A 122242-nucleotide genomic window follows, 5' to 3' on the forward strand; every position below is an offset into this window, starting at 1 on the left:
TTCCTATACACTAACAACAAAAGATCAGAAGGAGAAATTAAGGAAACAATCCCATTCACCACTGCAACAAAAAGAATAAAATACCTAGGAATAAGCCTACCTAAGGAGTTTAAAGACCTGTACTCAGAAAACTATAAGACACTGATGAAAGAAATCAAAGATGACACAAACAGATGGAGAGATATACCATGCTCTTGGATTGGAAGAATCAATATTGTGAAAATGACTATACTACCCAAAGCAATCTACAGATTCAATGCAATCCCTATCAAATTACCAATGGCATTGTTTACAGAACTAGAAAAAAAATCTTAAAATTTGTATGGAGACACAAAAGACCCCAAATTGCCAAAGCAATCTTGAGGAAAAAAAACAGAGCTAGAGAAATCAGACTCCCTGACTTCAGACTATACTACAAAGCTACAGTAATCAAGGCAATATGGTACTGGCAGAAAAACAGAAATATAGATCAATGGAACAGGATAGAAAGCCCAGAGATAAACACACACACACCTATGGTCAACTAAACTATGACAAAGGAGACAAGGATATACAATGGAGAAAAGACAGTCACTTCAATAAGTGGTGCTGGGAAATCTGGACAGCTACATATAAAAGAATGAAATTAGAACACTCCCTCACACCATACACAAAAATAAGCTCAAAATGGATTAAAGACATAAATGTAAGACCAGACACTATAAAACCCTTAGAGGAAAACATAGGAAGAACACTCTTTGACATAAATCACAGCAAGCTCTTTTTTGACCCACCTCCTACAGTAACGGAAATAAAAACAAAAATATGCAAATGGGACCTAATGAAACTTAAAAGCTTTTGCACAGCAAAGGAAGCTATAAACAAGAAGAAAAGACAACCCTCAGAATGGGAGAAAATATTTGCAAATGAATCAGTGGACAAAGGATTAATCTCCAAAATATATAAACAACTCATGCAGCTCAATATTAAAAAAACAAACAACCCAATCAAAGAATGGGCAGAAGACCTAAACAGACATTTCTCCAAAGAAGACATACAGATGGCCAAGAGGCACATGAAAAGCTGCTCAACATCACTAATTATTAGAGAAATGAAAATCAAAACTACAATGAGGTACCACCTCACACCAGTTAGAATGGGCATCATCAGAAAATCTACAAACAACAAATGCTGGAGAGGGTGTGGAGAAAAGGGAACCCACTTGCACTGTTGTTGGGAATGTAAATTGACACAGCCACTATAGTGAACTGTATGGAGGTTCCTTAAAAAACTAGAAATAGAACTACCATATGACCCAGCAATATCACTACTGGGCATATACCCAGAGAAAACCATAATTCAAAAAGACACATGCACCCCAACGTTCATTGCAGCACTATTTACAATAGCCAGGTCACGGAAGCAACCTAAGTGCCATCGACAGATGAATGGATAAAGAAGATGTGGTTCATATATACAATGGAATATTACTCAGCTATAAAAAGGATGAAATTGGGTCATTTGTAGAGACGTGGATGGACCTAGAGACTGTCATACAGAGTAAAGTAAGTCAGAAAGAGAAAAACAAATATCCTATATTAATGCATATATGTGGAACCTAGAAAAATGGTACAGATGAACCGGTTTGCAGGGCAGAAACAGAGACACAGATGTAGAGAACAAACGTATGGACACCAAGGGGGTAACGTGCGGGGGGGGGACGGGTGGTGGTGGTGGGATGAATTGGGAGACTGTGATTGACATATATACTCTAATATGTATAAAATAGATAACTAACAAGGACCTGCTGTATAAAAAAATTAAATAAAATTCAAAAAAATGTCAGTTTTCAATAAGTTTTAAGAAAACACAAATGAATATATCTATGAAACAAAAACAGACTCACATATATAGAGAACAGACTTGTGGTTGTGGTGTGGGGGACATGGGGGAGGGAGGGTTTGGGAGTTGGGGATTAGCAGATGCAAACTATTATATATAGGATGAATAAACACCAAGGCCCTACTGTATAGTACAGGGAACTATATTCAATATCCTGTGATAAACCATAATGGAAAAGAATATGAAAAAGAATATATGTGTGGGCTTCCCTGGTGGCGCAGTGGTTGAGAGTCTGCCTGCCGATGCAGGGGACACGGGTTCGTGTCCCGGTCTGGGAAGATCCCACATGCCGTGGAGCGGCTGGGCCCGTGAGCCATGGCCACTTAGCCTGCGCGTCTGGAGCCTGTGCTCCGCAACGGGAGAGACCACAACAGTGAGAGGCCCGCGTACCGAAAAAAAAAAAAAAAAAAAAGAATATATGTGTGTATAACTGAGTCACTTTGTTGTATGGCAGAAATTGAACACAACATTGTAAATCAACTATATTTCAGTAAAATTAAAGAAAGAATAAACATCATTTAGTTTTCATAATCATCCTTTGAGGTAAATACTATTATTACAGATGAGCAAACTGAGAAACCCAGAGAAATGAAGTAACTTCCTGGAAAGCATTAAGATCATAAGTGGTTGAGCTAGGATCTTTTTCTAAGTGGTCTGATTTCAGATGCTGTGCTCTAAGAAAAAAAGACTACCTTAATATTGTGGTAAAAACAATGTTATTTGTTCACCAAACCATTTCATTTTCTTCCTAGGCACACAGGAAGACTATACTTCCCAGCTCCCTGGCCTTTTAAACAAGCCATGTGGCTAATTCTGGCTGATGGAATGTGGGTGGATATATATAAAAAAAAAAATCTCCAGGTTAGAGCGATGGCTTCCCAAGATGAAAAGAGACTGTATCTGTAGGTTATTACTTACAGGAGAGCCTCTCCATCAGGTACATCTTTACTGAACTTTGTGAGCACAAGAAATGAACCCTTTCTGTGCTAAGTTACTGAGATTTGGTGGGGTGTTCGTTATGGCAGCTTGTGTAAATAATACTAATAGAAAATTTAAAAATTATGAAATATTTCAAAAGTATTGAAAAGTGCAGAATATATTAACAATCATATCTCTATCCCCAGATTTAACATATATTAATATTGTCACATTTCCTTCAGGTTGTTCTTCAAGAAACCCATTAGATATAACTAATAGCTAATAACCAATAAAAAGCATCACCTCATCCCTAACCGTTCCTTAGAAGTAACTACTATCCTGAAGGTGGTGTCTATTATCCTCATTTACATTTTTTACTTTGTCTACGATATATTAAATTATAGAGTATTTTGTGTGCTTTAAAAATAGGAATGGTATCAAAAAGATGGGGTTTTTTTCATTCCATATTGTTTTTGAGGTGTCTCCATGTTGGTACATGTAGGTCTAATTTATTCAATTACAGAGGTATGTAGAAATACAGTAATTTATGTATCCATTCTCCTACTGAGAGACAGTTGAGATTCTTCTTATTTTTTTGCTTCTACAAACAATGTTGCGATGAACTTCCTTGTACCTGCCTAGTATCATAGAGTCAGGAGAGGCCTCTCTGAGGATTTTCTCATTTAAGCTGATACTGGAAGGATGAGAAGCCAGCCACGTGAAGAGCTGGGATACCAGTGTTTCAGGTATCTGGAACAGTAGACAAGCCCTAACACCTTAGGGAATGGCATGTACTTGATCCAGTGAAGTTACAGTGAAGTGAATGAAGGAAAGAGTGGCAGGAGATGGAGGTGGAGAAGCAGGCAAGGACCACTGTGTTAATGGCTTTAGAGACCACACTAAGAAGTTTGGGTTTTCTTCTATATGCAAAGCCATCCAAGTGTTCTCATTTTTTCTAGGTTGGTCAGACCATACTCACAGTGAGTTCCTTCCCTCAACTTCACTATGAAAGGAGCATCTCTTAAATGAAAGCAGTTACTGCTTTTGCTCTCCATTTTGGAGGAATTGATTGTAATATCATAAAAAAAAGAAAGAAAAAATACTTTTCATTTCCTTTCCCAGACTTTTGTGTCTGAGGGGCAGCTGTATGTTTCAAAAGGAAACTACATTTGACCCTTGAACAACATGGGTTTGAAGTGCATGGGTCCACTTATATGCAGATTTTTTTTTTTCAGTAAATGTTACTACATGATCCGAGGTTGGTTGAAAATCGCAGAACAGCAGATAAGGAGAAATTCCAGTTAGGGAGGGCCAACTATAAATTATACATGGATTTTTGACAGCAAGGAGGGTCTGTGTCCCTAACCCCCAAGTTGTTCAAGGGTCAACTGTATATGTATCAAATTTTCAATGTTCCATCAAAAGGGCTTATAAGGAAATGTTCTTTTTTCCCCATATTTTGCAGTCAAATTGTTCCTCATTAAAATCAGATTGACTTCATGAAAGATCTAAAGTGTTAGGTTGATTTAGGAGCTGAGGAAATATGCTGCTAGTTCTGAAATTATCTCAGGTGTGATAGAATCTGGTGATGACCAAATAGAGCAACAATTGAAGAGTGGGAATGAAAAATTAGGTATTTATGCTACAGTGCCAAACATTGTACTGTAGGCTTTAAAATGATAAATTACACTATTTCCAAAAGTTTGGGTATGAGCCATTCCTTTAGAAACTCAGCCAAACATGCTAACATTTTCTCTCCTTCCTTATTCATTTTTTCGATTAGCAGTTCCTATATTTGCTTAATTGTCTGTACTATCAGGTTGGGAGGTGCGCTATAACTTTCAGTTTTCATTTAAATTACCTCCCGATCTCCAACAATTCAAGCACATCAAGTCTCACAGTTCTATTCTTGTATTTTCACCCTATTTTCCATTAGAATATCGTTTTTAATAACCAGTACTTTTCAATTTTTAAAGATACGTATTCAGACTCACAGAAATTTCATTAATATCTAACCCGATGGATGCCGGTGAAAATTCCTCTTTTCTAAAACAACCCCCATCCACCCATTACTTTTTTTTATTTGCAAATTGGTTGTAATTTCTCTAGGTAGAATCTTACTGCCAAATAGAATGAATACCAAGAGGCATGGTGTATAACTGTGTTTAATAAATGCAATAAGGCAGAGTTAAAATCCCATCAACATCACACAGAATCAGAATGTATTAGAAAAGACCTTAAGGACCATCTTGTACATCTTGTGTGTATGTGACCACCACGGCGTTTTAAGTGAAGTCAATAGTTTTCAGAAGAGGAAAAAGAACCTTCAGTAAAACAAATCAAAACAACTGCAAAAAAAAAGGTAACATTCTAACTAACTTAGAAACAATGTGTTTGTTTCCTGAGGTAGCAGCATAGGGATGAATCTTAGGGAGGTTATCTGCCCTCCAGCAACTGTACCTGTGTGTGTGGGGGTGGGAGTGTAAGTAATCTAATGTCTTTTGCTGAGTACTATGATGGTATTGTTTGTGTAAATGTGCTTTAGGATCACAAAAGAGGGAGCAAGTGATTAATTACACTCCAAAAGTTACACCCTCAAAAGACAGGTGAATGGTCTTCAAGAACGACTAAGAATTACACAAGTGGACAAGAATGAGAGTATTTTAACCTTAGGGAACAGCATGTGCATCTCTTACACCTAAGAGTTACAGATAAGAATCTGCAAATAGATGTTTGAAAAGGGTCGCAGCAATTGACGCTTTTAAACGGTTGCACATTAAAATCACTTAGGAAGCTTTTAAAAATCCTGAAGCCCAGACCAATTAAAGTCGAATGTATTGGGGGTAGGGGTGGCATAAATATTTTTTAAAGCCACCCACCCCTCCACCGCCCAAGATTCCAACGTGCAGGCAAGGTTGAGAATCGCCGCTTTAACGCAGGAAGCAAAATTATTAAACGTGAATTATGAGGGGAGAAAAAGTGGCAGTAGGGCACAGAAGATGAACTGAAAGTCCTTGGAAGGCAGGGCGGCTACTTCAAGGGCAGGGACAAGAACCAAGTGGGAGAATCAGCGGTAGAGGATTTAAGGGCTGTTTCCGTGGTAGAACTGCCAGGATTTGGGGGTCGGTAAAGAACTCAGCATATATTCAACTCCGTTAAAGTGAGGTTATTCTGCCAGTGGCCCTGCTCCTACCCCTAATCAGATTTTCTCGAATCTTTTCCCACAGTTTAAAAAAAAAAAAATGACGGAAACGTCTTCTATCCCACGAAAGGCGCATGGGCAGACTGTGGGCGGGGCAAAGATCTGAGAAGTCAGAAGCACGCAGCCGCAACAATTTGCGAGTCCAGAACCACAAGTCACAAACATCTGGGATAGGGTGGCCTCCCGATCGTGTTGCACCCACCTGGGGAGCGTTGATCGACACCTCAGCGCAAATTGGAGGCTTTTAAATCCCAGAGGGCGGAGAGGGCAAGGGCGCGGCAACTGCTGACGTTCGCACCGGCCCCGCCCTCACATCCACTTCCGGGGGCGCCCGGCCCCCGCTTCCGCTTTTCCCGCCAGCGCGCCGGCCCCGCCCCACTCCCACGCGCCCCCCAGCGTCCGGGCGCCCAACAGCAGGGAGAAAAGGCACAGGTTGCTGTCGGAAGTTCCCCTTTGGCTCCCTTTCAGTACTGCCTAACAACTTCCGCTTTGGGCAGTCAACAACATGGATGCTGCGGCTGCCTGGCGGAGCTGCATCTGATCGGTTGCGGGAGCGCAGCTTTTCTGCGGCGCCCGCCCCGCTTCCCCGCCCTCCCTCCTCCCCCCCTGCCCCCTCCCCCCCCCGCCCCTTGCTCCAGTCCCTGGAGCCGGCGGGCTTGTCGCTACATGGGGGCGGGCCTCCGCGGCCGGCGCACGGCTTCCTGTTCAGAGGCGGCCTGGCGGTAGTAAGCGGCGGCGGCGGCGGCGGCGGCGGCGGCGGCGGCGGCGACTCCGCCCGCGCCCACATCGGCGCGGTGACCGAGCGCCCGGGAGGGAGACTCGAGGTCCGCATCTTGTGCCGCTGCGCCAAGCCCGGTTCTGCGCCGCGATGGCCCCAGTGCAGCTGGAGAACCAGCTGGTCCCGCCCGGAGGCGGCGGAGGGGGCAGCAGCGGCCCCGCGTCAGCCCCGGCGCCTCCTCCTCCGGGAGCCGCCGTGGCGGCGGCCGCTGCGGCGGCGGCTAGCCCTGGCTACCGGCTAAGCACCCTCATCGAATTTCTGCTGCACCGGGCCTACTCGGAGCTCATGGTGCTGACTGATCTGTAAGTGCCGCGAAATCCACGCCTGCTCCCCAGCCCCCCCTTCCCGCCCAGCCGGCTGAGAGGTTCGCACCTCCTTCTCCCCAAAAGGCTGCTGCTTTCTCCTCTTTGCTGGACTGCTTAGTCTAGAATTTTTGAACTCTTGGGGCCCAGCGGAGGTGGAGGAGAAGCTTTGCGTTTGGGGTCTTTCTGGAGATGAAGCAGCCGAGACTTGTGAATTATGCACGTTGTTAGACTCCCTGAAAAGCCAGTCCTTGGAATTTTTGCTCGATTTGCCAGCTGAACCCTATTGATTTCTTGGTTGGAAGCTTTCTAGCCCAGACCCCAAGATTACGGTTTAGGAATACATACTATTCGAGTTACAAAAAAAACCCCCCCAAAAAACCCAAAGGTGAGAAATTGTTTTACAGCTTCTTACGGTACATTTTAAATGTGGGTTGTAATTACTCCTGACAAAGTTTGAACTCAGGAGATGTATTGTGTATAAAATAATGTGAAATTTTGGATTCCAAGTTTGTTTGTTTTTCTGGAACGTTTGGGACTGAAGTCTTCACGCATTTAGTGTAAGGTTGTTTTGTAACTAGCCTGCTGTTATTGTCTCTTGGGGTATGAACGGAGTTTGTAAATCACCAAGTTACCGGGTGAAATGCCTTGCGACATGATTAGGGTGTTAATCTCTTCAGAATAGGATCGGAATACACTGTAAAGATTTTCACGTGTGTGAAGAAACTAAAATTTAGGGGTATATATACTTGAATTGCTGTTTTACACTTTTAAATTCATGTTCAGAAAAAGTAAGAGTTACTAGTTTTCATCTAGATTCGTTTTTATCTTTTATCTATTGGTAGGCTCCAGATCAGTGTATTCAGTTGAAATACACGAGTATGTAGGTATTAGGCTGTGCAGTGTCACAGTACTTTGTTGCTAGAGACTGTTAAAATATTTTTTTTTGCAGATGACTTAAAGAATTAGAATAGGCTCCACTTATTCCTGTAAAACATCATTCTGAGAATTTTGATACACTGTACTTTACAGAAAGAAGCCTCCCACCCCGCGCCCGTGTAATGAGAAACTTAAATAGCTGTCATGATGAGGGATTATTGTGGTAATATACTTCTCTGCACCATTAGTTGTTGGATTTCATAAGAATTTGAGTATCCATGAGAAGATATCATGTACCCGTCCTATGTAGAGCTATGGGAAACTGTTGAAAACTGCCGCCGTCAGTGTTTGTGTAATTTGTATAATTTGTTTCTCCATAGGGCATTTGTAGCACTTCTTTGAATTGTGTTGTTGTTACTGTTTCAGGACTTAGTTATGAAAAGAAACTTTTTTTTTTTTTTTTTTTTTTTTGCTGTACGCGGGCCTCTCGCTGCTGTGGCCTCTCCCGTTGCGGAGCACAGGCTCCAGACGCGCAGGCTCAGTGGCCAGCCATGGCTCACGGGCCCAGCCACTCCGTGGCATGTGGGATCTTCCCGGACCGGGCACGAACCCGTGTCCCCTGCATCGGCAGGCGGACTCTCAACCACTGCGCCACCAGGGAAGCCCGAAAAGAAACATTTTATTGCTGTAGAATAAGTATATAGTTTTATACTTCATCCTGCACCCTTTATAGGTTGATGATTCCCATACTTATTTCTCCAGCACAGGCGCCTCCACTGAACTGCAGACTCTGTATCCAGGTGCCTACGTTTAAGTACCTAATGGGCAAGTTCTGGACCAAGTCCAGAACCAAACTGCTGATTCCATTCGAGGCCCCCAAAACTTTCCTATCTCACTAAATAGTACCTCCATTCTTCCTTTCGATGCTTTTAGGCCAGAAATTTTGGAGTAATTCTTGGCTCCTCTTTCTTCCAATCCCACACTCAGTACATTAGCAAGTCTTGTCATCTCTGACTTCAGAATCTGACCACTTTTCAACGTTTCCATCAAGTGTTAATCCTTTGCTCGTGTTACTGCAGTAGTCTGCTAACTGTGGCCTCTGCTGCTACCCTTGCCCCTCTACGGTTTTTCCTCCATAAAATAGCCAGGATGATCCTTTTTTTTTTTTTTTTTTTTGCGGTACGCGGGCCTCTCACTGTTGTGGCCTCTCCCGTTGCGGAGCACAGGCTCCGGACGCGCAGGCTCAGCGGCCATGGCTCACGGGCCCAGCCGCTCCGCGGCATGTGGGATCTTCCCGGACTGGGGCACGAACCCGCGTCCCCTGCATCGGCAGCCGGACTCTCAACCCCTGCGCCCATCAGGGAAGCCCCAGGATGATCCTTTTAAAACTTATTTGCTCACAACTTTCCCGTGGTTCCCCATCTCACTTAGAGTAAAAACTTTTTATAGTCACCTATATAGAGAGTGACCATAAAATTTATGGTCCAAGTCAGGACACTTTTGAGCATGAAAGGTGGTGCTATTAATAGCAGTGGCAGAACGACAGGCATAAACCGGGACTATCTTGAGCAAACCAAGACTGTGGTCTACCTTTAATATCCTACATGATGTGTCTTCTCTCCCTTACCTCTTTAACTTCATTTCTAATACTCTCCTTGCTTCTTCTGTTTCAGTCACGCTATTCTTATTGATCTTTCTTGATAGGGTCAGGCACACTCCACCTGCGAGCCTTTGCTCTTCTCGCAGAAATCTGTGTGGCTTGCTTTCACATTTCCTTTAGGTCTTTGTTCAGATGTAACTTATCAGAAAGACTTTTTGGTGATCACCCATGAGAAGTACTCTGCCCCTTCAACCTATCCTTCTTACTCACTGCTTTGTTTTTCTGCAGCACTTACTGTTTGTCGTCTGTCTCCTCCTCACTGGAAGTTCTATGAGGACAGGGATTTTGAGTTGTTTGCTACCTCCCCCAGGGCATAGAACAATAACTGTTCTAAGTCAGGGCACCTGTCATTGTAGACCTGGGGAATTTAAGGGGAAAATTCACTGTTGCTCTTGATACATAGGTATATAAAATAACTTTTTTCTCTTTTGATTTGTGGTAACCAAAATTGGTTTAGGAATATACCTTGGAAGTTCCTAAATCATGTATTTTTCCTTGTTCCAGGTAAAAACTGCCAGGATTAATGTATTAATATAAAACCAGTGTTCAAGGTATACTTTGAGTCTTATTTCTGCCACATTTGATGCTTGTCTGTGGACTATTGAAAGTAAAAAAGGTGGTTTGTTTTTGGCCCCAGATTTCTATTTTTTTTCCTTTTGCTTGTTCATTTCCTCCCCCGACGCATGTAATACATGCTTTCATTTTAGAGTTTACATTCTGCTGTGATTTTTTAGAGACTTAGGTTCTTCCTTTTAAAAACCTCTTTTAATTAAAATCAGAAAATGCTAGGATCTCAGTCATGTAAACTTGTCTTAAAACGCTTTGGTGTAAACAAGGTTTCTGTGACTTCCTCCAAAGATTCGCCCTTTAGGGTTGGTTTTTGCCCCAAGTGGTGGATTTGTCATCCATAAAGGAATTTTAAATAGATTAGGAGGAATTGGGGGGGGAGGGATGTAGGCAGCAAAGCCTGTCCTTTGTCCCTGAAATGACACCACCTCTGGCAAGAGATGATCCTTTTAGGGTCTCTTGGGGGGGGGCGGGCGGCGGCTAGAACAATGATTCCTATTCTTTCTACCCCCAAAGGCTCTACTCTTCTGTTTTTCTCCCTCTCTCACATACAAGTATCCATGGTTCTCATTCTCTCCCTCTCTTGAGGACAGGGGAGTCTTCTCAAGGAGTGTTTTCCGGATCTTTCACAGGTATAGGAACTTCCCAGTAGCTGCTTTTACTTGCAGTCTTATAATAAGGCCTTAATTTTTGCTTCATCCTCTGATCTGCTGGCCCTTCTAGCTCCTATCTAGTTTCTTGTATCACTTGGATCATAACTTGAGCTTCCATCCCATTGTCTACCCGAAGAATTGTAGGTAACTCTAAGTCAGAGCTCATTTTAATAGTTTCCCTTCCTTGTACCTCGAATCTCTGGCGGTGGTTTTAGTTTTTCTGCACTTGTGGCATGTCGGGGGGAAGAGGGTCTAAGCGGTTCAGTGTGTATTCTTCAAGAGCCTATTAGATGTAGGGGAGGCTTTAGAGTTCAGGCTGTTGAATCTTGGACCATAGGATAGAGGTTTACAGAATGTGGTGATTCAGGAAGCAAATCAGGATCTTTCTAAGCATCGGTGGACGTGAGAGTGTTAAATGGTATAATTTGAGGGAAAAGGGTGACATTGGTTGCTGGCTTTCGTACTGGAGAACTAGCAAAAAAGAGATCAAAACCTCACTGGAGCTGTTTAAAAGTAATCATTTGCATCTAACCAAGCAACATCATAATTACTGTACGTCCCTTGGCTGACGCTGGCCCTTTTGTGTGCCTAGCTTCTAGTTTTGCCCACCATAACAAAACATGGGGGGATTAGTGCTTGGAAGCAAGGTTCCATTGAATATGGGGAGGCTGGCAACTAAGTAGTACCTTGCAACCATGATCATTTTGGTCTTAAAAGAATATTTTCTCTGACTCTCTATGATGTAGTGTGCTAAGGTAAGACTTGGTCTTTTTAAATGTTTGAGGTTCATGCAGTATCTTTTGAAGCACTTTGAATGGAGAGAAATGTTCCTTTGTTAGTTTTTCCTTTGTAGCTATATTGCCGGAAACTCATAAAATAAAAAAGAGTAGGGAGCCACACAAGCCTGTAGTGTCTATTCATCCAGTTTTTCTGAAATACTAAGGTATTTAATAAGTCAAAGTAAAGACCATTATCATATTTTAATGAAGGTGTGCATGTATTTAGTCAGTTTCTTTTTTTTTTCTTCTTAGACTGCCAAGGAAATCTGATGTGGAAAGGTGAGTATGAAAAAAACCTTAAATCTGTGTTTGTGTTGATATATCTATGAGTATGTGTGTGTGTGAGTGAGAGAGAAAGTGGCGGGGCGGGGAGGTATGTGTAGGTATGGGTGGTAGAGTTGTGGACCAGGAACATAGGCGCAGAGAGCCTAGGGTGACTTCACACCATTTGTTTAAGGAGCCCTGGGAAATATAATTTCCTCATCCTTGACAATTCTTGGTATGAGGGCAGCTCTGGACCTTCTCTTCTAGAAATCTTTATTGAATCACTGACCGGGTCAAGTGCCCGAGGGGGTAGGAAGATGTAGAAAATCAGAACTAAATGGAGAAAGCTGAGGAAGAGACTGACTTTAGAAAGTTTGCTGCTAATTTATCATTTGCTGCAATGATGCTATTAGAGATCTATAGAGAGTGGACATTTGTCTACTGCTATTGCTGTTTTATAGTTAAGAGAATTTTGATTCAGTTGGAGTTTGGGGCTTAAGACATTTCTAAATGCTAGTATGTTTCCATAGTCCAAAGGAACAAGATAAATTAAGCTTTCAAAGAAATTAGGTGAGGGAGATTTAAACTGTGGCTACAGTATAGGCTACTTGACTCTATATTTGGAACTACTTATGCTCCTTGGTTCATCTTTTTGTTAAATACCAAGTCACTAGGGCGGACTTTAGCATTTATTAGTGACTATGCTCCACTCCCTACCCCCAGTGACCTTTCTGAGAGAGTTAGACATAGATCGAAAAGATAGAAGTGGAAGAGACAATTGAAGCATACCTGTATTATGGTTTGGCTGGTCCGTTTTTAAGGAAGGAAATGAAAATCAGGATTTGAACAAAAATAAACAGATGGGACCTAATGAAACTTAAAAGCTTTTGCACAGCAAAGGAAACCATAAACAAGACGAAAAGACAACCCTCAGAATGGGAGAAAATATTTGCAAATGAAGCGGCTGGCAAAGGATTAATCTCCAAAATTTACAAGCAGCTCATGCAGCTCAATATCAAAAAACAAACAACCCAATCAAAAAATGGGCAGAAGACCTAAATAGACATTTCTCCAAAGAAAATATACAGATTGCCAACAAACACATGAAAGAATGCTCAACATCATTAAATCATTAGAGAAATGCAAATCAGAACTACAATGAGGTATCACCTCACACCAGTCAGAATGGCCATCATCAAAAAATCTAAAAACAATAAATACTGGAGAGGGTGTGGAGAAAAGGGAACCCTCTTGCACTGTTGTTGGGAATGTAAATTGATACAGCCACTATGGAGAACAGTATGGAGGTTCCTTAAAAAACTAAAAATAGAACTACCATACGACCCAGCAATCCCACTACTGGGCATATACCCTGAGAAAACCATAATTCAAAAAGAGTCATGTACCACAATGTTCATTGCAGCTCTATTTACAATAGCCAGGACACGGAAGCAACCTAAGTGTCCGTCAACAGATGAATAGATAAACAAGATGTGGTACATATATACAATGGAATATTACTCAGCCATGAAAAGAAACGAAATTGAGTTATTTGTAGTGAGGTGGATGGACCTAGAGTCTGTCATACAGAGTGAAGTAAGAAAGAGAAAAACAAATACCGTATGCTAACACATATATATGGAATCTAAAAAAAAAAAAAAAAGGTTCTGAAGGACCTAGGGGCAGGACAGGAGTAAAGACGCAGACTTAGAGAATGGACTTGAGGCCAAGAGGAGGGGGAAGGTTAAGCTGGGACGAAGTGAGAGAGTGGCATGGACATATATACACTACCAAATGTAAAATAGATAGCTAGTGGGAAGCAGCCAGGCAGATCAGCTCGGTGCTTTGTGACCACCTAGAGGGATGGGATAGGGAGGGTGGGAGACGCAAGAGGGAAGAGATATGGGGATATATGTATATATATAGCTGGTTCACTTTGTTATAAAGCAGAAAGTAACACACCATTGTAAAGCAATTATACTCCAATAAAGATGTTAAAAAAATATATTTGACACCGGCCAAAAGTAAATAAAATACCCACAATGCATTCATTTGGGGAAGAAAAAAAAAAAGAAAATCAGGATTTGTTCTGTCCACTCTGGGGTAGGAAGGGAAACTGGGCCTTGGAAAACCAACTCATGCTGCCTATCACTTGGGACAGCGTGGTGTCAAGAAAAAACCGTATTAAAATAGTTTACAAAGGGGGATGTCTCCTTTCCAGTAGAGGAGCTCCTCTGGCAACAGAATTAGTAATATACAAATATGTTTACTCTGTGAGAGAAGAGACCTCACATCCTCTGTAAGCCGTTGCTGAGTTAGAATGACAGCACTGAGGCTCCTAGCACTGAGGTGACTGCCAGATCTTAGTGTACATTTAACATTTCTGCTGTGTTCCAGTCTTGCCTGTGATGCTCTCTGCTTGTTTTATCTCTAAGGATCCTTCACAGACCCTGGCAAAGAGTCATAATTGTATCAGTGTCCTTGATTCTTCTCTTTCTACCACCAATAATCATATTGCAGGCTGAACCTTAAGGAAGTCTTTCAGGTTGTTTGTGGGGTATGTATGCTCTCAATAGGATCTAGACTCTGTGGTCTTCAGTTAGGATTATGCTTCAGCAGAAACTTTCATTTTGGCGCATTGCATCATGGTATTGCTGTTGGTGAGATACAGAGGTGTGGGTCGGATCTACAGGTCAGTGAACAGCTGTAACAAGATTAATATGTCAGAGTCCACTTGGAGGGAGGTTGGTGTCTTGCTGGGGCCTGTCATCAGTCCTGGCCTGTCGAATATTTTTGTGTGTGTCATAAGGTAAACCATGAAAGGTATGATTATCAGTTTTGTAGCCGACATGAAGTTGAGAGGTCTAGCTAACACGCTGATTGACAATGTAAAGCTTTTAGTAAAGCTTTTAAGCCTTTATGAGGAGATGATAAAAATACTGATGAGTATGGGGAGAAAAAGCATTGTAGTGGGTATAGTATAAAAATAGATATGGACAGACCTTTTAGTTTTTATTTTTAGTACTTTGTTATTGAAATTAGTTTGGTCAAGAGTTGCATAGTTAAGCTCTTTATTCAATTTTATAAATCATGCTCTTGCAAGATGGGAAATGGGCCCTTGCCTTTGTAGAAATAATACAGTTTCAGGTTTTGGTAAAGAGCTATTTCACTTCCTTTCTCTTACCAGAAAGGTTACTAATTCATAATTTCAACTTCAAACCATAATTTGGTCCCCTTTGTGACCCAGTTAACTTCTATATAATAATTTTATATTTGTGAATTTAGTATATTTTAGTAAACAACTTTTATTGCAGTATAAAATTAATTTGAAAATGTGATTCATTGCTTAAGCATTCTATTGGAGATGTTACTCTGAGGTAGAAAATGAAGTATATGCAGGTGGTATACAAAATGTGACAATAATTCATATTTAAATAAATATTTTAGGTGGTTCATTTCATTGTAATGGTTGTAAACAAAGACTGATTCATATTTTAGCTCAGATAAAATAAATTGTGAAATACTCCTTCAAATTTGTTGGTTCATTAAGAGTTGTTTTGTTTTATTTTAAAGGAAAATAGAAATAGTGCAGTTTGCTAGCCGGACACGCCAACTCTTTGTTCGATTATTAGCTTTAGTAAAATGGGCTAATAATGCTGGCAAAGTGGAAAAATGTGCGGTGAGTTAAACTTTTGACTTTATTTTATATAAAATAACGTTTTTGGAATGTTAACTTGTAATAGGCATAATTTCTAATTTTAGCTCTAACTTATATCTGCTGATATGTTTTGGGATACATTACTTATGTGAGTAATCATTATTTCTGTATGATACTGTATAGTATATATCTGTAGAAACTTAGTATTTATTTATGGAAACCTAATCAGAAAAAAGAGTAGGCCATATCTGGAGATGTCATTACGCTAGAAGACATTAAATATGAGACTGGACCTAAAGGGGGAAATGGTTAGCTTACATTCGTATGCTTCCTTAGAGTTTGCAAAGTATTCCCTAAATTTGCCTATTGATTTCTTGACAACCCTTTGAGAATGGCAGAGTCAGTCTTTTCTTATTTTACAGATGAGGAAATAAGGTTCCTCGAAGTTAAATGGCTTTTTCAAGGCCCCAGCGCTGATGATAGCACTTATCTGTCCCTTCGTTTATTCATCTGTTCATTCTCCAACCCTTTATTGCACACAGGGCATAAGGCATAGTGGATGGAGACTTGAATAAGGCATAGTCCTTGCCCTCAGGAAGCTCATGGTCTTTTGACTGTTGGTTGAGTCATTCTTTTGAATTCAAAGGAGTGACCTGTAGCGAAGTGTACCAAAGATTCTAAAACATGCACCCCCTACCCCCCACAAAAGTTTTAAGCTATGTTCAAGAAATGTTAAGGAGGAGAAACATCAGTAGGGATCTTGTGTTAGCCTATTGAGCTCATAACTTGGGGAGGATGATATGGTGTTAACAGATGAGACACAAAATGAGGAGAATAGATTTCGTATTGGAAAGGGTAGAGTAATTATAACAAAATGAATAAAATCTTAAAATAATGAGAGCATTTATTTATCCACCATAATTTATTTTTTGCACCCTGACAAGCTAAGTTGAAATATTTTTATAGTAACTTTACATTTGCAGGTCTATTGGGGTTTGCATATTCCATAAAATTTCCCTTTAGAAAGAAATCTACAACACAGTGTGTTTCTGCATATGATTTTCTGACATCTCCCCTCAATTTTAGCCCAGTGCATTTGCTATCCTCAGTTTCACTAGGTTCCCTTATCATTAGAAAGAAAGCTTATGTGAAAATTGCTAAAGTGAAAGGAAAAAAGAGGTTTGAAGAAGTTGAGAATTTAAAATTCTAGAATAATATATTTTTTGAAAGTTAAAAGAAGACACATTTCTAGCCACAGATCTTTTGTCTCTAGGAGTAAGCTGGTATCATCCTTTTATATAGCATTGATCAAAGGGGGAGGATATTTTGTACCATATATTGAATTTTCTTTATGGGGGAAAAAGTTATTTTATTCATGTTGTCATCAAAGGATAGTTTTTATTATAAATATTAATAAACAGGCTTATTCCAAGCTTATTTACCAGAAAGTTTACAATTCATTTCATTGTTTTGCAAATTTGGGCACCAAGTCTAATGAATCTATTTTGGCCAAAATGAAGAAGCATGGTAGTATTTCTGAGAAGCCTAAGGTTTCTTTTCAGTAATTCGTTAATTTGAGGTAATCTTTTCCTAAAGGTATTCAGACTTTCAGTGAAGAGTTAAGTATTACTGAGGTATATAAAATCCAAGTATTCAATTTTTCAAATCTAGCTTTAAATCCCTAATTATACCATGGGTATTTAAATTACCTGTTTGATACTACTGAGCTGTATGTCGTTAAAATAATATCAAGCAAAATCCAAAACTCTTGGTTTTGATATTGAGCCGTATTGTATTTATCTTTCATTAATTCATGGTATAGTATTTTCCTATTAGTTTTTTGAATTGGCTGTTCCAGTAAGTCGCATTCTGAATAAAGTCTCATGTTGAACTTTATACATAAAGTTTTGGTATTTTTGTTTCGTGAATGTAGATACAGAGATGTGTTTTTGTCAGGGATAAAGTCCATCAGCTGGAGAATTAGAGGATTATTCACGTTTTGACACTTGTGTTCTCAACCTAATGATTATTTAACTAGACTCATTAGAGGTTCTTAATAGATAATGATCTTTAGCCACGCCGGACATATAAAGTGTTTAGATGAGTGTATAAATACACGGTTTATAGAACTCTAACTAATGGTAAAGCAGTCTGGATAATGTTTTAGCTAAGAAAAAGAAAAAATATCTCTCTCCTCCTTGAGCTTTTTTTAAAAGCAATTTTGAGATATAATTCACATACCATACAATCTATCCATTTAAAGTGTACAATTCTGGGAATTCCTTGGCGGTCCAGTGGTTAGGACTCCGCGCTTCCACCGCAGGGGGCACAGGTTCAATCCCTGGTCAGGGAACGAAGATCCCGCACGCTGTGCGGTGCGGCCAAAAAAAAAATAGTAATAATAAAGTGTACAATTCAGTGGTTTTTAGTATATTCACAGATATGTGCAACCATTAGCAGTCAATTTTAGAACACTTTCGTCACCTCAAAAAGAAAATCATTACCCTTTATCACCCCAAGCACCCCCCAGCCCTAAGCAACCTCTGCTGTCTCTATAAATATGCCTATTCTGAACATTTCATGTAAATGGAATCATAATATATGGTCTTTTGTGATTGGCTTCTGTCATTTAGCATGATGTTTTCAAGGGTCATCCATGTTGTACTTGTACATGTATCAGTACTTCATTTTTATAGCTGAATTGTATGGATCTGCTACATTTTGTTTATCCATTCATCAGTTAATGGACTTGTAGGTTGTTTCCAGTTTTGGGCTATTATGAATAATGTTGCTATAAACATTCATATACAAGTTTCTCTGTGGACATGTGTTTTCATTTCTCTTGGGTATATACCTAGGAGTGGAATGGTTGGGTCATACGGTAACTGTATATTTAATAATCATTTGAGGAACTGCCAGACTGTTTTCCAGAATGGCTCTACTATTTTACGTTCCCACCAGCAATGTAAGAGGGTTCTAATTGCTCCATGCCAGCACTTGTTATCATCTGACATTTTGATTCTGGCCGTTCCTGGTAGGTAGGTGTGAAGCGGCACTTCGCTGTGTTTTTTGTTTGTATTTCTCTGATGACTAGTGATGTTGAACGTCTTTTCATGTGCTTTTGGCCATTTGTATATTTTCCTTAGAGGAGTGTCTCTTTGGTGCTCAGTTAAATTTTAAAGGAGATTGGTATTAATCATATCAACAGTTGGTATGTGAGTACTTAAGAATAAAAAAAGAGCATGATTATTAGGGACCTATATGGATTCACTAATAAGTAACTCAAAACTAAACTTTTATCTTTATTAATTTGATTTCGAAGTCAAAGAAATATAGCTGGAGCTAGTTTATTTTGAGTTGAGCAAGGTAGTTTAGAGAGTTTCATTAATAACCCACATTTAAGGTGGAGTGATGTAGGCTCGAAGAACTGTGGCACCCCACTAGGGTTGACGCACATCTTCCTGGACGGAAATCTTTAGTATTCTTTGGCCTAAGCATTTTTACAGTGTCTTGAGTGAATGGAGACTTGGGATGACCTAAATCTGAGTAAAAACCTATACGGAAGTTGAGAGAAGCAGGATTCAAATATGTTAAAAATCAGAGTACAGTCATGCTTTAGGTTCCGGGTGGGAAAGGGGACCTTGCTTGATAGAGATTCATGCACAGAAGATCAAGGCCTTTTAGTTAACTTCAAGCTTGCTGTGTGTTAGCAGTGTCGTGGCTGCTGATAAGAAGTTAGTGTTGGTGGTGTTAATAGAACTCCATTTTACTAGTCATGAGGGGCTGTGCTGGTCTAACTAAGAGTTAGAAAAAACATTTTTTGGTTCCAGCTTCTCTGATTATTCACTATCTTTGAGCAAGTGTCTAAACCTCAGCCTCAATTTTCTCATCTCTAAGATAATAGTAATTATCTTGTTTTGTTTATTTCCTAGAGTCGTGAAAATCAGATAATAAAATAAGTGTGGGAATACTGAGAAAATGTAGGGCATTATGTGTGCATGATGTGTTATTAATTCTGGATACCATATTTTAAGTTGATCACTGATAAACTGGAGCATTTCCAGGCAGTGGAATAGGGATGGTGAGTCAGGAATTTGGAATGTTCAGCTTGAAGATAGAGTGGGCTTCCCCCGTTTGAAGGACGTGAAAGACTTTTAAGTATTGTTCCAGAAAGGAAGTAGTTTTCAGCTTCGTGATGACCTCTACTAGTTTAGGCACGCTTGTGAAATGCATTGAGTAGACAACTGATGGAAAGGATTTCTATATTGGACGTGAAGTTGGCCTAGATCTCATAATGGACAATGTTTACTGTGTGTTTTATATGTTCTAGGCACTGTTCTAAAGGTTTCATATGCATAAACTCTTAATCCTCGAACAACCTTATGAGGGGGAGGAAATCATCTCCATTTTATATTGAAAAAACTGAGGCAAAGAGGGATTTAAGCAACTTGCCCAAGGTTATAGGGCTAGTGAGTTGCAGAATTAAAGTTGAGACCAAGGCAGTCTGGGTCCAGGAGACCATGCTTTTATGTCTCCTTTATTACCAATCAACTCTAGAAGTCTGTAAGAGAAAAAGCATTGTATTCTATTTATTTTTCCTAACTTGTCATATGTATGTGTAATGTTAAAGATGGAGAAACGAATCGGGAAACCTTTTATTTAAATTGATAGAAAATTACTGGTTTTTAAAAATATTTCTTCTTTCCTCAAATTACTGGAAAATTTTTTGATGAAATATTTTGAAATATGGAAAAGCTATAGTAATTCCTCTCAGAGTTTACTTTGGAATCAATAAATGATATTTGACGTGAAAAGTGGCTGGTTTTCAAGGAAGCGTAATACATATACCCTTTGCTTTGAAGATGATCTCGAGCTTCTTAGATCATCAAGCCATCCTCTTTGTGGATACTGCTGATCGCCTGGCCTCATTAGCTAGAGATGCTCTGGTCCATGCACGCCTGCCTAGTTTCGCCATCCCATATGCTATTGATGTACTGACTACTGGATCTTACCCACGGCTACCAACCTGCATTAGGGTAAGTGCATTCCTACCCCAGCCCACCCTCAAAAGTTGAAGGCTTTGGCATTGGATTCTACAATATTAATAAGTAGCCCAGCCAAAACAAAAAACTGTTCTGTATTTTTAAAATAAATATTTCATGTAGTTTGCTTTTTTCTCTATAATTAAAATTTGGAGGGGGCGGGTTTGAAATAAATTGGAGCCAGAATGTGAGTAGCTATCAAAATGAGTTTGTTTATTTATTTATTTAGGTGGGGGTGAACAGAATTATGAAGGTAACTTAACATCTATTTCAGATGTGAAAATACGGCTCGCTAGTTGCTTTTTGGAAGTGTTTTTAAAAATTTGTTGTTGTGGTAGTTGTTGACTCACTTGGTGCTGTTGTATTTTATACTTCTAAGAAGTGGTGAAAGTCATCTAGTGACATTAAGTTGGTTTCATAAATAGAACATGAAGAAGATCGTGTTGCATTACCATCTTAGCTGGGGGACTGGTGGAATCATTGACACTCTAATGCATGATAGTAATGGTCACTATTATTGGATGTAGACTGCAGAAATGAGTGTTGAGGTTCTCTTGGGTAAAGTAAGAAAATACTGTGTTAGAACAGGCGCAGGTAAAAATTATGTCTCTTTGTACATTATTTTTAGATTACTTAAACTTTTTTGTAGGATAAAATTATTCCTCCAGACCCAATTACCAAAATTGAGAAACAAGCTACACTTCACCAGCTGAACCAGATTCTTAGACATCGACTTGTAACCACAGATCTTCCTCCTCAGTTAGCAAATCTTACAGTTGGTATGTACCTGAAATACATTTTTAAAGAATTGACTCGTTAGAATATTTTTCAAACAGCTTTTGGGGTTTTATCTTTTAAAATATCCTTATGAAGTCTTGACCTACAATTTTGGTGGTGTTTGAATCCGAAACTTGTGCCATATCATTTCCCTTTAGTACCTGGAAATACAGTGCTGGTATTTGAAGCTGGGGAGTGGGCAGGATTACCTGGGGCTGGAGGAGAGACTAGGTCCTAGAGTTGAGCCTCAAGAAAATACTGTTCCTTGATGTTAGAAGAGTTGCCTTTGGTTTCTTGATGACCTGGAAGCTGGCTACTGTTTATGCAGGAACCAGTGAATTGTCTGAACACTTATGAAAGATTCTTAAGTCTGTTTAAAATTTCTCGTGAGCGAGACTGAAAGTTCTAGGTTAGTGGGAAGCTGCTTATTTTCTAGCAAAGTAGACCTTCTTCTTCTTCTTCTGAAAGCAAATGGCCGAGTGAAGTTTCGAGTGGAAGGAGAATTTGAAGCCACCTTGACTGTGATGGGAGATGACCCTGATGTTCCCTGGCGTCTTCTCAAGCTAGAAATTCTAGTTGAGGATAAGGAAACAGGAGGTAAATCATAAATAATGATTTAAATCATATGTATTGATTTAAATGTTGGGTGTTATATTATTGAAACATTCTTGCAGAATAATACATGTGTTTAGCAATTTATCCTGTAATCTGATGTAGGTTTTATGATAATTGTAACTGCCTACTGACCACAGAAGTTTCAGTGTTTCTCTAGTGTGCTCTCTAGTTTTCATAGATAATTTCAGTTTTTTTAAACTCATCGTTAGTGAATATACTCTTCCTTAGTTGGTCTATGACACAATCTGTACACTTTTCTGATTAACCACCTTCTTTTCTCCTGCCAATGGAAGATGGGCGAGCCTTGGTTCATAGTATGCAGATCAACTTTATTCATCAGCTGGTACAGTCTAGGCTCTTTGCCGATGAGAAACCTCTTCAGGACATGTACAACTGCCTGCGTATCCTTCTGAAATTTGAGCCCTGTATTTGTAAAGAATTTGTGTCCCCCAACACACACACAATTTCCATCTGCCCCTAGTCCTGAACTAGAGCAGCTTAAACTCTCCCCGTCACCCTTTTTGGGTGGAAACGGGGGTTGGGGAACTGGCCAGTGTAAAGAATAGTGATATGTCTATAAAAAATGAAGTTTTAAATTTTACTATTGACTTTGCAGGTAAAAACTTTAAATGATAAGGTAGAAATAGTACTATTTGGAGAGAAAAAAAGTACCATTTAGTCTACCCATATTCTCTAAACTATGATGAATTAAGGGGCAACCTGGACCTTACATTTTGTTTATGTTGGTTCAAAATTAAATGCAAAACCTTTTTCTAAAATTATGTCACAAATTCCAACACTTTTTGTATAAGTTATTGGAGAAGTATAATAGCCAACTTTTGGGGAATAGAGCGTTTGTTAAATGAAGTTTGCTTATACTTCACTGGCTGTTGTAGTAATATCTTAGATTTGCTTAACAAGATCCATCAGATTCTTTCTGCTTATCACTTCAGTTAGAAGTGCTACATTCCCAAACTCTAATGTTAATCCGAGAGCGGTGGGGAGACCTCGTACAGGTGGAAAGGTATCATGCAGGAAAGTGCCTCTCCCTCTCAGTTTGGAAGTAAGTAAAGTTGATTCTGGTGGGGTCATGCAATGACTGTAAATACTCTTTTTGTTTCTCTCTTTCTCTCATACATCTGATTTACCATATACCTCTGTGTACCTCTAGCAACATGATTTTGTATGGTAAAGTCCTATGGTATATAAACCACATAGGACATCCATAATTGACACCTTTCTTAGAACATGGCATATTTTAAATATGTAGACGTTTATCTATTTGTAGTAAAACTTACTATTCTTTTTTTTTTTTTTTTTGTGGTACGCGGGCCTCTCACTGCTGTGGCCTCTCCCGTTGCGGAGCGCAGGCTCAGCGGCCATGGCTCATGGGCCCAGCCGCTCACGTGGCATGTGGGATCCTCCCAGACCGGGGCACGAACCCGTGTCCCCTGCATCGGCAGGCGGACTCTCAACCACTGTGCCACCAGGGAAGCTCAAAACTTACTATTCTTAAAGATTAGATTACTCTGGCTTCATACCAGATTGCTAAAAGACCATTAGGTTAGATTATCAGGTATCATTTTTAAAAAAATTCTTGCTTATCACAGTGTTATATTTTGGATTGCACCTTTTAAAAACTTTTGGGGAAGTTTTTTGGGGGAAAATCAGTATCAGGCTGTTTTCCAATCCTCTATTCCCTATTTGAACTTTGCTTGATTCCCATTTTCTGTAAAGGAATCAAAGGTGAATAGACACCACTTAAAGATTGTTTTGGCCTTTTTGTGTGTGTGTGCATGTGTTTTATTTTTAAATTCTGTGTCTGTGTTTTTTTTTTAATGTAGTAAATCATATTGTGTTGGATTATAGAATAGCTGTCTTCCCAATATTAATATTCCCTCAACGAACAGTGAGGACCTGCCATGTTCTAGACTCTGGATAAGGTGCACAATAGACTGTCTCTCTTTTATTCCAGAAGTTAACAGGCTGTGTTGGAAAAAAATCTTAATATTTCTTTTTTCTCTTTAGTCAACAGGTTCTTGGGAGAAAAACAGGAACAGCATCTGTTCACAAAGTTACAATTAAAATTGATGAGAATGATGTCTCCAAGCCTTTACAGATTTTTCATGATCCTCCTTTGCCAGCTTCTGATTCCAAATTAGTAGAAAGAGCCATGAAGGTAAAAGAACTCAATATATTTCAATATTGGTTTGATTAAATGAATATAGTAATATAACTTACCATTTATACTTAAACTGTTAGCACAAATCCTTTAAAATACCTAATTGTTCCTAAAACCCTTTATGAAACTTATTTTAAATGAATGTTATGCTTGTACATTTGTTGTGGTTGTTTTAACATCTAATATAATTTTTAAGATGTTCTTTCAAATTCTGTAATTTAGATCAGATCTATAGTTGCCAGAATGTTAACTGTAGCCTTTAAGTTATCAATACCATTTAAATTTATTTTTTTAATTTTAAGTTTGCTTTCTTTTACTGGTTAACACTTAATCATTGTGATTCTAAAAGGAAGTATCTTGGAGCACAAAAATCTACTCTCGGGCTTTTAAAGTAAAAATGTTTAAATTGCACATACAATTCTGTTCTTGTTTATGCAGATTGATCATTTATCAATAGAAAAACTCCTGATTGACAGTGTCCATGCACGAGCTCATCAGAAGCTCCAGGAACTGAAGGCCATTCTTAGAGGTTTCAATGCCAATGAAAATTGTAGGTTCTTTTAAAATGGTATTTCTGTCTTTCTTTTGTTTAAATTAGTATCCACTTTTATTTTCTGAAGAGTCTTTCTTAATGATTTTTTTCCTGATATACGGATTTTGTTGTAGAGGCTGCATTTTAATTTGTGATCTACCAAGCTTGTCTTAATTTTTCCCTTACTTTCTTCTTTTTCATTTAGCTTGACCTTATTTTTGAAATGTATGTATATCAACTCTCCTTAAAACTTTTCTTTCCTATTGAAACAGAAGCTATTTTAACATTTTAATATGAGTCTTCTTTTGTTTTTTCTTCTAAAAGGTTAAGGCAGCTTTGCAAATATTTATAATGTATTTATGAAATAATGCCTGTTTGAATGAAGCAAAATATATCCCTTGTCTTTTTAAAAATGTTTTTGAGTTGTTAATACATTAACAGGATTCAAAATAAGAAATAAAGATATGCACACATAGTGAAAAATCTTCTAATTACCTGGTATATTCAGAGCGTATGGGGACGGTCAGTCATTTACAAAGTAAGTGCTTTCATTCTAGGAATATTGTTTCACAGTATTACAATGAGCATATTTACTATTCCTACCCCAGTTTTTAGCTGTGATTACCTGGTGCCCACAGTATTTTTGCAATCTTAATTTTTCTAATTTTAATTATTTCTAATTTTTCAAAATAGTGAAATTCTAAAATATCATTGGGATTGTAGAAAATTGGGGTTTATGATCTTTTGATAGGCTCTGGTTTACTTTAGTATCATCTGTAAACAAGTCTTAGTAAGTAAAAAAAACCTCAGTATGATTGCCTGGGGGATATTTAAACTACTTTGAAAAATGGACTGAACGTGTGTTTACCTAGGAATAGTTTTGCGTGTTGTTCACGTAAGTTGCGAAGATTTTTCTTTAGCAGCATTTTGTAGAGATGTCACTGCTTGAGTAGCCAAAAGATGTGGGTTCAGCTGCTCTTCTGCTCTTGAACAAGTCACTTAAATTCTTTGGGCCCCATTCTCCTCATCTGTAATTTGAGGATGTTAGTCCAGGCTCTTCCTGGATCTCTTACTGTAGTGGGAGTGTGCTACGGTAGTGGTTTTCAAGCCCTACGAGTCTGTTGAGTCCTCAGCGTTAGAGAAAGGTGCTTTGGAGACTGTTTTGAAGGAGAGGGAGGTTTCTGCACGTGGGGTTTGGCCCCTCAGCCCTGCTTTAATCGGAACAATTCTGGAAACAAGGACTGCTGTAGGAAAAGGTCTGCTGACCCACCATTTTAGGACATATGCTTTAACTGTTTTTTTAAATTCACGTTCATGCATTTATACTCTCATGTAGTCTTACTTGATCTCTTTTGTGATGGGAAAGCATGCTTTAGTCAGATCCTTTGCTGGGACCAGGGACCATAGTCTGTTCTGCGAACCCCTTAGTGCAATTACCCTTAATTAGCTGGCTTTTCTTCCAACTCCTCACTAGAATAAGCCGAGGAAATGAGTAGCTCGGGAGAATGGAGCATTTCAAGGAAGGGCTAGGGGAGTGTACAGATAGCAGGTTTTAGACAGCCCAGGGGGCATTGTGTGGTTTCTTGAGGGTGGGAGGTGTGGGGTGGGAATGTCTCAGGGAAGGGTAGGCAGGACTCTGGGAGAGCAATTTTAAAAAGGCAGTTCAAGGCACTAAAGGTAACTTGCCCTGCAGCCCCTTCTCATCATCACCTGACTCTAGGAAGCCAGGGTGCTCTCCCTTGGGTTGTGCTCTGTCAGCACCAGATTTGGGGTCTCAAGGTCAGTTCAGAAGCTGTGAACCACACACAGCCATTCCTAATTGGGCTTAGTTGCTTCTCTTCAGTCTTCCCACTTTATATTATTGTCTGTTGGTACATTCCTCATTTTGTCCTCAATAAATAGATAGGGAGAAATGAAAGAGGAGATTTGTATATATTCCTGCTGCAGGAAGAAGTGTGCAGCTCAGTCATTTTGCACGGCCTTTCATTCTCCATAAGCTTCTCCATTCTGGATACACTCCATTAAAACCTGTTGCCTTTAAATGCTTAAGGCCTTATATATTTTATTTTCTGTAAAGAAAAATACAGACATCGGCAGCCATAAAATATGTTCAGAGATGTACATCAAAGTATTTTCTATCTTTTGGACTGTGTTCTCTGTATTCTTCTCTGATGCCCTATCTTTTCAAAAATATTTAATTTTGTTAATTAGATTGAAATTATAGTTGTCATCCCAATTGTCAGAATTAGTTTTACTCCGTTGCTACACTTTAAAAATAGTTGTGTTTTAAAGAGTACATTCCTATCCCATTAGGAATTAAGACAGTACAGATATATTTTAAAAATCAGCAACTCTGCTTCAAATCTCTAAGCACTTTTTAAATTTGTCACACTGGTCTGAATGATAGAATATTGTAAAAGAAATTCCCGTTTGTGCCTTTTTTGTCCTGTTTTTTTGTTTGTTTTAGATGAGTTATGCTGGACCTGCATGTTAAAGATTTGTATGCAAATACGTTAGATACACTTGAAAGCAGTTTGTTTTCCTCTGATTAAATATGCTTCCTGCAATCTTTTTTTGATTTATTATTTTGTTTGTATAGACAGTACCAGTGGCAACATCACCTATTTTAATTGTTGCAAATTTATAACAAGGGGTTTTGGTTTGTTTCTTTGGTACATAAATACAGAAAATGTACATTATTGAGCACTTTGCTTTCTAAAGCACCTTTAAAGCTTGTCATTGCTTCTTCCTGAACCCATGGCGTGGACAGGAAGATGTCATTGTCCTTGTTTAACAAAGTAGCACAGAGAAGTCACACCTGGTGAAGGGCTGGGCCTACGCTACCACTCTACTCACTCCCCGCCCTTCTCCTGCAGTGTAGCTTTAAAGGACTGTGGTAACCAGAAGAGCATATTCCTTTAGCAGGTCATCAATGTGATGAGCACATGGTGTGCTTTCAGGACTTTGCTCCTTTACTGGATTGTGTTATACCAACTTGTGAGATTAAGAGGAAAGTTAATCGGGCCTGGTGGAAATACTGTGAAACTCTAGAAAGAGTATATTGGCAGCTTTGGGAATTTGTGTTTAGCAGTTGCCTCTGTTCTTATTTCATCTGTGACTTGAAAATGAGGTACATAAATAACTTGAAAAAATCTTTTCCTGTATAATCAATGTTTAATAGCGTTCAGAGGTTTTTTTAAATACATGGGCCCTAATTGCCAGAAAAACCTCTCTTTATGAAAAATGGCATTAAAAATATTTAGGCCATAAATGAAGTTTATTCTATTTACCAAACAATATTTTTTTCCCATTATATCAGAAAGAAAATCCTTCAAATTAGCTTATTAGTAATTACTGTGTGAAAGTAAAACTAGAACTCAGCTCACTGATAAGGTTAAATTTTCACGAGCTATTTTAACCTTTTTAAAGGAATCTTGGAGGGTTTTTTTCTTTGCTGTAGTATTTGAGATGGGTGTGTTTGTTTCAGGTCACCTTGTAGATTACATTCTGCTTTTGAGCTACTAAGTGACGTAATATTACTAACCCAGTTTAGCAAAATTATGTTTTTCCTGTAACATTCAGGATCATTCAGCAGTTGGTTCGTTTCTACTCACTGAGAAATATATGTATTTTTTTGCGGGGGTGGATATTCAGATAGAAATATAACTTAATTCTTAACTGTTCAGCTTCCATAGAGACTGCACTTCCAGCTCTTGTTGTTCCCATCTTGGAGCCCTGTGGTAATTCGGAGTGTCTACACATTTTTGTAGATTTGCATTCTGGAATGTTCCAGTTGATGCTTTATGGACTTGGTAAGTTACTAAATGATAGACTCACTCAAGGTAAAGAAAAATACTTTTAACAAAAGCAGAATAAAAATTTTTTGCCATAAGGTATTGGGAGGGGTGGTATAAACAGTGTATGGAAAGTAGATATGGAAGGAATAACTCTGGCTGATGTCTATTCCTTGGGGCCCATTTTAACTCTCTTGTACCAGAAGTGAAACTTCCCAGTATGAAGTACATTCATGTTGTTTCTCTTATGTAAAAGTAATAATATTGATGGCTGATCTTTTCTTAGATTAACTATTTTACCACTAATAGTAGGGTGTCATGGAGAAGACTACAATCTAATGTCATTCACAGCTGAAGAACAAATTTATGACAGTATAAACATCTCAGATGACTCAGGGTACAGAATCCTGTAGGAAAGGATTTTTTTTCTGGCTTAAACACAGTAGAAATTGAAGTTTGATTTCTAGCATGTTCTGTTACCAAGTTGGTGTTCTGAAATGATGAAATACTAGGAACTTAGTGTTTTTGTATTGCTGATGGAATAGTGTTCTTGAATATATTAGCACATTTACCATTTGAAATTAATATTAAGCTAGATAGATTGATGAAAATAAAAGGCTTTCTGGTTATATCGTATGGCTATGTCGTATGGCTATAAAGATAGATTTTTCTATGAACTGCTTATGGAAAAGTGGCCTCATTACTTTGAATCACATCACATTTATGATGGCTAAATGATAAGTGACACATTAGGAAATTGTTGTTTGCTCTTCAAAACTTTATTTAACTGTTTTCTTGATGATTAACACAGTACATACTCATAAGTAGAAAAACTAAACATGTAAAAATGAGAGGAGCAAAAAAGTAGTTGCCTGTTGGTAATTATTGTTTTTAGTGGATATATGCTTGTCTTAGCTCAGGCTGCCATAACAGGGAACCACAGAGTGGGTGGCTTAAATAACAGAAACTTATTTTCTCACAGTTTTGGAGGTTTCAAGTATGAGATAAGGTTGCCACCATGGTCAGGTTATGGTGAGAGCTTTCTTCCTGGCTTATAGTCATCAGCCTTCATGCTGTATCCTCACATGGCAGGAAGAGAGAGAGAGAGCAAGCTCTCTGGTGTCTCTTTATAAGGGCACTAATCTTATATGAGGGCCTACCCTCATGACCTTATCTAAACCTAATTATCTCCCAAAGGCTCCACCTCTAAACACTATCACATGAGGAGTTAGGGCTTCAACATATGAATTTGGGGGGATGCAGTTCAATCCATAGCAATGCTCTTCTAATTTTTTCTATACTTCTTTCTTTAGTTGAACTCATTTTATATTTTGCTTTTTGCTCAACATTCTATTATTGGCATTTTCTAGGTCATTAAAAATTCTAAGTGACATTTAGCAAGCTAATCTTCAGCCAACAGATCGTGCTTATGCCAGAGATCATTTGTGTTTAATAAATAAACATTTTAGTGGAGTTTTATAATTTTTAAGGTTCTAAGTCTAGTAATACTATGACTTTGAAATACATACAAATTAATAATATTAACTAATTAGACTAAGAATTTTGGTAATTAAACTATAGGCGAAGAATTAATTCGTGTTGTTTGTTACTTGTTCTTCCTGCTAATGTACATTTGCTATTAATTATCCCTAAATGTTAAAGAGGGAAAACAAATTAGGTTAATTTATGCCTCATGATGCGTTCCGTTTAGTTTTTCTCTGACTCAAAAATAACACTACTTTCTGCCTAAAACAATAATTTTCATTTAAATTTTGGGCTACCTGGGTATCTTGTGTCTCATGTAAGCAATTAATTAATGAAGTACTTTATGTTATAGACCAGGCCACACTGGATGACATGGAGAAGTCTGTGAATGATGATATGAAACGGATCATTCCTTGGATTCAGCAACTTAAGTGAGTTTATGTAGTTCAAAACTAAAAATGGAAACTTCTTTTGACAAGATAATATTTTCTTCTCCATCATTACTCTTGATCACCCACTATCCTTAATGTTTATGACATGAAACTTGAGTACCTTTTGGTACTTAGAATCTAAATTTTCTTGGAATAGGTCCAAGATGGCAGTGCTTTGTATCAAATTCCCCTCTAGAGCAAATATAGGTATGAAGGGCATGACACTCAGCTTTGATTCACTCAGCTTTGACACTCACATTTTCTCCTGTGCAAGCACTCTCCCAAATACTTACACAATGAATTTTATTGTATCTAGTGTTCTTTGCAGTAGAGTCTTATTTGCTCTTATCTGGGATAATCTTCATGGTATGAATCTACCAGCTGACACTTTCAGAGTAGTCATTTCTGCTTCTCTAATACTGTCATTCAGTTTGTCTCAGAATCCTTTGAATGCTTCAGACTGTTAAACTAAATAAAACTGAAAATGGAGCTAGAGATAATTGTGTGAGGTTTCATTACCACCCTGGTACACAAAGGTACCATTATGGCAACTCTAACAGACTCTTTTTAAATCGATAAAACAGAATTCCAAGGGATAAAAATAAATATCAGAGATTAAAACCAAACTGGCAAATGGCGGAGTGGGGGTGTGGGGGTGTGGGGCCAGACTGTTCAGTGGGATTTAAATACTTAAATCTTGATAATTCACATCTTGCATAACTTAACGCTTTTGGGCAGTTCCAGCTAGTAGAAATATAACCTAAAACCAGAAAGTCAAGTCCCAAAAGCTTTAAACTTATCAAATGTGTACCTATACTTAAACTCACATTATTTATAGGAAAGGTCCCCTGGTTGTCACTTACAGTGGTGCTTCTCAGATGATCTTTGGTGAATGACCAGTTTATCACCAATCTATCATGGGACGTTAAATTTTTTGAAATAACTATTGAAATATAATGTACATATCGTAAAATTCAACTGTTTTAAGTGTACAGTTCAGTGACTTGTATTAAATTTACTGAGTTTTGCAACCATAACCACAATCCAGTTTTAGAACAATTAGAACATTTCCGTTGCCTCAAAAAGATGCTCATTTACAGTTAATCCCCATTCCCAGCCTCAGCCCCAGGCAACTATGAATCTACTTTCTGTTTTTGTAGATTTTTCTTTTCTGGACATTTCATATAAATGGAATCATAAAGTATGTGGTCTTCTGTGACTGGCTTCTTTCATTTAGCATAATGTTTTGGGATTCATCCATGTTGAAGCATGTACCAGTACTCCATTCCTTTTTATGGCTAACTAACATTCCCTTGTATGGCTAGGCCACATTTTATTTATCCATTCATCAGTTGATGGACATTTGGATTGTTTCCACTTTTTTGGCTCTTATGAATAACACAGCTGTGAGTATTCATGTGCAAATATATGGCTAGACTTCTCATTCCACTAGGAATGGAATTACTGGATCATACAGTAAATTTAAGCTTTTAAAGAAGTTGCCATACTAGTATGCAAAGTAGTTGTGCCATTTTACAGTGACATCAGCAGTGTATGAGGGTTTCCATTTCTCTACATCCTTGTCAGCGCTCATTACTGTCTTTGACAGTGGCCATCCTAGTGAGTGGGACAGGTGTCTGACTGTGGTTTTTACTTACATTTTTTAGGGACTAATGGTGTTGGGCATCTGTTCATGTGATTACTTTTTTTTTATAACATGCAATGAAAACAAATTCTAGAAAAAAGAATTGAAAAAACATGTTCAAAATATAAGCCTCCATTTTTTTTATTAGAGTGAACAGACATAAAATTGCATTTCAATACATAAAATCAGAACAAAAAATACAAGAAAAAAATTCAAAATCTATTTATTTTTCATTGAAAGTGAACATATACAGACAAGATACTCTTCACTCAAATTTGTTTTTCTTTTTTTTCTTTTTTTATCATCTTTATTGGAGTATAATTCCTTTACAATGGTGTTAGTTTTTGCTTTATAACAAAGTGAATCAGTTATACATATACATATGTTCCCATATCTCTTCCCTCTTGCGTCTCCCTCCCTCCCACCCTCCCTATCCCACCCCTCTAGGTGGTCACAAAGCACCGAGCTGATCTCCCTGTGCTATGCGGCTGCTTACCACTAGCTATATTTTACGTTTGGTAGTGTATAGATGTCCATGCCACTCTCACACTTTGTCACAGCTTACCCTTCCCCCCTCCCCATATCCTCAAGTCCATTCTCTAGTAGGTCTGTGTCTTTATTCCTGTCTTACCCCTAGGTTCTTCATGACATTTTTTCCCCTTAGATTCCATATATATGTGTAAGCATACAGTATTTGTCTTTCTCTTTCTGACTTACTTCACTCTGTATGACAGACTCTAGGTCCATCCACCCCACAACAAACAACTCAATTTCGTTTCTTTTTATGGCTGAGTAATATTCCATTGTATATATGTGCCACATCTTCTTTATCTATTCATCCGATGATGGACACTTAGGTTGCTTCCATCTCCTGGCTATTGTAAATAGAGCTGCAATGAACATTGTGGTATGAGTTTGAGAAGGATAGGTATTAGCTCTTCTCTAAATGTTTGATAGAATTCGCCTGTGAAGCCATCTGTTCCTGGGCTTTTGTTTGTTGGAAAATTTTAATCCCAGTTTCAATTTCAGTGCTTGTGATTGATCTGTTCGTATTTTCTATTTTTTCCTGATTCAGTCTTGGCATGTTGTGCATTTCTAAGAATTTGTCCATTTCTTCCAGGTTGTCCATTTTATTGGCAAAGAGTTGCTTTTAGTAATCTCTCGTGATCTTTTGTATTTCTGCAGTGACAGTTGTTACTTTTCCGTTTTCATTTCTAATTCTATTGATTTGAGTCTTCTCCCTTTTTTTCTTGATGAGTCTGGCTAACGGTTTATCAATTTTGTTTATCTTCTCAAAGAACCAGCTTTTAGTTTTATTGATCTTTGCTATCGTTTCCTTCATTTCTTTTTCATTTATTTCTGATCTCCTCTTTATGATTTCTTTCCTTCTGCTAACTTTGGGGGATTTTGTTCTTCTTTCTCTAATTGCTTTTGGTTCAAGGTTAGGTTGTTTATTCGAGGTGTTTCCTGTTTCTTAAGGTAGGATTGTATTGCTATAAACTTCCCTCTTAGAACTGCTTTTGCTGCATCCCATAGGTTTTGGGTCGTCGTGTCTCCATTGTCATTTGTTTCTAGGTATTTTTTGATTTCCTCTTTGACTTCTTCAGTGATCACTTCGTTATTAAGTAGTGTATTGTTTAGCCTCCATGTGTTTGTATTTTTTACAGATCTTTTCCTGTAATTGATATCTAGTCTCATAGCGTTGTGGTCGGAAAAGATACTTGATACGATTTCAATTTTCTTAAATGTACCAAGGCTTGATTTGTGACCCAAGATATGATCTATCCCGGAGAATGTTCCATGAGCACTTGAGAAAAATGTGTATTCTGTTGTTTTTTGGATGGAATGTCCTATAAACATCAATTAAGTCCATCTTGTTTAATGTATCATTTAAAGCTTGTGTTTCCTTATTTATTTTCATTTTGGATGATCTGTCCATTGGTGAAAGTGGGGTGTTAAAGTCCCCTACGATGAATGTGTTACTGTCAGTTTCCCCTTTTATGGCTGTTAGTATTGGCCTTATGTATTGAGGTGCTCCTATGTTGGGTGCATAAATATTTACAATTGTTATATCTTCTTCTTGGATCGATCCCTTGATCATTCTGTAGTGTCCTTCTTTGTCTCTTCTAATAGTCTTTATTTTCAAGTGTTTTGTCTGATATGAGAATTGCTACTCCAGCTTTCTTTTGGTTTCCATTTGCATGGAATATCTTTTTCCATCCCCTCACTTTCAGTCTGTATGTGTCTCTAGGTCTGAAGTGGGTCTCTTGTAGACAGCATATATATGGGTCTTGTTTTTGTATCCATTCAGCCAGTCTGTGTCTTTTGGTGGGAGCATTTAATCCATTTACATTTAAGGTAATTATCGGTATGTATGCTCCTATTTCCATTTTCTTAATTGTTTTGGGTTCGTTATTGCAGATCTTTTCCTTCTCTTGTGTTTCTTGCCTAGAGAAGCTCCTTTAGCAGTTGTTGTAGAGCTGGTTTGGTGGTGCTGAACTCTCTCAGCTTTTGCTTGTCTGTAAAGGTTTTAATTTCTCCATCAAATCTGAATGAGATCCTTGCTGGGTAGAGTAATCTTGCTTGTAGGTTTTTCTCCTTCATCACTTTAAATATGTCCTGCCAGTCCCTTCTGGCTTGCAGAGTTTCTGCTGAAAGATCAGCTGTTAACCTGATGGGGATTCCCTTGTGTTATTTGTTGTTTTTCCCTTGCTGCTTTTAATATGTTTTCTTTGTATTTAATTTTTGACAGTTTGATTAATAGGTGTCTTGGCATGTTTCTCCTTGGATTTATCCTGTATGGGACTCTATGTGCTTCCTGGACTTGATTAACTATTTCCTTTCCCATTTTAGGGAAGTTTTCAACTATAATCTCTTCAAATATTTTCTCAGTCCCTTTCTTTTTCTCTTCTTCTGGAACCCCTATAATTCGAATGTTGGTGTGTTTAAAGTTGTCCCAGAGGTCTCTGAGACTGTCCTCAGTTCTTTTCATTCTTTTTTCTTTATTCTGCTCTGCAGTAGTTATTTCCACTATTTTATCTTCCAGATCACTTATCTGTTCTTCTGCCTCAGTTTTTCTGCTATTGATCCCTTCTAGAGTATTTTTAAATTCGTTTATTGTGTTGTTCATCATTGCTTGTTTCGTCTTTAGTTCTTCTAGGTCCTTGTTAAATGTTTCTTGCATTTTGTCCATTCTATTTCCAAGATTTTGGATCATCTTTACTATCATTATTCTGAATTCTTTTTCAGGTAGACTGCCTATTTCCTCTTCATTTGTTAGGTCTGGTGGGTTTTTATCTTGCTCCTTCATCTGCTGTGTGTTCTTCTGTCTTCTCATTTTGCTTATCTTACTGTCTTTGTGGTCTCCTTTTTGCAGGCTGCAGGTTCGTAGTTCCCATTGTTCTTGGTGTCTGTCCCCAGTGGCTAAAGTTGGTTCAGTGGGTTGTGTAGGTTTCCTGTTGGAGGGGACTAGTGCCTGTGTTCTGGTGGATGAGGCTGGATCTTGTCTTTCTGGTGGGCAGGTCCACGTCTGGTGGTGTGTTTTGGGGTGTCTGTGGACTTATTATGATTTTAGGCAGCCTCTCTGCTAATGGGTGGGGTTGTGTTCCTGTCTTGCTAGTTGTTTGGCATAGGGTGTCCAGCACTGTAGTTTGCTGGTCGTTGAGTGAAGCTTGGTGTTGGTGTTGAGATGCAGATCTCTGGGAGATTTTCACCATTTGATATTACGTGGAGCTGGGAGGTCTCTTGCGGACCAGTGTCCTGAAGTTGTCTCTCCCACGTCAGAGGCACAGCACTGACTCCTGCCTGCAGCACCAAGAGCCTTTCATCCACACAGCTCAGAATACAAGGGAGAAAAAGTAGAAAGAAAGAGGATAAAAGAAAATAAAGTAAGATAAAATAAAGTTATTAAAATAAAAATTATTAAGAAAAAAATTTTTAAAAAATGTAAAAAAAACCGGACGCACAGAACCTTAGGACAAATGGTGAAAGCAAATCTATACAGACAGGGCTTCCCTGGTGGCGCAGTGGTTGAGAGTCCACCTGCCAATGTAGGGGACACAGGTTTGTGTCCCGGTCCGCAAAGATCCCACATGCTGCAGAGCGGCTGGGCCCGTGAGCCATGGCCACTGAGACTGCGCGTCCGGAGCCTGTGCTCCACAACGGGAGAGGCCACAATAGTGAGAGGCCTGCGTACCGCAAAAAAAAAAAAGCTATACAGACAAAATCTCACACAGAAGCATATACATACACACTCACCAAAAGAGGAAAAGGGGAAAAAATAATAAATCTTGCTCTCAAAGTCCACCTCCTCAATTTGGGATGATTCGTTGTGTATTCATGTATTCCACAGATGCAGGGTACATCAAGTTGATTGTGGAGATTTAATCCGCTGCTCCTGAGGCTGCTGGGAGAGATTTCCCTTTCTCTTCTTTGTTCGCACAGCTCCCAGGGGCTCAGCTTTGGATCTGGCCCCGCCTCTGCGTGTAGGTCACCTGAGGGCGTCTGTTCTTCGCTCAGACAGGGCGGGGTTAAAGGAGCAGCTGATTCGGGGGCTCTGGCTCACTCAGGCCAGGGGGAGGAAGGGGTACGGATGCAGGGCGAGCCTGCAGAGGCAGAGGCCAGCGTGACCAGCCTGAGGGTGCTGTGTGTTTTCCCAGGGAAGTTGTCCCTGGATCCCGGGACCCTGGCAGTGGCGGGCTGCACAGGCTCCCGGGAGGGGAGGTGTGGATAGTGACCTGTGCTCGCACACAGGCTTCTTGGTGGTGGCAGCAGGGGCCTTAGCCTCTCATGTCCGTCTCTGGGGCCCACGCTGTTAGCCCCGGCTCACACCCGTGTCTGGAGCTCCTTTAAGCAGCGCTCTTAATCCCCTCTCCTCGCGCACCAGGAGACAAAGAGGGAAGAAAAAGTCTCTTGCCTCTTCGGCAGCTCCAGACTTTTCCCGGACTCCCTCCCGGTTAGCTGTACTAGCCCCTTTCAGGCTGTGTTCACGCCGCCAGCCGTCTCCCTGCGCTCTGACCGAAGCCCGAGCCTCAGCTCCCAGCCCCGCCTGTCCCGGCGGGTCAGCAGACGAGCCTCTCGGGCTGGTGAGTGCCGGTCGGCACCCATCCTCTGTGCAGGAATCTCTCCACTTTGCCCTCCGCACCCCTGTAGCTGCGCTCTCCTCCGCGGCCCCGAAGCTCCCCCCCTCCCGCAGTCTCCGCCCGCGAAGGGGCTTCCTAGTGTGTGGAAACCTTTCCTCCTTCACAGCTCCCTCCCACTGGTGCAGGTCCCGTCCCTATTCTGTTGTCTCTGTTTATTCTTTTTTCTTTTGCCTTACCCAGGTACGTGGGGAGTTCCTTGCCTTTTGGGAGGTCTGAGGTCTTCTGCCAGCATTCAGTAGGTGTTCTGTAGGAGTTGTTACATGTGTAGATGTATATCTGATGTATCTGTGGGGAGGAAGGTGATCTCCGAGTCTTACTCTTCCTCCGTCTTCCGCCCGTAACTCACTCAAAATTTTTTTTTCTTCTGCAAAGTCGTAACAAAAAAGTTGAGTGAGGGCTTCCCTGGTGGCGCAGTGGTTGAGAGTCCGCCTGCCGATGCAGGGGACGCGGGTTCGTGTCCCGGTCCGGGAAGATCCCACATGCCGCGGAGCGGCTGGGCCCATGCGCCATGGCCACTGAGCCTGCGCCTCCGGAACGGGAGAGGCCACAACAGTGAGAGGCCTGCATACCGCAAAAAAAAAAAAAAAAAGTTGAGTGAAATAGCAATCCCATATATGCTTTGAAAGAATATCTTGTATGTATTATTCACACATTTATAATTTATATATATTACATTTGTAATAGATTTAGATTTTTAATGTGGCAAATGAGCTTGTTTCTGGTTTGTTGTAACTAATCTCGGTTGGATTGTTGATGACGAAAATCACAGGAGATAATGTGTATCTTAAGTGTTTCCATGGTTTTTTTAAAATAACATCCATAGTAGAGATACCAGTCTCACAAAGGTATGTTGATGAGAGTGGACGTAGAGATCTGAAAGCAGTTTTTGCAAGTTCAGAATATTCGTTTTTAACTGTCATCCAGAATGAGGCAAGTATTGGTGTATTTTAAAAATTTATTTTCATTGTTTTATTAATAGTTCTAGCAATTGATCCTGTGAAGCTGTAGTTAAATTTGTTTTTCAGGGTGAAAAAGCAGTTTCCAGATGCTATACATTTTGGGGGGTAATAGTTGACAAAGTGCCCTTAAAATATTATATTATTAAACATGGCTTTACTGTACATGACTAGTACATATTTTGTATCACATGTGGCTCACCACAGAAATGCAACAACATCCAAACTGGTCTGTGCCCTGTTATGCAAGGCAAGCCTAGTGATCGTGATCTTGGATGTTGTGGCACTGTTATGTTGCTATGAAAAGCTTCTATATTTGTATTCTTATATTTTGAGTTGTCTCATTGTGGATCAGTGAGAGTTTGTGTACCAATCATTTTATCCCTTTTTCACATATTATATGGTATCCTAGCCTCAAGGATAGACAGTCAGATAAAAGGAATAAGAGGAGTACTGTAGTAGAAGCATCAAAGTGAAATCTGGTGGCTTAACTGAGAGAGCGGGGAAGAAGGTAAGCAACACTTACTGGCACCTGCTAGGCATACCTGTCACTTTATTTGCACAGTATAAAAACTGGGACTGAATATCTCCAGTGATACCAGAAAAATGAGATACTTTTATACTTACTGTTTGTTGTTCTATTTTGTTTTATAAACACTTCAGGCATTTTATAAAAGATGTTGAGATTAGTTTGTGCTGTCTTATAAAGCATAGGAAATCTTTCATCTCCTATAATAAACTGATACAGTGTCTCAGCCTTAATACTAGTTAATTCTACCTTATTAATTAAAATCCATTCACACTGCAGTTTAAACTCCTTAAACTAGAACTAGAACTAACAGTCCAGTACAAAACTAGAGGAATGATTCATCATTATGGTCATGTGTCCTTTTACTAGTTCAGTTAAATTTCATATTAATTGGTTTCTTAGTGGTCTTTAATCTATTTATAAATCAGTAGCGCACAGTTCATCAGAAACGTCTATGATTTTGTGATTTGGATTATCTCTTTTAAGGTTTTGGCTTGGACAACAGCGTTGCAAACAATCTATAAAACACTTGCCTACAATAAGCAGTGAAACATTGCAGCTGTCCAATTATTCAACCCATCCTATTGGAAACCTTTCTAAGAATAAGCTGTTCATTAAACTTACCCGTCTTCCACAATACTACATCGTAAGTATGCAAAGGGGTGATTTGGGTGATCGAGTTCAGTAATTCTATTAGTATCTTGAATAATTTATTGTTTGCTTTAACTTGCAAACGTATTTTATTGGATATTTGAATTTTGTATGGTGATTCTCAACCCAGGAGAGGGGAGAGAGATGGTAGGGATGAGGGAGAGAGGAAAATCATGTCTGTAAGAAATTATATAATGATTAGGCAGGGTTGGTGAATATAAGGTATGCCCCTATCCCTCACCCTAGGATCTCTCCTGTAGTGAGGCCTAGTTTCTGCTTGGAATGAGGCATCTCTGTGTAAGAAAAAATTTGAAAGCAACTACTGTGAAGGTTTGGAGATGTTTTGGTGTCAGATAAACTTGTTTGGCTCTAATCAAATGTTAACTTGCATAACGCTGCCTTTTAAATATGGCTGACTAAAGTAGCTTTATTTTCTCATCCTTAATTGATTGAAGGCATATATATCCATTTTATTGATTGCATGTACCTTTCAATACACTGTAAAATCCTCATTCCTGTTACACTCCAGATGTTTTCTAGTAGTTTCTTTGAGATCATTGAATTGGTTAAAATTTGAAAGAGTTTGAAATATGGACTCATATATTTTATAAATATATTTCCTGCTTGTAGAAATTTTTGTGTATACCAAGTAGCTATTTCTAGATAAGATTCTAAGGTGTTTGAAACAACTTAATTCAGGATTGTTGGTTGAAGGTAATGGGAGTGCATTTTTTTTAAGGTTTTAAGCTGTACTTTTAAAAGATACTGTCATAAAAAGGTAGCCTGATATATCTTAAGTTAGGGTTACTTATGTCGATGAATAAGTCTGTCATTGATGTGAAGTTCACTTTTTTCTGAATTCTAAAATACCAGCTGTGGAACTATATCTGGCACGTGACAGAGGATTGTTGTTTCAGTTCTCTGTGAGCTGCCCGGTCTACATATGAAATGATATACATAATAATCAAACCTATGAACACACAAAGATCTTTTGTACCCAGCCACACACAGAAGTAAATGGTTATAATTTATTACTTTCTGACCTTATTTAGTATCAACAAAAAGCCAGGCTTTAAGCTTCAGTGACTAGTGATTTACTATAAAGCAATAATTTGTTTCTCGTGGTTTAGACCAAAACTGAATGTATACTACTCTTCATCCTTCATCTTTCTCACTTAAGGATGATACGTTCATAGTAGTGGGAAGAACTACCATGGACATTAAGAACAGAGGAAAGTCTTCCTGCCTTTAAATGTCTTTCTGCTATTTTACTTTTGCCAGCTGTATTGAGATATAATTTATATACAGTAAAAATTCAGATGTTTTAGTGTCTGAAGTTTAAAAAATGCATACAGTTTTGTAACTGCCATCATCCCCCAGAACTCCCGCATGCTCTCCTCTATAATCAGACCCCCCCCCCACTCTCATCTAGTGACCATGGACCTGTTCTCTGTCTCTGTAGATTTGCCTTTCAGTTTCGTTTCTTTCACTCAGCATAATGCCTTTGATTTTCATCCATATCGTTGTATATATGATAGTTCATGCTTTTTATTGCTGAGTAGTGTTCCATGGTATGGATGTATCACAGTTTGTTTGACCAGCCTCTCATTGGAGGCCATCTGGGTTGTTTCCAGTTTGGGGCAATTGTGAATAAAGCCGCTATAAGCCTTTGCATATAGATTTTTTTGTGAGCATAAGTTTTCTTTTGGATAAGTAACTAAAAGTGGGATTGTTGGGTCATACACTAAGTGTATGTTTAGCTTTATAAGAAACTGCCAAACTGTTTTCCAAAGTGGCCAGACCAGGGCTTCCCTGGTGGCGCAGTGGTTGGGGGTCCGCCTGCCGATGCAGGGGACACGGGTTCGTGCCCCGGTCCGGGAAGATCCCACATGCTGCGGAGCGGCTGGGCCTGTGAGCCATGGCCGCTGAGCCTGCGCGTCCGGAGCCTGTGCTAGCCGCGACGGGAGAGGCCACAACAGTGAGAGGCCCGTGTACCGCAAAACAAACAAACAAAAAAAACAAAGTGGCCAGACCATTTTGCATTCCTGCCAGCAATACGTGAGAGTTCTAGTTGCTCTGCAATTCTTGCCAGCACTTGGTATTGTGATTTTTTTTAAAAAAGTTAGCTATTCGGGACTTCCCTGGTGGCTCAGTGGTTAAGACACAGGTTCGAGCCCTGGTCTGGGAGGATCCCACATGCTGCGGAGCAACTAAGCCCGTGCGCCACAACTGCTGAGCCTGCGCTCTAGAGCCCATGAGCCACGGCTACTGAGCCCGTGTGCCATAACTACTGGAGCCCGTGCTCCACAACAAGAGAAGCCACCGCAATGAGAAGCCCGCACACCACAACGAAGAGAAGCCCCCGTTCACCACAACTAGAGAAAGCCCGCGTGCAGCAACGAAGACCCAACGCAGCCAAAACTAAATAAATAATAAGTTAAAAAACCCCATAAACCACAACAGTAATTTCTTTAAAAAAAAATGTTATCCGTTCTGATAGATGTGTAGTGGTATCTTATTGTAGTCTTAATTTATGCTGCCCTGATGGCTGATGATGTTGAATATCATTTCATGTGCTAATTTGCCATCCGTATAGCTTTAGTGAAGTTCCATTTTACTTTTAATCCTTCCATTTCCTCAGGTACCTCAGCGTTTATGCTTACGTGTTGACCAAACAATTTCCTGAAGAGAGTGTGTGGGGAGGAGGAGGTGGAGAGAAGGGAGGCAGGAACAGAGACATAAAAGTATGTGTTGGTCAAGAGCCTTGTCCAATGGCATTCATTTCTCTCACTTCTTAAAGTATTTAGGGGACTTTTAAATTTTAGGTAGACCTTGAAAATAGTCAGCTGTTATAGTGAGTAAGAGCAAGGTCTCTGGATCCAGACTTCTAGGATCAAAACGTATCACTTCTCAGCTCTGAGACCCTGGGCAATTAACCTAACTTTTTTGTGCCTCAGTTTCTTTATCAGAAAAATGAAGATAAGAATCCCTACTTCATAGAGTTTTTAGGAGGATTAAATGTGTTAACATCTGTCAAGTACTTAGGACAGTACGTGGCACACAGTAAGCTCTATATCAGTGTTAACTACTGTTGATGTTATTATCCTCACAGTGACTGTATATTTCAGTTGAAAAATCAGAGTTTATTTTTATATGCTTCCAAGTATGAGAGGTAGTTGTCATTTTTCTTCTGCCATAAGAGTGGAATTCTTAGGCTGTTTCATTGGTTAAGAGAGACAGCAGGGCAATTTAAAATAGATACCATTCTAGAAAATCTAGAAGACCTGCTGGACTTAAGCAGAAAATGTTTTCAATTTATAAGCTAAGGTATGAATTCAAGAACACCTAACGCTGATAGTCTAAATGTTCCATTTGCTCTAGTTTATGGTTGCATTTACTTTTATCATTGTTCTTTAGCCTGATCTATTTTTTTAGAAAACAAATTCCATATTTAATTGCAGTGCCTTTTTTTTTGAGATCATGACTGATTTGTCCTTGTTTAAAGAAAAAAGGCATCCACATTAGGCATATAATTCTGAGCCCTACTTGATATAAGGAGGAAAATATCCAACACTTATCAGTTATGTCTCTGAGACTCATTTCTGATTTGGGGCCTTTTTAGGTTGTGGAGATGTTGGAAGTTCCCAATAAACCCACACAGCTGTCATACCAGTACTACTTCATGTCTGTGAATGCTGCAGATCGTGAAGACAGCCCTGTCATGGCCCTCCTGCTGCTGCAGTTCAAGGAAAACATCCAGGAATTAGTTTATCGTACAAAAAACGGGAAGCAGCCTAGAAGCAGTACCAAGCGCAAGGTACGATCACATACAGGGATGAGCACAGGGTTTGCGTGTATGAACTTTGCTGTGCTCTTTAACAATTTTTAAATGGGAAAGAATTTGGTATGGTTTTTAAGATACTGAGCAGCAATAAGGTTTAGGTAACATATGTCTATGTATTCTTGCAAATGTTTCTCTCTTAATTAATAATTATATACCATTTTCCAAAAGACAGCTTGTTAAATACATAATATTTACTACTAAATTTCTAGCGTTTAGGTCAATATTTGCTCAGTAAATATTTGTTGAATGAATTAACATTTGTTTTGGTTTACCTTGACTTTTGTTACCGTGGTACAACTGCCTTAACTAATTGCATCACATGTACTTTTTTTACCCACTTGTGTTCTTTACTTAAATTCTAGTTGTCTGATGATCTGTGTCCAGTAGAACCCAAGAAAACCAAACGATCAGGAGAAATGTGTGCCTTCAATAAAGTTCTAGCTCACTTTGTCGCTATGTGTGATACAAATATGCCATTTGTAGGACTTCGGTTGGAGGTAATTTGGGGTATCTAAGTAATTTTTAAATGCCTTGCTAAAGCTACATGAATTCCATTAGAACCAGATGGTTGTGATCACTTGTATATTTTGGGAGGGGTGGGGTTGAAATCACAGCATCTCGTGGTATACATGTAAAACATGACTTAAATTATTTCATCTCTCTGGTTCCAAATTGTGGGCCTTCTGTTCTTTGTGGAAATGGAAAGTAAATTCTTCTAGTTTAAAAAAAAAAAGACAACTTTTGAGAATTAACATCTTACTTGTATACCTCTTAGGAACATTATTTACCCTTTTAGAGATGGGTAGTTGATAAAGGGGTGGCTCATTTTTCAGTGGGTGAAGCTGTCCATATTGCTTACTAATAAAATTGGGTTCCTTTCTGAGAAGCGGGTCAGAAAGAATATTAAACTAAATTTTTACTCTTTTCCTATGGAAGAAGCAATAGACTTATGCAGAGTTAGTGTCTTTCAAGAGTACACAATCGTGATATCCAGCATGATCCCCAAACATGAAAGTAAAGGGAGGTAACAGAACCTGCGTTTTTGTATTTCCAAAAAGGGCTTTGGCCAAGGATTGGCAGCCCTTAAAAGTAATACATCAAAACCTTAATTATTTCCCTCTAGTTTAAAGTTTTACTTTCTGTAAGACTCCTCCCCTCTGTAAATTATTGGGAATGAAGAAGAGACCTAGAAACATGGAAGTGGATTATATCAGTTGGGCTGACGATGATAGTCTTGGGAAGACTTGTTGAAAACATTTTGATTCTTTAGAGCAGGAATCAACAGACTTTTTCTATAAAGGGCCAGATGGTAAATTTTTTAAGCCTTTGTGGGTCATAGTCTTTTATTACAGCTTTTCAAATCTGCTGTTGTAGTGTGAGCCAGCCATAGTTGATATTTAAACAAATGAGTGTGGCTGTGTTCCAGCAAAACTTTATTTACCAAAACAGGCAGTGGCTGGATTTGGCCCATGAGCTGTTGTATGCCAACCGCTGCTTTATAGGGTTTTGGGATCTGAAGGCCGAGAATAAGGTGTGAAATTGTGAGGAGCAGCAGTAGCCCAGAAAATGCAAGCCCAGAAATAGGCGAAAGTAGATACTTATGTCCACAACGTCCCCGCTCCTAGAACTGTAAGCTTGACGGATGTCCTCTTGTCTGGGAACTGGCCAAAGCTCCAAAACTGTGCGGTGTCCGTGCTTGTATCTACTTAACTGTGTTGTTGGGCTTTTTCATCGTGCCATGTGGATTGGTTACATGAATGTCATTCAGTTACTCCCTTGCAGTGGGAAGGGAGGCTACATGATGCCCAGGGGCAGTGTAATGCCTCATTCATTGTCTGCTGTCTTCCCCATTACCCACAGGCTAGAAGTTGCAAAAGCTTGTGTCTTCGTAGTGTCCCTGTAGACACCTGTAGGCATATGGCCTCTGTCCCCCTTCCCTGTGCTCCTATACCTGTTGCACACATAGGCCATGTAACATTCTGTAGTAGTCTACTGAACTCAGTCAAGCTCTTAAAAACGTAACTTTTTCTTCTCTCAATGAAAAAGATATGTTAAAGGTAAAAGCAAGCACATTTTCTGCTTAAAGTAATTTATATTGAGATGTGAATAACTAAATCTAGTCTTACCAGGAATGTTTATATTTCTGATCCATAGAAGAGAAGCCCTCCCACACTTTGCTTCCTTTTGAATCTGGACCCCTCCTGCCTATTTGGTCAGCAGCTATTTTCCTAAACCTCTGCTCTTCCCAGGCCCAAAGAGCAGGGCTCAGTGAAATGCTTAGGGCTGCTTTAAATCCTTTCTGGAACAAGGTGGGTATAAATAAATAAATACTCTGTCAGAGAAGGCCTGGGAATATGTGCTGAAGGCAGGCATTTCTTGGCTAGATCAGATGACTTCCTGGCATACCCAAATAACCTGTAGTCCCACTGATAAGGTCTCAGGCACTATCCCTGCATTTATCTTTTGAACTCATTTACTGAATCCTCCAATTGGGAATGATATCTCACTGGGTAAATGCATAAAGTGGAAATCTTTTCTTCTTGGGTTTCACGGAGGAAATAGTTGTTAAAAATAAGAATGTATTCCAGAAAAGTGATAAACGGAAAAATATCGTTTGTGGTTAAAAATGAGATGTGGCTATGACTCGAACTTTGTTTTCAAACAAACATAATTGAATCACACAAGAAAACCAGTCTTATTTGGTTTCCCAGGAAATCGGATGATGGGGCACAATGCTCATGCCTAATACGTTGTCAGTTTGGGACAGAGTGACTCTAGTACAGACGCCACGAGAATAGAGACAGTAGTACTTAGAAAAGGTAGTTTCCTTTGTCAAATTGGTGGTCTGACATAACTGTGCTTTTCTGTTTTCAGCTGTCCAATCTGGAGATTCCACATAAAGGAGTGCAAATGGAAGGTGATGGCTTCAGTCATGCGATTCGCTTATTGAAGTAAGTCCCTGTCACGTGTCTGACTTGGTGCCACACACTGCAGCCACACTGCCAGTGCTGCCCCTCTCCTTCCATGAGTCAGCATAAAGCCGAGTTCAGAACCTGCGGATGTCACAGATTTCTGCATGGAATTACTACGGTCTGGGGGAGCGTTCTCTTTCACCTGCCAAGTGGAGATCCAGCAGCACTTGGTATTTTAGGATGTCTTTCCTCTGGCTTATCTTTCATTCATTCAACAGGTGTTTACTGAGTGTGAGTATGTGTCAGCCTTGAATTCTGAAAGGGCCCTTCAGGATGCTGTGGGTTCACATAGCAGGGGGATCTGGGCCAGTTCAGAAGTCAGGAAGGGTATCCCTGAGGAAGTACCAGTTGTACGTAGACTGAAGGAGAGGTGAGAATTAGCCAGAGGAAAGGGAGCTAGAATGGGAGTGGGCACCCCTAACCAGAAGGAATAACTGCGAAAATGAAGGCTTAGAGGGAAGGGAAAGCTCGGCATCCTGGAACTGAAGGAAGTTGGGCGTGGCAGGAGTTAGGAGAGATGAACCTAGAGACGTGAGCAGGAAGGGGTCAGATCCTGTAGGGTCTTTGTAAGTGTCCTTAAGGAATTTAGACTTTACCACAATGGCAGTAAGAAGCCATCAGATGATTTTAAGCAGAAACTGACATCATTAGATAGGTGTTTTTGAAAGCTCACTCTGATAGGGGAACAAGACTGAAGTAGCAAAACTAGTTGCTGAAATGGTTCACACCAGAGTTCTTAGTAGCTTGGACCAGAGAAAGTTCCATAAGGACTTAGGGGACGAAATCTTAAGGGGTTGGTGATTAGATTGATGTCGAAGGTGAGAAAGAGGAGAAGGTGGCAAAGTTAACTCTTAGTTTTATCTTGGGCAAATGATGGATGACAGTGATGTTTTCCAAGACGGGACCGAAGATGTGAGTTTGAAGTGGCTTTGCTAAGTTTGAGGTGCCTAGACATCCCTTTGGGCAGGCAGGGTTGTGTCTCAAGCCCAGGTGACTGGTCTGGGCAGGAGAAGTAAATGAGTCGGTACCAAGGTGAAAGTAATTGAGCTGGGATAGTAACTTACATCACCAGGAAAGAGCACGCAGGGGGAGATGGGCAGAGGGCTTGGTTCTAAACGGGTAGAGGACAAGGGGGCCAAAGGATGCTTAGAGGGAAAACTAAGGCAGCGTGTGTGATTTATAAGGTGACCAGGATGGACTTGCAAAGCTAGAATGCCATTTAAGAGATCACCCTTTTTGGTGCACAAAGCAGTTTTCTTTTTTGGACATTTGTATTGTTTATTAGACGTTGCTTAATAATATAAATCATAGAAGCAATTTTTATTTATTGAATTCCTGTCTGCCAAGACATGGCGGCTCTGCAATTTGAGCCAGCGGGGCTTTAATTTTTGTTACTTGGGAATCAATTTGCCCTGTGGAAGGTGGGAAGGACTCGCAGATAGCGTGCACTCCACCCATGTGTCATGGTGCTCACGTTAGATAAAGAGTTGAACTAGAATAGCTGCCCTGCCTGGTTACCTTAATGCCATCTCCACAAAAAGCTTTCTGGGGAGAGAGCTGGTCTTAGAATAGACATCAAAAGGAAAATGTAAAACTTTTAATTAATTTGCCTTTGGTTTTATATTACTTCTGCCTAAAGTATAGGGTTTTTTTCTTTTTACTCTTTTTGACAACTGTAGATTAATAGATGATAACATTTGTGTTCTAGTCTCTTAGTTATATTTTTCATGTTTTGCAAGAATCTTAAAATATCTTGCTCTCGGCATTTTTACAAAAGACATTTCAGTCCCTTTTATTCTTGAACTCAAGAGAATTCATTATAGTCCTTACGTGGAGAGGAAGCACTTCATATTTTTTAATCTTCATTTTACAATAATTTTTGAGAAAGTCTTTACTATATCCTGGCTATTGTTTCCTTTATTTAAAACTTAAAAGGAAAATATATAGAAATGGATAAAGAGATCTGTTTGGTACAAGCTGTCCGTTATCGGGGGAAGGAAAAAATAATAAATGTCTAAATATGATTTTATTAAATTAAAATCTGGGATAGATCTAATTATAATTAGTAAGTAATTGCTCCAATTCATTTAATCTTCAGAAACTCTTCTTTTAAGCATTTAGTCCTAGGTATATTCATATTAAATGGGAGTATGACTTCAAAGCTTTAAAATTGAGCATAGTTTTCTCCTCTTTGCTAAAAAATATGTTCTGTTCTTGTTCAGCTTATCTCCTTGAAAATCTGTTGAGCAGGCCTTCTTGCTGTATCTCTGAAAATATGGTAAACACCTTAGACTGCTCTGGTTCATGGGCCTGTTGCCTTGTGCAAACTCAAGAGCCTTGATCCCACCGCTCAGATGACTCAGTCTCGAGAGCAGCATGCTCGCAGTGCCTTGTTTTGAGCTCTTAAGCAAACTTTCCACCCTCTCCTGAACTAACATTACAGTAATGGGCAGTGGTGCTGGTCCTCCAGCCACGCCCACAAGGTTTTTTCATCTCGTGATTCGTTTGCCTCTGGTAGCTTATGCAAGTAATGCACAGGCCCAGCTCTTTTTTGCAAGTTGTGTGACTCGGCTTGTCAGTTATGCGACTGAGTCCTGCATATGCACGTGCAATCTATATAAAATCCACCCCACTTTCCTTGTAGGTGCAGTTGTGCTGCTTTTACTAGCACTTTCAGTGATCTTCCTCCCCACTTTTGCACTGTGGGGACATAACGTGGTTACTGATGTTTGTAAAATCCCTCAGAACGAAACTGACACGCAGCACGTGATGGCGGAGAAGGAGCAGTGCTGATACACATCTGCCCTAGAAGACCAGAGCTTACTTTTCTAAATTTGTTCAGTATTCAGAATTACAGGAGAAAAATCAGTCAGGAGTAGCTGTTTAGATCAAAAAACTTTTTTGAAATGATAGAAATTTTCAGATATGTTAAATCCATTGTCCGGGGAACATCTTCCTCGGTTCTTAATTTTTGGCAAATATATTGAATAATAGTATTTTGTGTTTGTAATGATTTTGTCAGGTTTCCTTTTGGGGGAACCTGTTTTTTTTTTTTTTTTCCACCTCACATGATCATGCAGGGAGGATTAAAGTTATTGTTATTTCTCTCTGTTACATGTATAACCTTAAAAGCAAGTAGATATTTTGCAGGTTCCTTGAAATAAAGCCAATTATATCGGTATCACAGATTAAGAAAGTGACATAGAATGCATTTTCAGGGTCGTGTTGTCCCTGAGAACATAAATTGGAAGGAGTCTTACTTAATTCTTACTTCCAAACATGCTGACTTCTATGTGTTCATTTTCTAACCAGATGGATTTCATGAAATACCTATTTTATGTGAAAGAAGGATAATGTACTGCATTTATATTTTCAAAATCAGGATTTAAAAAATCTATCTGAATTGGCTGCTTTATAACTACTGTGGCTTAGAGGTACATTTTGAGGGGTAAGGGCAGGCAAAAGTCCTCAGTATACCCGAAGTTCGAAGCATATGTGCAGTGTATGCGATTTCTATAATAACTACCCCAAATAATGTTGGACAGAATCTTCTTGGTAGTGAGTGATAACAAGTATGTAGTATGAAATATTAACTTTTGAAAAAACTTTAAAACCTGTACTTTTTTTTTTTTTTTGCGGTACGCGGGCCTCTCACTGTTGTGGCCTCTCCCGTTGCGGAGCACAGGCTCCAGACGCGCAGGCTCAGCGGCCATGGCTCACGGGCCCAGCTGCTCCGCGGCATGTGGGATCTTCCCGGACCGGGGCACGAACCCGTGTCCCATGCATCAGCAGGCGGACTCTCAACCACTGCGCCACCAGGGAAGCCCAAACGTGTACATTTAAAACAAGCTGTGGTGGAATTTTTAATTTACTGAGAAAATTTCAGTACATTAATTCTATTTTTATGCAACCTGGATAGCTTTCTTTCCCCCTACAGATTTTATTTTTTACCATATACAATCTCTGTCTCTTTTTTCTCTCTTAAATTGTTTATTCTAGGTCAGTGGTTCTCAACATCAGGGCAGTGTTCCCTGCCAGGGAACACTGAGCAATGTTTGGAGATATTTTTGGTTCTCATTAACTGAGAAGAAGGGGTGGGAGGTGCTACTGGCAGCTGGTAGGTAGAGGCCAGGGTAGGATAACCTGCACAGGATAGCCCTCCACAGCAAAGAATTCTGCAGCCCAGGATGTCAATATTGCCAACCCTGAGAAAGCCTGGTCTAGGTGTTATATCTGAATGAGAGGCCTGAACCAAAATTCCATATTTCTAGTTATATTTGTTGTTTTTTGCTGATTTTGATAATTATTATACCAAGTCTGATAATTAACTCACCTTCCCTGTGAGTTAAAGGATAACGTGTAATTAAATATTATCTCATTATTTCATCCATTACTGAAAAAAACAGCCAAAATATATTACCTCATCATGTTTTATGACAAATAAGATAGTTCATAAAGTTGCAAGAGATGGGTATTTTAAGACACCGAAGCTAATACATTCCTCTTGTGTATGTGGTACATATAAGTGACAGTATGTATGTTAAATGAGTTGATACATGTGTAGCCCCATCACAGTGAGTTACCTCTACAGAGGAGGAGCGGAGAAGGTGGGGGGAGATAACGAACCTGAAATTTTGTCATGGCAGTCAGTGAGCAAGACTTGGTTTTACTGCAAGGAGAAACTAACATATATGGATACCTGCTGTATCAGCCACCATAAGTACTTTATATATATGTTTTGTCATGTTTTAAAATCAGAGACCCATAAGGTAGTTATTTATCTCCATCTTATAGTTGCGAAACTGCAATTCAGAGAGGTTGAATGTGGCTGAGTCAGAATTAGAATGCAGGTCCCTTACTCCAAAGCCCTTGTTCTTTTCACTGTGTCATCCTGACTTCAAAGAGTGGTCTTAAAAATATTTTGTTCTCCTTAGCTTTTCCTTGAGGATGTTCTAGGTAGATTTCATAGAAAGCCAGTATCTTTGATTTTCTGAGAAATTGTGGTCTTTTCTAATAACAAGATTAAGGATGAAGGCGAGCATCACTGTTAAAATGAGAGTCCTAATCCATATTGATATGAATGGAAGTGGGTTAAATGCTATTAACTGCTGTGAATTGTTTCCTTCTCTTGCAGAAGCTGCCTAGTAGTGGACTTTGAACCAAAGCTCTAATATGCTACCCTGCCTGTCATTGTGTAGATTGTGCTTTTGTCTTTCTGTGATACGAAGTACACTTCATATGCTGTCTTTCATCACCAGAATTCCTCCCTGTAAGGGTGTAAATGAGGAAACGCAAAAGGCTCTGGACCGCTCTCTTCTTGATTGCACTTTCCGATTACAAGGTAGAAATAACCGCACCTGGGTGGCAGAGTTAGTGTTTGCAAATTGTCCACTTAATGGCACCTCTACCAGGGAGCAAGGTGAGATGCTTCACACACTTTGTCTTTGCATATTTCTGGGTTGTTTTTTGTATTGATTACTATTAATCTTTTCTTTTAATCTGTAGGACCATCCCGGCATGTTTATCTGACATATGAAAACCTGTTGTCTGAACCTGTTGGTGGTAGAAAAGTGGTTGAAATGTTCCTTAATGATTGGAATAGCATTGCACGATTATATGAGTGTGTGTTGGAATTTGCACGTTCTCTACCAGGTACAAGTGATAATCTTCCTTTGGTGCGGAGGGAGGGGGGGAAGCATCCGCCACCGCCTTTTTTAACTGAGGAAGTGAAACATGCACGTTGTAAAAAAAAAAAAAAAAAAAGTCAGTCTATCCCCGAGAGACAGCCACTGTGATGATTCGTATATATTGAGAAATTTTAACACACAGGTATACCAGATTATAATAATAGTGCTTATTGAGAGTTTACTGTGTGCCACACAATGTAATAAACGCTTGTATTAACTCATTCACTCCTCACAGTCACCCTATGAGGTAATTTATCATCCCTCATTTCACAAATGAAGAAAACAAGTCACAGAGACTTAAGAAACTTGCTGAAGTTCACGTAGCTAGCAAAGGGCAGAGTTGGAATTGGAACCCATAAACCACTATGCTGTACTGCTTCAGTACATCTCTGCCCCTGCCCTGGCCCCCTTTTGTCGAAATGGAAATTGAAGCCTACTACCTATTTATTTATTTCTTCTTATTACTATTGTCAACCAACTAAGTAAACTATTAGAAATACTTTCAGCTTTTTTTTTCTTTTGAAATTTTTCTTTTTCTTTTTTACATTTATTTTTGGCTGCATTGGGTCTTCATTGCTGCGCGTGGGCTTTCTCTAGGTGCGGCGAGTGGGGGCTACTCTTCGTTGCGGTGCGCGGGCTCCTCATTGCGGTGGCTTCTCTTGTTGTGGAGCACGGGCTCTAGGCATGCAGGCTCAGTAGTTGTGGCTCGCAGGCTCTAGAGCGCAGGCTCAGTAGTTGTGACGCAGGGGCTTAGTGGCTCCGCGGCATGTGGGATCTTCCCAGACCAGGGCTCGAACCCGTGTTCCCTACATTGGCAGGCGGATTCTTAACTGTTGCGCCACCAGGGAAGCCCTACTACCTATTTATGCTGTTACTATCTTTTCTCCTTTCTTTTTTTTTTTTTAAACTAAGTTATATATACAGAGACCTTTCTATCTAGGCATATACTATTGCCAAGATGCCGTCTTTTTCAAATATATATTTTAAAATTTCGTATGTATAATCTTAAACTTTTTTGTTTTCTTTCTGTTTAGACATACCCACTCATCTAAACATTTTCTCAGAAGTTCGTGTTTATAATTACCGAAAACTTATCTTGTGTTATGGAACCACCAAGGGAAGTTCAGTAAGTCTATGAATTAATTAAAACTAAAGTTCCTCGGGGATGGGGTGGCGGGGGCGGGAGCGGGAGGAGCTGTGGGGGTTCCCGGCGACGGCGGCGGCTGCGAGGAGGAGGCGGAGAAGCCGCCTGGCTGGTGGAGATGACTCCTGTGGGGGACTTGGGGTGGAATCCCCAGGAGGGGCTCCACCTCTTCAGATGGGGTGGGGATTGCCTGAGTGCGAAGCGTAGGCGAGGGGGTTCCCTGGACGGGTTAAACACTCCGTTTGTGGGGATTGGGGCGTTTTGGCAACGGTGAGTGGAGGTCAGAGGGGTTTCCAGGGGTCTCAGGGTGTCCGCTTGGCGGGGTGGGGGGGTGGGGTGCACAAAAAACCCCAAAAAAACTAAAGTTCCTCTCATATATCTTTAAAAACTCAAGAATTCAAAAATTATGAAAACTTTCTTGAAATAATTGAGGGTTCAAGTAAAAATTAGGGATAAAATGGTAAATTTTAAATACTTTGTTGATAAAAAATATACTATAATGCTTAACTCTTTAAAATTGAAAACAAAAACTATACCCTCTTTGGAGTATGTATTCTTGAAGAGTTTTGGGCAAGGTAATATACTTTTGGTATTTATGGGTTTTTTTTTCTTCACTGATTTCAAATCTGCTTAGCAGCGTGATTACTATAATGAAGATTATATATGAATGGTCTTGAACAGTGTGGTATGTCTGTGCTTTTAGTCACATGGTTGTTAACATTATCTGATCCTGTATTAATCTTGAAGGTATTCCCCATAATCTGTAGTTTCTTATTTTTTTCCCCACCCCATATGTAAAGTCCTAGAAATTTAGTATATAAATTCAGCCAGCTAGCTTCTTTCTGGACTCTTCCACATAAAGTAATATCAGAAGTTACTTGAGTGTTTTAAAATCTGTTAACCGAAGGTGGCATCTGTTGGGGCTGGCTTCCTTTTCCCTTTAATACGGTACTCACCTAGGGGGTGACTCTTATTCCGTTCAAGAGAAAATGGAAAAATAAGAAACAATGACAATTTTCAAATAAAGTTTAATCAAAATTTTTTCTTTAGCACCTTCTCTTTCTGTTTTATTTAGTAGAAGTGGGCTGTCTAACACACACATACTCAGTGAATGTCCATAGGGAGAGCACATCTGCAGTTTACAGGGTCTCATGAGTTGCTTCCAAAAAAGACCTCATTTAGATCTTTGGCATTTTGCCTTACTGTTTAAACATTATTTTTTCTTCTGATTGACTCCGTTCCTTTCTCGGTTTCTGAAACATGTAATCTCTTTGATTTAGATTAGTATCCAGTGGAATTCCATACATCAGAAATTTCACATTTCTTTGGGAACTGTTGGTCCAAACTCAGGATGCAGTAACTGTCACAATACCATTCTCCATCAGCTTCAAGAAATGTTCAACAAAACACCAAATGTGGTTCAGTTATTACAGGTAATTAAGTTCATTTTCTATTTAAAAATAAGACTCAGTGTTAGTGTCTCGTGTAAAACTCCTCAAAAAATCATGTGGACTTGGGGGCTTCCCTGGTGGCGCAGTGGTTGAGAATCTGCCTGCTAATGCAGGGGACATGGGTTCGAGCCCTGGTCTGGGAGGATCCCACATGCCGCGGAGCAACTGGGCCCGTGAGCCACAACTACTGAGCCTGCGCATCTGGAGCCTGTGCTCTGCAACAAGAGAGGCCACGACAGTGAGAGGCCCACATACTGCGATGAAGAGTGGCCCCCGCTTGCCACAACTAGAGAAAGCCCTTGCACAGAAACGAAGACCCAACACAGCCAAAAATAAATTAATTAATTAATTAAAGTACCCTTAACTAAAAAAAAAAATCATGTGGACTTAACTTGTCTTTAACGACGAAAGTTTGTATGGAATGTGCCAGAAGGACATTGTCTCATTTGTGACGATTTTACGTTGAAAATTCTGAGGTTTTAGCAGAAACTGGCTGCTCTCACTGCATTTGTTCCTTGTAGGTACTGTTTGATACTCAGGCTCCATTGAATGCCATCAACAAACTGCCCACTGTGCCGATGTTGGGCTTGACCCAGAGAACCAACACTGCCTACCAGTGCTTCTCCATCCTGCCGCAGTCGTCCACCCACATCAGACTGGCCTTCAGGAACATGTATTGCATTGATATATACTGCCGGAGTCGAGGCGTTGTGGCAATACGCGATGGGGCCTATAGTCTTTTTGATAATAGCAAGTTAGTTGAAGGTTTTTATCCTGCACCAGGACTCAAGGTAATGGACTTCAGTGTTTACAGCATTAGTAAACATAAATGTGATCTCTAAAACAATTCCTTCGAGGGGGAAATAATGGGGAGGAAAAGCAACAAATTCCTGTTTAAATTTAATGAGTAGCCATGTTAATTCATCATCTCTGCAACTTCATTCTGAAGGAGCTAGAACTTCTGGTAAAGTGCTGTGCCTAGGTATATGAAATGATAAGATGTCCTTCCTTTTATTTCCTTACCATGTAATGAGTGAAGATACTAAAGAGAGTCCTATTTGCTCTTTGGAGCTTCAAGGAACTTTAAAAGTAGTCTTTATCAGTGAATATTGAAAAGCTTTGTTCATCAGTTCAGCTGTGATACTTTTTTTAAAATGTAAGGTCTTGGGCCACAACCCCTGGAGATTTTGGTATGACAGCTCAGTTGTATGTTCTTATAGTTTAGAGTCAAATAGTTCCAAATGGCCTGTTTTGAAAATTAGTCCCAGTCTTGCCAGTTTCCTACTCTGTTTTCCACTCTTATACAGTATAGCTCATTCTCGTGGTATTTACATCCTTACCTCTAAATAGCATGCTTTCATTGCTCTTTGCTGACTTCTTAGTTGAGGGCGTTATCTGACTCTCGTAATGGGAGATGAGGATTTAATTCTTTTTTAGTTCTTTCTTATATGCCCCTTCCCCTTTTCAGGCTGCTCCCAGTACCGATTCATCTTCTTTCTTTCCTCCAACCTTGTGATATGGTTAGGTAATTTTTCAGTGTTCACATTATTATGAGTATTTAACACTATTCTACCAAGCTTACTATGATTACTTTTCCTTTCTTGCTCAGCATTTATTTTCCTGGGAACTATTAATTAACTTTTTTGTTTCTTAGCTCTCTCTGTACTTATCACTAACTCAACCTTAAAGTCTCCCATGTATGTAACTCTCCCCTCAGTACGTTCACAAATCAGATACCTTACCAGTTTCATCTTGAAGACATCTCTTCCACAGTCCTCTGAACTCCAGTCTGGAATGGTAGCGCTCCAGACCTTTTGCCCAGTTTTGATTTAGGAATCTGCAGAAGGGTGGTGAAGCAGGAGATTCCTTCACTTCTCTCCTGTGTTGCGTGCCCTGTGGCTTGGACCCCACGTCTTGTTCTTGGTTTACTTCATTGTTTTGGTGGAATACTTTCTATGTAGCTCCCTGGGAGAAGATACATGGGAGGTTAATTTGAGACCTTGTATGTCGGAAAGCATCTTTAGTTTAGCGTCATCTAGTTGAGAGAGCGGCTAGGCGTAGAATTCTAGGTTGCAGTCATTTTCTGGAAGAATTTTGAAGACATTGCTCCATTGTGCCCTAGCTTCTGTTGTGACCATTGAGACATTTCATCCTGTTCCAGTTCTTGAACCTTATGTGACTAAGTGGACTCTTTCAGTCTGGAAACTTACATCCTTTTGTTGTGGGGAATTTCCTTGTGCTCTTCCTCGAGTCTTTTCCTTTGTGTTCACTGTTAGCTCTTTCTGCTACCCCTGCTATTCTGAAGTTGGGCATCCTGGACTTATCCTCTAATTTTCTTATCTTTCCTGTTTTTTATCTCTTTGTTTCTGGGAGATTTCCTCTTTTTTTTCCAATCCTTCTATTTTTCATTTCCATCAAGAATTTTTTTTTTGCCATCTTTTAAAAAAATTCCGAGAGCTCTTTTTGATTCTGAAAGTTCATTTTATGACGTCCTGTTCTATATGGCTGCATTATCTTCTCTTACCTCTTCCTACATAATCTCCATTTCATCCACCTTTTTTTGTTTTCATCTCTTTCATATTAGTAGTTTTCAAATATTAAGTGATTCTTAACTCTGTGCTTTTATTTAAAGGTGACACTTGCTGACTGTAATCTTCACTGCAGGATGATCTGCTTGGGCCATTTCATTGGGTAACTCCCAATGTCAGTAGCTTCAGGTCTTTTTGTTGGGCCAGTGTGAGTACCAAGAGAAGAGTATCAAGACTCTGCATAGCCGTTGTGCATCTGGCTCCCAATATTTGGCAAGTCAAATAAGAGAAGGAAACTAGTATTCTCAGCATTCAGTATGTAAACTTTAATCTCTATTTTTAGTATGGTACCCCTGCTGTCAATTGATCCTAGAGGTCCCCCCCTGCCCCCAATCAGAGACCTTCCACCTGGGTGGTAAAGGTCAGCCTAACTCAGTGGGAGTGCCAGAGGCTCTGGAGGGTTTCACTACTGTCTTTAAGACGTTTCACCCAGTCCTCTGCTCTTAGTCTGTTTCATTTCCATTTCCAGGGGTATCTGATGCTGCCAGTTCCTGTGTATCTTGGAGATCTGGATGGAAATAGCTTTGCTTCTTGGCTTTCCCCACTGCTTGCTTAAGAAGAAACTTCCTCACATCAGATAGTTCAGTTACCACTCAACCATCTGCTCTGCAACCTCCTAGAATTTATTGCTATTTCTCTCTTATCCCATTCTTTTTGTCTTGGTGACTTACTGCTTAAAAAAATTTTTTTAGGAGCTTCAGTGGGGTGTTGAGAGAAGATGAAATGTGTGTTGTGAATAATCTATTATCTTTAATTAGAAATCAGACTTTGTACCTTTAAAAGCTTTTCAGTAATTCTGATAAGCTTGTAATCTATATTTTTGAAGATTGGGAAGGTGGAGCATATTAAAGAGAATCTGGGACTTCCCTGGTGGTGCAGTGGTTAAGAATCCGCCTGCCAATGCAGGGGACACGGGTCCGAGCCCTGGTCCAGGAAGATCCCACATGCCGTGGAGCAGCTAAGCCCATGCGCCACAACTAATGAGCCTGCACTCTAAAGCCCGCGACCCACAACTACTGAGCCCACGTGCCACAACTACTGAAGCCTGTGCACCTAGAGCCCGTGCTCCACAACAAGAGAAGCCACCGCAATGAGAAGCCCGCGCACCGCAATGAAGAGTAGTCCCCACTCACCGCAACTAGAGAAAGCCTGCACGCAGCAACAAAGACCCGACACAGCCAAAAATAAATAAATAAATAAATGAAATTTACATTAAAAAGAAAAGAGGGGCTTCCCTGGTGGCGCAGTGGTTGAGAGTCCGCCTGCCCGTTCAGGGGACACGGGTTCGTGCCCCGGTCCAGGAGGATCCCACATGCCGCGAAGCGGCTGGGCCCGTGAGCCATGGCCGCTGGGCCTGCACGTCCGGAGCCCGTGCTCTGCAACGGGAGAGGCCGCAGTGGTGAGAGGCCCGCGTATCGCAAAAAAAAAAAAAAAAAAAAGAGAGAATCTGTTCTTGAGACACAAATTCTGGTAGCCTTGCTTAATTTTAGATGACATAACCTATAAAACAAGACTGTCCCACTCTTGATGTTTAAGATTAAGTCACATAAAATAAAAAGGGAAAAGGTGGCTTAGTTTCTTTATTCAGCTTTCCTCTTTCATATTTTCTGGCTTAAAAAGTGAGAACTCTCACTAAATAGGAAGTTTTCCGAGTCATTGAAGTTACTTATATGCCTACCATACAACTTTTTATTCTTTTCCACGTTTTTGATTCAGAAATTAATAAGAAAATATTTTGGCCAGGGTGAACTTCTTTCTTCAACTTTTTGCTCACACAATAACATTTTAACTTAGATGTTATTTTTATTGTTGTGTTTAACTTTTCCTCAATTTTCCCCCTTTCTTCAAATTGATCACTCTCTCTTCTAGGTTGGCCTAACAATAGTGGCCACGTGTCAAACTTATATTTCAGATAATGGACATAATATGTTTGTTTCTGTTAACACATTCTCAGTGATTAAGAATATCTTACTAAAGTTAGGTAAAATAATCTAAATTTTACCTGTTTATATCCATAGACATTCCTGAATATGTTTGTTGACAGCAATCAGGATGCTCGAAGAAGGTCTGTAAATGAGGATGATAATCCCCCTTCTCCCATTGGAGGAGATATGATGGATTCTTTAATCTCACAACTCCAGCCACCACCCCAGCAACAGGTGATGTCTAGCTGCCATTCCAAACGGTGTCATATTTGTGTTACTTAACAGGTTCCATAGGTGGCTCTGCTTCTTTGCTGAAAGGCAAGGAGGTCCTTGGTGGACCCGAGATGCCCAAGAAATTCATATGAAGAAGTAGTGACAGAGGGAGACAGGAGGAGGCTTCTAGTGATGGGAAGTAAATAGTACCAGAAACAGCATTAACATCAGACTCCCGCACTTAAAATAATGTCAGGTGATCACCCATGTGGTCACAAAAGATGATGTCCAAATGGCCAGTAAGCACAGAAAAGGTGAACAGTGTCATCTGGCATCACAGAATTATACATTAAAGCCACAGTGAGATAATACCCCCATACCCACAGAAATGTCTTTAAGGAAAAGAAAATTGATAGTCCTTGCCAACATTTGGTATTAGGACCATCTGAAACTCTCATTTACTACTGGAAGGTGTATAAAATGGTACAGCTACCTTGCAGTGGTGTTCAGCATTATTCCAGAGTGCTAAGGCTGAACATTATGCATGCCTGATTTAACAGTTCTACCTTGGGTGTATATGCAACAGAAATGCAGCCAAAAAACACAGGAATGTTCATAGCAGCATTATTTACACAAAACATTGTAAACAACCCAAATATCCGGCAACAGTAGAATGAGTGAGTAAACGGGGGTATATTCATACAGTGGAATACTTCACAGAAATGAAAAAAGCTATTGCTGCATGCAACGAAATGATGAATTTCACTGACGTAATGTTGAACAAAAGAAGCCAGACGCTAATGAGTACATTCAGTATTTATATGAGATGCAAAAAACAGGCAAAACCAAGCTTGAGTGATGGAAGTCAGAGTTTGGGGAGGCGACAGAGACTTGGAAGGTGGGTGAGGGAGGCCTCTGGGGTTCTGGTAATGTCCTTCAGTACCTTGATCTATGTGGCAGTTACACTTATAGAAGCTCATCAGACTATACATTTAAGAGTCGTGTGCTTTATGTGATTCATACCTCAAGTTAAAAACATAGACTAGGAAGAATTACATTGTCATTACTGGAGATGAAGGTGAAGGTGAGTAGAGATCAGGCTGAACTACCATATTTCACTGACTCTAAAACTCCACCAAATGCATTGTTTTTATGTACCGCCCGAAACAACACTGCCAGTGCAACTACGACATGCCATGAATTGGAAGACACACACTGATTTCAGAGATGTTAAAATATGGGGAAAATTTATCTTAGAATCAGTCAAATGGTAGATAAATAATATAGATAAGTCAGTTATGTGGTAGATAAAATGAGCAAAAAACATCTTGGGGGCTATAAGCAGTGGTAGTGCAAGGTCAGGAATGAGAATGTTGCTATTTTTAAAACATTTTGAAAGGAAGTTTTTTAAAACTTGCATTATTGATGTGAATTTTGGGCATTTTCATACCTCACCTTTCCTATTTGGTAACCAGGGATGTGTGTAAATGTCAACACTGTAGCTCTTTATTGGGGAAAGCCACACTCACATAACCTGCATGGTTGGCCATTTTACCAACATGGAATGTTCTTCTTTTCAGCCATTTCCAAAGCAGCCAGGATCATCAGGCGCTTATCCTCTAACTTCGCCCCCTACATCTTATCACAGCACAGTTAACCAGTCTCCCTCTATGATGCACACACAGTCTCCAGGTAAGATATTACTTATTCTCTTGTTGTGTTCAACTTTCAGATCCAAAATAGACAACACGCATACACACACGCACACACACCGTGAGAAATACTACAGATGTAGCCGTAGATGTCAGAGGGAACTGCTTTGCTAGTCCGTGGCTGGATATTTGCCATTCATTCATTATGGCAGGGTTGTGAAATCTATGTTCATGATTCAGGAGCACTTTGAAAAGGTTTGAGTTAAGTGGAGTTGTTGTCACCCAGAGCCAGACTCATGGCGCAACTCCAAGAATCACAACGTGATCTATGTCAGAGGTCGACACGCTAAGGCCTGTGGGCCACATCCTATCCACCACCTGGTTTTGTAAATAGTTTCATCGGAACACAGCCACATCCATTTATGTAGTGTCTGTGGCTGCTTTCCCGCTACGACGACCCGTTTCAGAAAAGCCCCCTTACAGAAGGAGTTGGCAGAGCCCAGGTGTATGTGAACAGTGCCCCACCTCAGAGTCAGGCAGGCCACAACCTACTTGTCTGAACAAGATGGCTCTGTTGGCGACCCCACGAAGTACGCTGTAAAAACTGCTGGAGAGGGACTTCCCTGGCGGTCCAGTGGCTAAGACTTCGCCTTCCGATGCACGAAAGTGCAGGTTCGATCCCTGGTCGGGGAGCTAAGATCCCACATGCCTCGCGGTCAAAAAACCAACATATAAAACAGAAGCAATATTGTAACAAGTTCAATAAAGACTTTAAAAATGGTCCACATCAAAAAAAATCTTAAAAAAAAAATTGCGGGAGAATGCCAAATTTTGACTTTTAACAGAACAATTAATTCGTTGGTTTGTCTTAAGTGGTTGCTCTGTGTCTAATGCTGCACGGTGCTGGGGATTCAGCAGTGAGCCCGATAGCAGTCCTGCTTCTCGAGCTTACCTTCTAGCAAGGAGCACTGGTATCGGATTTTTAGCGTAGATGAGCCCTTCCCTGCTCATCAGAGATGGTGGGACCCCAGGTGAAGACTTGGAAGTCATTGTCGTGTCATTGAAGGCCCCTGAACCCTGAGCTGGTGGGAGACTCAGACCCTGTGAAGCTCCGACAGTAGACAGTGTGGGAGCCTGAGGAGGAGCAGCTGGGGAGCAAGGGGGAGAACGGGAAGCGGGGTCCCAGCACCCGAGGGGAGGGAGTTTCTAGGATGTGGGTTGAGACTGGTTTCGTATAGAAGGAAGGAGAGATGATTATTTTGAAATAATTTTAGTAGCAGACAGGTATATAGTGCTTCCTGTGTGCCAAGCCCTGTTCTAAGCACTTTACCCGTTTAAGCCCTAGGCATTAAACGGGTAATGCCTAGGGATTAAACAAATTAAACGAATTCGTTTAATCCCTAGGGAATAAACGGTTAAACGAATACCGAGGCATGGAGAAGTTAAGTCACTAGTCCAGATCACACAGCTAAATATGTAAATATAATACTTAAAGGTTAATCAAGTTGATTAACATTTATTGAATATCAATATGTTACTATTGAATTCATACTGTATTGAATTAGTACTGCATTAGATATTAATAGAACATTAAAAATATGAAATTCTCTTACATAGTAGAGAATTTGAAAGCTGCTGGTATTGAGGATAGTCATGGTAATGTAGCAAGTATTTTAATGTTGCACTGATAGTTTTGATAGCCATAGTCCCCACCCTTCATCATCCTAAATTAAAGCTAGTCCTGTGGCTAAATACCATCTTTAAGCTCATGTCTCCGAGTTTTTTATAGCTCCATCTAGGCCTCTCCCCCAAACTCGAGTCCTGTCTTTTCCAGCTAACTATTCAGCATTTCTATGTAGATGTTTAGTCAACATCTGAAACGCAGCATGGCTGAAACTGAATTCCTAACACCCCCCAACCCTGCCCTGTGCTGCTTCTCCCATAGGCACTGCATCTCAGCAGGTGGCAGCTTCTTCCTTCCTTCCTGTTACTTGGGCCAAAGCTGTAGGAGTCATGTTGGACTCCTCTTTCTCTCACACCCACAGTCAGTCAGTTACCGAATACTGTCAGCTCCATCTTCAGAATTTATCCAGAATCTAACCACCTTCACCATCTCAGCCTTCACCCTTTCCCGGGTCATTAGCCATCCCTCACCTGGGTAATTGCAGTTGCCTCTAACTGGTTTCGCTGCCTCCTGCCCTATAGTCTGTTTTTCAACAGCAGCTAGAGTGATCCTTCTGGAACAGAAGTTAGGTCATGACTCCTCTGCTCCAGACTCTGCAGTGGCCTCCCATCTCATTCAGGGTAAACCCTAAGTCCTTAGAGTGGCCTACAAGTCCCTGTGTGATCTGGGACCCTCCTCCCACCTCTCTGACCTGATCGTCTTCCGTTCCCCGCTCCCCGCCTTGCTCACGCTGCTCCAGCCACACTGGCCTCCCCCTGTTATTTATAACTGCTGCTACCATTGGGGCCTTTGCACTAGCTCTTCTGATCCTTCACTTCATGTCTCAGCCCACAATAGCCCCTTCTCAGAGAGGTCCCTGGTTGCTCTATATAAAGAACAGCACCCACCTCCACCACTACACGATATAGCCCCCTTACCTTGCCCTGTTTTTCTCCATAGCACTTAGCATAACCTGACATATATTTGTTTGTCTTTCTCATTATACTAGAATATAAACTCCATGAGGGCAGGATTTTTTGTCTCTTGTTAACTGCTGCATCCCCAGTACCTACAACAATGCTTGGCATGAAATTGATGTTCATGCCTACTTGTTGAATGAGTGAGTGAGTGGATAAAAAAGTACACTGGCTTTTTTTTTTTAAACATCAGTCAATATAAGAGCTAGAATTTGGACCCCATGGAATTGATGTCTCTCTTTTTCCATACTGAAATTGTTCCAGTTTTTCTTTGTGCTACTTACGGGAGCTTTACTACTTGTTTCTTTAGTCTGTAGAGAGTCTTAACTCGGGGTCCTTGGACAGGACATAATACGTGTCCTGCAAGATCATCTATAATTATTTTCCTTTATTAGGAAATCTGCATGCCGCCAGCTCCCCCAGTGGGGCTTTGAGAGCCCCATCACCAGCATCATTTGTTCCAACTCCTCCCCCTTCCTCGCATGGAATCTCAATAGGACCAGGGGCCAGTTTTGCTAGTCCACATGGTGAGTCCATACCGGAAATTGCTAGAACATAAGAGTTTGATGTGAAAGTAGTTTTTGTTAAATAAGTTTTTGTTAAATAAATTTTCTTTTTGCAAAATTAGCACTTGTGTATTGGGGAAATAGCGAAAGAAAGTACGTTTTTCCTGGGAATTCCCTGGTGGTCCAGTGGTTAGGACTCCGCGCTTCCACTGCAGGGGGCCCGGGTTCGGAACTAAGATCCCACGTGCCGCGGCCAAAAATAAGAATACGTTTTTCCTAATCACACAACGAAGAGATCTACCAGTTAGTCTGTCTGCTTCGCACTCTCTCTCCCCCTCACTCGGCCTGTCACGCACCCCCGCTTGCCTGCCTGCCCGCCCAAATCTCTGTTGCTCTATCTTGCTCTCTACCCATCTTCTTCTCTCCCCTTAAACACCACCCCCCACACACAAAATTGGGACCCTACCATATGTATTGTTTTGAGACTTGAGTTTTTTAACTCAAAAATTCTATTTTGAATTTGTTCAAAAAGAGAAAGAATAGAAGAGGTAGCCAGTGAGGTGTTTCCTTTCGAGTCCACCAACCACCTAGTTCTTCCTCCCAAAGGCATTTAGTGCTACTGATTTCTCGTGCATTCTTGGAGGGATGTCTTATGCGGATTGTTCTTCCCCCTCTCTTTTACACACATGGCAGCACACTGCACACCGTCTTCGGTGCCTTACGTTCGTCACTTAACTGTATCATGAATCCCGTGCCAAATCTGAACATAAAGAGCTTCCTCAGGTTTTACAGCTGTGTAGCATCTGTGATTTTTCCTCTTTACTATTAATATTTGCAGGAACATTTCTGTCAGTAAAAACTACGTCATCATACTAAATGGCTTCATAGTATCCCCTTGTCTGGGCATACCATGATTTAACCGTTCTCTTATTACGATACGTTTAGAATGTTTCTATTTTTTCACAACTGAAAATGGTGTCTTCTCTGCTCGCAGGATTATCTTCTTAGGTAAGTTCCTAGAAGTGGAATTGCTGTCTCAAAGGGTTTGAGAAATTCTAAAGCTTTTGAAACATACTGCAAATTGCTCACCTAAAAGGCCGTACCAATTTCCTCTAGTATTGTACAAGAATGTCTGTTTTCCTGCATCATTGCCAACAAGGGGTATTGTGATTTTTTAAAATCTTGGTCATTTTGATAGGTAAAAAATGGCATATTACTGTTCGATGTGTGGTTTTTTGATTATTAGTGAAGTTGAACTTTTTTTTATGTTCATTAGTCTTTCGTGTTTCTTATTGTACACCTGCCAGTTTATATCCTTTGCCTATATTCTTGTGTTTTTTCTTACCGATTTGTAAGATTTCTAAGTAAGGAACATTTATTCTCTGATATATGGTAGAAGTATTTTCTCATTTTGTCATTTGGTTACAAAGAGGTGTAAATAAGTTAAAAGTATCTGCAGGGTGAAATTTAAATATCAGATTGTTCAGGAGGTCACTGCTTTCAAAATTTGATTCTTGGTGCATTTCTTAGTCACTGTACCCTTTACTAAATAAAGAAAATGGAAAATTCCCTCTCTTCAGCCTTCTCTGAGTAGAATGAAAACATAATTTGTCAGGGTTAGTTTAAAAATATAAGATTTCTACCCTTAAAGGAGCTTTGAGATTTTTTTGCTTAATATTTTCAAACACAGTGTTTGTTATATAGTGTAAAGTAGATTGTTACATATTACACATCTTGGAGCTTGTGTAAAGGTAAATTTTATCCTTTCTCAGTATTTTTTTACCTTCCTAATTTTTTTGTCATGTTCAAAAGTACAAAAACTACACCAAATAGAGATTCAAATGTGCCATGTGCATCAGGCTTCAGTGAAATATCTTACTGAAAGACAAAATATCACCACGTGGGGTTTAAGCATTTGAATGTTGTCAGCTATTTAATAGCTTTTCAGCTATTAAAATATAGGTTTTGAAAACCATTTGTTTACTTGTTTACAGGAACCCTGGACCCTAGTTCTCCATACACTATGGTGTCACCAAGTGGACGAGCAGGGAACTGGCCAGGGTCTCCTCAAGTGTCTGGCCCCTCACCAGCAACACGCATGCCTGGGATGTCACCAGCCAACCCATCACTACATTCTCCAGTTCCAGATGCTTCTCATTCCCCTCGAGCTGGAACAAGTGAGTGTCATCGACACTTTTATGTTAGCTTTTAGAATAACATAAATGACCTGTTTTAATCATTCTATCCTCAACCTCGCATTTGAAAGTCATGACTTAATAAGGATACTCAGTAACTTAAACTTTTACCCATTTAGTAAATTAGTTGTAACAGTAGTTAAATTTGTAAAAGTCGGGCAAAATGTAAGAAAGGAGAATGTCTCCTCCAGAAGTCTTCTGAGGTGAACCCTGTACCTCTGTTATGACTACTAACTTAGCTGCACTACTAGACCTTAAAAGATACCTAAAGGTAACTGACAAGGTTATGCAAATTAACACAGAAAAGAAGAATTGTACACATATGTTCATTAGCTTTTGCCATTGTGACTTTTAGTGGCTTAAAACAACAATCATATGTTCGCTCGCTGTTCTGCAGATTGGCAATTTGGGCTGAGCCCAGCTGGGTGATTCTTCCAGGCTCTGCTGGGCTCACTCATGCATCTGTGGTCAGCTCCTGGGTTGGCTGGGGCCTGGCTTCTCTCTGCTTCTTGTGGTCTCATACTTGACCATGGGCTTGCTCACCTGGGGCTAGACAGAATTCCAAGAGAGTCAGTAAAAGCCTAGGCCTGCAGCTGGCACTGTGTCATTTCCACTGCATTCTGTAGGCCACAGCAAGTCACAAGGCCAGCCCAGATCCCAAGTAAAGAAGTAGACCCCACTCCTTGAAGGAACTGCTGCAAAGTCACACTGCAAGGGACCTGGCTGCAGGGAGGAGAATAACTGTAAGGAAACTAATATGTGATTGTTAACACCACAGGGAGTAACGGAAACAGTATGGATTGCTATAGAAAAGTAAAGGTGTTTAATAAAAGCAAAACAGGGAACAACGAGATTGTGTGTATTTGTAAAAAAAAAAATGACGTTTTCCTTCCCAAAAGGTTCCCAAACGATGCCCACAAACATGCCTCCACCTCGTAAACTACCTCAGCGCTCCTGGGCGGCCTCCATCCCTACCATCCTCACTCACAGTGCCTTGAATATTTTACTGCTGCCCTCTCCAACGCCAGGCCTCGTGCCCGGCCTAGCAGGTAGTTACCTTTGTTCTCCGCTTGAGAGATTCCTTGGATCCGTCATCATGAGACGACACCTTCAAAGAATTATTCAACAAGAAACGGTATGTGGGTACCTGCTGAATTCCTAAGTGGTGATTGTCAAAGCAGGTGCTAAGTTGCTTCCTAGAGTAGGATCTGAACTGAAGTGCTATTCCCTCACCTCCTTTAACCAGCCTGTTAGCATTGTGTTTTGCCCTCCACCCTAGCATTAAAAATGGATCCACTATTTTCTTTTCCATTCTTACATTAACAAATTCCTTCACTTATAATTTGCCATACTGTGGCTATCATGGACCTGGGGATAGGTCCCCACGATACCGTAGAACAAGTGCACCCAGGATCTGACTTTGGTAGAGAATAGCATACGAGGAACTATTTGCCCTCTGGAATGCTTCTGCAGGCAGGCTGAATCGGAATCTGTGATCGTGAAATTATCTATGATCACAAGGATGAGAGCTACTTTTTAAATACACGAGCGATTGGGGATTTCCATGGCGGTCCAGTGGCTAAGACGTGCTTCCAGTGCACAGGGCCTGGGTTCGATCCCTAGTCAGGGAACTAGATTCTACATGCTGCAACTAAGACCTGGCACAGCCAGAATAAATAAATAAATAAGTATTTTAAAAAAAACACATGAGCAACTGAATTGATTTAAAACTCTTATAGAAAAAGACTTCTATCCTGTGGTGATACCTTAGGAGACAGTTCAGAGTTGAGAGCACCAGTTCTATAGTCAGGCTACCCCAGTTTGTAGCCAGCCCACGCCACTGGCTGGTACGAGCTTCGGCACATTTCTTCACCTTGTTTGATACTAGTAGATAGTAGTATCCGCCTAACTCACAACAGTTGTGGAAATTTGAGATAACTTCATATAAAACCTTTACATAATGTTTTGGTATTCAGTTACATATTATTTATAATAATTATTATTGATATTTATGTTAATGAGGTAGTCAGAATGGTGAACGTTTAAAATAGCCTCACCACAGATGGCGCCAAGCTATTTTGCAACCTTTATATTCAAATTTGAAAGAAAGAAAAGTTTTCACGTAAGTTGAAATAAATTAGCATTCAAAAGTTATCATCAGACCTGTGATCTAGCCTCACCTCTGCCACTTAACAGCCATGTAAGCTTTCAGCCCTTTGAACCTCATTTTGCTCATCTGCATAATCAGCATATTAGGCTAGTGCAGAGGTCAGTAAACTATGGGCCTGGAGGCCAAGTCCTGCCCTCCACCTGTTTTTGTAAAGTTTCATTGGAACACAGCCACACGCATTCAATTGCATATTGTCTATGGGTGGTTGCAGCAGAGACCATAGAACCTCAAATATTTACCAACCCCTGGCCTAGCATATCGTCCCAGTCCAGATCTAACATTTTGTAATTGAACTCTTTATTCTTTCTTCCTACTGGATCTCTTTTTTAAAACTTATTGTGGACAATTTTAAGCATATACAAAAGTAGAGAGAATTATATAATAAACCTGTCTGTTCTCATCACCCACCTTCAACACAGTGAACTCACACTAACATTGTTTCACCTATAACTCCTCCTCCCAGATTGTTTGACAGCAAATTCCTCACATCATTTCATCCATAGTTTCTTTATCATCAGATTTCTAATTGGTGTCCAGATTTCCCAAGTTGTCACAGGTTTTACCATCTGAATCAAAATCCATACATGTTCTTAAGTCCTTTCTAAACAATAGGTTCCCCCTCCATTTCTCATTAGATAATGTATTTGTTGAAGAAGCCATATCATTTGTCCTGTGGAGTTTCTCAGTCTGGATCTTGCTGATTGCATCCCTTTGGAATCATCTAACATGTTCTTTTGACCTCCATATTTCTGTAATATTGATCAACCCTGTGGATCTGACTACTGAATTCAGGCTCAAGCTGGTTGTGGTTTTGATAGGTGGTGTTATGTTCTTCCATCAGGAGACACATAATGTCTGATTGCCTCTCTTTGCTATATGGTTAGCAATTGCTGGTGCCCAGTGCCTAGATACCTTTTTGTGGAACAGGTACCAACTTAGTTGTTTTCCTTTTGAAACATTTCTCTAGTTAACATTTCCATTTTCCCTTTGACTTACATATTATTTCACATGTTAATCTGATGCATGCTTCTTGTTTTTCAGCTACAGCTGATAAATTCCAATGAACCTGGAGTGATTATGTTTAAGACTGATGCGCTGAAATGCAGAGTAGCCCTTAGTCCCAAAACCAACCAAACACTTCAGCTGAAAGTGACACCCGAAAATGCAGGACAGTGGAAGCCTGATGAACTTCAAGTTTTAGAGAAATTCTTTGAAACAAGAGTATGTGTTTCTTAATGCATAATTTTAATACAGTCGGTGAAACAGAGGAGTCAAGGTAGAATGAAGAGTAACTTAACTTGCTTTATTTATCCTTGTAGGTTGCAGGACCGCCATTTAAAGCCAATACATTAATAGCTTTCACCAAGCTGTTAGGAGCTCCTACACACATCCTCAGGGACTGTGTGCATATTATGAAGCTAGAGTTGGTAAGTTACAGAGACACACAGACTTTTCTAGCCAGGTCGGTCTGAGGAGGTTGGAGTTGGTGGGAACAGTATATGTTGGTTTTCACCCATTTATGTTATGTACTTCATTTTTCTCTTGCATCCTTAATTTTTAACTTAAATTTTATTTGTCTTTGGGTAGGTAACACAATCCTCTTATATCTTTTGAATTTAGAACAAGGTGATACAGTGGGAAATTTCACATCCATCCCTATCCAGCCATCTAGTCCTCCTCCCCACAGGCAATCCAAGTTATCAGTGGCTTCTCTCTTATAAAAAGATACATTTAATATACTCTTCCTACTCCCAGATCATGAAATAATCCTCCCGTGGCTTCTCCTAATACTGTTACGGAATCATTTTGTAAACTACTTATATATTTGATCTATTTAAAATATATCTTGGGGTCAAACGGTGAGGTATGGGTCCAATTTTTTCAGATGCCCCCAACTGCCCTAATACCATTCATTGAAAAATCTGTCCTTTCTGTGGAGATTTTTTTTTTTTTTTACATCTTTACTTGATTACTGTACCTTTGTAGTATAGTCTGAAGTCAGGGAGCCTGATTCCTCTGGCTCCGTTTTTCTTTCCCAAGATTGCTTTGGCTGTTTGGGGTCTTTTGTGTTTCCATACAAATTGTGAAATTTTTTGTTCTAGTTCTGTGAAAAATGCCAGTGGTAGTTTGATAGGGATTGCATTGAATCTGTAGATTGCTTTGGGGAGTAGAGTCATTTTCACAATGTTGATCCTTCCAATCCAAGAACATGGTATATCTCTCCATCTATTTGTATCATCTTTAATGTCTTTCATCAGTGTCTTATAATTTTCTGCATACAGGTCTTTTTTTCTTGATGAGTCTGGCTAATGGTTTATCAATTTTGTTTATCTTCTCAAAGAACCAGCTTTTAGTTTTATTGATCTTTGCTATCATTTCCTTCATTTCTTTTTCATTTATTTCTGATCTCCTCTTTATGATTTCTTTCCTTCTGCTAACTTTGGGGGTTTTTGTTCTTCTTTCTCTAATTGCTTTTGGTTCAAGGTTAGGTTGTTTATTCGAGGTGTTTCCTGTTTCTTAAGGTAGGATTGTATTGCTATAAACTTCCCTCTTAGAACTGCTTTTGCTGCATCCCATAGGTTTTGGGTCGTCGTGTCTCCATTGTCATTTGTTTCTAGGTATTTTTTGATTTCCTCTTTGACTCCTTCAGTGATCACTTCGTTATTAAGTAGTGTATTGTTTAGCTTCCATGTGTTTGTATTTTTTACACATCTTTTCCTGTAATTGATATCTAGTCTCATAGCGTTGTGGTCAGAAAAGATACTTGGTACAATTTCAATTTTCTTAAATGTACCAAGGCTTGATTTGTGACCCAAGATATGATCTATCCTGGAGAATGTTCCATGAGCACCTGAGAAAAATGTGTATTCTGTTGTTTTTGGATGGAATGTCCTATAAACATCAATTAAGTCCATTTTGTTTAATGTATCATTTAAAGCTTGTGTTTCCTTATTTATTTTCATTTTGGATGATCTGTCCATTGGTGAAAGTGGGGTGTTAAAAGTCCCCTACTATGAATGTGTTACTGTCGATTTCCCCTTTCATGGCTGTTAGTACTTGCCTTATGTATTGAGGTGCTCCTATGCTGGGTACATAAATATTTACAATTGTTATATCTTCTTCTTGGATTGATCCCTTGATCATTATGTAGTGTCCCTCGTTGTCTCTTCTAATAGTCTTTATTTTAAAGTCTATTTTGTCTGATATGAGAGTTGCTACTCCAGCTTTCTTTTGGTTTCCATTTGCATGGAATATCTTTTTCCATCCCCTCACTTTCAGTCTGTATGTGTCTCTAGGTCTGAAGTGGGTCTCTTGTAGACAGCATATATATGGGTCTTGTTTTTGTATCCATTCAGCCAGTCTGTGTCTTTTGGTGGGAGCATTTAGTCCATTTACATTTAAGGTAATTATCGATATGTATGCTCCTATTTCCATTTTCTTAATTGCTTTCGGTTCGTTATTATAGGTCTTTTCCTTCTCTTGTGTTTCTTGCCTAGAGAAGATCCTTTAGCATTTGTTGTAAAGCTGGTTTGGTGGTGCTGAACTCTCTTAGCTTTTGCTTGTCTGTAAAGGTTTTAATTTCTCCATCAAATCTGAATGAGATCCTTGCTGGGTAGAGTAATCTTGGTTGCAGGTTTTTCTCCTTCATCACTTTAAATATGTCCTGCCAGTCCCTTCTGGCTTGCAGAGTTTCTGCTGAAAGATCAGCTGTTAACCTTATGGGGATTCCCTTGTGTGTTATTTGTTGTTTTTCCCTTGCTGCTTTTAATATGTTTTCTTTGTATTTAATTTTTGACAGTTTGATTAATAGGTGTCTTGGCGTATTTCTCCTTATATTTATCCTGTATGGGACTCTCTGTGCTTCCTGAACTTGATTGACTATTTCCTTTCCCATATTAGGGAAGTTTTCAACTATAATCTCTTCAGATATTTTCTCAGTCCCTTTCTTTTTCTCTTCTTCTGGAACCCTTATAATTCGAATGTTGGTGCATTTAAAGTTGTCCCAGAGGTCTCTGAGACTGTCCTCAGTTCTTTTCATTCTTTTTTCTTTATTCTGCTCTGCAGTAGTTATTTCCACTACTTTATCTTCCAGGTCACTTATCCGTTCTTCTGCCTCAGTTATTCTGCTATTGATCCCATCTAGAGTATTTTTGATTTCATTTATTGTGTTGTTCATCATTGCTTGTTTCATCTTTAGTTCTTCTAGGTCCTTGTTAAATGTTTCTTGCATTTTGTCCATTCTATTTCCAAGATTTTGGATCATCTTTACTATCATTATTCTGAATTCTTTTTCAGGTAGACTGCCTATTTCCTCTTCATTTGTTAGGTCTGGTGGGTTTTATCTTGCTCCTTCATCTGGTTTGTGTTTTTCTGTCTTCTCATTTTGCTTATCTTACTGTGTTTGGGGTCTCCTTTTTGCAGGCTGCAGGTTCGTAGTTCCCGTTGTTTTTGGTGTCTGTCCCCAGTGGCTAAAGTTGGTTCAGTGGGTTGTGTAGGCTTCCTGGTGGAGGGGACTAGTGCCTGTGTTCTGGTGGATGAGGCTGGATCTTGTCTTTCTGGTGGGCAGGTTCACGTCTGGTGGTGTGTTTTGGGGTGTCTGTGGGCTTATTATGATTGTAGGCAGCCTCTCTGCTAATGGGTGGGGTTGTGTTCCTGTCTTGCTAGTTGTTTGGCATGGGGTGTCCAGCACTGTAGCTTGCTGGTCGTTGAGTGAGGCTGTGTGTTGGTGTTGAGATGGAGATCTCTGGGAGATTTCCATCATTTGATATTACGTGGAGCTGGGAGGTCTCTTGCGGACCAGTGTCCTGAAGTTGTCTCTTCCACATCAGAGGCACAGCGCTGACTCCTGCCTGCAGCACCAAGAGCCTTTCATCCACATGGCTCAGAATAAAATGGAGAAAAAGTAGAAAGGAAGAAATGAAGAAAGAAAGAGGATAAAATAAAATAATATAAAATAAAATAAAGTTATTAAAATAAAAAATAATTAAGAAATTTTTTTTTAAGTAAAACAATAAAAGTAAATACGGACGCACAGAACCTTAGGACAAATGGTGAAAGCAAAGCTATACAGACAGGGCTTCCCTGGTGGCGCAGTGGTTGAGAGTCCGCCTGCTGATGTAGGGGACACAGGTTCGTGCCCCGGTCTGGGAAGATCCCACATGCCGTGGAGCGGTTGGGCCCGTGACCCATGGCCGCTGAGCCTGTGCGTCCGGAGCCTGTGCTCCACAAAGGGAAAGGCCACAACAGTGAGAGGCCCGCGTACCGCAAAAAAAAAAGCTATACAGACAAAATCTCACACAGAAGCATACACATACACACTCACCAAAAGAGGAAAAGGGGAAAAAATAGTAAATCTTGCTCTCCACGTCCATCTCCTGAATTTGGGATGATTCATTGTCTATTCATGTATTCCACAGATGCAGGGTACATCAAGTTGATTGTGGAGCTTTAATCCGCTGCTCCTGAGGCTGCAGGGAGGGATTTCCCTTTCTCTTCTTTGTTCGCACAGCTCCCAGGGGCTCAGCTTTGGATCTGGCCCCGCCTCTGCGTGTAGGTCGCCGGAGGGCGTCTGTTCTTCCCTCAGATAGGACGAGGTTAAAGGAGCAGCTGATTCAGGGGCTGTGGCTCACTCAGGCGGGGGGGGGGGGGGGGGCGCGGGAAGGGGTACAGATGCCGGGCGAGCCTTCGGCAGCAGAGGCCCGCGTGACGTTGCACCAGCCTGAGGTGCGGCGTGCGTTCTCCTGGGGGAAGTTGTCCCTGGATCATGGGACCCTGGCAGTGGCGGGCTGCACTGGCTCCCCAGAAGGCGGTTGTGGAGAGTGACGTGTGCTCGCACACAGGCTTCTTGGTGGAGGCAGCAGCGGCCTTAGCGTCTCATGCCCGTTTCCGGGGTCCGCGCTGATCACTGCGGCTCACGCCCGTCTCTGAAGCTCCTTTAAGCAGCGCTCTTAATCCCCTCTCCTCGCGCACCAGGAAACAAAGAGGGAAGAAAAAGTCTCTTGCCTCTTGGGCAGCTCTAGGCTTTTCCCCCGGACTCCCTCCCGGCCAGCCAGCCGTGGCGCACTAGCCCCCTTCAGGCTGTGTTCACGCAGCCAATCCCAGCCCTCTACCTGCGCTCCTACCGAAACCCGAGCCTCAGCTCCCAGCCCCGCCCATCCCGGCGGGTGAGCAGACAAGCCTCTCGGGCTGATGATTGATTGCCGGTCGGCACCAATCCTCTGTGTGGGAATCTTCCCGCTTTGCCCTCCGCACCCCTGTTGCTGCGCTCTCCTCCGCCGCACTGAAGCTCCCCCCCTTCCGCCACCCGCAGTCTCCGCCCGCGAAGGGGCTTCCTAGTGTGTGGAAACCCTTCCTCCTCCACAGCTCCCTCTCACTGGTGCAGGTGCCGTCCCTATTCTTTTGTCTCTGTTTTTTCTTTTTTTCTTTTGCCCTACCCAGGTACGTGGGGAGTTTCTTGCCTTTTGGGAGGTCTGAGGTCTTCTGCCAGCGTTCAGTAGGTGTTCTGTAGGAGTTGTTCCACGTGTAGATGTATTTCTGATGTATCTGTGGGGAGGAAGGTGATCTCCGCGTCTTAACTCTTCTGCCATCTTCCCCCTCTCTCCCTCTGGGGAGGTTTTTAAATGCCTCTTCTTTCCTATGAAAGTATACAGATATATAGCTGGAATCCAGATGGCAGCTAATTTTATTTTTCCAGTCTTGCAGTAGGCCTTTCATTTTAATGTTTCTAGCATTGCTTTGGGTAATTCCAAATACCTCATTCCTTTTTTCAGTTGGTGTTTTATTATTAATATTGGGACGGCAGTGTTCTTTTGCTAGTAGTGTCAGCATTTGGCTTCTGCTCTGATAGGCTATAGGAAACATTATTTATGTTAAAAAAAATCCATTTGAGTTTTTAAAGGAGTAAATATTTATGTCACTAAAAAAGCTCCAGTAGATATAGTTTAAAATTATTAATGCAGTTTGTTTTAGGGAAGTAGTTGGAAATGAGACTGAGAAGTCTAGATTGGCACCAGTTAAGCGCCTTGAATGCCAGTGTTGGTCCTTGGGGGGTGAGGGGGGCAGCATGGATCACTGCATGTCACTGAGCATTTGTCAGCTAGATTAGAACCATGCTCTAGGACATTTGTCTGGCAGTGGTGTAAGGACGGATTGGGAGAGGCAGCCAATGGAAGGGACCATTAGGGGGGCCACGGGAGAAGTAACGGAGCCCTGAGCTCAGTGGCATCAGTGAAAATAGAGAGGAGGGAACAGATGTCAGAGACACCGAGGAAGGAGAACCCGTAGGCCTTGGGAATTAATGAAGTGGGAAGGAAGGAAGGTGAACATATCATGAATCCAGAGCTGACTCTTCAGTTAGGACCTTCATGTGTATATTTCCTTTGAGAATAGGCAGGTTATCAACTTTATGATCTACTGATAATTGAGTATAAAATTCCCTCTAACCTTTCAGGCTCCTACACTAGAATATAATTTTAAATGTTCATATGACTTTATCATAATTTTTTTTCTTTTCAAAACAGTTTCCTGACCAGGCAACACAGCTAAAATGGAACGTTCAGTTTTGCCTGACGATCCCTCCCAGTGCACCGCCAATTGCACCTCCTGGGACACCTGCTGTGGTGCTGAAATCCAAAATGCTATTTTTTGTAAGTACCACCTGGCGTGCACGTGTTTGTGTGTGTATGTGTGTGTGTGTATATGGGTGCAGGTGCGCAGAGCTTCTGAGGGAGACTCCATTTGAGGATAACAGAGCATCTTTTGGGTACCTACAGAAATTACCTGTTGCTGCCAAATATAGGCCCAGATCCCTTAATTGTCAGACCTCACATAACCTTGGCTCCTTTAGTAAGGAATATATTGAACTAGGTAATTGTGTGACACAGTTGCATCTTAATCATAATATTTAGTTGTTTGTCACTTTTCTTGTTCTATTTAATTTTCTTTTACTTGTATCTTAATCTGACAGTAGAGTAAATGATGGTACTTTTGATACATTTACATAAATATTTTGTTTTCTTACTGTGTTTTTATTCTCTTTTGTTTGTGTTGTGTCTACAGCTTCAGCTAACTCAGAAAACATCGGTCCCTCCCCAAGAACCTGTTAGTATTATAGTTCCAATCATTTATGACATGGCTTCAGGTACCACCCAGCAGGCAGACATTCCCAGACAGCAGAACTCTTCTGTTGCTGCTCCCATGATGGTCAGCAACATTCTGAAGAGGTTTGCAGAGATGAACCCACCACGACAAGGTACATGACAAGTAGATGATATTTTATTGCATATATGTTATAAACGTTCTTTTGAGAGATCCCCCTTCTCCTCTCTGCTCCCTCCTTACCCACCTTGCCCCCCAGTCCTAGTAGTAGAGCTCTGGTTGCTGTGGCCCTCTTAATGTCTGCCTGTCGCTTTCTTCCTTTCTCACTGGTTCTTCAGTTTTGTCCATGTCTCTGCTGCCTGGACTTTATTTTTGTTAGTGATTTACTATTGGGACTGACCCAGTTGCTAATGCCAGAAGCTTGTATTTATAGCACACGTTGCCACAAAGCCCTAGGTTAGGATGATAGAATTTTCCATGGCTGTGAATTCCTGCCCCACCATCGATACCTGCCACTCTGTACATCACCAAGTTGAAATGCATGTTGGTTTCTCCTATTTCATGGTTCAGTCATGAATAGAATAATATCACTCAAACTTCTGTATCTTCTAAATGTTTTGTGAAGAATAAAAGCTGATACAAATGGCATCACTGCTCCTTGGGCTTCTTATATAAGTGTTAGGCGGGTGCAAGTGAACCTTTTCACCAAGTGCACAATGAAGCTCTCAAACTGAACATTTTCGAAGAGACCAGAATGATTCTGGTAGATAAACAAGGTCCCTTCAATACCGGAGTAGCCTATGCTTAACACGGAACTTCTGGCAGTGCTAAATTTTTTACTATAAAACATAAAGCTCAGCAAAGAGAACTTCTCTTCCATTCTGCTTATGTCTAACGTTAAGGAAATTAAATTAAAATTTGCTTATTTCTAATATTAAGGAAGTCCTCTGTATCTTTCTGTTTAGAATAGTATGATAACAGAATTAATTTTTTAAATGAGGGAAAGTTGTTCTCTGAAACATTTTTTAGGTACCACAGTGTCAAAATTTTACTAGACACAGGAATCATGGGAGAAATTATATTTTCAGCTGTTTGTTGCCCCATATTGTATACATAGACAAGTTCTCACCTACATATAGTTTATAAGGAACACACTGGGCAGTAGAGAAGGGTGTGCTTCTTTTGTTGTAATGCTTCTTCCACTTCTTATAATTTTCTGCTTTCATCCTTTGACTTCTCTTCTTGCAGCTCAGAATAGGTCCTTCAGAATCAAAGTTTAAAGCTATCAGCATTTTCCAAGTAGCAGTTCAGTGTAACTTTGATAATAAACACCATTCCTTCGCAAGCAGATGACTATCATTATTATGTCTCATGGAATTTAAAATTTAAAGGAAAGAATGTTTGATCCTGTTGGGATCGAGCAAGTTTTTCTCCCTATCAATAACGAAAATGTGTTTTTTAAAAAATAAAAAGTTGTAACTTCTTTTATTTAAGAAATTGTTGCGATATTTTGGAAGTATATTTCTTTTTTTCCTTTATTTGACCTTAGACTGGTTAAACCTTTGGATTTTTCTTTCTGTACCTTAATTTTCCAGTAGTTGGAGAGAAGGTTGCAGTGACTTGCGCAGGATCACTGCACATCCTGCCCTTTGCCGGAAGGCCATTATTCAATTGAGGTCTTCACTTCCTTCGCTCTCAGCCACTGTAGCGTTAGGCCATGCTCTAGGGAAAGGACCCGGTTTGGGGTTTCTAATATTTACAGCTGGTTTTGGTTTATTGTATTGAAATATTTGAGATACGTGTGTGTGTGTGTGTGTGTGTGTGTGTATGTACACATACACACACACACACACAATAAGTAAGAGGCAGGGTATTTCGTTCTTTGAGCAAAGGGGAAATTGAGAGGATGAATCATTAACCTCCCCCAACCCCCCCCCCATACACACGCACACAAACGAATCTTGTTTTGGGATTGTTGGTGTGCTGTACTTTAGCCACCCCTCCCCTCCTCCCAAACTCATCACTTCCTCCCCGGTGAAGGAGAAATCATTCTATTTTTGTATTAATTGAGTTTAACGTTGAACTCCAGAAGTTGATCAATTCCTGGAAATTTGAGGGAGACTCCAATAGGTGTCATAGACCTGCACTGTCCAGTATAACTGCCACTCTTCACATGTGGCTATTTAAATTTATTTAAAATCAAATAAAATGTAAAATTCAGTTCCTCAGTCACACTGGCTATATTACAAGTATTCAGTAGCCACAGCACACATATAGAATATTTCTGTCATCACAGAAGGTTCTATTAGTGCTGTCGTAGACATTTTTATCTGGCCTTTAATGCAACATCAGAAGGACACGATTGATGTTGTTAACTAATATATAAATATAAAATTAGATCTTGCATTAGATTCAAGAAACGGTCATCAGGAGCCTTGAAGTCCGACTTCAAAGTCTTATCCAATGCTCCAGTGTTTCTGTAGAGAAACTCTAGGCATATTGTCTTAAATTCAGATCTAACTGGGAGTTGCCCAAAATGTCTTCATGATGAAAAAAACAAAACCCAAACCAAGTATCATCTGATACTTAACGCTTAATCCCCTATAATCCGTGCAGTTAAAATCTAGTCTTTTGTTTTGGTCTTTAAAGTTCTTGCTAATCTTAGACTTAATTACCCCTACCCCCACCGGTGTGTTAACATCATCTTTCCTGTATTGCGAATAGCTAATGACCATTTTTCTCTGTTGCAGGTGAATGCACAATATTTGCCGCTGTTCGTGATTTAATGGCTAATCTTACACTGCCCCCTGGTGGGCGTCCATAGATACTATTGTTTTTAAACCAGGAAGGCTGACAAAAGAGACAAAACAACAAAAAAAAAAATCTGAATTCAGCCTTCAGTTTAAAAAAGCAAAAGGACTTTTTTGACTTTAAGAGCTGAATATTCTAAAGTGGCAAAAATTTTCAGGGTGCACTTCTTTCATCAAAAAGACCATCAATCTTTTGTATAGTGAACTTGTATAGTGTGTTTAAATGGGACACATTTCAAATTAGGTAATACGTCAGTGTCCGCTTGCCAGTAATAGATTTAATATTCTGTTTTATACTATAAAATTATGGAAATGCCAAATTTGTTTATTTAATTGTTTTCTTATGTTTTGGGTGTAATAGTCCTTTTTTGGGTTTTGTTTTTTAAGGCAGGTCTGTCATTTTTGAATACTGTAAAACTGTGATAAACTTTATATTGAAGCTGTATTTTAATATGACCGCTTTGAATCCTTACATGAAAATGTTCTGGGAGTTGTTATAAACACATCCCAAAGAAGCAATATTTAATAAAACTAGGTTAAAAAAAGTGACCCCTCACTTGTGTGTATATCAGCTCTGTAGACTTCTCAGGGCCTCCCTTCATCTTTAACCTGGTGGGGCCAGTAATTAATTTCTAATAATACATGTCTGAAATTTGACCAAAATATCTTTGTTTCAAGGTTAATTTATTTTCCTTAAACATTCCTAATTTGACTGGTGGTTAACATTTAGGACCTTGGTTGTCTTTCAGTGTAGGATTTGGGTAAAAAAGAAAGAACCCAATCTTTGAGAACAAACAGTGAGTAGTTCATATTGATCAAGGATCCCAAATACTGCAGTCATTCTCTGTTGAGGATGTGGGAACTTTTCTGTTAGGCAAATTTAGTTTACAGGATACTTCTGCATATAGCATTAATTAGGAAACCAAGAACTTGAATGCTCTACCCTTGCATGAAATTTCTGTGACGTTTCTTTATCTTGATTAACTTCTCCCCCTTGCCTTCCCCACCAGAATTGGGGTGGTTCTAAACAATCCCAATTTAATTTATTGTCAACAAAATGATGAAATGTTTTACCTGGAAGAAGCCTGGCGCAGTGCACTCACTTGGAAGAATCCAAGACCCAGGGTCTGTCCAGGGTCAAATGGAGTTTCTGTTACACATCTCAGCAGAGTTTCTGTTCGGAGCACTGTGCTGTCTCTCCCAGTCCGTCGGGAACTTTTTTAAGCTTCAAAGAACATGATCCAAAGCAAAGGTCTTCTGGAGACTTGATGTTATTTGGGAAAGTTTTTTAAATGGTAATACCATGCTGAGCTATCTGATCACTGTTATACTTGTTCTCCATGAAATTTTAGATGCTTTATCTAATTCTACTTTAAGATGATTTAATTGAGCTTCTGTGACTATCAACTGCCAAATTCTAGTTTCAAGCATCTCATTGCAGTTAATATCTGTTCTCAACTTTGCTTGATTCTCCATTCATTTCTGGTCGGAACTGAGGCCTTCTTTGCCTTTCTTCTATGTCTTATTTCTGCCTTCATCTCCTGCTTCTCACCCAACTCTGCCACTATGCAGAAGCAGGTGACTAAACTTTTATCCTTCCCTTAACTTACCTTTTATCCTTCTGTTTTTGGTTCACCTTACAATGGTAATCACATCAGTTTGGCAGTCTGAGATGTCTTTTATCAAGGGTCAGCCCTTTCCTATTTGGAGCTGAATCCTTTCTTTCATGTAGAAATCTACATGTATATACAAGAAATGTATTTTTATCGGCAGGATAATATTGTCTCAAATAATTTTATTAATAGAGTTAAATTTTCAGGCATTTTCCCTTTTAATTGTGGTTTTGAAATATTAATTGCATTTTTAAACATGATACAGTCAGTGGATACTTTGTTCCTTATTATAAGTCATCTCTGAATGCATTGTGCAAATCAAAAGATAGAATTCAGTGAACAGAATTTGCTTTTGATGCTTATGAAGAGAAAACCCATGGATGTGAATTTTGATATCACGCTTGATACTTGGAATTGATGCATACTTTATTACAGCTTGAAAACACTGAGCATTTGAATCTTAGATTTCATCACAAACTATGTCTTTTGCCTCTTCTGTTAACCGAGTTCAATCGAAGGGACTGTATGCCCATAGGGATTTTGCCTAATAGGTGGTTTGGGTCTGTAGTGTATTTCAATGTGACTTTAGAAATTTCAGTAATAAATAAAATTCATACAAGTTTCAGAGAACTACCAACTCTCTAGTTAATTTTCATGAAGATGTTTTGGGTAGTAGTCTGGTTTATTATTAGCTTAACCTTGAAAAAATTGGTCCTGATTTGCCACATTCTTTTTTCCATCTGCTGAAATGAGGACTCCGCGCTTCCAATGCAGGGAGCCGCGGGTTCAATCCCTGGTCGGGGAACTAAGATCCCACGTGCCGCGGCACGGCCAAAAGATAAAAAAAACAGAATGTATTAGAAGTATTTTCAGAATTAGAGAGGAAGAAAGCGAAAACTTTAACAGAACATATCAAGTTATTAATAACAGGAGCGCTGAACTTTGTTTGAAAACTAACACTGAGTGAGCTAAGTGCAAGCATAAACTAAAATATACATGATTTTAAATTTAAACACCACTAATAACTTTACTATGTTGTAGTTAACACAGTAACCTGTTCAGCGACGAGATACTAAATAGTCTGTTAGTCATTTTTGGGATCATGGTTAATTTGATAACTTCAAGAAATATAATTTTGCTACTCTAAATCTGGGTCCAATTTCAACATAAAAAAAGATATTCCTGGGGCTTCCCTGGTGGCGCAGTGGTTGAGAGTCCGCCTGCCGGTGCAGGGGATGCGGGTTCGTGCCCCGGTCCTGGGAGATCCCACATGCCGCGGAGCGGCTGGGCCCGTGAGCCATGGCCGCTGGGCCTGCGCGTCCGGAGCCTGTGCTCCACAGCGGGAGAGGCCGCGACAGTGAGAGGCCCGCGTACAGCAAAAAAAAAGAAGAAAAAAAAAAGATATTCCTTTCTTTCATGGTTTCTTCCTCAGAAGAAATACCTATTACATTTTACTTTAATCCAGTTTACTATCATCCAAGTGTTCCTGATATAAAATCAATACACAGAAAATGATAAGAGAATTTATACTCAGGGAACTTAAGGGACAGAAAGGAAAGATGTTAATGTATATTTCATTGTTCCCTGTGGAATTTCCTTTTTCATGTGGTTTAATGGGAATGGACAGTTTGTCTAAGGGAATGATTTGAAATTTACTTGGGATGGTTTTACTATCGAGGTTTTTAAGAAAAAATTAGCAGAGGCCAGCCAGCATTGTGCTGCAGAATTCCAGGAGGCTATCATCTGCTCACGGTTTTCTATAAATTGCCTCCATTTCCAGGTGGCCAGTGATTTGTTAAAATACTTTGCCCAGGAATGACTGATTGATGAAAGGGCACGTTTAGGTCAATATAAAATAATAGCTAATATTTACTGAGCGCTTACTATTGCCCGGCACTAAGTATTTCAGACTGTATTTAATTGTCACAACAACCCAACAGGGTAGGCCTCCTTTTACCGTGAGTAAACTGAGGCCTGGACAAATGAAGTAATTTGCTGAGATCAAATTAAGATTGCTTAAGATCAAACAGCTAAGAAGCAGCATTTTGAGTCCAAAGCTGACCCTCCTGAACACTGCCACTTTGCTGTGAAACAAAGTCAGGGGAAGGCTTCAATGTTTAGGCTCTTCCCTCAGGGCCTTTTGACTACACACAATTTTAAAATGTTTTCCAAGCTCAAGCAGCTCACTAAAAGCAACTAAAATTGAGATGACCTCTTGTCATTCGGAGTTGACAAGCCATCGCCTTCTGACCCTCATGGCACTTATTTGGAACTTAGATTACCTTATGCAAGGAGCTCTAATTATCATATAACCAAGAGTACTAAGTCACCTAAGCTCGATGCTTCAAGACCATAGTGGAAGAAGTCCTCATCCCACTCGGGGCGATGCAGCCCTCCAGAATCCGGGTGATGTGTCGTCCTGTTTTGCCTCTGCTAGGTAGCCCAATGGCGGATGTCTCTGAGCTTTGTGTCACCTTGGCACACCGCAGGCGCTTAACAGGTGCGCGGTGCAGACAGCCAACGGTCAAATTTCACTAATGTCCAGATAGGCTACAGCCAACCTGCGGGCTTAGGATCCAGTTAAATAAACTTTCTAGAATTGTATAACACAAGGAACGTAAGTAACTCAATAACTGTCTTGAGCACCGTCTTACACCTCTACAATAATAAAAAAAAAAAAGAACAGGAGCCCAGGCTTCAGGAGAGGGAGCCCAATCGTTGGCTGGCGAGGTCTCAGTTTGGGGGAACAGAGTAGAGGCTTTCTGGGCGAGCACCAAAGTACATAACGCGTCGGTCGCCATCTAAGACGGGGGTGGGGCCGACGTGCCCCGGAAACTAGAACTCCCTGCCGCCTGGCGGTTGGGGGAATCCGGGGCGCCTTCGGGCGGGGCCACGCCCAGAGCGCCGCCGTCGCCTCGGGCGCGCCCAGACTTCCGCGCCTGCGCACGACCGTCCGCCCCGCCCCTCGCTCCGTGGCCCCGCGGGCTCGTTCCCGGCATGGTGCTCTCTGAGCTGGCTGCGCGCCTCAACTGCGCCGAGTACAAGAACTGGGTGAAGGCGGGCCACTGCCTGCTACTGCTACGCGGCTGCTTGCAGGGCTTCGTCGGCCGCGAGGTGCTCGCCTTCCACCGCAGCCTGCTAGCCGCCGCCCCCGGCCTGGGCCCCCTCGCCACCTGCCGCAGCGGCTCGCGGTGCAGCCCGCGCGCCCGCCAGGTGAGCACCCGGCCCGGGGTCTTGACCGTCGCCCCTCACCCCGTCCGCGGGCGCAGTGCCTCGTGCCCTCCCCGGAGCCGGGCCGACCGCCGTGCCTGGGGTTCAGATGCCCAGACGCCGCCCCTCCCTCCCGGGCCCCTCCTCACCGCCGCCCCCTGTAGTTTCAGCCTCAGTGTCAGGTGTGCGCAGAGTGGAAACGGGAGATTTTGAAACATCACACCAGCAGAAATGGAGACGTTCACTGGGGAAACTGCCGGCCGGTCCGCTGGCCGGTCGACGCCTGGGAGGTGGCCAAGGTAAGCACCTGCGGTCGGGAGGGTAGGAGGAGTTGGCCCACCAGGTAGGAGTTACCTGGAGCCCGGGGCGTCTGTTGGGTCTGTGTGGGAGCTGGGCCCCCATAAACAGATGCAGAGAGAGATTGGGCTTTTGATCAAGGGTGTAGTGTCTAGGCGGCTCAGGGCTGTTATATCGGACCCAACGCAGCTTAGTGAAGTAGAAGATTTCAACAAGGGACGCTGGGGCAAGATGTAGAGTGGGCATCATGGGTACAGGCGCAGAGGGAGAAGCAGGCAAGGCCTTTTGAGGGTAGGCTCCCTGCGTAGCTCACTTCGTCTGTAAGGTGCCATGAGGATGGCAGAATAAGCCAAGGGAAGTTGGGGTTAAGATAGAAAGGACCTTAAGTGCCTAGCTAAGGAGTAAAACTTTGGGGAGGTAGGGGTGGGGTAGGCAGCCAGATAAAAGGGGACTGTTCGGCCCGTTTTCCGATCTTGGTGATGTGACTTACTAGCTGGGCTGATTGAAGAATTTTTTTTGATATTTGCCGGAAGCCCAGTAGGAGGGGGGGAGGGGGAGTCGAAGTAGCCTCCTAACACAAATTCACCTCTGGAGTCAGTCTCCATGCTAGTTACCAGCAGGCACAGGCTTGGTGCCTGGGAAGCAGGGATCAGAATCTCCGCCCAGCTGCTGTGGTGCACCACTGGGCCAGCCTCTGTTCCCTAACCTCAAAAATGAGGAAGTTGGACTATATCGGTGGCCCCCAGACTTCTGGCTATCGTGGTCCAGTAAACCCATCCTACCCTCTCCCCCGTTTGTTTGTTGCTGCCATAGAATTGCCAACTTCTGCTTTTACTTAGAAAAGAAGAAAACTTAAAACTCTACCCTTTGCTATGACCGTCCCTCACCTGTTTGCTTTCTGTCACTGCTTTCATACCCTCAGAATCCTCTTGAAGCCCATGCCACCTGTTTCTGCCGCTCTTTCCCTTCTTCATTGCTGTCACCTGCAGACCTAGTCCAACCACATGTATATATTCTCTCCCCAAGCTGGACTCCCCTGTCAAACATCCTGTGATCCTCTCGACCTCAGCCTCCCACTTGCATGCTCACACCCGAACTGTGTCAGCACAGGGAGCTGCTGTGTCCAACATCCTGCTTGCCCTCGGTGTACTTATTCAACCCGCCCCCACCTCTGCCCCACCCCTCGTCCCTCTCCAAAGTCCACAGCTCTCCCAATCCCCAGCAGCCTCTGCCCTCCCAGCTTCCTTTGCTTCCTCAGCCAGCCCAGATTCCACAGTCCATCCTTCTGTTCAGTCCCTTGCAGTTGTCTCGGTCTTCTTCCTCCTTTCTCTGCACTTGCCAGGCCCAGCTCCAGCCCTGATGACACCACACCTGCTGCTCTGGGGAAGAATCTTTCGAGGGATCTTTCGCTTTCAGTTCTTGATCACGAGCCCAGCAGCCTGGCCCTGTCTCTCCGTGGGTTCCTGTTCCCGGAAACAACTGTTGCTGCCTCTCCTTCGCTGAGCTCCCACTCCTCTTCCCCCACCTGCAATCCCAGCTGCTAACCTTGCTCTCGCTTTCTTACCTTTTTACCAGACCTACCAACCTACCTCAATGTGCACCATCTTCTTCCTTCTGCTACAAAGGAGGAAGGGCGTTTCTCCTCTTACCGCCCTGTCCCTCCACTTGAGTGTTGGACCTTATCCCCTCCCACCTGCCCAAGGACTTTGAGTCTCCACTCTTGCAACCTCCCAGTTTATTCCCATCACCATACAAATAGCCTTAGTACTGCCTTGGTTTATTCAATTTTTTTAAAGAAAGAGATTTCAGTATAGAGTTAATACATGACTTAGCAGTGCCACTCCTAGGTACATACCTGATGAAGTGGAAACATGTGTCCCCACAAAAACCTGTGCACGAATGTTCATAGCCGTACTCTTCACAATAGCCAAGAGGTGGAAACAACACACATGTCCATCAGCTGATGAGTGGATAACCAAAATGTGGTTTATCCATACAATGGGATATTATTTAGCCATAAAAAGGAATGAAGTACTGATACATGCTACAGTATTGCATGAACCTTGAAAACATTATGCTAAGTGAAAGAAGCCAGTCATATATTGTATGATTCCATTTATATGAAATGTCTAGAATAGCCAAATCTATAGAGGCAGAAAGTAGATTAGTAGTTGCCAGGGCCTGAAGGAGAGAGGGGACAATAGCTAATGGGTAGAGGGTTTCTTTTTGGGGTGATGAAAATGTCCTAAAATTGTGGTGATAGTTGTGCAACTCTGTGAATATACTGAAAACCACTAAACTGTAAATGCTTAATTTTTTTTATTGAGGTGTAATTGATTGTAACATTATATTAATTTCAGGTATACAACATAATGATTCGATATTTAATACTTTGTGAAATGATCACCACAGTAAGTCTAGTTAATGTCCACTACCATGTGTGGTTGCAAATTTTTTTTTCTTGTGATGAGAACTTTCAAGATCTGCTCTCTTAGCAACTTTCAAATACTGCAGTACAGTATTATTAACTATAGTCACCATGCTGTGGATTACATCCCCAGGACTTATTTGTTTTATAACTGGAAGTTGGTACCTTTTGACCCCCTTCACCTATTTTGCTCACTCCCCACCCCCCACGTCTGGCAACCACCAGTCTGTTCTCTGCATCTGCGAGCTCGGGTTTTTGTTTTAGGTTCCACGAATAAGTGAGATCATATGGTATTTGTCTTTCTCTGTCTGACTTACTTCACTTAGCATAATGCCCTCAAGATCCATCCATGTCATCACAAAGAACTGTGTACTTTATTTATTTTTTTAGCCGTATTATTACATTTTATTTTATTCATTGAAAATAAATAATTACCAATGAATCCTTTCTAGATTTTCTAGTTTCCCAAAGTTCCCTGTATTCACATTCTTTTTTTTTTTCACACACACACACTGTATTTTATTTTTACAAGAGATAAATAAACTGACACCAAGCGTTGTAAATGGATGACCACAACAAAAGCAACAACGACTGCAATTACCGAACACGAAACACGCTCATACTATGTCATGATATTGGCGTTCAGTCCAGTAATCCTCCACGGTAACAGCTCCTTTACTTTGCAGTGAAAATTGATTTGTATATTTTTTGCCTCTGAGTCCTTGTGGGATTTTTTTTTTTAATTCACACAGAAAGTCACAAAAATTATAATCATCCTCATCAGTTCACTCAGTCCCATGTAATTAATTTTTTTTTCATCTTGATCTTTTGTTAGCACTTTTGTGAATTCATCAGTTTTCCATTAGAGTTCTGAAAATGCTTATTCATTCAGTTCAGCAGTATAGTCAGTTACCAGAAACCTGTACTTGTCAGAGTCTTTTCCATGAAGGACTGTGTACTTTAAATGGGTGAATTATATGGTATGTGAATTACATCTTAATAAAGCTTTTTTTAAAAAAGAATTGAGTGAATACTTGGAAAATAAAATTTGAAAAGAAAGAAAAACGTCCTTCATCCATTCCGTCCAGCTGTCTCCCCATTTCTCTAACTGCCTCCCACATACATACCCAGTAGAACTTCTCAAAAAGTGCTTTATGCCTAATTCTCTTTTCAGGGTTCATGCAGGTCCCGTTGACTCTTCAACCCACTCCCCTCTGCCTTCTGCCCCGCCACTCCACTGCATGTCTTGTCAGGGGCACACGTGACCTTCCGTTCTCTGGCCTCGCCCTTCCTACCTCTCAGCTATTCGGCGCTGCCGCACTGCAGGCCACTCTTCTTGAAACAGCCCTGGCTTTGTGACATCCTCCCCTCCTGGGTTTCCTCCTGTCTCCCCGGCTCCTCCTTAGCCTCCTTCTGAGTGTCGGTTGGCCTTCCTCGGGCCTTTTCTGTCCCTCCCCATCCCGCCTTCTCCCCTGGTGATACTGCCCAGGCCCGTGGAGTGAAATATTAAATACTACGTTTCCGCTGACGGCTCCCAGATTGGTACCCCTAGCAATGTGCTGTTCTGCGCTCCGGGGGCCCATACCCAGCTGCTACTTGATGCCTCCACTTCACCACCTCCTGGGTACTTCGTCTTTTCTTCTCAAGCAGGACTCTTCATGTCTCCCCGCCAGCCTGCGCCCATGCCCCACCACCAACTACCTACAGTCATTCTTGCTTCATCTCTTTCCCCCCACCACCCCTCTTATTTGTAACGTGCAAATTATCTTTGGAATCATCCTCGCCATCTCTGCATCACAGCTCTCGCCCCCTCTCCTGCCAGCCTCCCACCTGGCCGCCTCTGCTGCTCTGCTCACCCCTGGTTGGTCCTTCACACAGCAGGATGTGCGGTCTTCATGTGGGAATCAGATCGCTTTCTTCCTTTGCCCAAAACCCTTGGATGGCTTCCCGATGTCCTTAGAGTAAACTCCAAACTCCTTGTCAAGTCCAGTAAGGCCCAGCACGCCTGGCCCCTGTTTATTTCTCCACCCTTGTCTCCTACTACTCAGTGAAGAGACAGGAGGGGGTAGTGAGAGGCAATAGCGTGTGTTTCTCACCCTGTGCTTGTCACGTACGGAACCTGGCGGTAGGCGATACCATTTTAAGAAACAGCTTTCAGAGGCAAGGAGGCGGCAGAGCCTCTGTCGGCTTCTGGTTCTGAGGAAAGGAAAGAAGTACTAGAATAAAACCTTGACGTGGGAGAGACAGGTTTATATTGGTGAGAAAATGCCAGACTGGACATACCTTGTAATGGGAAAGAAAAACTCTGCTTGGTTTTGAGGCAACTAAGGCCCCTCCCACTTTGGGTGTTCCTCTCAGCCACAGTTGGAATAAGCAGTGTTTCTTTCCTTCCTCTTTTTTTCCTCTATTTCATCAAATTAGTTTGCCTGTGATACATTAGTTCTTTGTTAACACTTGTAACATCCATAATCTACTTTCAGCGGGCTGGCCAGAGACAGTGATGGTCTTGGCTACTGTACCTTTTGATAGGGGCCATCCAGTGTGTGTAGAATTCTTCTCAGTTACATGAGGCCGAGGTGTGTGATTCTGCCACCATCAGGAACAGAGCCCTGACTCTCCTTGGGGGGTGTCGGCCCATACCACGTTCCTTTTTCCGCATAGCACCACGAGCACTGTAGGAAGCAGCATGGTTGATGCCTACGGAAATGTGTTTGTTTTCAAGGGAGCAGGTCTCTTTATTTAGAGTTCTTCTTTGGCGAGTCATTTTTCATATGTCATCTCTTCTAGTCCCTTGGCAGGAATGTACTCTCGAGCTTCGTAGCTTGGTAAAGTTGTTGCCTTCAGATGTAAGTTTGGAAATACTTCGGGAAAGAAATATGCCCAAGCCTTGCTATGACACCATTTTGGGGGTACACACCATAAAATGCTACAAAAGGAAAGATCATGCTCGAATGAGGCCATTCTGTTGTATCTAGTATCTCAAACCCTGGGACCCCGTCTGTAACGCCTGTGTAGGTCCTGCTCACCCTGCACCATCAGCATAATAACTGCCAACATTTGTGGCCTGTGTATTAGCATGTGCCAGGCACCGTGCAAGTGGTTTACTCGCATTAACTCATTTAATTCTCGAAACATCCTTCAAGGTAGATGAGGACAGTTAGCCCCTATTTACTGATGCGGAATCCGAGGATAGGTAACTTGCCCAAGGTCACGCAGTTGACAAGTGGCAGAGCTGGGATTTGCACCCCAGATCTGTCGCATTCCACAGCCCAGACTCTTAACTTTCTACTACCATACTGAACTTTCTCGAGTAATTTTAAAGTGTCCACTTGGGAATAACTATTACTTTTAAATCTTCTTTAACAACTCAGCCACTGAAACTTCAGTAAGGAAAAGAAAAGGGTGGTTTCTTCCCCTGCCTCATGCTTATATGCCATTAAGAAAGGACAATTAGGTCAAGTGTGTAAGTGTCTGTAATAGCAAGTGGACAGATGGAGCAACTCTTCAGTTATTGCCCTGGGCTGAGGCTTGGCTGCCGCACTGTTTCCCAACTTGTGTTTTGGACTCATGAGGCTCTAACTTGAAACCTCAGTAAGAGAGTTTCAGTCATCATTTGGGGAACAGGCACATAGCATTTGTCCCACTAGCCCCATATAGATAGATGTCTCCTAGGGTTGGAGGAGACTCGGGTGCCCCTTGGGCCTCCCCTGCTGCAGGCCTTCATGCCCCGAGGACTGGCAGACAAAACAGGACCCGAGGAATGTGACGCGGTTGCTCTTCTAAGTCTCATCAACTCCTGTGATCACTTCGAGGTTGATCGAAAGAAAGTCACAGAGGTAAGAACTGTCAGATTGAAAAGCAGACAGAGTTGGTCGGGTGGGTACTGTGAAGACCAGCCAGGAGCCACACCCCGTGCTGCTAAAGCAGCCGTGTGGGCAGAGCTCACGGCTCTCCCCAGACAGTGGTGTGCGAAGGAGTTAGACTTTGGTCCACAGTTGTCATCGCTGAGCAGGCAAGCAGGGCTCACATCACATGCACCTTCTGTGATGTCCCAGAACCCCTGTGCGAATGCAGGCGGGAGACTGACCCTTCAACCCTACCCTGTTGAACTTTTCCAACAACCTGCTGTTGCACTGTTTGCCACTAAATCGACAGGCCTCAAATTTCTCTTCCCTGTTCTGCCATAAACAGAAGCAAAGTAATCTTCCATATTAAAAAAAAAAAAACAAATACAGAGTAATGCGTCATTCTGTCCATTGGATGCCAGCATTGGAATCCTGCCCTTCTCAATCTCATTGGCTAAACAGTTGCAAGGCCAATTTACCTAGAACTGAGGAAAATATAAACCCTAATGGATAAACAGTGTCAGAACAGATCGCTACGCTTGTCCGACTTCCTCTGGGAGATTTAGACTATCTCTGTTACGCCAGAGAACAGCTCTGGCACATTTGTTACTCTAAGGATCCTTGAAAAGGGTATATAGCATACCTGGATTATTTACAATGTGTAGAGAAAATGCATGTATATTTTGCTAGCATGCCAGCAGCTGAAAGGACTGAGAATCCTTTATCATCAGCAGACTCAAAAACTATCACAGTATAAAATCGACCCCTTTGGTAGCTTTTAACCAAGAGTGTGGAAGACTTGGCATGAAATGTATATTAAAAGAGTTTTGCATTGTCTGCCTTGGCCTTTGGGTATTCTCAGAGCCAGTAGCCAATAGTTTTGCTCTTTGGCAGGTTGTTTTAAGTTAGGGCATTTGGGGGATTGTGTGAGAGATACCCACCCGGCCACGAGATTTCAAGGACTAGCGACAGTTATAGGCTTGTTTGTATTTCTTACCCCAATTAATTTATTCAAGTGGCTGGGGGTTGAACATCCCCCTCGAGCCTTGACGGCACCTGCAGACCACACACTTGTGGATTTTAGAATTAACAAGGCCTTTCAACAGTCTTTCTCTGGAACTACAAAATCTCAGTTTACCCCACTATTGGCCTTTGAAGGCTTTTCTCTTTTTTTTTTGTCTTTCTATAGGTGATTAAGTGTCGTAACGAGATCATGCACTCTTCAGAGATGAAAGTATCTTCTGTGTGGCTTCGAGATTTTCAGATAAAGATCCAAAATTTTCTGAATGAATTTAAGAATATCCCAGAGATTGTGGCGGTATACTCCCGAATAGAACAGGTAAAAAATCACGTTTAACAGTTCCTGCATAAAGACCTAAGGGGGAAAAAAAGGAATCACAGTCACTCATTTAGAATTTGAAGCTTATTAGATTTAAACAAAATTCTAGAATGTAAGTAGGGGAACAACATTGATATGAAGTCAGAATCGTGATTGGGCTGAGCAGCTTTTCTGTGGTCACGGGATGTTTTTAGACTGGATCCAGTCAACGATGTTTAATTACAAATTCTTTGAATATCTTTTTTTTTTTGGAATATCTTTTCCATTCAATCAGTTCATATATTTGTTCGGTAACCCAACAGCTGTTGACATCTGACTGGGCTGTTTACATCCCTGAGGAGGATCAGCCAGATGGGTGTGACTATGAAACAGGAGTTTACCTGAGTGAGCACCAAGTAAACGAGATAGAAATGGAGTTACTAAAGGAAAAACTTCAAGAGCTCTATCTTCAAGCAAAGGGACAAGAGGTGTTGCCTGAAGAGGTAAAAAAAAAAAAAAAAAAAAAAAAAATTATATCCTCTGTGTGAGTAAACAAAACAAAGAAAGGCACCAGGGAGGAAGAGTAGCACATTTTAACTTATTAACGGTTATGTTTCTGCTTTAAAAGTCAGATAATTTCCAGAAATGGATATTCTTTTGGCATAGATTACTGTTACCCTTAAACAAATGTTTTCACCCCATCAGCAAACATTTGGGTGCTAATATGTGCCACAGAGTGGAAGACCACAGGAAGGGCGGCCACAGAACCCTGAACCGCAGGCTCCCGCGACTCTGCAGCTCAGAGGGGCGATTGCAGAAAAAGGCTTTGCTGAGAAGGCGCTGTTGAGCTGGGACTAAGAATCAAATCAGAGTTCAGCAAATTGGCAAGAGCATTTGCCAAGACATGAAAGACTAGCCTGGGCCAGACAGTGACGAGGCGACGTAGGAGGGAGGTATGGTCGGTTGTGAGGGTGGTCAGGTAGGTCGAAGCCATGTTTTGAAAGGTCTTCTATGCCTCACTAAGGGGTTTGGACCTAATTCCCAAAAAGCAGTTGGGAGCCAACAGAGGTTTTAAATCAGGAGAGAGTAAATGAATAGATCAGATAGGGCTTTTAGAAAGTGACGTCTTAATGGCACTTGGAGGTTGGAGACGAGCCAGGAGGCTCTTGGCAGTTGTGTGAGGGTGAGAGAAAGAGGACAGAAGCTAGAGGTGTGGGGGAGGAGCCGGGTGCGGGAGGCACTACTGGGGCCGAGCCGCAGTGGCTGGTTAGATTACTTGGGGCGTGGCCCGGGGCCGGCGGGAGGTGGCGAAGGAGGGGTTAAAGGATCGTCAAGGCTTCTAGCTCAGGACGCTGCAAGCTAACGATCGTCTCAAGTACAGGAGATATGAGCCCCCTTTGTTACATGCAAGATATTAAAAAAACTAACAGTAGTAGAATTATATTTTGGTAAGGTTCAGAAATAGCCCAGCACTTGCTGGATTAGAATTCCAGATTCCCAGGATGTCTTGGACAGATCATTTTACCTCTCCAATTCCACCTCGTCCGAGGAAAGTAGTTTTACTGGCTACCTCGTGAAACACAGCGTGTTTTAATACAAAGTGTCTATTTCATTTTTTAGGCCATGCTCCGTACTGTTCCGTATGCCTACGCTAACTCTTCTGACCTTGACCCAGGTGCTTTACTCAGCTTGATGAACTCCTTTAGCACAGGGACTGGGTACCAGTGGTTTTGGGGTGCACCCACCCTGGCACACCATAGGTATTTAAAGTGACGAATAAGGCTGTTAAAGCTGTTTTCTAAATCCATCTGTTTCATCTGGCTTTATTTTTTTTTATTATTTTCAAAAAGTATTTATTTGTTTGGCTGCATTGGGTCTTAGTTGCGGCAGGTGGGATCTAGTTCCCTGACCAGGGAGCGAACCCAGGCCCCCTGCATTGGGAGTGCGGAGTCTTAGCCACTGGACCGCCAGGGAAGTCCCTCATCTGGCTTTACTTTAAAATGCCATTAGAACCATCCCCAGTTTTCTTTCCACTGCTCCTTTTAAAAGCAGAGTCAGACAACAGAAGAAAACCGGGGGATCAGGCTCACGGTCCCTGAGTCGTCAGAAATTCTCTCCTCTTTCTTGAGGGAGCTGCAGTTCTTTTCCTGTTTGTGTAACAAAGAGCAAAATGCATCAGTAGCAACACACTGAAACCAGGAGTCTCTGCAAGTTGGGAGCGGGAAGGGACCTGGGTAATACCCTGCTTTATAGCAACCCTAAGGGGCAGGTGCTGATGGGCTCAAGGCCTCACGGCTGGGGTGTGAGGGCTGGCCCGGGGGTCTTCCCGCTCTGGCCCTGGGCCTGCCTTCCCACGTGCCGTGCAGCGGCTCTCATGTCACCGAGCAGCTAGCAATTGTAAATTTCGACCCTTCATTATCTCTGTTTTACAGAGAGGAAATTGGGGTTAATTGGCTTGTCCTCTGGGTCCCCAAGTCTCTAGATAAAGGTGATAAATTCTCGTTTTTCGTGCTTTCTGTTCAGTGGACCGTGGCATTTCTCTTGATATTTCAATTGATCAAGTTGTAAGTTCGGACTGATTGGCACGTTATCTCTGAGAAGCTGAAGGATGGCTTTCCACGATGTGTGGAACAGACCTCTTTTGAAAGTTCAGCAGCAAATACGATTATTCATGTTCTTTTGGGTTAGTCTCCAAAGTCAGAGGATTTGGTAAACCAAATTTCAGTGACTCTAAAACACTATGAATTGCAAGACACACCATTAATTCAGTCACTTGTAAGAAAAAAAAATGCTGCCAGTTTCCTGTAAGACACTATCAGTGGTAAGGCGCATTCTCATTCGAGATGTTAAAGTATTTAAAAATGTGCAATTAGGAATCAAGAAATGCAGTGGTTGTATTATGACCGCGGCACTTTTTGTGTGAATGTTTAGCAAGACCTGTTTCTGGTGTTCATTAAAACAGCAGAGCTCGGGTTGGAAAGCCAAGTTGAGAAGAAAGGGTTAATGGTGGTGATTTAGTGCGACAGTCCCCCGAAAGGAGCACGGGAGTGAGTGCCAGGGACCACGAAGCAGAGAGTTCATCATCTCCATTCTTTTCTGTCCAATTGGCGAGCCTTAATGATAACATTATAAAAGGGGGCTCCCATTAAAATACACTGCGTGCATAACTGTGATTGTAAGACGCGGTCCGCCTCAGAGCCAAATGGGAGCAGCAGCTGCCGCCCAAGAGCCCTTCACACACACCTGCCGGCCCTCGGCGCTCTGTTAGGATCTGGGGGGTTCAAAATTCAGCCAGAGAACGTTGAGCGCAGTAAGTGGCTAAAAAACATGCAAAGAACTTGCACATTCTTGAAAATCATTACTGACTTCTTAAACCCTGGTGGGGGGACCGCTTTCAGGGGGAAACTCAGGGAGGAGGTGACAGAATGCAGTCGAGGCAGGCAGGGAAAGGATGGAAGTGACACTCCATTGGTTATAGGCCAGATTTATTTCATGAGTGAGTGCCTACTATTTGCCAGGCACAGTTCTAGAAGCTTGGCGTGCATCAGTGAACAAAACAGATGGTAAACGGTCAGCATAATAAGCAATGATGGGGCGAGGTCGAAGGAGGAGGGTTGTGTGGAGCACAGTGTGGGGATCAGGAGTGGCCGAACGGGGCTGGAGGTTGGGTTGCGCGGGGTGGCCAGGGAGGCCCCATTGGGAAGCTGAGACTTAGCGATACCTTGGAGGAGGTGCGGAGCAGCCGTGTGCGCTTCTGGAGGAGGAGCGTTCAGGCGGAGGGCAGGGCCAGCTAAGCAGGCTGGCTGGAGTGCGGTGAGGAGCTGAGCGAAGGGAAGCCTTGTGGGCCGTTGGGAGGATCCAGGCTCTTCCTCCTGAGGCGGCAGCCACACTGAGTTCTGAGCAGCAGAACGGTGAAGGGAGCACGCTGGCCGCCGTGTGGAGGATGCAGGGCCGGGGGCCAAAGATGGAAGCAGGGAGACATTAGGAGGCTGCCACAGGTACCAGGTCAGAGAGGTGGTGGTTCAGACCAGGGTGGAAGGGTGAAGAGTAGAGGTGGTGAGAAGGGGGGCACGTGTGGTGTGGGAGAGAAGGAAAGGCATCAAAGACAAGTCCAAGGGTTTTGGCTTAAGTGCCTGGGAGTATGGAGGCGCTAAGCATCTTTTGCCTAGAACAGCGCCTGCCTGGCACATAGTAGACTCTCGGTACACTTTTGTTAAATGACTGTCGGAAGGGAGGAATGTACCAGACACAGTGCTAGGTGCTTTTACTAGATTATTTCTAATCCTCACAGGAATGCTTGGTGGTGTTGGTATCATCATCCTATATTTGCATATATGGAAGTAAGCTCAGAGAGGTCAAGTGTCTTGCCCAAAGTCACACAGCTAGTTAAGTGGCAAAGCTGGGCTTCAATATCCAAGTCTGTCTGACTACTTTTCTAGCACTTTGTTTTTCCATCTTTACTTCCTTCCCCATTTAACATATAAACGTGCATAAGCCTTCCCCATTCTTAATAAATTTATTTAAAAACTCCTTTTGACTCTTTCTCCTCCCCCCAAGCTAAAATAATCACCCCTGTTGAGCACATTTCAAGAGCAGAGAGGGTCAGGAGGTGACAGCACAAAGGATCATAGCTCCCAAGTCATGAAATGAGAAGGTCTATGGGAAGGGAGGACCCCACTCCATCTTGGAGGGTATGTGTGGTGCACAGACCAGGCCGGCATGGTCTCGGGCATCTGCTGGGAACCAAGGAATGGGAAGAACCCTGGGGTGCATCTAGAGCACCCGGCACAGGCAATGAGTGCTAACAGTGCAGTACCCGCAATTACTAATTACTAATGTATACTGTGAATTATGTCATTGATGTAATCTTCATTTCACGTTTTTATGGTTTCCAGATTTATTATTTAAAGCCCAGGTATCTTTCAGGAGCTGTAGGCTTGTTTCTAGCCATGTAATAAACAGCTCCAGCTGAAGGGCACATCCCCATCTACTTAGTAACCTGTCTGAAGACCTCTGGTCATCCTCAGCTCCACCCTGGCCCTCCCTGTTCCCTGTTCATCCTGGTCACAAGCCCTAGGCAGTCTTCCCCTCCCTCCCATCCCTGGCAGCCATCGTTCTGCAACCGACCGTCTCACTCACTGCCATCACAATAACCTGGTGCTGCTTAGGTTCTGCCCTAGCCCTACTGCACCAGAGTCCATCGTGTACATCTCTAAAGTTTAAGAACCACCACTCTGCTACGAGTAGGGTACTCCATCACTTTCCTTCGTTAGATGTCGATCATCTTGACTTAGCTTGGAATTGGGGGTCCCTCATTTTAAACAATTCACCACACCCCAAAATATTAATAACTCTCTTCTTTGTAATAAGCACAGTGACCAGTGAGGGTATCCTCGGATAAGCCAAGTGAAAACACTTCCGTGGTACTATTCTAAGAATACATGCTTTTATTAGTTTAAATGTCAGGAAGGATGTTACTGGTGGGAGTTTAAATTGGTATAACCTCTAGAGATGACAGTTTTGGCAAAATCTATTAACATTAAAACAGAAAACTCTATCAATTAAAACTTCATTCCACTTCTAAAAACAGATCCTACAAATAGCCTGTCACTTTATGCAAAATGACACATGTCCCAGGTTAGTTACTGCAGCAGTATTTCTCTTAGCAGAAGGTTTGAAATAATATGTTAATACATGAGACATCCATAACTGAAAAACTATTCAGCCGTTAAAAAAAATAATGAGGTCACTCTTAACAATCTGATATAGAAAAAAATCAGTTGAAGAACAATGTCTAATATGCTGCCATTTGTGTTTTTAAAAATGTGCATGTGCCAATTATGTCTCAATAAAGCGGAAATTTTAAAAAGGTGTGCACATATATACATATATGCTCACGTGTAAATGCATGGACTGTCTCTGGAAGAGACACAAGAAACTTCATTGTGGTCACCTTTAAGAGGAGCTGGGTGACTGGGGACAGGATGTGGAAGAGGACCAACTTTTTACGTTGTACCCTGTGTTCATCTTGAACTTTGTACCAGTATATTTATTACTAGTAAATATGTATGTATATTTTATAAATATTGAATAGTAATAAATGTATATATGTATACATATTTACTAGTAATAAGTGTGTACAAAATTCAAAATCAAAGAGCATTATATGTGTGAGTGTATACATTTGTATATATGTGTGTGTGTATATATATGTGTAAATGTATTTAATCATAGTAAATGGGTACAAAATTCAAAGTGAAAGGGCTTTATTTTTATATATACATATATATGTATGTGTATGTATACGTATGTGTGTATATATGTGTATACACACACACACACATATAGGTATAGACATATAGCCCTTTTGTACAAATGCAGGAAGTTTTACAGCAAAAAAAAAATCATCTTTTAAAATTTTTTTCCAGTTTTTTTGAGATATAATTGACATACAGCACTGTATAAGTTTAAGGTATACAGCATAATGATTTGACGTACATATATCGTGAAATGATTACCACAATAAGTTTAGTTAACGTCTGTCATCTCGTATAGATACCAAAAAAAGAAAAAAAGTGTTTTTTACCTTGTGATAAGAATGCTTAAGATTTACTCACTTAACTTGCAAATATACCATACAGCAGTGTTAACTATTGTCATTGTGTTGTACATTACATCCCTAGTACTTATTTATCTTGTAAACTAGAAGTTTGTACCTTTTGACCACCTTCATCCAATTCCCTATTCCCACCTCTGGTAACTGCAAATTTGATCCCTTTTTATGTGAGTTTATTTTTTTGTTTTTGTTTTAGATTCCACATATAAGTGAGATCATACAGTATCTATCTCTCTCTGTTTGACTTAACTTAGCATAACGCCCCCTGGGTCCATCCATGTTGTCTCCAATGGTAGGATTTTCGTCTTTTTTATGGCCAAGTAATATTCCATTGTATATATATATATACCACATCTTCTTTACCTATTCATCTGTTGATGGACCCTCACGTTGTTTCCTTGTCTTAGCTATTGTGAATAATGCTGCTAATTAACATGGAGATGCAGATATCTCTTCAGCGTGGTGTTTTTGTTTTCTTCAGATATATTCCCAGAAGTAAAATTTCTAGATCTCCTGGTGGTTCCTTTTTTAAGTTTTTGAGGATCCTCCATACTGTTTTCCAGAGTGGCTACACCAATTTACATTCCCACCAGCAGTGTACGAGGGTTCCCTTTTCTCCACATCCTCGCCAACATTTGTTACCTCTTTTTGATGATGACTGTCCTTTTTTTTTGGCCGTGCCGCATGGCTTGTGGGGTCTTAGTTCCCCGACCAGGGATTGAACCCGGGCCCTTGGCAGTGAGAACACAGAGTCCTAACCACTGGACCGCCAGGGGATTCTCGATGATGACCATTCTAACAGGTGTGAGGTGATACCTCATTGTGGTTTTAATTTTCATTTCTCTGGTGATTAATGATGTTGAGCACCTTTTCCTGTACCTGTTGGCCATTTGTATGTCTTCTTTGGGAAAATGTCTATTCAGTTCTTTGGGAAAATGTCTATTCAGGTCCTTTGCCCATTTTTTAATTGGGTTGTCTGGTTTTTTTGCTATTGAATTGTGTGAGTTCTTTTTATATATATGTGTGTGTGTGTGTATAATTTTTTATTTTTTTTGGCTGTGTTGGGTCTTTGTTGCTGCGCACAGGCTTTCTCTAGTCGTGGCGAGTGGGGGCTACTCTTCCTCGCGGTGCGCGGGCTTCTCACTGCAGTGGCTTCTCTTGTTGCGGAGCACGGGCCCTAGAGCGCACGGGCTTTAGCAGTTGTGGCTCGAGGGCTCTAGAGCGCAGGCTCATTAGTTGTGGACCACGGGCCCAGTTGCCCCGCGGCATGTGGGATCTTCCCGGACCAGGGATCAAACCTGTGTCCCTTGCACTGGCAGGCGGATTCTTAACCACTGCGCCACCAGGGAAGTCCCTCTTTATATATTTTGGATATTAACCCCTAAAAGCAAAAAATGTTAAGGAGACAAGCAAACACGCCCTTGTGTGGCCCCAGTACCAGCTATTGGTAGACACATGAACAGGAGCCAGTCTTGGAGCTAGTAAGTTTTTCATCTGAATTTTAAGTCTGCTATAAAATTATCTAAGCTGTACATTGTATGGTTTCTTCTTACAGATCTTAAATCAACTGGAAGTGGTGAAAGAATTTCTGAGAAACAACGAGGATCTTAGAAATGGTCTTACAGAAGATATGCAGAAGCTAGACAGCCTCCACCAACAGCCTCAAAAACTGGATTCGAAGGAACCTAGGGCGCAGACACCTGAAGGGAAGGCCTGAAGTGAGTTTAAGCATATGATGGTAAATAAGGACAGAATAGCCTCATCTCTTTAATGTCTGTTCTTTTAGGTAAGGCCATAACACACATAGTCTCATCTGAAGTTTCCCTATGTCCTTATTATTTGAAAGAAAGGACACTGAGCTTTGTGCTCTTTCTGATTGATGGTTCTCACATCTGTGAACTAGTTCAGGATAAACTCCCTGTCAGCTTTGTTCAGTCAAGTATACCTGAAGTCACTGGTCTAGTCTTAAATGAATCAACTTTATGACATAATCAAGAAGCATTTCAGCCCTAAAGTGATGCCAGTGATGCCTCACTCTTAGCCGTGGCATGAATAATAGCAATTTGTTTATATTCATAAGAAAAACTTGTTGGGACTTCCCTGGTGGTCCAGCGGTTAAGACTCCGTGCTCCCAATGCAGGGTCCCGGGTTCGATCCCTGGTCAGGGAACTAGGTCCCTCATGCCACAACTAAGACCCAGTGCAGCCAAATTAATTAATTAATTAATTTAAAAAATACTTGTTAAAATAAGTAACTATCTTCAGTATTTTACTTTTTTTCCTCAAATGAAGAAAATTAAATATTTTCTTTTATTTTAGGTTGACCTTCAACAAAAATCAGGCATGTTCTGTGAAAGTCAGCCGGGTTTCCATCTCAGCCGTCCTTTTCTGTGCAAAAGGGAAAACTTACCCAAGTACTCCACTCAAACAAAAAGGAATTTGTGTCATCTTTTCCTGGACTTCCCTTTAACTCTTTGGGAGTTTTTTTTTTTTTTTTTTTTTTTACATTCCTAATCTTGGTGTTATGTGATCTGTACCAGCCAAAAAATATTAGATACTCTTGTGCCAAACTTGCTGTCATCCGGGCTTTTTTGTTTGTTTTTTGGGTTTTGTTTTTGGTTTGGTTTTGCTGTTTAAAAGGTGAGATTCTTTTCTGGTCCTAAAACTCTAACTGCTTAAACACTAAAGGCTGTGTTCGGCCAGGCCTCTGTGAAGGGCCACGCAGAGTTCTCTGCCCACTGGCACGCAAGTCCTATGCCCACACCCTTGCCTGAAAGTCTCATTCATGAGGATGCCCAAGGGTGGGCTGTGATGTACATGTTGAGATATAAATCCTTTTCGCCAGCAGGCAAGGAAAAAAATGTGCCCGAAAGGCCATTTTCTAGCCATTTCCAGTTAGTACAGAACTGTTACTACCTGTTTCTGGTAGCTTGAGGCAGTAGGACAAAGAGGTGGGCTGGAGAACACAGTAACTTGACTGACCAAAGCAGGGGGAGGGCCCAGGTCAGTATCACAAGCAGGGATGTCCGGGAAAGTTTTGAGGTTGCTGGCTTGTTTATGGCACTCTTAAGAAAAGTCAGCCTTGGTGGCAGTCACAGCTCTTCCGGTTCAGTTATAACCTGAGTGCCGAGCACAAGGCCTGGCCCTTGCGTGCTCAATGAATATTCATTAACTGAAGGGTCAACTGATAGCTTAGAGGTATTCATAGACGCAGATGTTAGTTACACCGTTAACTAAGCCTTGTCCTTTGTTATGAGATTGAGGAATGAAACTTTAATATTCTTATGGAAGTTCAAAGACATCATTTTCTTTCAGCAAATTCACAAATTCATTCATACTTCCTTATTCCTTTTACCCAAAAAGTCATACACTTTTGACTTTGTCCTGTTTGTTTCCTAAACTGCAAAACCCCTGTCCCATTGTGTGCAGTGATCTGTGGGATCAGTTGTACCCTCACCTTCCCCTACCTCTGCTCATTTCCAAAGCCAGCAGTACTGAACTGGGCCTTGTCGCCCCTGGACCTTGAGGGACAGAATTGCCACATTCCCCACTGCCTGGAGGAAGTGCTTCCGTTTCGAGCCCAGGTGAAGCCCTGCTCCTTTGCTTACTCAGCTGCCCAACAAGGATGTGATTTTTAGAGAATGGGGGTGGGGGGATGCATTTTTACCGTGAAATGCATTTAATGTAGTTCTGTAAAACCTGGATGAATGCACATATGCCTGTGACTTCCTGCTTTCATCTTTCCTGCTACTATTTGGTCTTTAATCTTACATTTTCTTTCTCCCTTCATTTCATGGAGTTCCTTTAGAAGACTTCAATAGTAAAGTAACAATTTTCTCTCATCTTGCAACTTCCCACAAACTAAGATACTCCATGAAATATTTCCTAGTTTCTACATGTAAGATAACAAAACTTGGGATCACATTAAATCTTGATTCACAAACCAATTTAAGATCTGATTTCTCACCTTAGGAACTTTGGATTATGAACACTTTCATTTCATACCTCTTGTATCTATTTAGCTTTTCCTTATCTACCCAAGAAACGTTTTATCAAGTATCAACCACATGCCAGGCACTGAAGTTGATGCAAATGGAGGATATGTAAGGTATGGACAATGATATGTGAGCTGTCATCTTACTGGATTTATTGTCTGCTCTGATGAATTAAAGATACTGTTCAGGGAATTCCCTGGCGGTCCAGTGATTAGGACTCAGCACTGTCACTCAACTGCCGGGGCCCGGGTTCGATCCCTGGTCGGGGAACTAAGATCCCAGAAGGCGGGAGGTGCGGCCAAAAAAAAAAAAAAAAAAAGATATTGTTCAGAAAACATTATTCTGGCAACATTTAATTACATTAAAATTGAAACGAAGATAGGAAGACATGCCTGGAGGGGGCTTTAAAGCAAACATAGCTTTAAAGCAAACACAGTTTTAAGACTTCCATGGTGGCGCAGTGGTTAAGAATCTGCCTGCCAATGCAGGGGAGATGGGTTCGAGCCCTGGTCCAGGAAGATCCCACATGCCGCAGAGCAACTAAGCACATGTGCCACAACTGCTGAGCCTGTGCTCTAGAGCCCGCAAGCCACAACTAATGAGCCCGCATGCCACAACTACTGAAGCCGGAGCACCTAGAGCCCATGCTCCACAAAAGAAGCCACTGCAATGAGAAGCCTGCACACCACAACAAAGAGTAGCCCCTGGTCGCCGCAACTAGAGAAAAGCCTGCGCGCAGCAACGAAGACCCAATGCAGCCAAAAATGTAATAAATTTATTTTTTTAAAAAAACTATAATTAAAAAAAATAGCAAACATAGCTTTAAAGGTTGATCCAGTGACATCAGCCCTGTGGGACTCTCTTCTACAGATCTGTGCACGTGGGCACAGGGCATGGACAAAAGGGAGAGGGGACTGGTTAATCACAGCACATCCATGCTACCGAGTATTATGCAACTGTTAAAAAGAAGGCTGCAATGCCATGATAGGGGATGACGTGTAAGACATTATAGATAGAAAAGCAGAATATGTAACAATGCATAGCATGCTATAAAACTATGGTATTTTCAAAAAACTATGGTATTTTCAAATAACAGAGGTCTGAAAAGTTGTGTACTTTTCCCAAGCTTTTTTGCCATGTTACCACTGCCAAAGGAATTGGGGTCGAATTTGGCTTTTCTGTTTTTTGCACACTTGCGTATGACATTTTTACAACAAAGCTGCACTCCTGTAGTTTGAAAACTTTCCATTCAAATTTTGCATTTCAAAATAATAGACATAAATTCAAACTGCAAGACTTATATGTCACGTTTCCTGGAATGTATTATAGCCTCCATTTTTGCGGGGGTCAGCTCCACCTCCAGGGGCACTCGTGAGTCATCAGGGTCAGGAGAGGCCCAGGAAGTGGTTTCCTTCCCGCACAGGGCTTCATCATCTCTAAGTGCCTTGTCTTTGTCCAGCAACGTGATTTGTTCCCAGCCTCTCCCTGAGACACAGTATGAGGTTCATAGTTTTGAAAGAATTAGAGGAGAAAAATGGTTGTAGCATTAGAGTTGCAAAGATAAGGCAGTTCGTTGGATTTTAGTCTGGGCTTTGCCAGGAAGGTCAGAGGACCTAAAGAGGAAGATGTTACTTATTAAACTCAGTATAAAACCCAAATTCTGGGAAGTAACAAAAGTGTGTCAATAACAAAAGCTTCTGAAAAAATAGCTCTGCCTATTTGGAAAATGTTTTTGGCTTCATAAAGTAGTGGTAGAGACCTGTAGACAGTTTAAGTTAAATTGCCAAGACCAGAAAGAATTATGTTTGAGAGTTTGGGGAGATTATGAAATGATTATTACCCTAATGATTTGAAGGGTGTGTTTTTATTAAAGTATTAATCACTTACATGGCTTTAAACACTAATATCCTAGGCAACAAAGGGTTAGAGCTCTTAGCTGGGTGGGCATGCTACAAATTAGGTCCTGTAAGTGGAGCATTGCATTAGAATGGAGGTGTTGCAATCTTTTGGATATTTGCTCTAATCGTTTTGCCCTCTAAAAATGTAGAGTGACAGGAAATTATCAGCAGGGATTACCTATTTTCCCCTTACCAGGTTAATTAGAAACGTACCTGCTCTGATATGTCTTCAACAGACAGTGGCCTTTTACTGAAATACAATAGTCAAATTACAAAATACATTTTGTAAAACAAATCTAAAAATGCATTAATTTCCACTCATGTAAGAGCAAAGGGGGAAAATCTTTAAAATTTTAATAAAAATCTCGATACAAGGTTATGATTCATTTCAGAACTTTCAGAACTGCTTTTTATTTTATGATAGTCTGAACTATCTAAAATATTATGAGCTACCACCTATCTTGCAGAGACTTCTTTCCTGCTTCTCAAACCCATCCTCTGTAATATATGCATGTTTGTAATGACCACAAAACTGTAAACTGAGCATTTTGTGACATCTCTTGGGGAAGGTGGGCGATGACCTTAACATGATTTATTACTTTCTACTGAGTTTCAGGAAGGCAGGAGAGTTTTTATTTCAGAGCCACGTGTGGTAGGCAGTCTCCAAGATGGCCCCCAATGATCCCTGCCTCCTGCTATTCCCACCCTTGTGTTGTCCTCCCACAGCGTACCAAGGTTGGTCCATGTGACCAAGAGAACACAGCTGAAGTGATGGTATGTCACTTCCCAGATTAAGCTATAAAAGACTATGGCTTCCATCTTGGGCTTTCTCTCTTTCGGAACACCTCTGGGGGAAGCCATGTTGTGAGCAGCCCTATGGCCCACATGACAAGGAACTGAAGCCTCCTGCAAACAACAGTGTGAGTGAGCTTGGAAGTGGATCTTCCAGCAAGTCTTCAGAGACTGCAGCCCCAGCAGACCTGAGACCCTAAGGCAGAAGCACCCAACTAGGCCCCTCCCAGATTCCTGGCCCTACAAAATTGTGCGAGATATTTGTTTTAAGTTTTTTTAAGCTAAGTTTGGGGGTGATTTGTTACACAGCAATAGATAACTCATACACTGTCACTTTCCAGAGTTTGTTTTTCCCCCTGTATGCAGAATGTGAAATGCAGAAACTGCCTACAAAGAGGACTACTGCTTAGATGCCACAGAAGGTAAAGTGCCTGTCTTGTCCAAAACCTGATGTCTTCAGAAAATTTCAGAGTTGTTTTCAATATCTTTGCATTTGAAATCTTTAACAAAAGTAGGGGTTTTGATCACATACATGGGGGTTCCCCAGTAGACCACCCTGGAACTTCCCGCATTCTCCAGAGGGAGGGGGGATTGGGGGTCAAATCCTGAAGGGCAGCCTCTGCTGCAGAGGTAATGGCCTTACACCCAAAGCCCCACCCTTCTCTTTTCCCTCCTCATGCTCCCAAGCAGAGTCCTCTAGCACCCACAGGATTCCTAGGGGGGATACCCTGGGCTAATACTGTTTACCACTGACCCTCATCCTCACCCCTAGCTACAGTGCAACACAGGGTGATAGGTTCACCACCTTTACAAACTGTCAGTTCCCCCATTTTTAGGCACGAGGAAAAGAGGAAAGGATAATGATCTTGTTTTTATTTTCTGTTTACCTAGAATTCAGGGTTGACAGCCACTGACCTGAGTTGTTTATTTATCCTGATTCCATTGAAGGTTCTGTCATTGCTCCCGGTCACCAACAGATTCTAGGTTCTCTTGCTAAGTACTCCTTAAAAGTCTGAGCTGGATTTCACTGAATTCATTTAAACCCCCTTGGAAGTATTTCCCTCAGTAGAAGTAGCCCTTGGAATTTTTTGGTGTACAAACATTGTGGCTCATCTGGCCCGGACACCCGAAACAAGTAACAAAAGCATGTTCCCAGGAGAGCTTAAAAAAAAATAAATTAGCTAAGTTGAAGTGTCTTTCGTTCAGCCTTCCTCCCCTACATAAACTAACCCTCGAGTTGCAGGTCCCGTGGCGAGGAAGACTAGCCAATCTACCCTCACCTTCTAAAAACCATTTTATTTCCCTGTCACGAAATAAACAACACTCAACAGCTTCAGTTCTGTGCTATTTGCCATTTTTTATTAACAGAACTGCAGGTTTCAATCAGATTCGCACTGTTTCAGAGTCAAAACCAAACTTTTTATTGATCTTTTCTTTAGGAAGAACAGTTCAGTGCTTGCAAGCTGCAAAGATTTGATAGGGCCCTCTCAATCATGTTCTGGGGTCAGCGGATCGTAGTCGGTGACCTCCAGGCAGTCGCCGTCAGTCACAGGGTCTTCAGCTGCGGGGGGGGGGGTGGTAGCGGGGGTAGCGGCGGTAGAGCCGGGAGAAGCGACAGAGGCAGCAACGGCTGTGGCCGCCGTGGCGCCGCCGTAGTGGTAGATCAGATAGCGGCCCCCCTGCACACTGCGCCACCACGTTGGTGCTGTGACACGCTATCAGCAGCAAGCTGCGAGGCCGTACAAGGTAGGCGAAGCGCATGAAGACCATCGAGTATAAGATGAACGCCGTCGTCACGCGGCCGCTGATGATGTCCGGCGGCGCCCACATGTCCTTGATGGCAGCCAGCGGGATGCCCCAGTTGGCCACTGGACCCCAGAAGTGCGTGCTGGTCACGTAATCCCGGAACTCCTTGGTCTTCACGATCTCCACCGCCCTCCGCCACAGTGCCGCCACCGCCGCCATGACCGCCGAGCCGTGGGAGCGCCAACGGATGAACAGCCTACCGACAACGAGGTGGAGCACAGAGCCCGGAACCGTTGATTACCCTGCGTCGGCCCGGAACCTCCGCCTTCGTGCGGCGGCCGTAAAGCGCGCTAGACAGCACGTGCCGCTGTCCTGCGTAGCTTTGGGGGCGGAGGCGCGGCCTCGCCCTCGTGCCTTCACGTTTCTGCCGTAAAGTGCACTAGATGGCACGTACAGCTGTCGTGCCTGTCTTTGGGAACGTGAGGCGCAGCCTCGCCCTCGTGCCTTCGCGTGACTGCCGTAAAGTGTGTATGCGTGTGCTTCTAAGTGAAGGTGGGCTCACAGCCTCGTCTTTCGCTCCTCGTCGTGCTGCGGCCGCCTGAAAGCTCCTCGCCCAGGGAGGCGAGGTTCCTGCTGACTGCTTCTCAGCTACACAGGGGGAAACTGTTCTCTCCAGTCTGTGGACAGCGTTGACTAGATGTTGATACAAAATTCTTCAGCCAGGTACAGAATTTTCTTTGCACAATTTTCCCGAGTATTACTTGCGAAGTGACATTTCACCTCTAAATATTTCAGCATCTGGCTCTTCACAAGGACATTCTCCTACAAACCACAGTACAATAATCCACTCAGATACTTAACATTTAGTACAGTACTATCATCTAATATGCAGTGCATATTTTAAGTGTTATAGTTTTATGGCTCTTTTTTTCTTTATTGTTGGAAGGGGGAGATCCAGGATCCACTCAAGATTCACATTTAGGGCTTCCCTGGTGGCGCAGTGTTTGAGAGTCCGCCTGCCGATGTAGGGGACACGGGTTCGTTCCCCGGTCCGGCAAGATACCACATGCCGCGGAGCGGCTGGGCCCGTGAGCCATGGCCGCTGAGCCTGCGCGTCCGGAGCCTGTGCTCCGCAACGGGAGAGGCCCCAACAGTGAGAGGCCCGCGTACCGCAAAAAAAAAAAAAAAAAAAAAATTCACATTTAGTTATCATTTCTTTTACATTAATCTAGAAGAGTTCCCCAGCGTTTTTTTGTCTTTTGTAACATTGATATTTTTGAAAAGTACAAGTCAGTGTTTTTTTCAGAATGTCCTTAATTTGGATTAGTCTGTTTTCTCTTAAAGTTAAATGTTTTTTGGCAAGAATACTACACACGTGTGGTTGTGTCCTTAGTGCATCACAGTGGGAGGCACGTGATATCACTTTGTTCTATTGGTGATAGTTTGATCATTCAGTTGAGTTGTCTGCCAGATTTCGCCATTGTAAAGGACCTTTTCCTCTATGTAATCAACAGATAATCCAAGGGGAGCCTCTTATGAGAGTGTATGGATAAGTCTTTCACCTAATAGTTAATATCCATTGATGAAAATTCTTAATGACAAAACTGATGACTCTTTTCCCAGTGTTTTCTACCTTTTCCAGTAAAAGTAATGTGTTGAAAAGTAATTAAGTATACATTGAAATATTAATACTTTAAGTAGTGATTTATAAACAAGCCCATTATACTTTTAAAAATTAATACATTCATTATCTATGTTCATTTACATCTCAGATGTTTTACAAATACAGCTTTAAAATGTACGGTATAGCCATTGTTCAAAAGGAAAGCAGCATCATTTTCATATAACCCTTTTAAAGCACTGGGCTTCCAAATATCGATGACCGGTATACTGGTGTGAGTCAGTTAAGTATACATTTGAATTAATAAATCAGCAAGCATGAATTAAGTGACATTTTAGGCCTACCCTGCCACATGCTCCAGTGTCCTAAAAGAAATGTCCACAAGAAGCTATCAGTACTTGTAGATCGTCTCACATAGCTTGTTACTTGATTTTGATTACCTATTGCTGTGTAACAAATCACCCTAAAACATAGTGGCTTAGAACAACAGCAATCCTTTATTTTACTTAAGAGATTTGCAATTTGGGTGGGACTCAATGGAGACAACTTATCTGCTCCTATCTTGGCCAGCTGGGGCAGCTCAGCTTGACACTGGAAGATCCACTTTCAAAATGATTCACTAACAAGGCTGGCAAGTTGATACTGGTTGTTGACTGGGAACTCAGCTGGGACTATTAAAGCTGCTTGTGCTTCCTCACAGCATGGTGCCTAAGAACAGGTGTAACAAGAGAATCAAACAGAAGCTATGTGGTAGGCAGAATTCTAAAATGACCCCTGCCCTTGCATAATCTCCTCCAGGTGTGGGCAGAACCTATGAATATGATTAGATATCACTCCCATGATTATATGACAGAAGGGAATTTGCAGATATAATTAAGGTCCCAAAGCAGCTGACCTTAACATAGGGAGATTCTCTGAGTGGACGTGACCTAATCACATGAGGTGTTTTGTGTTTTGTTTTTGGCTTAAGACAACAGAAGTTTATTTTCTCACAGTTCTAGAGACTAAAAGTCCAAAATTCAGCAGGGTCACGCTCCCTTTTGGGGCTGCCTCTTCCATCTTCTGGTGACTACAAGCATTCCTTGGCTTGTGGCCACAGTACTCCAGTCTTGGCCTCCATGGTAACATTGCCTCCTCCTCTTCTGTGTGTCTTCTCTCTGTCACATGAGCCATTTGAGTGTGGGTCTGGAGGTCAGAGACGGAGAAAGTCAGAGATTGAAAGTGTGAGAGGGATTTGACCTGAGGGAGATTCTCTATAGCTGGCTTTGAGCGTGAAGGGGGCCATGTGGCAAGGAATTTCGGCAGCCTCTAGGAGCTGAGGGCAGCCCCAGCTGAGTGCCAGCAAGGAGAGGCAGACCTCAGTCCTACAGCCACAAAGAACTGAATTCTTCCAACAGCATGCATGCCTTTTGAGACCCTGAGCAGAGAACCTAGCCATGCTGTGCCCGGAGTTCTGACCTACAGACTGTGAGCTAATACGTGGGTGTTCTTTCAAGCCACTAAGTTTGTGATAATCTGTTGTGCAGCAATAGAAAACTAATATAAGCTGTATTTATTGGCTTTTATGATCTAGCCTCGGAAGTCCCATAACATAACTTTCTCCAGACAAAAGCCCACCCAAACTCAACAAGAGCGGACATAGACCCACCTCTGTAAGGCAGGAATGTTCAAAGTCATACTTTTAAAGAAAAGCATGTGGGATGGGAAATATTGTTGGACCACCTTTGGAAACTACAGTCTACTATATTCTTTAACTTGAAATCACATGACTATAGAACATTGGATCTCACGGATTGTCTGTACAATAGGGATGATGGTGGTACCTACCTCACAGCAGTATGGCGAGGTTTCAGTGTGTTCGTCCATGTTCAGTGCTTAATATAGGGCCTGGTGTATAAGAAGTGCTCAGTGAATTTTACCTGTTATCATTATTATCGTCCAGTCCAACCCTCTCAGTTTACAAATAAGGCAGGAAGCTTTAAGGAATTGTGTCATTTGCCACGGTGACTCGGTGAATTCATGGTAGACCAGGATTAAGATTTCCTTCTCTCACTGTAATCCTCTGCACAAATCACTTTAACGTCTGATGTGTTTCTGTCTTTCCAACTATGTTGTAAGTTCCCTTAGGCCAGCGAAAGTATCACCGAATGAAATATTCCTTCTCCCCACAAGCCTTTCTAATGTGTTGACTGGATTTGGCCCAAATTGAACAAGACAAGATCTGCCTGTTCAGAGGGGCATTTTAAAGCTAGAGAAACGGAGGTACAGACAACGGTACAGGCAACGTTTAAGTGACTTTCCTGGTAGATTCCCGGCTGGTAGATGCCTGGCTAAATATAGTCTTTGTGTAAGGTTTGTGCCTGGTAGATATTTGTTGGTTGTTACAGTTGCAATGAATGGCCCAAATGGAGGGTAAGACACTGTAATGGAACTTGGGGAGACTTGAGAAGGATACAAGGCTAGGAATGGGCAAAGCTGTAGAGAATCCTACCTGGCAAAGATAGTGACAAAACAGTTTTAGGATTAGAGAACATCAGTAATGCTGTCCTGGGATTACCCTTCCCCACAGGGAAATTAGGCTGCTGTATATTTCACTGTATTTTAATAGATGAGAGTAAGCAGTTAAAGGTTTATTATTATTATTGATAGTATTTCTTTACCATTATTATCATTTCTACTCTCTGTGCCAACATAAAGCTCTCAGGGCCCGCTGTGTGGCTCCACCTTGAGACACATGAACATGGAGGGCAAGTTCACTGGCATCTTTCAAAGGAAAGCGCTGGGAGAAGACTGGCAAATACTAAGATTCCCAGCTTTCCCCAGCCTACTGAAAACTTGCCCTCGCGTACTTTCTTCTAACGAAGATTCCAGGTTTACAGGTCTCATGACATTTTGCTGGACGTTAAGGATCCGGACCCACGTGGCCGCTCAGTGAGTTCCAGGGCACTGGACCATGGAGAGCACACCTTTTGATTTTAATTTATTTTCTTTTTAACTTCTTATTCTGAAATAATTTCACATTCACAGAAAAGTTTAAATAGTTTAAAACAAGAATGACAAAGCAAGAAGTGTGAAAAGAACTCATGTATATCCTTCGCCGAGATTTACCAACTGTTAACATTCTGACACATTCGCTGTATGGTTTTCTTTGCCCCTAAGAACTTCAGAACTTCAGTGTCTTTTTCCTAAGCATGCAGACGCTCGTGGACTTTCTCTTACGTTACCGCAATATACCCATCAACAGCAAGGCATTTACCATTGATACAGTACTGTAATCTACAATCCTTATTCACATTTTGCCAATTGTCCCAATAAATGTCCTGTGTCACAATTTTCTGTTTCCAGTCCAGGATGCAGACTGGGGTCACGCATTGCATTTAATTGTGATGTCCCTGTAGTCTCCTCTAATCTACAACAGTTCCTCCGCCTTTCCTCAGCATTCATGACCTTGACACTTTAGAAGCATACAGGCCAGTGGTTTGATAGAATGTCCCTCAGTTTGGGTTCCCTTGATGTTTTCTCACGACCACGTGCAGGGAGTTCATGTTTGGCAGGAGCCCCGCAGAAGTGACATCCTGTGCCCGGCGTGGCACCTTACCAGGCACATGATGGCCATTAGTGAGACGAAGGTGGCCTTCTGGTGACTAGTGAGAGCAAGGTAATGTTCACTAGGTCTCTCCACTGTAAAGTCAGTATTTTCCCCTTTGTAATTCATAAGTAATTTGTGGGGAGATACTTTGAGACTATGTAAATATCCATTTCCTCATCAAATATTTTAGCATCCATTGATGATTCTTGCCTGAATCAAGAATTACTGTAATGGGAGTTCCCTGGTGGGCCAGTGGTTAGGACTCGGCGCTTTCACTGCCGTGGCCCGGGTGCAGTTCCTGGTTGGGGAACTAAGATCCTGCAAGCCTTGCAGTGCGGCCCGAGGGGTGGGGGGAAAGGATTACTGTAATGATGACAGCATTTAATTAATGTATTTATTTTTGGCTGCGTTGGGTCTTCGTTGCTGCACGCAGGCTTTCTCTAGTTGCGGCGAGCAGGGGCTACTCTTCGTTGTGGTGCGCGTGCTTCTCACTGCGGTGGCTTCTCTTGTTAAGGAGCACGGGCTCTAGGTGCACAGGCTTCAGTAGTTGTGACTCGCAGGCTCAGTAGTTGTGGCTTGCGGGCTCTAGAGCACAGGCTCAGTAGTTGTGACGCACAGGATTTGCTCCGCGGCATGTAGGATCTTCTCGGACCAGGGCTGGAACCCATGTCCCCTGCATTAGCAGGGAGATTCTTAACCACTGCGCCACCAGGGAAGTCCTAGCAGTTTAGTTTTTAAATGATTTTCTGTCTTGTGGTTTAAAACAAAAATCAGAGATTGTATTTCATTAGAGCTTCCCTGGAATGCTGGCCAACATTTATAAAACATAAGACTATTCCTGAATTATGGCTATGAAAACTGAACATTTAGGATTTAGGTATTTTATGAAATTTTTTTTGGCCACACCTTATGCTGATTTCCTTGGAATATTTGCTTTCACATTGTACCAAAGGGAATCAGTAGCACCGTGCCTCGAGAGAAGCTGGATGAATAAAACAGTAGGCAGGGGCTTCCCTGGTGGCACAGTGGTTGAGAGTCTGCCTGCCAGTGCAGGGGACACGGGTTCGAGCCCTGGTCTGGGAGGATCCCACATGCCGTGGGGCAACTAGGCCCATGAGCCACAATTGCTGAGCCTGCGTGTCTGGAGCCTGTGCTCCGCAACAAGAGAGGCCGCGATAGCGAGAGGCCCGCGCACCGCAGTGAAGAGTGGCCCCTGCTCGCCGCAACTAGAGAGAGCCCTCGCACAGAAATGAAGACCCAACACAGCCATAAATAAATAAATAAAAATTTAAAAAAAAACAGTAGGCGGATATATTGGCTCTGCTATTTTCAGTTACCGCAAAAAGTAATTTTAGAGCCATCTGTGGCCCTGATTCTAATCTTTTGCCTTCTTATGCCGTTTTTCCCCCCCTACACATGTGAATACAGTGGCTGAAGCCTGCGTGGTTATGCAGCGTCTTCCAGTAGCTAAGAGGACGTCAATTAAGTGTGTTATACCTCGGCTTCTCTAGCTATAAAACGCCCCCTGTGTCCTGGTCTGGTCTGGGTCCCTCCGTGCAATTGAGTGGCAGGAGGGGATCATTGGGTTGGGCCCCCAGTGGACCGTGGCTTCCTCCGCATCTTCTGTTTCATGTCTGCCTTATTCCTGTGTCCTCAGATCAGGTCAGTGGTGAAAGAAGCAGAAGGCTGCAGGCCTTCCTCCCCCTCCCCTGCCAGGGCCTCATTCGCAGCGTCCTGTCACCGGAAATAGGTCAGTGCCTACTCCTCACACACAGTCTTGGCACCGGAAATGAAAAAACCTTTTGTTAACCTTTTACTGAAAGGATCATCAAGTATTTTAAATCTTTGAAAATTTTGATATTTTAAAACTTTGTTTTGAAAGTGTTTCACACTTACAAAAAGGTTGCAAGAATGCAGAGAATTCTCATATACCCTTTCCTGAGATCCACCAAGGTCAGATTCTATCCGGGAAGCAGGGCCGCCACTGGATGAGAAGGGATTTGTTGCAGCGAATAGACGGGACGGAGCTGGGGATGTTATGGGGGAGGTGGAGGGAGGAAGAGTCGACAGCCGGTCAGTGCGAGGAGCCAAAGCGGGGCCTGGGCCCTGAAGGGAGGCTGACCAGGAGTCTAGTGCTGGGCCTGGGGGGAGGCGCTGGGGTCAGCCCCGCAGTCGGGGATGCGCTGGCCACGGAGCAGAGAAGAGAACAAGCTGGAGTCCACCAGCACCTCTGTGCCTGCCTGCCTACCTGCCTTCCACTGCGTTTAACCCTGCCGCCTTCTGAGAGTCAGTTTCCTTCTGCTGCAAACCTCTTGCAGTGATGTTTGAGCCAGCTCTTCCCTGGAATCGCACGGGGAAGGCGATTCCAGGAACCACGGTCCGGCTCAACCGGGTTGACACAGTACCGACCACTGCAGCCAAGTTGAAACTTTGCCATGTTCGTTTTATTGTTCTCTTTATAGATGTGCATGTGTATATGTGTGTGTGTGTATCTGTATATGTAACATTTATATATATATAATCCAAACACACATTACTTTTTATCTGAACCATTTGAGAGTAGGTTGCAAACATCATTTTGCTTTACTCCTTAATACTTCACTGTGTATTTCCTAAGAACAGAGATATTCTCTGATGTAACCACAGTATAGTTATGATGAAATGTTGTATACAATATTTTATGTAATTATAGTGCACATTTCAGTTTTGTCAGTGGTCCCCAAAATGTCCTTTATTGCATTTTTTCTCTTCAGTACAGGACCCATGCAGGGCATTTAGTAGTTCCCTTTCATCTGGAACAGTTCCTCAGCCTTTCTCTGTTTTTCATACCATGGACATTTTTGAAGAGCACAGACCAGTTGTTTTATAGACTGTTCCTCAGTTGGGGCCTGCCTGATGTTTCCTCACAGAGTCACATCTCAGCCAAAATACTGTCAAAGTGATCGGTGTCCTTCCCAGAGTATCACATCCAGAAGCACGTGTCTGTCTGCCCCTCACTGGTAATGTCCATTTTCATTACCTAGTCAAGGCATTGTCCAGTTTCTCCACTGCAGAGATACGACTGCCCCTTGCAGCTAATAAACGCTCAGTAGGTAATTACTTTAAGACTATGTAAATATCCTGCTCCTTGTCAGACTTTCTCTCCCATAGATTCAGCGTCCATCTTCTCCAAATCCATATTTACTGTGATGGATGCAGAGTGGTGATTTTCCAGTTCCACCAGTCCATCCATGTATATCCGTCAGCATTACTATAAGGAAGACCCTCCCTTCTCCCTCCATTTTTTGTTTGTTTGTTTGTTTGTTTGTTTGTGCTGCACCGCTTGCGGTATCTTAGTTCCCCGACCAGGGACCAAACCCGGGCCCTTGACAGTGAAAGTGCCGAGTCCTAACCACTGGACCGCCAGGGAATTCCCCCTTCTCCCCCTTTTTATATACTTACCTATTTATTATTAAGGTGGTCTCATGGATTCCTACTTTATTCAGTGGGTTATAATCCTTTACTGTCCCCTTAATTTGATGCCCTAATCAGCCCATGTTTGGACAGTGGGAGCCTCTTGAAGCTGTCTCCTCTGACCTTTCAGCATTAAACTCCACAAAAAGATACACCCTGCAAGGGCTGTCTTCTCCCCGATTTATTCCATGCTGTCCACCCCCATCCCCAAACTTATAGGTAACTAACTACATCGTTTTCTGGTTCATCCTTCCTGTGTTTCCTTTTGCAAAAGTGAGGAGATACGTGCATATTTACTTATTTCCCTTTCTTACACAAATGGGAACAGACTGTTTAAACTCCTTTTCACTTTACAGTATATCCTGGAAACCACCCCACATCACCTCACACAGATCTTCCACATTCTTTTTTCTACAGCTATGTAGTACTCCATTGTGTGGGTGTATCATCGTTTATTTAGCCAGTAGCCTTGATTTGGACACTTGGGTAGTTTCCACTATTTGGTGAGTACGAATAATGCTGAATATCCTTGTGTCTGTATTTTCTTGTTGTTACTGGTGTATTTTAAGAGGAAGGCCCTAGAAATGGTACTGCTGGGTCAAAGGGTAAATACAAACCTAGTTTTGCCAGATATTGACAAATTCACCTTCCATTTTGCATTCTCACAGTGTTTAAGAGTGTCTGTTACTGCACAGCCTTGTCAACAGTATATTGTCAAGCTTTAGAATGTTTGCTAACCTCATAGATGAGAAATGGTATCTCACTAGTTTTTTCTAATAACAGCTGTATTGAGGTACAGTTCACATACCCTGCAATTCACCCATTTGAAATGTACAGTGGTTTTTAGTGTTTTCACAGAGCTGTGCCATCATCACGGTAATCAATTTTAGAACATTTTCGTCGCCCCGAAAAGAAACCCCTTACCCGTTAGCAGTCCCTCCTCATTGTCCCCTCCCCAAAGTCCCTGGCAACCTCTCAACTCCTTCCTGACTCTAAGAAGTTGCCTATTCTGGACATTTCATATATGTGACATTAGGTCTGGCTTCTTTCATTTAGCGTTATGTTTTCAAGGTTCGTCCATGTGGTAGTGTGTGTGTCAGTACCTCATTCCTTTTTATGGCAGAACACTCTTCTACAATGTGGAGAGACCACATTGTGTTCATCCATTCATCAGTTGGTGGGCATTTGGGTTGTTTCTGCCTTTTGGCTATTGTGAATAGTGCTGCTGTGAACATCTGTGTACAAGGTTTTTGGGTTTTTTTGTTTGTTTTTTTAATTGAAGTATAGTTGATTTACAATGTTGTGCCCATCTCTGCTGTACATCAGTGTCTCAGTTATACACATGTAGACATTGTTTGTATCCTTTTCCATTATGGTTTATCACAGGGTATTGAATATAGTTCCTTGTGCTGTACAGTAGGACCTTGTTGTTTATCCATCCTGTATATGCTAGTTTACATCTGCTAACCCCAAACTCCCAGTCCTCCCCTACCTCCCCTCCCCTCGGCAACCACAAGTCTGTTCTCTAGGTCTGTGAGTCTGTTTCTGTTTTGTAGATAAGTTCATTTGTGCCATATTTTAGATTCCACATATAAGTGATATCATATGTTATTTGTCTTTCTCTTTTTAACTTCACTTAATATGATAATCTCTAGTTGCATCCATGTTGCTGCAAATGGCATTATTTCATTCCTTTTTGAGCAGTATTCCATTGTGTATATATATATATATATATACACACACACACACACACACACACACACACCACATCTTCTTTATCCATTCATCTGTCATTGGACATTTAGGTTGTTTCCGTGTCTTGGCTATTGTGAATAGTGCTGCTGTGAACATAGGGGTGCATGTATCTTTCTGAATTATAGTTTTGTCCAGGTATGTGCCCAGGAGTGGGATTGCTGGATCATATGGTGATTCTGTGTTTACTCTTCTGAGGAACCTCCATACTGTTTTCCATAGTGGCTGCACCAACTTACATTCCCACCAACAGTGTAGAAGGGGGTTCCCTTTTCTCCACACCCTCTCCAGCATTTGTTATTTGTAGACTTTTAAATGATGGCCATTCTGACTGGTGTGAGGTAGTGCCTCATTGTAGTTTTGATTTGCATTTCTCTAATAATTAGTGATGTCGAGCATCTTTTCATGTGCCTACTGGCCATCTGTATGTCTTCTTTTGAGAAATGTCTATTAAGCTCTTCTGCCCATTTTTTGATTGGGTTGTTTTATGTGGTTGTATGTTTTCACTTCTCTTGGGTAGATCCCTAGGAGTGGAATGACTGGGTCATATGGTAACTCCATGTTTAGTCTTTTGAAAAACTGTCAGACTGTTTTTCCAAAGTGGCTTCAACGTCTTACATTCCCACCAGCGGTGTACGAGGGTTCCAATGTCTCCGCAGCCTCAGTAACGCTTGTTGTTCTGTTTTTGATCGCAGCCATCCTAGTTGATGTTCTCAGTGTAGTTTTAATTTGCACTCTTACTATGAGTGAATTTGAGGATCTTTTCACATGTTTAAGGGCCATTTTACTATCCTTTTAGGTGAATTGTCAATTCATGTCTTTGGCTTGTTTCTATATGGGAATTTTGGACTTTTCTCCCCCTCTCATTTTGAAAGTTCTCTCTATATTAGAAATATTGGTACTTTATCTGTGAGGTATGTCGCAAATATTTTCTTCTTTTGTGGTGTTTTTAGCAGCATTACTCATAATAGCCTCACACTGTGAACAGACATTTCAAATGTGGTCTATCCATTACTGGGATACTGTTCAGCAATAAAAAGGAAGGAACTATGGATACATGCTATGACATAAATGAACTTCAAAAACCTGATGCGCAATGAAAGAAGCCAGACACAGGAGACCACATGCTATATGATGTCGTTTATATGAAATATCCAGAAAAGGCAGATATATAGAGACAGAAAGAGCAGTAGTTGCCTGGCTCAGGGGATCAAAGTGCAAACTGGGATGAACAGTAAATGTGCATGAGGGTTCTAAACTGATTTGTGGCAGTGTCGCACAGCTTGGTAAATTTACTAAAACGTCATTGAATTGCACACTTGAGATAGGTATGTTATATGATATCTAAAATATACCTCAATAAAATTAGAAAAAAATTATATTTTTAGATAGTAAAATTTATCAACCTTTTCTTTCATTGCATCTGGGTTTTGAGTCGAGTTGGGAAAGCTGTTCCCTACACTTGGGCCATTGAAGTAATTCACCCTGTTTTCTTCCAATACTTGTATGGTTTCTTTCTCTCTCTTTAAAATCTAGATCTCTCACCCATTTGGAGTTTGTTCTTGCGTGTGCTGGGAGATAAGGGATCTAGTTTTATCTTTTCCCGTTTGGAGTTTGTTCTTGCGTGTGCTGGGAGATAAGGGATCTAGTTTTATCTTTTTCCAAATGGGTATCCTGTCGCCCCAACATTTATTCAAAAGTTCACCTTTGCCCAGTGATTTGAGATGCCACTTCTACCATATACTAAATTTCTGTATGTACTTCAGTCTGTTTCTAGACTTTCTGTTCTATTCCATTGGTTTGTCTATCAGTGCATCAATACCATACTGTTTTTTTTAGTGGAACATTTTATTTATTTATTTATTTTTGTGGTACGCGGGCCTCTCACTGTGGCCTCTCCCATTGCGGAGCACAGGCTTCAGACGCGGGCTCAGCGGCCATGGCTCACTGGCCCAGCCGCTCCGCGGCATGTGGGATCTTCCCGGACCGGGGCGTGAACCCGTGTCCCCTGCATCGGCAGGCGGACTCTCAACCACTGCGCCACCAGGGAAGCCCTACTTTTTATTCTTTTTAATAGATCTTTATTGGAGTGTAATTGCTTCACAGTACTGTGTTAGTTTCTGTTGCACAACAAAGCGAATCAGCCATATGCATACACATGTCCCCATATCCCCTCCCTCTTGAGCCTCCCTCCCATCCTCCCTATCCCCACCCCCGTAGGTCATCCGCAAAGCACCGAGCCGATCTCCCTGTGCTATGCTGCTGCTTCCCACCAGCCAACTATTTTACATTCAGTAGTGTATATATGTTGATGCTACTCTCACTTTGCCCCAGCTTCGCCCTCCCATCCCATTTCCTCAAGTCCATTTTCTGCGTCTACCTCTTTATTCCTGCCCTGCAACTAGGTTCATCAGTACCTTTTTTTTTTAGATTCCATATATATGCGTTAGCATAAACCATACTGTTTTAATCATAGAGGCTTTATGTTTTAATATCTGGTAGAGAGTTCACCCTTGTAACTTTTCCTTTTCACTGTTCTCTTAGTTTTTTATATATAAACTTCAGGATCAACCTGTCTAGCTCCATAAAAACATTTTTATTTTCATTAGGATCAGATTAAATGTGTTAATTAACTTAGGAAGAACTGACATTTTTATGATGTTGTTGTGGGTTGAATTTTGTCCACCACAAAGATATGTTGAAGTTCTAACCCCTGGTACCACACAAGGTGACCTTATTTGGAAATAGGGTCGTTGCAGATGTAAGTAGTTAAGATGAGGTCATACTGGAGTGGGCCCAGTACTGAGGGTGGGCCCTTAGTCCAATATGACTGTTCTTATAAAAAGGAATTCTGCCTCAAGTCTAGCATAGAAATACAGGTTTGAGTTTCCAGCCTGCTGGCCTGTGCCCACAATCACATGAACCAGCTCCTTAAAATAAATGTGCATGTATATATGTGTGTGTATATGTATTTTTCATACATTCTCTGGAGCACACCGACTGATATACATGTTGTTTTTCTATTCAAAAAGATGTCTTTTCGTTTGTCTATTTTTGTGTCTTTTAAGAGTGGTTCAAAATTGAAACTTGGTTTCTATAGCCATGGTTTGAGATATAACATTCTGGGCTTGTATGTTCTTTCCTTGGGTTTCTTGACAATGCTGTTCTGCCCTCACAGTACTTTGCATATTACACATGAGAAGTCTGATGCTAGGCAAATTTTCTTATTCATATAAGTAATTTGACCTTGTGCCTGGAAGCCCTGAAGATCTTTTGTCTTAAAAGTCTAAAATTTTAATGAGATATGTCTCAGAGTTGATAGATTAGTGTCAATTTTCTGAAGTACATGGTGGGCCATTTCAATATGTAGATTTAAATTTTCTCTTATTTCTTGGATTAGAGTTTAAAAAAAGGTAATGTCACCAAAGATTAGGCATATTGAGATCATGTGCCTCCTGACATCATGAGCAAATATCAAACCAACAATTTTATAGACATTCTATAAAATCACTGGCCATTACTTTTTCAAAAGTGAACCAGTGGTCCAGTGGTTAGGACTCGGCACTTTCACTTGCTGGGGCCCCGGGTTCAATCCCTGGTCCAGTCTCTGGTTGGGGAACTGAGACTAAGGAGACAGGACAACTAAGCGAAATGCGCTCCTGAACTGCATCTGGGTCCAGTAAAAGGTCACTAGAGTAGGACAACTGACATAATTTACCAACCAAAGTTTGTTCCTATTATTTGCAACCAAGAAACTAGCCAGTACATATCAGTGGTACAATGATGGGCCCAAGCAGAGTTCCTTGAATTTGGTACTATTATTACAGTTTATATTAAGCATTAACAAACCTTTGAGCATGTTATCCCACTGAATGCTGACTTTCACAAACCTGGAGTATTACCATCCCCGTTATATAGATGAAAAACTTTGATTCAGAGAGGATTAAGGGATTTGCCCAAGATTGTTCAGCTAATAAGTGGTGAATCGGATAACTGAATTCATCTTTATTTCAGTTACAGTGCTTCTTAACTAATGCCTTTTTCTGACAACTCCTTATTTTTCCAGGAAACCACTGCGTAGTCTGTCGTGAAAAGGCTGGAAAGAAACCTACCTGAAGCCAAGGTTGGAAGGCCTGATGCCACTGCACGTTTTGGAAATTGTTGGTCGCTCACCCATTAAGAAGTAAGTTTATGGCTTCCATATTATTTGGTACTAGTGAAAATGGATTCAGGATAGCATTCCTTCACAAAAGACAGCCAAAGAAAGTAAAAAATCAATTTTCTATTATTCTTAACAGAATTAGGCTATAAGCAGCATCTACCACATGTAGAATCTCAGGTATTTTATAAACCTGGAATATTCCACCGATTAGATATAAAGTGACTGGGTTTTCTCTTTCAGTGTCAGTGGAATAGTCTGCCATGAGCCTGACTTTCCTGCCTCTCACACAAATCTTGACATCATGATTTATGTTCCTGAACAAATTAGACTTAAGAGCAAATCATCAGCAACAGGTATAATAATCTTGGCAGAACATTTATTTTAATTAATTGCTTTCTGCCTACCACAGATGGAAGGGTGCTAATGCCATTTACCCTGTAAGGATTAGTGCTGTCATGTTGATTTTTTTTCTTCTCCTAGAACTTAGTCTCATCAGTTTTAAATTACAAAGGCACTGGTTTACTTCATATTTCATCATAACAATCTAACTTCTGTGGCAATATTTATATAATAAACTTGTGAAAGAAGAATGAATTTTAACTGCTGTGCAGCGTTGTAGATCCCTGTTCCCCAGACATAGGCCCTGTTGGGTTCCATGGGGGTCAGAGTGTTTTTGCGGAAAATGCCCTCACC

The 122242-nt window shown here is 41.5% G+C and overlaps 3 protein-coding genes across 8 annotated transcripts; 2 read left to right on the forward strand and 1 right to left on the reverse strand.

Moving 5' to 3' along the window:
- Window positions 1–6725: 6725 nt before the first annotated feature.
- MED14 (mediator complex subunit 14) lies at window positions 6726–81450 on the forward strand. 4 transcript variants are annotated; one of them, XM_030834933.2, is made up of 31 exons: window positions 6726–7081; window positions 11872–11898; window positions 15457–15562; window positions 20404–20577; window positions 21233–21362; window positions 21829–21957; window positions 22269–22376; window positions 22906–23038; window positions 24004–24154; window positions 24596–24707; window positions 28376–28501; window positions 30321–30399; window positions 39157–39316; window positions 42944–43138; window positions 43528–43662; window positions 46040–46116; window positions 51396–51556; window positions 51643–51789; window positions 52859–52950; window positions 54249–54401; window positions 54941–55210; window positions 59026–59166; window positions 60726–60837; window positions 63833–63964; window positions 65938–66120; window positions 67038–67273; window positions 69350–69529; window positions 69628–69735; window positions 75829–75954; window positions 76367–76559; window positions 79156–81450. In XM_030834933.2, exons 1-31 carry the CDS (start codon window positions 6870–6872, stop codon window positions 79227–79229), a joined length of 4362 nt encoding a protein of 1453 aa, XP_030690793.1. In that variant the 5' UTR covers window positions 6726–6869; the 3' UTR covers window positions 79230–81450. The 4 variants fall into 4 exon arrangements, with proteins under 4 accessions (XP_030690793.1, XP_030690795.1, XP_030690796.1 ...); XM_030834935.2 differs by lacking the exon at window positions 63833–63964; XM_030834936.2 differs by lacking the exon at window positions 54941–55210.
- Window positions 81451–83780: 2330 nt separating this feature from the next.
- Window positions 83781–101043, forward strand: CXHXorf38 (chromosome X CXorf38 homolog). 3 transcript variants are annotated; one of them, XM_030834930.2, is made up of 7 exons: window positions 83781–84041; window positions 84203–84337; window positions 90480–90599; window positions 91798–91947; window positions 92250–92429; window positions 100098–100260; window positions 100861–101043. In XM_030834930.2, the coding sequence occupies exons 1-6, from the start codon at window positions 83826–83828 to the stop codon at window positions 100257–100259; spliced, it is 963 nt and encodes a 320-aa protein (XP_030690790.1). In that variant the 5' UTR covers window positions 83781–83825; the 3' UTR covers window position 100260; window positions 100861–101043. The 3 variants fall into 3 exon arrangements, with proteins under 3 accessions (XP_030690790.1, XP_030690791.1, XP_030690792.1); XM_030834931.3 differs by having other exon boundaries at window positions 83857–84041; window positions 90421–90599; XM_030834932.2 differs by lacking the exon at window positions 83781–84041 and having other exon boundaries at window positions 84224–84337; window positions 90436–90599.
- A 5670-nt stretch (window positions 101044–106713) lies between these two features.
- Window positions 106714–107191, reverse strand: MPC1L (mitochondrial pyruvate carrier 1 like). Its single transcript, XM_030834991.2, is given in 2 exon segments — window positions 106714–106912; window positions 106914–107191. Coding segments are annotated over 2 exon segments (477 nt in total).
- Window positions 107192–122242: the final 15051 nt, after the last annotated feature.

The sequence above is a fragment of the Globicephala melas genome, chromosome X (genome assembly GCF_963455315.2).
Source record: "Globicephala melas chromosome X, mGloMel1.2, whole genome shotgun sequence".
Lineage (NCBI taxonomy): Eukaryota > Metazoa > Chordata > Mammalia > Artiodactyla > Delphinidae > Globicephala > Globicephala melas.

Excerpts from the sequence above, each read along its gene's own strand:
- CXHXorf38 (XM_030834930.2), top strand. The coding sequence starts at position 83,826 with ATGGTGCTCTCTGAGCTGGCTGCGCGCCTCAACTGCGCCGAGTACAAG. Across the intron at positions 84,338-90,479 it reads ACGCCTGGGAGGTGGCCAAG|GCCTTCATGCCCCGAGGACT; the intron begins GTAAGCACCTGC and ends CCCCTGCTGCAG. Across the intron at positions 91,948-92,249 it reads TATACTCCCGAATAGAACAG|CTGTTGACATCTGACTGGGC; the intron begins GTAAAAAATCAC and ends GTAACCCAACAG.
- MED14 (XM_030834933.2), top strand. The coding sequence starts at position 6,870 with ATGGCCCCAGTGCAGCTGGAGAACCAGCTGGTCCCGCCCGGAGGCGGC. Across the intron at positions 21,363-21,828 it reads GTTAGCAAATCTTACAGTTG|CAAATGGCCGAGTGAAGTTT; the intron begins GTATGTACCTGA and ends TTCTTCTGAAAG. Across the intron at positions 22,377-22,905 it reads GGACATGTACAACTGCCTGC|ATTCTTTCTGCTTATCACTT; the intron begins GTATCCTTCTGA and ends AAGATCCATCAG.